Source organism: Colossoma macropomum, unplaced genomic scaffold (assembly GCF_904425465.1).
Source record: "Colossoma macropomum unplaced genomic scaffold, Colossoma_macropomum, whole genome shotgun sequence".
Lineage (NCBI taxonomy): Eukaryota > Metazoa > Chordata > Actinopteri > Characiformes > Serrasalmidae > Colossoma > Colossoma macropomum.
The window spans coordinates 12,205,656-12,326,876 of record NW_023494787.1 but is presented as its reverse complement, the minus strand read 5'-3'; the positions used below and the strand labels follow the sequence as shown (position 1 = coordinate 12,326,876).

The 121,221-nt window shown below is 37.9% G+C and overlaps 4 protein-coding genes across 7 annotated transcripts; 2 read left to right on the top strand and 2 right to left on the bottom strand.

The window, feature by feature from the left end:
* Nucleotides 1-19,699: 19,699 nt before the first annotated feature.
* slc25a17 (solute carrier family 25 member 17) lies at nucleotides 19,700-34,329 on the bottom strand. Its single transcript, XM_036566154.1, has 9 exons — nucleotides 34,147-34,329; nucleotides 30,762-30,822; nucleotides 30,212-30,278; nucleotides 29,450-29,601; nucleotides 28,479-28,595; nucleotides 27,341-27,489; nucleotides 26,822-26,917; nucleotides 25,355-25,440; nucleotides 19,700-23,901 (listed from the first exon to the last, which is right to left on the bottom strand). Exons 1-9 carry the CDS (start codon nucleotides 34,219-34,221, stop codon nucleotides 23,751-23,753), a joined length of 954 nt encoding a protein of 317 aa, XP_036422047.1. The 5' UTR covers nucleotides 34,222-34,329; the 3' UTR covers nucleotides 19,700-23,750.
* Nucleotides 34,330-34,417: 88 nt separating this feature from the next.
* On the top strand, nucleotides 34,418-36,967 carry LOC118805392. Its single transcript, XM_036566153.1, has 2 exons — nucleotides 34,418-34,915; nucleotides 35,574-36,967. Exons 1-2 carry the CDS (start codon nucleotides 34,462-34,464, stop codon nucleotides 36,599-36,601), a joined length of 1,482 nt encoding a protein of 493 aa, XP_036422046.1. The 5' UTR covers nucleotides 34,418-34,461; the 3' UTR covers nucleotides 36,602-36,967.
* A 5,420-nt stretch (nucleotides 36,968-42,387) lies between these two features.
* LOC118805391 lies at nucleotides 42,388-44,921 on the bottom strand. Its single transcript, XM_036566152.1, has 2 exons — nucleotides 44,440-44,921; nucleotides 42,388-43,781 (listed from the first exon to the last, which is right to left on the bottom strand). The coding sequence occupies exons 1-2, from the start codon at nucleotides 44,891-44,893 to the stop codon at nucleotides 42,754-42,756; spliced, it is 1,482 nt and encodes a 493-aa protein (XP_036422045.1). The 5' UTR covers nucleotides 44,894-44,921; the 3' UTR covers nucleotides 42,388-42,753.
* Nucleotides 44,922-58,767: 13,846 nt separating this feature from the next.
* On the top strand, nucleotides 58,768-120,905 carry mrtfaa (myocardin related transcription factor Aa). 4 transcript variants are annotated; one of them, XM_036566147.1, is made up of 19 exons: nucleotides 58,768-59,101; nucleotides 59,702-59,849; nucleotides 80,547-80,612; nucleotides 96,899-96,954; nucleotides 97,061-97,136; nucleotides 100,662-100,823; nucleotides 104,494-104,648; nucleotides 104,734-104,844; nucleotides 105,717-105,949; nucleotides 106,053-106,212; nucleotides 107,735-108,172; nucleotides 110,053-110,601; nucleotides 112,084-112,281; nucleotides 112,371-112,478; nucleotides 114,280-114,417; nucleotides 114,919-115,005; nucleotides 115,426-115,524; nucleotides 118,280-118,337; nucleotides 118,423-120,905. In XM_036566147.1, the coding sequence occupies exons 2-19, from the start codon at nucleotides 59,720-59,722 to the stop codon at nucleotides 118,974-118,976; spliced, it is 3,378 nt and encodes a 1,125-aa protein (XP_036422040.1). In that variant the 5' UTR covers nucleotides 58,768-59,101; nucleotides 59,702-59,719; the 3' UTR covers nucleotides 118,977-120,905. The 4 variants fall into 4 exon arrangements, with proteins under 4 accessions (XP_036422040.1, XP_036422042.1, XP_036422041.1 ...); XM_036566149.1 differs by lacking the exons at nucleotides 58,768-59,101; nucleotides 59,702-59,849 and adding an exon at nucleotides 79,708-80,107; XM_036566148.1 differs by lacking the exons at nucleotides 58,768-59,101; nucleotides 59,702-59,849 and adding an exon at nucleotides 79,708-80,112.
* Nucleotides 120,906-121,221: the final 316 nt, after the last annotated feature.

The following is a 121,221-nucleotide window of genomic DNA, read 5'->3' as shown; positions in this document are numbered from 1 at the left end:
CACCACACCACTAGTCCACTTCAAATGTCTTATCATACTTATACAACTGTTTTTCTACTATGCAACCCTGCAAGTTAAATGAAAAGTGTACATGCAGGCTTTAATCAGTGTTCAAGAAGCTAGAAAAAAATGCTAATTTCTGTGATTGTCCTGCTTCTATTGTTTTCAGTTTGTTCTGCTTTTTGATTTAACCCAGCATATCATAACTGTCATGCAGTCCATTTATACATACAGTACTGTGCAGATGTCTAAGGCACCTAAGCACGTTACTTAAAGCCATTTATCTTGGTAACAAATGTGTTTCCACTTGTAAAATCACCAATATATGATGAGAATAAATGCAAATAAATATATACTTAACTACACTAAAAAGTAACAAGAATTTCATTTTTCTCCCAAAATGTTGTTGATATCTTGTGAGCTATATTTTTTGGTGTCCTTGCTGCCCCCAGCCATCACATGGATTTGCTTAATTTCATCACCAACACCCCGGATTTGACTTAAAGGTGCAGAGTGTAAGATCTTAAAGAGATTGTAAAGAGGTTGCTGAGATTGCAACCAACTAAATACTCCTCCCTCAATCCTCTCTTTCCAAACATGTAGTAGAACCTACTGTGGCCATCAGGTTTTCTGCTGTAGCTTGTCCTGATTTAGTTTTGCTCCTTCATGTTTTCACTTCTTTGATTCTTTTTGTCAAAATTTGGGTTTTCAGACTTCTCATAACACAAAATGGTTAGCCAGCACCGACAGCAACCATTGATTCTTCTTCTTTCTACGTCTTCCAAACAGTGCAGTAGCGCCACCAAATTTGATCTGCTGCTTCAATGTAAAAACGTGAAAGGCACTCTCTAGCACCAGTGTTTGGTTTCTGGGCTACTGTAGAAACATGCCGGCCTCTGTTGGAAGAGGACCCGCTCTATGGAAATATAGGGCTCATTCTAAGCTAACGAAAACACAACGATTTATAGTTACAGGTGATTATAAAGTAATAACAACATGGTTTTGTATATTATATTCCATTTCCGCTAATAGATCCCCCTAAATCTTACACACTGCAGCTGTAATGATGGATTGTTTAGGCAAACCAAGTATTGAATGATCACAGATAATAACAGGCTACCATGAGGAGAAGTTGTTGTAACATAAGTGTTTGTCTGAGCAAATAAATACTTGCTGACCAGACAAATAGCTTTACAAGTCCAATTTTGGGGTCTTTTGCACAGTACTGTATGCGTGCTGCTAAATATGTAGTATTTTACTTTAAAGTGTTTTTGTGCCTTTAGTTCTAGCACTTCTATCTGTAAAAAACAGACCAAAGTACATCAAAGTACAAAGAACTGGAGGATGCTGATGGGTGGTTTGGTCAAGCCCTAGGGAAAGATATTTGCTATGAAAAGCTTTTTGCTGTTTCACTGACACTTTGAGCTCCATTAAGCAAATGTGCTGTATAAACGAACACTTTAAGCTGCATGAATCCCTTGTCTGGCCAATAGGTGACAGATAAGAAAAGCATATTCAGGCACAACATATTCTTTATTGGCCATAGAGAGCAAACTGCTGTTTTCAGTGGAATGCAGTGCAACTGGAAATGACAAAGTTACAGTGTTTCTCTGCATACAAAACACCCACACACATGCACACACACACACACACAGACACACGCACATACACACACACTGCAAAGAGCACAAAACATGAGCTGCTCTGTCTTTTAAAATCACATTGCCAATGTATTCTGTTCTAACTCTCAATACAACTTAGCCAAGTAATCAAGAACCGTACCACTGCTTCCCTATGAAAAGAAATATATTGTTGTACCATATTCTGTAAGTGTATTCAAAAATATAATAATATGCAAACGTTTGGGTGTCCCTGATCAGATGACATGTTTTGTTGATTTAACACGTCCTTCACAGAGAACACACTTCTGAACATTTTAATGCACAATTACTGTTTATTTGTTGAATTTAATGGTAACACTTTACTTGAAGGGTGTCTACATAACACATTCAGAACATCTTACATAAACACTTCCTAACATGTTCATGAATGTTTAAATCAACATTCATAAAGAATACATATATTACATTATATTCATACAGACTACTATACTGACAGACCTTTTTTTTTCCTCTTTTTATTTTTATCTGTATTATAATCAGTGAATCGCCTCATTTCTGGATAGCCAAAATAAAAATGACCTCTTTTTACCCCTTTAGTCATTAAGTGCTTTGACACTTAGGCATGTGTTGCCTGTACTTCCTATGCTTTCAACTTATTTTATTTTATTTTTCTTAAGCAATCGTATTTTGCACTTTTTTTTGTATTCTGTCTCCTTATTTTAATCTATGTCTTCTTTAAAATTTTATTGTGCCAAAAGGTTAATTCACCAGACTGAAATGCATGTTATGTGGATCTTTAAATTGCAATGCAAAGTAGTCTACCTACACTTGTGTAGCTATCCAGCATCTACAGGGAAGAGGTGAGTTTTATGTAAAATTGAGTCCCACCCCATACTAAGATTCAGCTGAACATTGTTTATAGCATATTTATGAGTATTTTAATGTCCATATAGTAAAATGACATGCAAAACAACAAATGCTTAAGAAAAAAAAAAACAATTAATTAACAATAAGTTGAAAGTATGGGTGACAGGAATTGTCAAGGCACTTTCTGACCAAAGGGGTGAAGCGAGGTCATTTTCATTTTGGCTGTCCAGAAATTAGGTGTTTAACTAAAAAATAATGCTGTTTTTCAAAATAAAAATTGAGCGCTTTTATTAAAAAAAATGTCTTTCATTAAATTGACACAGTAGTCCATATTAATATCATAGTGTTTGTGATATTAAGTATTTATGTAAGATGTTGTGAATGGTTTATGTAGACACCCTTCAAGCAAAGTGTTACCAATTTAATCTATTGGGAAAAAAACATAAAATGTTGCAAAAGTTACGGCACACGTTTGACCAGGGCTTTTCAAACCTTTGCATATGACTGTATTGTAAAATGCTTTTCAATATATCTGGTCAAAAGAATTCAGGTTTGTGCTTCATCTGTAACCTGTAATTCTGCAATATCATTAGTAATATTCAATGCACAGATGTTTGGAAGAAGTGCAGTGTGTTTTCCCAGCATGTTGGTGATCGATTACTGAGTGATTCCACCTTGTGTATTTTATTTTTAAATCTGGGAAGATTGTTTGCAAAGCTGCTTTCTTTTGGAATGAACACTTTACAGAATAAAGCTGTTACAAGTACTAGTCTATAAGCACATGAGTATTTGCACATATAAGAGCCCATATTTCAAAAAACAAAGAAACCAATCAAATTCTTTTTTTAGGCTGGGTGCAAGGCATTTCCCAAACAGTAAAACCTTTGTGAGTTTGTGCTGTGTTACATCTGATTCAGTTGTCAGATCCAGTTTACGGAGAGCCTGGCCACTTCCTATTTCTCCAGTTATATCAACAGCATGCCTGTAAAACACCAGAGAGCGCAATAAATGAGGAATAAATGAGGATGAATGAAGCTAAAAGCCTAAAAACCAAAAGTTAAAATAGTTTCTAACCACTTGTCCAGGACCTTCCTTTAGTTTTGGAAAGTAGAAGGATGTTTTTCACTAAAAGAGCACAGCTGTATATTCACGTTTTTATACAGCAACAGGCTTTGGAATAGAACACTAGCATTACTGCTACTTCGTGCTGATTAGTTGGCAAGCTGATTAGCTGATGTCCTATGACTATGAAGTTCAAAAGTGCTCAGAAATATAACAGCAATGTCGAATGTTTTATGCAGTTCTGTGTTCAGAAAATTACTGCATTTGTCTCTATAAAACATTATTAAGCATTTACAAAATATGATTTTGCACAAACACTTCGTAGGAACCCATTCATTTTGGACTCGATCTGGAGGGCCCTCTAGTGTTTGACAAACCCGAGGATATTATTGAGTGGCAATTCTCCTCTCTACATGGTTTAGTTAGATTGTCAGTGGTCTAGTTGTCTTTTGTCAATCCGCCACAGTTCTGCTAGCACAGCCTTTTTTATTCTTAGAAACAGAAAGTTTTGCCCCATCACTTTTGAAGGTGTGGAGCTTTCTGCCCTACTGTGTATTATTAGTGAGTTACTGTTTGTAATTTTTTTTTATATGACTGTTTTGATTATGGATAAAATCTAATAAAACAATTAATTCCACTCACCTGGATTTTGTCCGAGATTATCTTGACTTTGATGCTAATGAACGTCTCAACATTGTAAATGTTTTCTTATAGAGTCACACAAAAGAACACGGATTCTACTACTAATACTTAGACTATATATTATATATCGTATTTTTGTTTATTTTTTTATAAATAAATATTGGTTACTACTCGACAATATGTAATTAAACACAAAAAGACATCAAAAGTCTCTAATGCAAAGATGAAATGAACGATCATGTGAAAGTAAGTGTGGGTGTGTAACTTGGGGTCAAAAGAAAAAAATCTAAAACATTTACTAAGATGTATTTACTTTCATTTGGCTAAAAGAGAATGAAGGTTTATTATCTAACCTGGAAATCTTTTGTAGCATACCAGTGAACAATATGTTCCTGATGAGTACAAAAAGGCATTAAAAGAATTTTATTTAAAAGCTGTAGAGCACAACGTGAGAGCAGACCAACAAATGCATACATGCTTATACTTTGAGGCAATACGTAATACACCCATAGGGGAGACCTATGGGTAACTCCCCTCAGTTTCACCAATCAGAAGTGAACTGCAGAGGTGATTTCAGATGTCTACCACTCTCCCAAGCTAACAGAAGAAGTTGGAAAGTTTGGGTAAAACAAACACACCCAGTAAACAAAGAATATTCTTGGACATCCACAATCTAATTAAAAATATTATGTCCATTTTGGACATACTAGGTTCGTCATTGGACATCTAAAATCTTTTCGTTTTAATCGCTTTAAAAAGTTCGTTGGTGACCTATTTGCAGCATTCGAGTGTGACCAAAAATCTGCTCCTTAAAGTCAGTTTGTCAGGAACCTGTTTCCAAACTGTCTATTTTGGGAGCCCAATATTTTTTCAAGATGCTTTTTCTGATGCTACAATAAAATATTTAGCCTGTGGCTTATAATCACTTTTAACACTAGTAACACTACACTAGACAGAGGTTCCCTAAAGAACCATGAAGACTCAGGAACCATTTGCAGGCTTAAATTCTTTGCATGGTGAAATGGTTCTTCAGATTGACGTAGAATGGGTATATGTATATGGTTCTATGTATACTGTTAGAAATAAAGGTTCTGTGCAGGTACATTTTTCGTTCATCAAGGTACAAACAATGTAAATGTACCCTCAAAGGTACAACAGAGTCCAATTGTGAACCTTAAATAAGTTTTTCCAGGTGAAAAGTACATATTTGTATCTTTCCATAACCTAATGTTTCAAAAAAGAACAATAAAATAGAAAGCCTGGAAACGAGACGGGGTGTGTGGAGTCAATACAACAATACAGCTTCAATGGATTATGGTACAATTATGTTCCCTGACTAAAGGTACTGAGATGTACCCTTGAGGGTCCCACCCCAGTGACAAGAGGGGTACTGCCCCAGTGATAGTTTCATACCTTTATTTCTGAGAGTGTAGAACCTTTTTTGAAGTTTGACATCATAACAATTTGGTGCTATATAGAATAAATGAACTGGCAATACAATTTCGACAACGTGCCCAGTTAACTAGGTATACATTAGAACTCAAATTGTGTTACAGAAAGATTTACTGGAAATCGCATTCTCATCTCCATCTCAGGTACTCTGATGAAGTGGGTTAAAAGGGGATTGTTTTTCTGGTTCCTGCCAACAGCGTGAGGTGACTGTAAATAGTGTAACATGTTTTAAAGATTATTTATTTATTTATTTTTAATACTGTTATTGTTGTTTTTTTTATTGATCTCAGATTTATCAATACCTATGACTGTTATATCCTTAACTGAGATGCCCTTTCATTCTTGTGAATCTAGACATACTGGGCTAAGCAGCAAACCCCAGTGTGTGAATGTGGGTCATATTTAACCTTTATCAACAACTGTCTCATAAATACATAGAAAAAGTTTGTCCTGCTGCCTAATGCTTATCATTTCATAGTGTTATTCAAAATCTTTGTGTTTTCAAAATCAGAATTAGGCTTTATTGAGCATAACGAGGACTACAGAATGACGCACGACTACAGTGGTCTATAAATATCGGAGAGTGGTCGGTTCTTCCACAAACGGTGTTTCGTCACAGAAGCGTCATTAATCAGTTTGCCAGTGAGAGCAACCAATGGTCAGTGTAACTCTTAGATTTATGCAGCTCTGTTCATAGAAAAAGAAATGAAGTTCAGTAGCTGTTTGTGAACAAACTCTACTAGTGATGTACGATTCGCAAATAGTTTGTTTCGTATCGGTTCATTTTGCTCAGTTCTTTACAGTTGGAGTAGTGCTGCTGGAGCAGCTGCCATTAGAAACTTGCCTGACCAACCTTGGCTTTACAGCTGCATCTCTAACACTAGCTCATCTATGCTTACTCGCAATGGAGAACAGATTTCCCTTCACTTTTCAGTGACGAAGTTAATCCGGGTTACTTTTAACCAAAAAAACACAATTAATAAATTTACTCTATCATCTTCTGCTAAATGTTCATTTAAGCTACTGTTATTTTGTAAAAGTAAATGTACAGCCCTGTTTGTCCTTTATTTAGATAAAAGGATAAAAAATAATGTTACAGCAACTGGATCAATGATTCTCAATGGTCACCATACCTATGGAAGCCCGTTTGTGCCTCTTGAAAAAATAAGTTCATATAGTATCTCATAATTATGACTTAGTGTCTTATGATGAGAACATTTTCTCATAATTATGAGATGCTGAGTCATTATTGTGCTAAAATAAATTGTAATTAAGAGATGGTAAGTCCAAATTATGAGGAAAATAAATCTTACATATGAGGTTGTAAGTCACAAATATGAGATGCCTAATTCTAAGTCCTAATTATGAGAGAATAAATCATAATTACAAGATAGTAAGTCATAACAATGAAATGCTAAGTCATAATTATGGCATACTAAGTCATATATGTGAGATAATAAGTCGTAATTATGAAAACCAATTCATCGTAATGAGATACTAAGTTGTACTTATGGGAAACTTTCTCATTATTATGACTTACTAAATGTCTATAGACTGTTTTCAGTGGCAGAAACATGTTACTATCCTATTCAGAAATATTAACAGTATCTAATTTACTAAAATTAAACAGTGGTGTCTTTGGTTATAAAACTGAGTAAATGTTATTTAGCCTTTAGATTTAGATTACACTGCAGGGTTTAATACAGAGAGAAATGGTTTAATGCACTTCATAAGTAGCCTTCAGTATCCATCCAATAGCACAATGCTAATTCCTGCTAGTGCCCTGAATGAGATTCGTAAGTTAGTGCCAAGCTAACACATAAGCATTAACCTCTTAATTTTTCACAAAAAAACATTTTGGATGAATGAATTGAACTTCCCATCAATGAGCCCTACTAGATTAAAAAGGCTTTATTAATGTTTCCCACACAGGAGGATTAAAATTTAATTCACAGTCTTTTGGGAAATTATTATAATTATTCTGTTTTTTAACATTAAGGACAAGATTTCTCATTCACTCTTCTGATAATGAAGCAGTGGACGATCAAGTGGTTAAATCCTTAAACAAAACCAATAACTATAAATGGGTATGTATGTTTTTTTATTTGTGATTTTCCAAACCAGAAAACAACAACTGGATGAGGAAAGAGCAGAAGAGAGAAAGATGAGGAGAATCAAAAAGCAGCAGAAAACAACTCAGGTACGACATTAATAGTCCACAGCAGTATTTATCAAACACTGAGTAACCACACCTGTATTAACCCAGTCATTTTGTATCTTATAGCCAGCTGCTCCACAGGGGATGGAGCAGGAGAGAGAGCTGTGTCCCCCACCCAGTCCCACAGCCTGCGGGTGCTGGAACAACTGCTTCCCCAAAATCACCCTCTTCAACAAGAGGGACAGAATCCGGGAGAGGCAGAGAGAGGAGGAGCAGCTCCAACAGGTTCAGACAGAGAGAATGGAGATAGACATGAAGAAGAAGAAAAGAAAGCAGAAGAAAAAGGAAAAGAAGCAGAGGAAGCAGGAAGAGAAGAGGAATCTGCAGAGTGTCAGTGAGAGTCCTGATGAGGAGGTGATGGGAATGGAGCAGATTCAGAGAGAGAATGACATCAGATGTTTGGAGGAAACAGTCAAACAGCATGAGATGGAGATCATGAGATTCAGGGAGAGAGAAGAAAAGCTGAAAGAAGAACTGCAGAAGATCAAAGAGAAAATAGCGAGGAAAGAGCAGAAGACTCAGAGAGACAAGAATCTAAAGAGAGAGCTGCAGGCAATGAAGGAGAGGCTGACACAGAAAGAACAACAGAGAGAGGAAGAAAAGAAGGTCACTTACCAGAAAACAGTGGAAATAATAATCACTGTAAGTGTAAGAGAAGAAATGAAGATGGACAGAGAAATGGAAAAGCAGCAAGAGGAAGAACAACTGAAAGAGAGGAGAGAGAGACAGAGGGCAAGAGAGAAATACCTGGAGAGAAAAGCTCAGCGTAGGACTGAGTGGACAAAGAAACCGTTTCCTCACAGAGGAATGTCATTCAGGCCTGAAGAGGGAGCTCAGTGCTAGAGTTCTGGAGGGAAAAGGAGAGAGTCCTTCAGTGATGGAATCCAACAGGAAAGCGCTGACCAGGAGCTGGACAAAAAAAAAAGAGAAGCTCCAGGACTTTAGTGGGCTTGCTCCACCAAACAGAGGAACCCTGCTCAATCTGAATAGTACAGCTGGTATGCTTAAAGTTTATGGCAGTCTCAGTGTTTAAAGTCTAGTCTTTGGGTTTGTATAACGCTGGTTCTGGTCCAGCTGTTTTCCTGCATCAGCTCTTTTGAAGAAAGGCACTTGGGCAACTGTGAGGGTCACTAACGACCCCATGTGCTGCAACAAATGGAAACACCTCTCCATACAGGTTAGTATTACTTATCAATGTCTTCTCTTTGTGCACAGCAGACAAATGGTTCTTTAACTATCTGGGGTCTACAGGAATGTTCTCCATTTTTTTCATATCTTCTTAAATTTGCCTCTAAAGACACTCGCATATAACATGATACCCATATGTTTCATATCAAAATGCTCCATTATCTGCATTTTACAAAACCATTGCAGCAACTTCCGCAGGTGTAAACTCTTAGCACATCATTTCATATGTGTCTCCGATCTTGAAAAATGAATGTTTTTGATGTTTAGGGTCTTCAGTAATTTCCTGAGTGACTACTGGTCAATTTCACAAAAAACGTTGACGGACACATGAATCCACCAATTGCACATGGTGAGAAGCAGATGATGTGTATCTCAGCTTCTCTTTATAGCCTCATAACTCCGGATGCGAGTAACTTATGATCTCACGGTGAGAATTGAAACGGCGACTCTACAGATTCAGAAAAAGTTTGAACTGTATTCCTGAGCTGTACTATCGCAAATATAGAGAAACATCTATAGAAAGATCAAATTTGATGTGTTTGTGGACCCCAGAGGGTTAAAATTAAAACTGAAGGTGCCCTGAACATGAAATTTGGCTTAGTCCTCAGAGAACAACAAATGACTATGTAGTCATGTATATGACCATGTAGTCATTTAAGCAGTTGTGCTCATAATTGACAGCAGGCAATTCTGTCAGTAAATAATTATGACATGTATTTCTGTAAAAACTGTAACAAAGCTGCCGCCATTCATTACAATAATTATTAAAATAATAATTAAATGTACATGTTCCAGTTTTATTTGAATTCTTAAGCCACTTTTAAAGCCGTTGTAAAACACTCAATATACTTCATTCTATATAAATTCAACTAGTTAATAAAAACTACTGTGGTATAAGTAGCATGATTTGAGTCAGAGATGAACAAATCGCTGTGGTTGTGTTTGTGTGTTTTTCAGGTTGCTGCAGCTACATAAAGGCTTGGAGGAGTGCTTTGTGTGATGTACTGTGTTTAAAGCGAGGTAATATTGTATGTGACAGGTCGTGTCTAAAGAGGAGGAAGAGAAATGAGGAGTACGAGGACGATGGAACGACAGAGGAAAGAACAAGAATAGGAAAGGCTAAATGCAAGACAAGGAAGTAGAGAGCAAAAAGAACAGAACTCGGGGTCTGTCTCCACTTCTCTCAGCACTGGCCCGTCTGTTCCTTGTCACTTTGCTCCATTCCCATCATCTCGACTCGCCTGCAGCAAACAACAACAAAGTGCTGGATCTCTACAAATAAAAGCAATGTTTTGCTTGCAGGTCTGAAATGTTTGTTTTAGGTAAACTGAATTTGAAACTCGTAAAATATTTATGGCCATAAATTAAGCTTTAAACTAATTTCCAATGTTTCAGGCTGATATGCAGAGATGGATTGATTTAGTAAAATGTGTTGTACCAAAACTGCATTTTACTAAATAGTCATTTTTAGTTGCTAATATTGTTCATGTTTTTTGCCTTTTATCATAAGGTTTATTTAAATAATTCGGTTTAACTTAAAAACATGTTCATCTAAACAGAGAAACGTTATAATGTCATAGAACATTTTATGTGCAGTATAATTTTAGTAATTAAAGTAAAAAGTAAAAAAAGTAAACACTCCTTCCAGTTAAAGGTCAGAGACCAGGGAAACCTTTTTCCCTTATATCCAAAATCCCCAGCTGTTTTAATTTACATTCAAACTGCTTCAAAAATCTGTTTTTATGTTTTTGTTTTCTATGTTCACACTTTTTGCTGGACGAGCAATCGGGTTGGTCTAGAATAACCAAGTTCTAGACATGTTCCTGATCCTCATTGTTGAAACGTGCATGTTTAGGCATTTAGGCTGTGTCTCAAACCAAAGGCTGCTGCCTTGATGCCCTGCTGCCTTCACTTAGAAGGTCCAAGCAGATGAATCGAAGGTTTTGCTGTTAGTATTTTTACCTTTCAGAGAAAACATATTTCAAGAAGATCAGCTTAACATTTTACACTATGTACTGTTTCATGTCCTGTGAAGTTAATAATTTTTAAACCTGTTTTCACCTGTTTGCAGCATGAATGGATTACACCAGAAATCAGTTTCAAAACAATTGTTTTAATTGTCTAGACCAAATATCCAGAACTTGCACACACCTCAAAAAATGAGTAGAAATGAGTAGAAAAATGAGCTAAAACAAGCCCAACATATTAAAGAAAGAAAGATAAATAAAAGTTGTTTCCACACTTGAGGAATAACGTTACAGTAAAAGTCACAGGAAACGTGCGATGTGTAGCTGTTTAAACTGTCACTCGACGTCTCTTCCTGAGATTTCTGTTTTTATTCTCTAAACTGAGCGAAGTATCTGTGGTGTGTGAAGCCATTAGCCTGCTAGCCAGCCAGCAAGCTAACAGCCCTACACATCACAAAACCTGGTTAGACCCTTTTCTCTCACTTCAATACCAGTCACTCGACGTCTTTCGCTCAGATTTGAGCCTTTCGTTGAGCCTTTCGTTGTGGGTGAGCATAAGTTAGCCTTAATCGAACTGGTCTTCCAGCAGAGCTATTAGCCTGCTAACGTTAGTTAAGCTTGCAGTAATGTTAGCAACTCTAACAACTGTAAACACCAGTTTATTAAAAATGGAACAGAAATTCGAAACCGTCTCAAATTTTACACATTTTTTAATGATTTTAGAATTCCTCAGATTATTTTGTGAGAGCAAACATTCATCTAAGAGGTGTTTCTCTAGCCTACTTTAGCAGATTACGGCTAAGTAAATTAACTGTTAGGAAGTGAGGTTCATTTTAGTTTTGACATAATGGAGAGTTCAATATTAACAAATTATAGGATTAGATTCCAGCAAATGTCAGAATGAGAAGTTATTGGTAGCTCAACCAAACCAAACATCACCAAACAGCCATTTGTTTTTGAGCTTTCCGAAGTTTCCAGAAGCTGCTGTATGCGCGCTTCCCACCTCCGCTGAGTAGCGTTGAGGATGGCTCGGACCTCAATAGATGTGGAATTTGCCTCAGTACAGGTGTAATCTGCCTCAATACATGTGGAATCTGCCTCAGTAGGAGTGGAATCTGCCTTTCTCAGTACAACAGGTGGTTACCTTTTTATTTAATACACAGATTTACACATCAACAAAACATTCACTGATTGTGCACTGATTGGGTGTTATGAACTAAACTATAAAAAACATACAAAGAAAATAAACCACTGTAACAGAAAGTAAAAAAAAAAAAAGATATAAAAAGCAGAGATGTTTCTTCAATAATGCCACTCTTAAAGTCCTCATATTTCTTTACATTACTATTACATGCTCAGTGAACTTGAAATATTAAAACAGCTAGTTTACATTTTTAAGTTAATATGATTATTGTTTTTTGCCTTTTTTATAGAGATTTCAGGCACAAATTTAATTTTAAACTTTGGTTGTATAAGATAAGAGTTAATCGTGAAAGCAGATATGTGCATTTATCCCAAGAAGAAAACATTTACAAAAAAAATGTTTATTGCAGTCAGTCAATAGTCAGGCATAATAATGAGAAACACAGACGTACTCGTGCTGACGTTTTGTTAAAATTTAAAATACTAGCCTCAATCAAAGACAGACATATTTATCTTGAGTGAGTTCACTGGTAAAAAAAAAAGAGCGAAAACAAACCTGCAACATGCTAAAGAAAGAAAGATAAATAATAGCTGTTTCCATACTTGGGGAATACTGGTGGTAGTCATAGGAAACATGGAGGCGGCTGCAATAAGAAAAGATATTTTGTTAAGCCAAAGTATTGATGTCAAGAAAAGAAAGGAGATCTCACAAATTTTACTCTGATATAAAGCTTTAAGCATGTGAAAATCGCTGAGCAGCTAGTTACCAAATCACAGCACAATTCAACTCAACTCAACAATTCAAGTTAACTCTGCTCTTTTAGCTGTAACTGCAGTACCAGTCACTCAACATCTCTCCCTGAGATTTCTGTTTTTACTCTCTAATTTGTGTGAGGGAAGCACCTCTGGTGTGTAAAGCCATTAGCCTGCTAGCCAGCAAGCTAACAGCCCCACACATCACAAAACCTGGTTAGTTTATTCTTTTTCTATCACTCCAACACCAGTCACTCAAGGTCTCTTATTCAGATTTGAGCCTTTATTCGTCATGGTTTAGCATAAATTAGCCTTAATCGAACTGCCCTCCAGCAGAGCTATTAACCTGCTAACGTTAGCTAAGATTCTGCTAATGTTAGCAACTCTAACAACTGTAAACACCAGTCTATTAGAAATGGAACAGAAAATCAAAACTGACTCAAATTGTACACACTTTTTATTGATTTTAGAATTTCACATACCATTTAGTGAAAGAAATGTAAAAGAGCTGACTTGCTAGCCTACTATAGCAGATAACGGCTAACTAACTTTTAACTAATTTTTGTTTTGACATATGAAGACAAATTATAGGATTAGGTTCAGTAAATGTCAGAATGAAAAGCTACTGGTCTTAAACAGAATACACCGCACAACAAAACGCCACACTAGCACTGATGATATGTGCCTCATCACACCTCAGAGCTCTGTTTGTTCTGCAGGGAGAGCTGGTGTGAGTTCCCATCTACAAGAACTAACGTCCACATGCTCACACTCCTCTAAGGCTTCATGTAGCTGTAACAACCTGGAAAACACACAAGTACAGTAGCATAAAACATACAAGGAGTTGGTTATCTCTGGCTCAAATCATAGATTGTAAGATTTTCTCAAATTTGTAATATGACCCCATAACAAGTTAAATAAAAATTGGAAATGCCTAAACTGTTCATGCCTATTACGTAGAGCTGTGACACCTTGTCACTATTTATACCAGACCTGGACACTAGAGGTTGTCATCTCTCGAATCCTGAGCCATTTCCATGGCTAGGTCAGTTCACACTCATATATTCATCTTCCTCCTGATTTCTCTACTTCTAAAAAGAACGTCAAACAGTTTTCTGTTTTGCTGCGTCTAAAACCCCATACTGCCATACTAATTAATATGTCAAAACTAATACTCTACCATGAGAAGATTTAGCTGCAGGTGTGTGGAAGTTTGAGTAGGCACAACCAGGATTGAGCTGTAGCTGACGGGAACCAATGCAGGATGAGAGACTGGGGGTCTGGCTGACCTGGAGGCTCTGTGGGTAATTACGTGAGGGATCAGATTAGTAAATAAGTAAAGAGACAGCGTACCACCATTTACCTTGCATTTTCTCATCATTAGCAAGCTAATCAGGGGTGTTCAACACTGAGGAAAGTTGTGGTAAAAAGCCACATTGAAAGCCCGTTCCTTTTTTCATGCTCTCCTCTTGAAGATCAGGTCTGCATCCAACTTGCACACTCTATGAAAATACAAGAAATCAATCATACATCTCTTTCTATTCCACACAATTAGAAAACAAATCAATATAATATTACAAAAGTAAGACTTACTTTGTGTAAAAATAAATGTTCCAGTGATCTCCGTTGGAAAAGAAAAAAGGGATTATTGATGTTCAGTATTAGTAATCAGGACACTGAGTGAGTAACGAGAAGAAAACATTCTACAGTTATGTGAACAAAGGTGTGTCTCACATTAAGGACTTCCTGCAGCTTGATGCTGGTGCTGCCCATGAGTTTGGAGGCAACTGAATCACTATAAAAAGAGATCAATTCCACCATCACTGAACTGGACTCCCGGGCCCCTAGAGCCTCTTCCTTTAGGATCTGCAAACACAAACAGGAAAGGCAAGAAGGACTTTTTTCTTCACTCATCTTTGCAACTTCTTACTCAGCTTAGATGAAAATGTAATTTGTATAAGAAAATATTTAAAAAAAATCTGCAAGATTATCACGATAAACAATATTATTATGATCTAAATTAAAATAAAAAATATGATGTGAGCATTGGAGTTTACCCTTTAACTTGCATTTTGTAAGTAACTTCTTTGTAAAGTTTAGTTTAGAATCATGGTGTATTGTCTTTATTTGTTGTTGCTAGCTGTGTGGCCTTTATTTGGCTAGCTAATAAGACAGAAGAATAAAGTAATGAAGTTGTATAAGCAGTCTTATATAACAAATGGAACTGTTAACAAATAGAAATGTTATGGTTTTAAAATATTAAGCATTTCAAAGTATTTTAATGCTAATTTTATTTGCACTTAACACTTAAATTCACTTGATACCCAACCCCTGTGAGTGCTCATCTAATAAAATTCAATTGTATAAATACAGTAATGAAATAGCCCTTAAGATGGCACTAAGAATGATTAGCATCATTTGAGTGCTACGCAAATTCAATGTCCAGAGTACCTCTAATTTTAACTTTACTTATTTGTCTGACAAGAAGCAGATGGTAACAAGCAATATTAACCTATATGAACACGTGTTTCACTTCATTGAAGGTCATGTTGTCTTTGAAGGTCCGCAGCATGGTGCACTTCACCATTATCCCAACAGTGATCCTCACCATACATTGAGTGCCTTTCTGTATATGAGCTGGTGCAGGGCTCAGGAAAACAGCCAAACACAATTGACTCATGCAGACAAAATCAACTGATTATAGTTTCATGGATGGATATCAACACAAACACAAACCCACAGACTAGACATTCAGTAGTGAGAGTGGCACAAACTTTAAGGATGCTGGTTTTCCTGAAGTCTCCGTGGCTTCTGATGTGTACAGTCAGGACCCCAGTCTGTGGAAGAAAAAAAAACCATAAAGACACCCCTTCGCATCATGACTTTACACTTTATAGCATCCCTCCATGTGGACAATGAGAGAACCTAGCTGTAAAATGCTGAAATAAAGAGATATTTTAAAAAAAGTTTATCAATTTATTTGGCTCATAAAATTAAAAATACAAACCGGAGCTCAAAGTTCCACCATTGGACGAGGTGGGGACTCGTCCTCAAGCTCTTCTTCCTCATCTAGAACAAGCTGACTTGAGATTTTTTTTTGGAACTGCAGAGCAGAGATAAAAAAGGTGAGAAAATGAAAATATACAGTGTCATGAATTAAATGAAATACTAAATTTAATTTTGGAATCTCTTAGAAACAACACATTTTAATAGTGAGTTGAATCATCATAACTGCTTGACTTAAAAACTGTGAATTATTGTAGAAAAAGAGCAGATTTCATTGACAACTTTTCCTGCAAAAAAATCACATAAAGGCAGCTTCTTGCACAGTGTGTTAAGTAAGACACTGTGCCTCATTCACCAAATCTGCTTAAGTTTTTTTCTCTAATTTGTTCTTGAGAAAGGTCCTAAGAAAAAGTCTACATCAGATTCATGACGTGTTCTTAAACCACTGAACTGTTCACACCTTTGTGCTCTTGAGTGTGCATGGACACTCTGTTCTTACCTAAGAACAAATCCCAAATAAGAAAACATTGGTGAACATCAGAATCTTCAAGAAAACTGTGTAAGTGGGTTTTAAGAAGAAATGTCTTCTTAGGAACGGTTGGTGAAAGAGGCTCACTGTAACCCCGACCACTCTTCACCCCTGTGTTCTTTTTCTACAGGCCAATTTAGTAGGTGGGCCCGAGTCTCACCTGCAGGTTCTCCATCTCAGTGATAACTTCTTTTCTGCTCTCTATTGCCTCCTGTCTCTCTCTCCTCTCTTTCAGTTGTTCCTCCTTCATCTGCTTCTCCATATCCTGGAGCAGATGTCCTGGTGACTCTTCCTCACTCTCCTTCTTCTTCATCTTCCCGTCACCCTGTTTTCCTTTCTTTTCTTCTGTTTCTCTTTCCATCTTCTCTTCCGTCTTGATGATTATTTCCTTACAGATGACGGCCCATGGCCCCTCCATCTCGTGTTTCCTCTCTTCGTCCTTCTGTTTTTCTTTCTGTAGCATTCTCTCCTTCATTGCCTCCATCTCTGTCTGTCTGATTTTCAAAGTCTCATCTCCTGCTATTTTCATCTTTAGTGTCTCCAGTTCTCTTTTCAGCTCCTCCTTTCTCTCTCTGAATCCCAGATTCTCCTTCTCAAGCAGTCTCACTGCCTCTTTCAGATCTCTGATCTCCTCATCGTTCTCCATCGGCTCCATATTCTGAGATTATTTCGAGAAATATCAAACGTCAGATACTGCGCATTTAATTAAACAGCATCATGCAATGAAGAAATCTTATATCTTATAATTAATCTGAGTACTACTGATAAGATAATGTTAATTTCTGTTACAGCTTCAATGTTGTGTTAGCATCAGACTCGCAATGGTTTACACTCATTTCACACAGAGTTTAATACTACTTTAGCTAGCTGTACATAAACACATACATTTGAAGCAAATATTCTTTACTCATGTGAGTTTTACCGTGAATTCTTCAGGAAAGCCAAACTCTCAATTATATTGGAATAGTCTGTTAGCTTGTTAGCTTTCTCCCAGGCTGTTTAGCCTAGACCTACCATAGATATACATACGGGAGTTAGTGCAAACCTGCAGTTGTGAACTTTCTCAGTGAGACTCACAACAGCGGTCTAAGAGCTAGTAGTGCACCTTGTGGAAAATCTGCTTACTTATATGGCTTTAAAATGACCCGCGAATCCTAGTTTATCATCTAAATGATGCACTGATCACTAGGCTGAATTAACTTCCTCTGCCTCTCCTCCCTTCTCTCCTGCGCTGTTTCTGTCTTTGTCAGCTCCGTTTCTCTCCTCTCTCTCTGAAGCTGCTGGAGCTGTTCCTCCTGTCTTTGCCTCTCCTGCTTTCTGCGGAGCACCTCCACTTGTCAATAATACCACTCACAGTAGATCGTGGAATATCTAGGAAGGAAGACGTTTCACAACCTGACATCTAAACTGAGCAACTACAGGAATTAGACAAAACGATAGTTAGCGGTATATGCGTGCTGCACACCTGAACATCTCAAAAAGTCAGTCACTCTGGATGATAACGATAGTGTAGCGTCTCGTACAGAGACAAACTGAGCGGGCAGTTCAGTCTCCGGCCAAACCACAGCTGTTCTGAAGTCAGCTGAGAACCTGTCACTGCTGACTTAGTGTCGTCGCTGTTTCCACGTTGAATCTCATAAGTTGTTTATGAACCAACCGAAATCCGGACCTCGCGTCCTCACGCTAGTTATGCTAGTTACGTCCACGCTGTTGGCCAAGCTAACTGACGTCCTGCTTAGTATAGTCCTGCTTTGGAAAATGTGCATATTAGTATTTCAGTGGTCGCTAGATGGTGCTGACGGTCTTTGGTGTTTAATGCCACTGGTAGGAATAACCAAATGCTTTTGTGTAATCACATCATGTGAAAAACGCGTGGACAAAGAAACTACAACTAATTTCATTAAAATAAAGCTCACTAATGCAGTCAGAGTATTAACACTGTTAAATTTAAATGTGTAAGCTAGAATGATCTTATGCTATCTTAAATAATATTGTAAGACACGAAAGAAGCAGAACAGATCACTATTACAATTTTCAACTGCAGCAGAACTGTCGAGTCATTAATGAATATTAAGTGAACCAGATAATCCATTCAGTGTCTTTAAAACTGCAATTCATGTAATCGCTCTTAACAGGACTGAAAAAAGTTTTTGATGATTGGAATTAGACCTATTTAAGTTCTTTCTGTGTTACTCGGCAATGCAGTTGAATATTTATACGGTTTGTTAAAAACAGCCCAAATTCTGTGCACCCACTAAAGCACTTTTTCACAACTAATCCAACCAAAGTCTGTCCAGGCAATCTGATATTGTAATTTGTGAACTGCAAATCCATGATCAATTTAATAAACCTGTAACTTAAACTCCTACAGACCAGACAGGGGACGTCATCTTTTGCTGTCAAAATATTAACTAAGCATTTGGAAATAATGAATTATTTTATCAAAATGCTGACTTAATATTTAGAAAATAATGAAATTTTTTTTTTAAGGCATACAAAGTGACAGAGCGGGTCATCGAGTGATGAGGTGCATAGTGCATAAATGTCGCCAACACTCTGCTGACTCAGTAACTGTAGAGATCCAAACCTCTTCTGGCTTTAACACCAGCACACACTGTGCACAGAGAGCTTCACTGCGTTTCCATGGCTGGGCAGCTACATTCAATAGATGCATGGGGTGGTGTACAGCACACCACTACTGGACTCTGGAGCAGTGGAAGCATATTCTGTGGAGTGATGAACCACACTGCTCTATCTGGCAGTCTGATGGACAAGTCTGGGGTTGGTGAATGCCAGGAGAACGTTACCTGCCTGACTGCACTGCTTCAACTGTAAAGTTTGGTGGAGGAGGGATAATGATATGAGGCTGTTTTTCAGAGGTTGGCCTAGACCTCTTAGTTCCAGTGAAGGGAAATCTTAATGCTTCATGGACAATTCTATGCTTCCAACATTATGGGAACAGTTTGGGAAGACCCTTCTCTGTTCCAGCATGACTGAGCCCCAGTGCACAAAGCAAGGTCCATAAAGGCATGGGGTGGTGAGTTTGGTGTGGAAGAACTTGACTGGTCTGCACAGAGCCCTGACCTCAATTCTATCAAACACCTTGGGGATGAACTAGAATGGAGATTGCAAGCCAGGCCCTTGTCCAACATCAGTGTCTGACCTCACGAATGCTCTTTTTGGAATTGAGTTTGTAATGAAATACAGCATATTATATATCTTTTAACAATGAATGAAAGAAATCTTTTGACAAATAGTTTTTAATATTTAGATTCACATTGTACAAGTTATATAAAAATAACAAGTCTCTAAAATAACAAAGTGTTAATATTGCAAGTGATTCCTTTTGAAAGCAGGTGAAATTACAAATAAACAAAGAAAATGAAACACATTCATTAACTGTATCATTTTTCACTTCAGTGTGTGGAACTAAAATGATGTCAATGACGTTACAGCTGACAAGTCACAGTCACGCTAATCAATAGTGCGTAAACAAACGAGATCTGTGTGCTGATTAAACATGCTGTTGTCCTGCTGTGTTCATGGGACACCACTTGAAACGTATCATTAATGAAGGTGGTGCTAAACTTATTAAAACAAACCTGCTGTTTCTCGGCATGTTCTGTACTACAGTTTTATGCAACTCCCTCTCTTCCCTGAATATGTTTTTGTAAACAGAATAATCTATCAATCATTGCAGAAATAAAAAAGAATAAATCATTATTTTTTGTTTACTTAAGTCAGAGACAAACAGGCACAGTCCAGGATTGTGACAGAAATGGATCCCTACTCTTGTTAGTATTGTGCTATATAGGCATGAACTTCTTATTTTACACTTACTCATCATCATCGACATCAGTATTCATGAGTTGTATAAACAGACTAACATTAGTTGCTTGAGTAAGGCTGGAATTTCTTATCCTTAGCTGTAAACAAAGGCCAGAGGTGCCCTATCATATCCTGCTTGTTTGGTATGAAAACCTGAAGCCATTTGCAGAGAAGACCGGACACCCATGATACAGACATATGGCTTTGAAAGATACAGGCGACGAGGACCGAGAATAAACCACAGACCTTGACTACACTACATGTGTAATTCTTGGTCCATGACTGCAGTAACCTACAGTTCTCTGTTTTCTCTCTACGATGAGCAGCAGTCAGCAAAAGTGTTAGGGTTTTTGTTTTGAACTGTACAGAGCCGCTAGTTTTACAGTGTTTCTCTCAACAGTTGAGAGAGAGTTAGGTACTGTTCCTCTGTCCATGGCTTAGTTTTGGTATGTATTAGGCTAATGAAGTGATCCACAGTGTTGAATGGAAATTAGTTCATTGCGGAAGATAATAGTGCCCTCAAAATAGAACCCTGTTTTGAAACCCTTTTAAAATATACCCTCACTCACTTCAACTCAAAACTGGGATATCCATCACACATTACAGTGGTGACAAGGTGGCCACTTGTGACAAAAAGTAAGGCCGGGACAGTGAGGAACAGATTTTTCAGGTGCAGCCCCCATCAGGAGGTCAACCTCAGTGAGCTAATCAGCTAGCCATGCAAACTTTGCAAGCTTTTTTTAAACAAGTTTGAACATAATGTACATCACATTTTGCAAATAATTGCTAAGTCAAGCTATAAACATTGGTGTAGGACTGTGTTCTATTGCCTTTCTTTTTGTTGTTGTTAGGCATTTAGCCTTTAGCATGCTAACCACCAAGCTAGCAGAGTAAAGTAATAAAGTTGCACAGCAGTAATGTATACGACGGAACAGTTTGTAACCTAAAGCTGGGCAAATTAAATGATCAAATTTTGAAATATATTAAAACATTTTAAAGTAGTTCACTGCTATCTTCTAAGTAGCTTCGTCCACCAATTTCTTCAGGTTTGCAATGATTTCTGTTCTACTAAGTCGACTTAATGTTCAATCAATCCTTCACCCTTCTAATACAATTTTCTTGAGCTAATAAAGTAATGGAACTGCCTTTAAGATGACGTTAGGGTTTCCGCTGAGGGGAAATGGTGAGGCCAAGTGGCGAAGACATGTTAAAACTGGTACTGAAATGGATGTTAGGATTTAATTTGAGGATTCAGGCATTTAGGGGAAAAATTACTAATGTACATCATAAGCCCCATTTGGACAGGATTAATTTTTATAAGGAGGTGGGGTAATGTAATTTTTACTTGATTATGTCTCAGTGATTTTAGTCCCTTACAAATGCGTCATGTCATTTTTACCAGCTGCGTACTTTTGTATCAGTAAAGATTCCAGCACCTTTTGCCTTCCATTAAATGAGCTGCAGAAAAAACACCAGGTTATATTAATCCCATACAAAACAACATGTCAGTGACAATGCTGTCTGTATGGAGGCACTCAAAGAAGCGTTTACTTGTATTTGACATGTAACATTGCTGTCTTGCTCATATGTACTTGGAACATGTACAAATTACAGCATAAAAAGTTTCATTTTAAGTGGTGAAACTGACTTTTGGCTTTGATTTCCCAACGTAATGGCAATGCTAATGACACACTGCATTCACTTAAGACAGCAAGGTATGTGGTTATTCTAAACAAATTAATGGCTAAATTAAAGGTTTTTAAAGAGCAATGCCAATGAATAACTGAAAAATGTAGCAAAAACACAATCTGGTAGCTGGTTGTGTTTTCTTTTAAAGAGTAATGTCTGCTTGCCAGCAAATCTTAGAAAACGCCTCAGTATACTGTTTTAGGTTTAAGTCAGGTGACGTGACGTCAGGGTGAACAAAGGGCGCAGCCGCTCCATATAACTACTGTAGAAAGGATATCAAATTGTTAGCGCACCACAGCAAACACTGAGCTACAACCGCCATATTTTAGTTTTTGTGCACTGTGATAAATAGTGAAAATAAAAGGTGAATGGAAGGACTGATTTAACTTAAACCAAACTTGAAGTTGAAGATGATAACATTATATATATCTGCTTAAACAGAGCTAAAATGCTGTATGTCTGGTAAAGCCCTGTTTACTGCTAGCTAGAAGTCATGCTAACCAAAGCTATGTTCCTAAACAAAAGAGCTTTCAGTAGCTGCTTGTACCAGTGGCTAACATAGAGCAGTCTCTGTGTAATGTGAATTTAGCATAATATGAATTTGGACAGAATTTGTTTGAGCTATCTTGTAGCTAATGATAGGCTAGCAGGCTACAGGTGCTAGTTAGCTAGCCTACCATAGCAGTTTAAGGTAGGCCAGCTTCATATGAGAAGCAAATATTAGCTAGCTAGCTAGCTGTGTTAGCGATCTGCCACAGAGCACGATTCTTTTCGTTTCATTACAATTTTTTGAATAAGTACTTCAGATAACGTCCACCTTGTGGTAGCTGTTCTTACCAACATGTAGGAGAAATTACATAGTTGATGTTTAACTGCACGTAGCATTAGCTTTTACAGACACGAGTACAAACTCTGCTGGTAAATGTGATGCAGAAAGCTTATGTCAGCTGGGAAATAGCCATTGTTAGCTTTAGCTAGCGCAACTTAAGTTAGCTAAATTTAAACAAAGTCTATCACATTCAAACTACATATACTAGTTCCACTTTCTTTCTAAAACATAAATATTACAGAAATTGCTGGAATTATGTAGAGACACAGAGACTGCATGATGTGAGCAGCTGCAGCAGAAGTAAACAGGGCTACACCACACACACAGCATTTCAGCTCTGTTCAAGTTTAATCAAAGCTTCAGTCCACATTGTGTTCCCACTGTTTGTTGTGACAGTGCACTGAAACTAAAATATGGCTGTTGTAGCACAGTGTTTGATTGCCAGGGTACACCAGAATAACATTTTGACATTACAACTGTAAAAAAGGGGTTCACTGTACAGGAACACAATCAATGCTAGCTAACCTAGCTAATGTTATACTGTTTGGGTAGCATGTTTGCGTAAAATGATCTGCCCACGATTACGTCATGACGACCACGATGACCACCTGGACTAAAAGGCTTTTTGTGTTGCTTTTTAAAATGTTTTCTCCTCTTTTCTGGAGTAAAGGTGGTGCATAAATCAAGTAGCTATTTCTGTCATTTACACTGAGATTTCTTATCTCTTGTGAACCAGTTATAAACATTACAGATGTCCTGTGGTCAACTGACATTATTCCACCTCCCCATGGAAAACTAATCCCATCTGAATAGAGCTACAGTGCCTTAGAACACAGATAGGGATTTCCATCGCAGCCTAGATCATCATCATCGTCATCATCATCCTCTTCATTTTTATCTTCATCTTCATCATCTTGCTGAATTAAAGCAATGTTCATGAGGTCAGTGTTAGAGCTCAGCGTGAGGTCAAAGGCCGCTTAACTCCCATAACCCTGAAGGTGGCAGCAGCGATCTTCTCGTACAGCAGGAACATGAGGGCAGCAGTGAGGACTGTTTGGAGCAGTTTAGCCTCCAGGCCTTTAAACAGCCCCAGTATACCCGACCTCCTATAACACAAAACACACAAATAAAAATTAAGAAATTAAAGCAAAGGTTTAGCTCAAAAATCATATTTCAGACTTTTGTATCATTGTTGTGAACTAAATGCTTAATTGATTCTACATGTGATTCTGTGTAACTGTTGACATTTGTGTGAGCGCACAATTATTTCACATCAGCACAAGTTTTGTTAAGCGCAGACAACTAGTAAGCAGGACAGCTAATGCATCAGTTCACACTCTCAAAAGAAAAAAGATAGCTTTGCTTGTCTCTACATGTAAGTGTGTGTAAATATGGACATTTTATTGCAGAGTGGCAGAAATTTACCAAAACAACAATAGATACTGTAGTTGTGTCGTCATTTTGTAGTCGGCGCCATGCTTTTATGCCCATATTAGGAACTCCGGGTCTAAGCTCTGTTTCTCTATGGCCAGAATGAATGGGGTTTTTGAAAAATCACCTCTATCGCACCCTGTGTTAAATAATTTTTTTCCCGATATGTTTTGTCCTGAAAACATTCTTCTCTCGAATACCACTGGATCCTTTGAACTACGAGGTCATTAAAGAGTGGAAATATGAATATTGCTACATGTAAGCTAAAGCTACTGCGCACGTCATTAGACTGGCAGCCTCCTTAAACAGGTTATCACTCTGATAAACTGATTTTGGCCCTCAGAATATCCTAATTATTTTTTTAATGCTGGTAACATTTTTCTGAGGACATTTTCTCAGGACATTCGTCAGCTTTTTGTTTGACTTTTCCCGTTCCACCTTAAGTGGTGCAGCAGTCACGTTCTGAACTGCTGTGCCATTTAAGGTGGAACGGGGAAATCTGAACAAGCAGCCGGCAAAAAAAACTGACTTCAGCTTCATGGAGGGTTGAAAGGCATGATATGAGGAGGTTTCTCTGTTTCTGCTTAACAGCTGGGTATTTTGTCTTGTTTGCTAATGTTTGTGATAGCTAGTCACAGCTGCTGCACCATTTAAGGTGTAACAAGAACATTCAAACAAGAAGCTGTGAAAAAGAAGCTAAATTCAGCCTCGTAAGTTTAACACGGGTAGTATTTTTGATAAGGAGTTTTAGTCTATCAAAATATCCTATCCAGAGGTTTTATTTAGGGGTATACCTGTAAATATGCGGTACAGTAGAACATTTCGATAAGGTAGCACAGCTCGTCAGAGCACCGGCACAGCCCGCCTTAGTTTCGTGTAGCTTTGTGACATCAAATTGATGCGCAGTAGCTTTAGCTCGCATGTAGTATGACGCACAACTACAGTGGTCTATTAAACTGTTAATCGTTACTATGACTGTTCCAGCTAAGACTCTTAAAGAGGTGGATAATGAACTAGGACAAACACCATCAGTTCAACAGATTAATTCTTGGTTTTGAATGTGCAAATATGTGGAAAATACCCCAAATGTACAACTTTCTAGATTTATGTGTGTTTTTAAGTATTTACCTGACTCTGTTGATGATCAGGTAAGTAACACTCCTCAGGCTGCTTAGTAGTTTGGATTGCTCTGTTGGCTGCCTGTGCTGACCAAACTGACCAACACATATCAGTTAAAGACTAGAAATCAACATAACACACACTTACTCCTAACTCAAAGTAAACCTTAAGCTCACCAACACTCACACACATGCACACACACATTCATTCCGTCCTTAACCTTAAATTAAAATTGTAACACTTTACAGTAGGGTAGCCCTTATAAAGCTACATGGCACTCACATAAGCCCTTCGTGCCACAGACCTACATAAACATTTACACTTAATCTAATAGGCATCATCTGTCATAAAGGTTGCATTTGTCAACTTTGAAGTTCACATAACAGCTGTGTCAGGTGACTTTTTCCTGACATAAGGTCAGAAAGTGTCATGACACGACACTTTCTGGGGTGAAATGTCATAACTCAGTGTATGTCACAGTGACAAAGCTAATGGACAGAAGTCAGTCAAGTTTAACAAAAGTAAGAATTTTCTGTGGTTCTTGGGTAAGGCAGGTTTTTATGTACCACTTTAAAGATTTAAAAGGGTTTTTTTTCTAGATAAACTCACTGAGTCATTGTTTTGATAGGAACGAGACATCTGAGGAGTTCAATGCTCCTTAAAGCCCCCTCACAGAAAGTTATTACATGAGAAGGTAAATAAGTACGCCTCTTTAAACTTTATTTTATAATAGTTTTGAGATTAGATTTTGGCCTTAAACATAGTTTTTTTGAATTTATTCATGGCTGAGAGGTACGTGTAAGATGTAAAGCAAAATAGTCCCCAAATAAAACCCTGTCTTCTGTCACTATTTAACAGTCATCAACATTGCATGTAAAAAAAACTCCAAAGACAAGAGTAGGTTTACTGGTGGTTTTGAATAGTTAATAAAATAGCTATATTGGTGATGGAGACACCACAACACCTGGTTTCTGTCACTACCACTGTAAAGGAATCTGAGTCTGTAAATTTCTTTAGAATGAAACATTTGACATCAAAACACTGAATGACCTTGTTTACATCTCAATGATTTAATTATTCAGAAAAATTGATTAAATTCCCCTTTAAACTATTAAGTTATCAGCATTATGTCACTGTGACTAAGCTACAAAGTCAACTGTTATAACATGCTATATCACTACACCCAAAAATGTGTCATGATAAATCAACGTCAGAAAAAAAGTGTAGTCACCTGACATAGGTGTTGTCAACTTGACAATAAATTTGACCAAAGCAGCCTTTACAACAGACGATGCCTACTGGAGTAAGTGTTTATAAATGATCATGTAGATTTAAGTCAGTTGTCATGACAAGCTTATGTATGTGTCATGTAGCCATACAATCAGTGCCCAACAGTAAGGTGTTGCCACAACAACCATTAATATAAAACATTCTTAGATAATATTTTTAATAAAAGAATTAATGTTAATGTCTTACCCGTAGGATGGACTGTACTGTCTGTAGTGGATATGTTACTGTAGTAGCTACAGCTTTTGCTATGGCTCCAATAACAAACACCTCCAATGATGATAACTGCATAATTACAAGAGAAGCAGATGAGCCCATCTGTTGCAGCACAATGTGTCAGCACCCCTCTACTCCATCCATCAGTAGTAATGGACCACCAGAGGACCACTGCTATCAAGAGGTTTTTGAAAGCAGTGCTCTGAACCTAGCAGTGCCTGATACTCTTGTACCAGCACCATACACAGTACCTCACACATGTCAGTGTTACTGCTGTGCTGAGAATGGCCCACTACTCCACTAATATCTGGTCAGAGGTGGTCCTATGGTGGTTCCTTTTCACTGATGGACGGGGTAGAGGTGGGTAACAATATATGCAAAGTAACAGAAGAGTTACAGTCTGTAACTGTAAATCTACGAAGTGCGCTTGTGTGCTGAGTCTTTCTGATAGACTGGTGGCTTGTGTAGTTGGTGGGGTGTATGTGATCCCACCTCTCTATGCACTCCTCTTCTCAGCTGCCTCTTCAGAGCCTCGTAGATCATGAACTGGATGCCAGGGTTCAGCACTAGTAGTAGAGAGGGACATGTCCCATTCCACAAAGCACCCACTCCCTCATTCTGCACAATCTGCACTAATGCATCTTCACAGGGCACAGAAAGACAAAGAAATGCAGAGAGTGCTTTTTGTAACTGAATGTCTCATTTCAGCCAAAAGTTAAATTAATGCACTTTTCCCACTATAACATAGAATTATTTGTAAAAATAGACAAAAGTATGTCACATAGCTGAAAACAGTAGCAGCTTTGGGCTGAATGATTCGGACAATGATTTCTCTGGCGAATACTGTGGCTGTAATTTCAACTGTGATTATTTGCCAATTGAGGTGGGAACACTTTTGAATAACAGGCCCTAATAAACAGCAAATGAATTATTACATAATAATGTGTTTATTATTGTTAATAATTATATAATATAATACAAATAATATAATATAATACAAATAATCAATCCTTTTTTTAAGTTGTAGTAACTTAATTTTTAATCATGGTTTGTTAATTGTGACTTAATAATTTTATACTCATAATTCATATATGGCATGACTTGAAATATTAAGCCTTTATTAATAATATTTAGTTATTTAACATCCTGCTACATGTGAACCCTAAACATTTCCTTAACAATCAGTGGTTAATATGTGTGTATATATTTATTTTCTATACATAAAATAATATATTAATGTTTAATTGGACATCTATTCTAAAGTTCATAATGTGTTTATAAAGAGATATCTTACTACTTGTTACATTTAAATATAACACACTGATGAAAAACATTTACAGTTATTTACCGGTTATTAGGAAGTGTTACCACTGAGGTCTAGTTATGTTAATTTTTGCCAAGAAGTCCAGAATATCCATTTTTCTGTCTTGATGTATACTACATCATATACAGACATACTACACAGACTACTAATGACTATTGTCTTTTCCATTGTCTACTAGAATAGAGTTAGTAAATCGTACAAATATAAACAGCTAACAACCACATAACAAGAATATGTTCTAATGAAACAAGACTAACAGCAACAAGTTAGAAATTCATCAACGGAGGAGAGACAATATTTACTCACCTACAATCCCACGATAGTGTGTGGGTTCTATGTCTTCGTTCCTGAACTTCGCCCCTTGTAGTTTGAGCCTCGTGTTGACCACCCAGAGCGGAGTCGTCACAAGAACATTCACGACACCTGCCCATGAAAACATACAAACAAACACATACACACTAATAGGCTACAAAATATCATAAAAACAGCACTAATTTACTCTAAATGCTCATTTAATAGTCTCACAACAACACAGTTGTTGCAAGTATTTGTGGGAAAATGTGTTAAAATAAATTCTAACCGTCATGCCTGTTTAAAGAGGAATTTCACAGATTTAAAAAGAAATCTCTATAACTCAATAGTTAAAACGTGAACAAAGGCTTTCAGAGTGCTTTAATATTAATATATTATTACCAACTCAGATTTCTTTACAGTGGTGGTGACAAGCACTAGGGGTCATGATGTCTACAACACAAGTTTAGCCATATCCAAAACCACCAGTGAACCTACATGTGTCTTCTGTGTTGATAGTAATGGCAAAGTAGTAGTAAATCTTAATCTAGTAAATATAATCTAATCTACTCTTTGGGGACTTTGTTGTTAGAATGATCAGCAGAGCTTTATTTTACAGCAAAGGAGGATTATTTCATTTTTATCAAAAAAATCTAATTCTGTTGTGGAGCCACAACAGGGCAGTAAAAAAGCCGCAAGTTGCCGACCCCTGAGTTATACCTTCAGAGGGGACGTACCCTTGCTAGCGTCAGATTTCACCTCAAGCCAGCACCAGCCACAAAGTTTAACAAGTGTCCCCGGACTTCTTGTTAAGAGTTCACGTCCGGCCCAGCAAGACTAGGGAAACCATGAGACTTTACAACGCAGCATTTCTCATCTAACCACTCTGAATGACTTTTTTGACCTATCAAGACCAAACTGCACTGAAATTAAGATAAACCAGGTGTTTTTCCCCTTCAATTTCACCAGTCACTGACAGAGCTGACCTGCGGCAATGCCGATGATTAGGTCTTTCCCTGGGGTTGACCTCTGGCCCTGGAGCCATGTGGCCTTTAGACTGTGGAAGCAGTAGAAGTAGACGAAGTTGGAGCAGCAGAGACTGCAAATGACTGGAAACCAGCCTCTATAGGGAGCTAAACTAAAGAGAGAGAGAGAGAGAGAGAGAGAGAGAGAGAGAGAGAGAGAGAGAGAGAGATTTATAAACTGATAACAGTGTCATTCTATGAGACTATGAAGTAGCAGTTTGTTCCCTAAGAGAAAAACATGCAGCTTCAACCTACACTTACTCCACTATTGGATATTGGGTACTAAAATGGAATTCATAATGCAACACAAGTCTTAGGCTGGTTAAGATAGACTAAACATTATTTGTTCTTTTCTCAGATCAATTCAGGCCTTAGCTTCTATTTAGTCTTTTCTTTCTCACCTCTACAACAACTAAAGCAGCACAATTTCTCCACTGTGAACATGTTTATTGTTGTGGCTGTTGGAATAATAACTGTTCAGGGCTGAGTTTCCCAAAAGCATCTTGGCACAAGGTTGTAGAGTTAGTATTACACTGAACACTCTCTCTACCAATTAAGATGATCTTGGCACTCAGATGCTTTTGGGAAACTGGGCCCTGTTTTACAGACAAGGCTATCTGAGTCTCTGTTGCCCTCTTGACTGGCCTAAGAGAAGCTACAGCAGAATAACCTATAATCTCCCCTCTCCTCTCCAGATCCAGACATCAGCACTGTATGACTTACAGGCCTTCCTCCTTAATGATCTCTGCCAGGATAGCTGGAGTGGACCTGGCTTTCCGTTTATCATCCACTGCAAAACAGGAGACAAACATGTAACACACAACACACAGTGTACAAATTAAATACTACTGAAAGAACTGATAACTCCTTCATCAGTGCAGCAGTGTTGGGATAGGTCAGGTTCTATCCAAACTTCGACTATCACATTTTTGAATTTCAGCTTATATCTTATCTCTCTCTCTCTCTCTCTCTATCTATCTTGTAGCAGATTTGAAGAGTTGGTCAGAATACATAAGCGCATTGTGATGCATCGCTCTCGACTGCATTTATTTCGGGCTTTAAAAATTGAAGATGATTTACTTGAATAAAAAAAGGACTGCCACTGAAGAAAATTAGAAAGGTGACAAAATTTGAGCTTCCATGATGCACTGAAATGTTTTGAAAGTATTTTTTACAGCATAATTGGCTGCTTTTTGTCTAAGACCTATATGCACAGTTGGTCTACTTTGACTACATGGTGGAAGTATGAATAGGAGCTGAATCACTGTGGTACCTTGCAGTCGAAGCCTCGCTGTGTCCAGGGGAAAAAACACAGTCATTGCTGCCACACTGCCCTGCACATGTACACAATCCAAAAAAAAATCTAAATAGTTACACTTACATTGGCGAAACATGTTCACTATTACCAGTAAATCATCAAGAAACAGTTTAAACACATGTAGCTAATTGCAAATGCATCACTTCAATGTATGGTCTCTGTGAGTCAGCTGAACTACATTAATGTATAATAAACAACAATGGGCCATTGTGTCTATCTATTAAGTCAATTGCTCTATTTGTCAATTTTACTGCTTCAAGGGCTCTTTCTGAATTCATCACTTAAAGGGATATTTCAGCCTAAAACTAGCACTTTATATGCTATTTACCTTCTGTAGTATTCTGTAGTGAAGCATCGCACCTCTCGGCCTTATTGGACAGAACTGTTTTAATGTTTTCATCCATCACTGTTCTCTCACTACAGTACCCAGTATGCACTATGCAAACACATCACACAACCGAAGGGAATTCCTACAGTGCTCATCAAATCCAGACTGCTAGTCACTAATCTAGAGGCTAATAAATAGATCAGGGTGTTAGCTAACATTATGGATATAATAAAATATATAATATCAATTTTTTTCTTTGTAAAGGAAATTATTCAACCAATTAACAACAAAAAAAATCTTCCACCTTCAAAATACATCAGCAGAAGAGGGTTTTCCTAGTCTTTAAACCAGAAAATCTTATTCTAAAGATTACTGCAGCACCGCTGTAAGAGAGCAGGCACGTTTACCACAGGTGTAAAAATGGTTAATCCTGTCCTCTTAATGTCAAATGTCAGTATTCTCAGTGCTCAGTGACAGCTCTGTCAATCTGTGGAACAGGAGGTAATGTGTAGTTCTACTGCAGAATAAGAAGAGCAATCTTAATTATGTCTACATTCACCCGCCCCTTTATTAGAAACCCTACTGTGCTAGTGTACAGACAGTAGCCCATCTGTTGATGCACGGTTTGTATCAGCCATCCTCTGTGCCTTCATCAGTGTTTGATTTCTGACCACAGAGCCAGTCTTGGTTGGATTTTTCCAGGTTGTCGACCACTTTTAAACTAGCAGTGACACTGATGAGTGTAAAAAACCCACAAACACCACAGTGTCTGATAAACTCCTACCAGCACCACATACACTACTAAGCTTGCAGTGCTTTCCAGACTTTTTACAGTCCTGTACCCCTTCAGACATTTGACCATTTGCTGCATATCCCCTCTCACGCATGTACATATTGCCATGATTCAAATGCAAGACATTTAGCCTTATAAAATCAGTGCCCCTAAATCATTAAACATTTGTGATGTGCTGACACTTCATCCCATGTACACTGAATAACACAGAATGAAAAGGTTATTCACAAGTGCACAAGTCTGTGAAAGTGAAACTAACTCACAAAGACAGCTAACAAACAAAGGAACTTCCTAGTTAAAGTAAAAAATTAGCTGAATCTGGTTAAGTAGAGACTTGTCTATTTCTTTTGTCTAAAACAGAGGGTGTATCGAGGCTTCTTTATCCACGCCTGACTAGTGTCACCACACTGAAAAAAATATCTAAATATCTTTAGATATTTCTTAGCAATTAAAACAGCCAACTCTAATACATTTCATTTTTAGTAGACGAATAAAACACATTATTTACAGGAATCTCAAGTAATTAAGATTACAAGGTTCAAAAGCCAGATTTTGATCTCTTCTTGGGATGTTCAGGGTTAAATGGCTGAGAGATTATATTGCTAAACCACAGTCACTATGGTATCATATACCTAACAGAATTTTTGAAAGGGTTGGTGCCTTCAAATTCCTTGCTGTCAACTGTGTGACTGTCAACTTTCAAGAATCTCTTTAAAATTATGACATTTTCATAAGCAGGTGTTTATTTTTCTGACAAATGATATTTACCCACAATTTCTCTCCCCATGAGTCTATACTTTGGAATAACCTGTTTATCACTTTAAACAGGACATCCCTCTTTAAAGCTGTTTGGTTTCGATTTAGTTGAAAGAGGAATCTGTAGTAACAGACTGACTGGTAACAAGTTTAAATGCCTTCTTTTTGGTGATTTTCATTCTCCTACTTCCCGATGTTGAGGCGTCAATGAGAGACAAAGCCTTTTACTTTTATCAGTCATTGCCTGTTACTCCTTAGGGTAAAGAGACACATTACAAAATTATGTTTCACATCTACCTAGTTAGTGAGCTTTTTCTGAAGAAATCTAAATTAGACACTGAACCTGTTTGAGGTGTACTTTTGCTGTAGAGACAACCGTACACCTGCTTTCTTTTTTCAATGATGTTACACCAGTCAATTTTAGAGAGATGTACACAGTGGGTTGTCTTTAAAAATGAATAATGTGTCTCCTTTTTAATGTCCTAATATTATCTTTTGTAAACATAACTTGGAGCCACATATACATGATTTAATAAATGTCATCATTCTTTTGGATAAATATATTTGTAAATGGAAAAAATGAAGACTCTTTCAATTTGTTTATTTGTGACTTTACTCAGTTCCTTCAAAGTTGAACATTTATGAAAAACCCCAGCAAAAAGACAAAAAAAAAACCTGTATATGTCCATGATGAAATACCTTCTAATCTAACTGTACTCCATTTTTCCCTCTTGCTCCTTTATTTTTTTATTTATCTGTCTGTTTTTGCATTGCTATGACCCTTTTATCATTCGTTGTAATGACATTTGTGTAGTTTCACTTCTTTTATCCATGTGCTTTCGATTGACTAATTTCCCCATTTTGTTCTGTTATTTTTGTCAGCTAAAAGAGGAAAAACAGTAAAAGGCACTCACTTTATTCACGCCAACAACATGCAGCGTTTTAGACTAAACTCAGTATTCAGAGATCCGCTCAGTTACACTGAGGTTCTCTTATTCAGCAGTTGGTGAGTGGAGAGCAAAGTTTGTGTTGTATCAGTGAAGTATCTGTTTAACTGCGCGGCTGACTAATGTACTGAAATGAAGACTAAATGTCTAAAAGGAGTGTAAATGTCAAACGTAAGAATTTTTACGCACTCCCAGTGTCACACCCACCACAGCTGGGGAACCACAGGGGTAGATGGTATCTGAGGAATTATGCACCAACAGATGGGCTACTGTCTGTAACTGTAAGCCAGCAAGGTGGGGTTTCTAATAAAACGGCCGTTAAGTATGTCCATCCTGGACATATGTCATCATAAACCTGACAGATAGATAGATAGATAGATAGATAGATAGATAGATAGATAGATAGATAGATATGTAGGTAGACATAACGTTTCATGTTGCTTGCAGGTACACATAATCTTTGAACCCAGCATTAACTACAACTCAAAGCCCTACTTCTGTGTGTGTGTGGTTTACCATCGCTCCGGCCACCGCGTGCACGAGACTTTCGTAAGAAAAAACCTCTGCAAGGTAAAAACTCTGCGAACCCATCTGGATGCGGATCTCAAGCGGCTCCTGGTTGTTTATGAGAACTTTAGTACAGTCGCCTCTGAACCGGTGCTGTCACTCTTCACACTCCTAACACAAACAGCTGCTGTTTCCAGCCGGCGGCTTCTGAGCGCTGCACGGCAGGTCGATTGTAAGCCAATAGGCCCTTTTCACACTTCCGGGTTTGGAACGTGGAAGTAAAAAATAGCAGGGTAAACAGCGTGGTTAGGAGGTACAGACAAAATGAAGCAGCATAGCAAGTGCTACTGTAGCGTACCTTTTTGCTCAAACAGCAAAAGAAAACAACCGCATTTGAGTTTTCACGACTTCCCAAGAGACAAACATTTACGTGTTAAATGGATTACAGCAATTAGGAGAGACGAAAGTACCCAATTTACTATTCTGCGTGGTAGTACATATGTGTGTAGCCAGCACTTCAGGCCCGAGCAGCTGTATGTAAAAGAGGGAGGAAGCAGGGTTAGACTGAAGAAGGGATCGGTTCCATCACGATTTGCCTGGAATGATTTTGGGAGTCAGAAGGAAAATCGTCAGGCGCCATACGAGAGGACAAGTACTCGTCTCGGTTTCAACATTGATGCCGCCATGGGAGAGAGAGATGTGAAGGAACTGGAGGCTATGCAGTGTGAGCCTACTGCTCATGTTATGGAGCACGATTACTGGCGTCCACCATCTCCTGGTAAGTAACGTTAACTCATATATGAATATACATGATAAAAAGTCCGGATAAACAATATAATACTTGTCTACTAAACAGACTGGATATGCAATGTACATAGTAAACAGTCTGAATATACAATACGTACATGAAAAACAGCCTCAAGATGCAGTACTTACATGAATAACAGTCTAAAGATACAGCACTTAAGTTACCTGAATAACAGTCTAAAGATACAGCACTTAAGTTACCTGAATAACAGTCTAAAGATACAGCACTTAAGTTACCTGAATAACAGTCTAAAGATACAGCACTTAAGTTACCTGAATAACTGTCTAAAGATACAGGACTTACATGAATAACAGTTTAAAGATACAGCACTTAAGTTACCTGAATAACTGTCTAAAGATACAGGACTTACCTGTATAACTGGATCAGAATAAGCATTATAATCACCTCCTAAACAGTCAAAATAATATGTAAAAAATATATATAAATAATAAAACACACACACACTTAGATTGATTAATATGATACCAAATAATATGTATGTTGGATAAACATTGCACATTTATATTTACCACATCAATAAATGTCAAGTACAGAGCTTGACTTAAGTTTAGTCACATTTTTCTTCACAGTAAAACTATAGGCTAACGTCTTCCTTCTTTTGTCACAGGAACAGTGGATGCTGCCGCTGCAAGGATAAAGGAGCTTGAGCAGAAAGTGATGGAGCTGGAGAACGAAATAAACAGGCTTACATTCCTGACAGACCAACCTAAGATGAATCATTTCTGCTCAACTGATGAAGAATTCCGCTTCTTCACACGATTCCCCTCCGAGGAAATGTTTGTGTTGTTCTGGGAGTCTGTTGCACCGTCAGCTTCTAGAATCATTTACTGGACCAAGGCACAGAGGGAGGCATATGGAACACCCAGTTCTCATTGCAAACTGCCCCTCATTGATGAATGTTTCCTGTTTCTTTGCCGCATTGCTGCTGGACTCAAGGAACAAGCTCTGGCATCAATGTTCAAGGTCAGTTTGTCAACAGTTAGCCGCATCATCACAACATGGACCAGTTATTTTTACCTTGTTTTGGGCTCTCAACCTTCATGGATGACTCGACAGCAGGTGCAAGCTACCATGCCTGAAAACTTCCGCCGGTATTGCCCAGAGGTCCGTGTGCTGATTGACTGCACAGAGGTCCGCTGTGAGACAGCAACATCACTCACTCTACAATCTGAAAGTTTCTCAAACTATAAAAATCACACAACATTCAAGGGACTGGTTGGGGTTGCTCCATGTGGCATCATCACATTTGTTTCCCAGCTTTACACCGGATCTGTCTCAGATCAGGAAATAACTCGGAGGTCTAACTTCACCAGGCTGCTGCAACCAGGAGATGGAGTAATGGCTGATAAGGGCTTTCAGATTGAAAGGATGTTAGCAGAAGTAGGGGCCACCCTGATCATTCCCCCCTTCAAGAAGTCTGCTCAATTCAGCAAGGAAGATGCTGAGAAGACACAAGCTATAGCACGTCTAGGAGTGCTGGTGGAAAGGGCAATCCAAAGAGTGAAGGAGTACCACATCTGGGATGGGGTTGTCCCACTTTCTCTCACAGGCTCAGTCAACCAACTTTGGGCCATCTGTTGCTTGATGTCAAACTACCTGGGTCCCCTGGACATCAAGGAGGATAAACCTGTTTGAACTCATGTGTTGATCAATGGGTGTAATTATTCAGTCATTTTCAGGTTTTAGAATATTTCAATGCAGATTAATGTATTTCATTTTAATTGACTCTGTACAAAAACCTCTTACAAGCTCAGCTTAAACCGCCCACTTTTCTCAATCACTCTAACTCGAGTTACTATAGTTTCTTTACTTGTTCATGTTACTGTTATTATTGTCCAGAGGATGTTTTTGTATGTTGATGTTGCTTCTGTTAAACAACACTGGATATGAAAAACGCTATATGAATTCAACTTTAGTATGAAGTCATTTCAATGGATTTAAATTATTCCAGTCCACAATTTTAGAATTAATGTTTAAATAATAAATCTGATACATTTTTAACCCACTTGTCCTTGGTGCTTTCTATTTGTTTCCGCTGTATTCAAGGTCACAGACTTTTTCTAAGTGACTGACTTTTCTGCAATGGTATGGCCAATAAAAATGTATTCCAAATATACTGATTTTAAACAGTATATCTGCAGTTATCAGAACATGACCAAAGATATTAGTACTTTCTCAGTGAACATGTTTACCCAAAGTATCTGATTTTTGAAGTTAATTAAATAGTCAAATGTTTCTCTATGCGCACTTAATAAAAACAAATTAATGCAGTAAACAAATGGCAAAAAAAAAAAAAAAAATTCAAATAATTCTCAATGGCTTATGTGCTTCATTTAACAAAGACAAAATTCATACATTCAAAATAAAGAATACAATTTTATTCAGAAAATTCAATTTCAACAAACAAAAAAAATACTGCAACAGCAAACAGAATTTACTATTTACTATCTATTTACTTTAATTTACTATCTATACTAAGTAGATCTATACTTTCTCATTTAGGTAGACATCCATGTACACGTGATGATAAAACATGTCTAGGTTTTCTTTCATGGATGTTATAAGTCCTTGGTCCCACCAAATCCTCTGAATGGTGACATCAGAGTGAGTATCTGTGATGACATCACACCATTCAAGACCAGTTATGGCAAGCTGTCCCTGTACCTGCCAGTAGTATTTGTGAGTGGGTTTCAGCATGGCCTCACCTCCACCTACTTTAAGATGTTTAATCTCCATGACTGATGCCACGTTGCAGCACTTCACCTCTGCCAGTCCAAATGGTGGTGATGCTGTAGGGTCGTAAACCCTCGCATCTGGGCTTGCTCCAAGGTGGGGAGCATCTGGATGGATGATGAATCCACGCGCTAGTACTGATACATAGCATGCATTGGAGTACTGTTGTAACACTTCAGACTCCAGTTCCTGTCCTCCTCTCATGTCCTGGGTTTGTGGTGTACCTTTAAGGATTCTTTTTGCCAGGGCTTGAGAAGAAGATTTTCCACGGACATGGCACGCCTGCTCATGAAACCTGCTTGCTGTGACACGGGGCCGGCTCACCTCAAACCAAAGCTGTGAGCTAGACTGCTCCCGTGTTGTTTCTTCAATCATGGCTGCTTGTGTGGCGGTCACTTTTAGGCTTTCCAGGTGACATTTCTGTTTGTAGTTGGGTGTGAAGTCAAATTTAAAGTAAAATCTGTAATTCTCAATGGGCAGTTGTGGGTACTGTGGGGCACCTGGGTGCTTGATTAACTCGCTGTTACTTTCAGGTGGGCACTGATATGACAAAACTGAGCCATATGGCACGGGACCAAATCTGGAGTCTACCATGAGCAGCTCCTCATCTCGATTCAGAAGTGACTTGCATATTCCAGGCTGTGGGCGCATGTTTCTCAGTTTCTCTGCAAGTTCCAATATGTGAGGGTCAGGAAAGGGACCTTTACAACAAAAGACAAAACAGAAGACTTAAGTTACCTTAAGGCATGTATGAACTGTTACTCAGTTTTTTCCCATGTTTCTTAGTATTATATTAGGTAAGCATTATATGTTGAGATATATGTTCTCAGGTAAGTAATGTATCTTCAGACCATTTCTCAGGTAAGCAGTGAACTTTCAGACTGTTGCTCAGGTAAGTATGGTACCTTCAGACTGTTGCTCAGGTAAGTATTATACCCTTAGACCGTTTATCAGGTCAGAATTATTATACCTTTTGACCAGGGGTGTCCAATCTTAGCCGCATAGGGCTGGGGTGGCTGCAGGTTTGCATTCTAAACAACAAGCAGCACACCTGATTCCACTCGTTTAACCAATTGGTCAGTCTTCAAACAACTGATCACATGTGCTTCTGCTCGGCTGGAACGAAAACCTGCAGCCACATCGGCCCTTTGCAAATAAGATTGGACACCTCTGCTTTAGATTTGTTTTTTTTTTTAAGGTATGTACTGTACCTTCAGACTGTTTCTCAGGTATGTATTGTATTTTAAAACTTTTAGTGTGTCCTCCATGGAAATAATCAGGCCATTAAATTAAAACATGAAATTGTATTTTACATTTTTTAAGCATGAATTACAATCAAAGTGAATTACAATGTATCTGTAATGTTTACTTTTCAGGATATATTACATGGCTGATATGAATTTAGCATTTAGTTCTTAAAAGGCAAATCCCTGCTAATTGTTTCTCAGTATGACATCAGAACTACATAAAGAATGCTTTGTTTTTCAGATTGGCTCATTTATACTAAACACCTTTGTATATTACATTTAACATATTTTTCATTTGTTTAAGATCTAGCACAGAATCTTCCCCATACAGAACTCACTAAGAAATACTATTATCGACTCACCTGGATATGCTTGATAAAGTGTGGACTTCACACCTGTTCTGCTGGTGGACTTGGGTTTCCGTACTTCCATGTCACCTGTTGCTTCTGGCTGTATTCCCTGGAGATCATTATTTAGAATTAATCACAATGTTACATTCTAGTTATGAGCACTGAACTGAATGAACCAAAAAGGAAATGATGCTGCCCTTCTTCAGTTTTACCTGAGTCCTTGGCCTGTGCCAAGTTTGCAAGGTGCTGGTGCAGGCTACAGGAAGAGGGACTGTTTTAAAGCCCATGGTGCTGTAATGGGCACTCTGATAAAGCAGAGCAATAAGGTGATTGCAGAAAGCCTTCCCTGCAACACAGGTGCATGATGTCTTCAATACTTCTGCAGGAACCTGGGTGGCATGAAGGGTCATCTATAATTCGAAGCACATGCATACTGTTAGCTCAGAGAAAATAGAGAGTCACCAAACATACATAGCCATGTTTTAGCCATTCACTTATTACTATATCTGTAACTTGTTAGGTGACCCTAAGCTTACTGTCTACCTGAACAATATTTGAAAGATGTGGAAACATACTGAACCTCTTAACAACCAAGCACTGCTTTAGTATGATCGACAGGGTGGCAAATTAACACCAGAAACTTGCAGAAACATTTGGCTGCTAGATTTGAGAGATGTCGGCGTAACAAAAAAGGTACCTCTTCAATTTCGAGGGTGAGTAATTATTTTTAAACAGGTGAGCTAGCACTAGCTAGTTAGCAGTTAGCTAGATAGAGGGCAATGATAGATAACAAATCTCTCGAATCATAGATGAGGTGTCTGTTGCAAAACGAGCAAAAGCTGAAAAGGGTTACAAACTCTTTTTCGAGGGGTACAAATACGATTGCTGAGGAAGTGACAGTAAGGGCTAGGTGTCATCGATCTATGAGGAAAAATGAGGAGCCCCACAGAGTGTAGGTGTTTTAAATAGGAAGGGAACAAAACAGGGAGACAAATTAATATTAAACGACATTAAGCTATCTTATATTTATTCTTAACAGTTCAGTTAAGCCTAAGATGATTCTGTGTAATTTGATAGCGAAGTAATCCAGTGGCTCACATATAGTCTCCTGTACTGAAGCAAATCTAGCAGCCAAATGTTTCTGCAAGTTTCTGGTGTTAATTTGCCACCCTGTCGATCATACTAAAGCAGTGCTTGGTTGTTAAGAGGTTCAGTATGTTTCCACATCTTTCAAATATTGTTCAGGTAGACAGTGGAATCAGGTGTGCTGCTGGTTGTTTAGAATGAAAACCTGCAGCCACCCCGGCCCTATGCGGCTAAGATTGGACACCCCTGGTCAAAAGGTATAATAATTCTTACCTGATAAACGGTCTAAGGGTACAATGCTTACCTGAGAAATGAGCTGAAGGTACAATACTTACCTGGGAAACAGTCTGAAGGTACCATACGTACCTGAGCAACAGTCTGAAGGTACCATACTTACCTGAGCAACAGTCTGAAAGTTCACTGCTTACCTGAGAAATGGTCTGAAGATACATTACTTACCTGAGAACATATATCTCAACATATAATGCTTACCTAATATAATACTAAGAAACATGGGAAAAAACTGAGTAACAGTTCATACATGCCTTAAGGTAACTTAAGTCTTCTGTTTTGTCTTTTGTTGTAAAGGTCCCTTTCCTGACCCTCACATATTGGAACTTGCAGAGAAACTGAGAAACATGCGCCCACAGCCTGGAATATGCAAGTCACTTCTGAATCGAGATGAGGAGCTGCTCATGGTAGACTCCAGATTTGGTCCTGTGCCATATGGCTCAGTTTTGTCATATCAGTGCCCACCTGAAAGTAACAGCGAGTTAATCAAGCACCCAGGTGCCCCACAGTACCCACAACTGCCCATTGAGAATTACAGATTTTACTTTAAATTTGACTTCACACCCAACTACAAACAGAAATGTCACCTGGAAAGCCTAAAAGTGACCGCCACACAAGCAGCCATGATTGAAGAAACAACACGGGAGCAGTCTAGCTCACAGCTTTGGTTTGAGGTGAGCCGGCCCCGTGTCACAGCAAGCAGGTTTCATGAGCAGGCGTGCCATGTCCGTGGAAAATCTTCTTCTCAAGCCCTGGCAAAAAGAATCCTTAAAGGTACACCACAAACCCAGGACATGAGAGGAGGACAGGAACTGGAGTCTGAAGTGTTAAAACAGTACTCCAATGCATGCTATGTATCAGTACTAGCGCGTGGATTCATCATCCATCCAGATGCTCCCCACCTTGGAGCAAGCCCAGATGCGAGGGTTTACGACCCTACAGCATCACCACCATTTGGACTGGCAGAGGTGAAGTGCTGCAACGTGGCATCAGTCATGGAGATTAAACATCTTAAAGTAGGTGGAGGTGAGGCCATGCTGAAACCCACTCACAAATACTACTGGCAGGTACAGGGACAGCTTGCCATAACTGGTCTTGAATGGTGTGATGTCATCACAGATACTCACTCTGATGTCACCATTCAGAGGATTTGGTGGGACCAAGGACTTATAACATCCATGAAAGAAAACCTAGACATGTTTTATCATCACGTGTACATGGATGTCTACCTAAATGAGAAAGTATAGATCTACTTAGTATAGATAGTAAATTAAAGCAAATAGATAGTAAATAGTAACTTCTGTTTGCTGTTGCAGTATTTTTTTTGTTTGTTGAAATTGAATTTTCTGAATAAAATTGTATTCTTTATTTTGAATGTATGAATTTTGTCTTTGTTAAATGAAGCACATAAGCCATTGAGAATTATTTGAATGCCATTTGTTTACTGCATTAATTTGTTTTTATTAAGTGCGCATAGAGAAACATTTGACTATTTAATTAACTTCAAAAATCAGATACTTTGGGTAAACATGTTCACTGAGAAAGTACTAATATCTTTGGTCATGTTCTGATAACTGCAGATATACTGTTTAAAATCAGTATATTTGGAATACATTTTTATTGGCCATACCATTGCAGAAAAGTCAGTCACTTAGAAAAAGTCTGTGACCTTGAATACAGCGGAAACAAATAGAAAGCACCAAGGACAAGTGGGTTAAAAATGTATCAGATTTATTATTTAAACATTAATTCTAAAATTGTGGACTGGAATAATTTAAATCCATTGAAATGACTTCATACTAAAGTTGAATTCATATAGCGTTTTTCATATCCAGTGTTGTTTAACAGAAGCAACATCAACATACAAAAACATCCTCTGGACAATAATAACAGTAACATGAACAAGTAAAGAAACTATAGTAACTCGAGTTAGAGTGATTGAGAAAAGTGGGCGGTTTAAGCTGAGCTTGTAAGAGGTTTTTGTACAGAGTCAATTAAAATGAAATACATTAATCTGCATTGAAATATTCTAAAACCTGAAAATGACTGAATAATTACACCCATTGATCAACACATGAGTTCAAACAGGTTTATCCTCCTTGATGTCCAGGGGACCCAGGTAGTTTGACATCAAGCAACAGATGGCCCAAAGTTGGTTGACTGAGCCTGTGAGAGAAAGTGGGACAACCCCATCCCAGATGTGGTACTCCTTCACTCTTTGGATTGCCCTTTCCACCAGCACTCCTAGACGTGCTATAGCTTGTGTCTTCTCAGCATCTTCCTTGCTGAATTGAGCAGACTTCTTGAAGGGGGGAATGATCAGGGTGGCCCCTACTTCTGCTAACATCCTTTCAATCTGAAAGCCCTTATCAGCCATTACTCCATCTCCTGGTTGCAGCAGCCTGGTGAAGTTAGACCTCCGAGTTATTTCCTGATCTGAGACAGATCCGGTGTAAAGCTGGGAAACAAATGTGATGATGCCACATGGAGCAACCCCAACCAGTCCCTTGAATGTTGTGTGATTTTTATAGTTTGAGAAACTTTCAGATTGTAGAGTGAGTGATGTTGCTGTCTCACAGCGGACCTCTGTGCAGTCAATCAGCACACGGACCTCTGGGCAATACCGGCGGAAGTTTTCAGGCATGGTAGCTTGCACCTGCTGTCGAGTCATCCATGAAGGTTGAGAGCCCAAAACAAGGTAAAAATAACTGGTCCATGTTGTGATGATGCGGCTAACTGTTGACAAACTGACCTTGAACATTGATGCCAGAGCTTGTTCCTTGAGTCCAGCAGCAATGCGGCAAAGAAACAGGAAACATTCATCAATGAGGGGCAGTTTGCAATGAGAACTGGGTGTTCCATATGCCTCCCTCTGTGCCTTGGTCCAGTAAATGATTCTAGAAGCTGACGGTGCAACAGACTCCCAGAACAACACAAACATTTCCTCGGAGGGGAATCGTGTGAAGAAGCGGAATTCTTCATCAGTTGAGCAGAAATGATTCATCTTAGGTTGGTCTGTCAGGAATGTAAGCCTGTTTATTTCGTTCTCCAGCTCCATCACTTTCTGCTCAAGCTCCTTTATCCTTGCAGCGGCAGCATCCACTGTTCCTGTGACAAAAGAAGGAAGACGTTAGCCTATAGTTTTACTGTGAAGAAAAATGTGACTAAACTTAAGTCAAGCTCTGTACTTGACATTTATTGATGTGGTAAATATAAATGTGCAATGTTTATCCAACATACATATTATTTGGTATCATATTAATCAATCTAAGTGTGTGTGTGTTTTATTATTTATATATATTTTTTACATATTATTTTGACTGTTTAGGAGGTGATTATAATGCTTATTCTGATCCAGTTATACAGGTAAGTCCTGTATCTTTAGACAGTTATTCAGGTAACTTAAGTGCTGTATCTTTAAACTGTTATTCATGTAAGTCCTGTATCTTTAGACAGTTATTCAGGTAACTTAAGTGCTGTATCTTTAGACTGTTATTCAGGTAACTTAAGTGCTGTATCTTTAGACTGTTATTCAGGTAACTTAAGTGCTGTATCTTTAGACTGTTATTCAGGTAACTTAAGTGCTGTATCTTTAGACTGTTATTCATGTAAGTACTGCATCTTGAGGCTGTTTTTCATGTACGTATTGTATATTCAGACTGTTTACTATGTACATTGCATATCCAGTCTGTTTAGTAGACAAGTATTATATTGTTTATCCGGACTTTTTATCATGTATATTCATATATGAGTTAACGTTACTTACCAGGAGATGGTGGACGCCAGTAATCGTGCTCCATAACATGAGCAGTAGGCTCACACTGCATAGCCTCCAGTTCCTTCACATCTCTCTCTCCCATGGCGGCATCAATGTTGAAACCGAGACGAGTACTTGTCCTCTCGTATGGCGCCTGACGATTTTCCTTCTGACTCCCAAAATCATTCCAGGCAAATCGTGATGGAACCGATCCCTTCTTCAGTCTAACCCTGCTTCCTCCCTCTTTTACATACAGCTGCTCGGGCCTGAAGTGCTGGCTACACACATATGTACTACCACGCAGAATAGTAAATTGGGTACTTTCGTCTCTCCTAATTGCTGTAATCCATTTAACACGTAAATGTTTGTCTCTTGGGAAGTCGTGAAAACTCAAATGCGGTTGTTTTCTTTTGCTGTTTGAGCAAAAAGGTACGCTACAGTAGCACTTGCTATGCTGCTTCATTTTGCCTGTACCTCCTAACCACGCTGTTTACCCTGCTATTTTTTACTTCCACGTTCCGGAAGTGTGAAAAGGGCCTATGAAAACGCGTTCACAGTTCACGAAGATGATTGGATAAAAGTTGCAACGCTTGACAATAGCCGCACCTGACTGGGCAAATCTCGGATCAATCATTTAAAAGCCGCGCCCCCATTCGCCGGTCAAGTTTCCCTGTTTTGAACCATGGCAGCGGTCAAAAGGGCGTCAGACCGTAAGAGTGTTAGAACAGTACACCCCCTATAGCAGTGCGTTCAGCAGGGTAGCATGAAAACAAAATCCAACCTGTGTTTAATCACAATTTTAACCTGTGATTAACAGCTCTATACTGATTGATATCTGACAGCGCTTTTGCAACTCAGCTGTATACTTTTTTCTTCTCGACAATCATCCCACAACCAAGAAAACTTTCTTGCAGGATTTCTAAAAGTGGAAGGGACATGTCCCCCTCCTCCTCTCTGCATTTAAGTTTGCACAAGTGAAAACAGATTATTCATTTTCAGGAGATATTTCTGAGGAGAGCACTAAAATCAAATAAAATCACGTTTATTGTCAAATCACATTTACACAGGCGCAAGGTGAGTAAAAATCTAAGGTGTGTAGCCCCCTAAGGTGTGTAGCCCCCTTGCAGAATTATATATATATATATATATATATATATATATATATATATATATATAGTGACAGCAAACCTACAGATCGATACACCAGCACTACTGGCTAAAATAATCCATTTGCAAAAAAAAAAAGAGTTTGTGCAAAAATATGGAACACAACGTAATTACGTTATATTAATTTTCTAAGTAAAAATAAACTAACACACAGAACACAACACAAATATTCTTATTCTTAGATATTCTTAAATACAAACTCAAGAAACAAGTTCAAGTTATTTTCTGATTTTAACATATTGAAAAAAAATATGTATGAAATATGCCATAACTTTTCCCATTAAAAAATCCTATGAAAGTAAAAAGGAGGCAAAAGCGAAACCCTTTCCCTTCTTCCTCTCCTCTTTTACATAAAGAAGGTAAGGTCCAAAGAAGAAGGTGAGGTCCAAAAATGAGAAAAAGGAATATGTTGATGCATCTTTAGTGACTCAGTAGATCAATCAGTCATGTATTGACAAGGAATGAAGACATTACCAGTTCAGTGGAGACAGAATTCATAGTACCAGCTAACAGGGAATGTTCCTGTAACTTTGGCTAAGGTTATGTACAAGTTCTCCCAATGTTAGATGCAAACGTTCTCACAGTAATGTCAGTGGAACGCTCTGTAAACGTTGCATGACCTTGATAAAAGTCTGAATGTTATAGCAACGTTAAATTAACGTTCTTTTACGTTTTTAATAGAGTTTAATGGAGTGTTTGTATGCTGTTCCTTAGACCCATATTAGGAAATATTAGTCAACTGTTTTAAATGAATTTGCTCATGATAAGATGTCCTGTTGAAAGACATGAATCCATTGATTGTATTTGACGGCATGAACGTTTTCTGCTTGAAATAATATAATATAATATAATATAATATAATATAATATAATATACCATTTAGTACAATAATATATTTATATATTATTGCTTTTCCTAAATTTGAAAACAGGAAGTTAGAATGTGTGTGTTTTCCGCTGTCAAGCCCATTTCGCTTACTGTTGCCATGGTGATGGTGATTTAACTCAATATGCGCAGACGAAGGAACCGGTTTAATCCAGATGGAGCCGGTTTTCTCAAGTTCACCTCAGAAAGCACCAGTCTGCTTAGAAATTATGAAGTGAAGAGTAAAAATTTCTCAAACTCAACAGCTGTTGCATGTGTTATGAGATTTATATGAGGTCTGTAAAGTATTATATGAAGATATTACTGATTTAGTACTTTACACTAACATTTTAATTTAATAGAACAAACAGTTAACGAGCTATCTTAGCTAGCGTTAGCTAGGTTACCTTAGTTAATGTTGGCTTTCTAGCTAGCTTAGTCATTAGCTAAAACTGACTAACTCGGCTCATAACGTTATTTATCAGGTCATTAATGTTACTGCATGAGTCATTTTTGAAGCACTTTTCTCTTTTTTTGGCCAAAAACTGTTTTAAAATTTCATTTAAAAGTTATTTAAAGTTAGCTAGCTAGGTAGCTCAACTGAACTGATAGCAAGTTGTCAGTTAACGCTAGCTAGCTAACTAGTTAGTTAGGTTGAGTAAATGTAGCTAGGTTAGCTAGGTTAAGTTAGTTGTCAGAATAGGATACTCAGACAGGGCTGTGGGTTTACTGCTGCAAGAGGCTTAAACATTTATCAGCATAAAAATAATTCTAAAAAGTAATGAAATTATTCATTTTAGAGATACACGTCTGAGAATTAGGATACACAAATGTATGCATTAATGTTTGTACAAATGTTAAGCCATCATAGGACGAATAATTTAATAATCACGGATTAATAATAGCAATAATAATAACGTATTATATATTATATATGGGCACAGGTGTTCCAATTAAAAATGTATGAATTCTCAGCAAGTAAGTTAATGTTAATTTTCCTTTTTTCAAGCAGCCGTGAAGCAAATTTAGCTTTACAAGCACATACATTTCGCTGCCTTTTGTTTCTTAATTGGTGATAGAAAACTTGGTAAAAGTACAACTGAAAGTATGATTTATTATTAAAAATAATTAAATTAATAAAGACTCCCTTTGAAAAATATTTAGAGCATGTATATATGTTTGAGAACCGAGAATCCAACTTATTTTTGTTCAGTAATAATAAAAGTCAATAATAATAATAGTAATAATAATAATAATAATAATAATAATAATTGTAATAATAAAAACGCTACACTTAAATGGAAAATGTAATTTATGGCCGTCTTTATAGTGAATCGGCGTCTGCTGCGTGTGATTTACTGAGTATATTTGGAGTATTTTCTGTACAGCATGAGTGTCGCCGTGGTTGGTTAAATTATGAAGAGTGTAATGATGGAAAACCCTTTGTTTTTGATATGTAGCTCTTCAACACAGCTTTGGAAATCACCTGCAGTCTGAAGTTAGTCCAGCAGGGAGCGCTATTAGCACGCAAGCCGCCATAAATCTGCACCACAGGAATGCACTATATTTAATATGTGTTTTTATTAAATATTACAGAGATCTTCACTTCTTTTTACATGCTTAATGGTGCCTTGGCTCTCCCAAATCAAAATTCCGATAGAGCACTGAGGCCCGCACTGCAGTAAAATAAGCAAGAGATTAAAGCTGCTTAAATCCCTTTATTTCACTGCGGACACGTTTCAGCTGGTACTACGCATTGATTTTCTACATTTTTCTAAATTTTATCATGATCTGCCAAGAACATGATCAGTGAGTTCTTAGAGAGTGCTCTGTACTCGACTTTGGAGAAAGCAGCCTGCAGGCCAAAGAAGTGCAATAACATAAACCTATTTGTTTACTCTGCAGGTGGCGCATACAGAGACCCCCTCAGCACAGCAGATCATTTTTGATTTTGATCTTTTTTATTCAGTTTAGTTAACTGATTGATTTTTGTTTCTCTACAACAGCAACTACATTACTACTACTACTAATAATAATAATATTAATAATAATAATAATAATTTTGTTTTATATTATATTTGCATTGATTTTGTATCTTAATAAAGTTTATGTTAATGCTCTTTTGTTCTCTCTACTTCTTTGTCTTCTCCTTTTCTCATTCTTTCATTTGTGTTTAAACTGTCCTTTTCCTTCTCTCTTCTCTTCCTCCTCTTTAGACAGGACCTGTCAGATACAATATTACCTTGTTTTAAACACAGTACATAATGAAACAAAGCACCACACTAGCACTGGAGATCAGCAAAAATAAGTAAGCATATCCCTGTTGTTGGAAGAAAACCTTGTATCTCCAAAGTGATAACTTTACAGGAGAAGGAAAAAATCTACTTTACTTTTAGTGTAAGTCAATGAATTTTTTCGAAGTAATTTTGGGCCATTTCTTTTGGTCCATTCATCGTGAAATTTACACACAATGTAAAGGACAACAGACATTTTTAAATGATGTCAAAAACTGAAAAATGACAAAAATGGAGATACGAAGTTTTCTTCTGACAGCAGCGAAATGCACCACCCCCACAAACCTCAGAGCTCCTGTTCTTTCTGCAGGGATTGTTGGTGCCAAGATTCTTCCTCAGAATCAGGTTCTTCAGAAACTGCACCCTGTCCTCTCCTGTCTTACACTCCTCCAAGCCTTTATGTAGCTGCAACAACCTGAAAAACACACAAACACAACCATAAAGATTTGTTCATCTCTGACTCAAATCATGGAGCGTTAGATTTTCTTAAATTTATAAAAACTTTTCAAAAGGACTATCATGAATTTAAATTAAAATTGAGAACATGTGAACTTTAACTTTATATTATGTGGTATTAATTAATGTGCAGCATCTTTACACAAATAACCTGAGCCTAGACAAAGCTGAGTGTGGCTCATCCATGCTAGTCTCAGCTTAGGCCTTGATGAAGCATGACACCATCCTGCCTCTCCTCTAGATGCAGGCCATCATGCATGTGGATGCATGTCCACTCGGGACAGTGTGGAGGGGGTTATTACTTTACTGAGAGAGAAAGGGAGACACATTTGTCAGTTTGTGTATATGGAAAATATAGAAAAAAAATAGCAAATTTTAAAATTATATTTACTGTTAAATATAAATCTTTTAACATTTCAGCACTGCAGTCAGTCAAGAAAGGCCATGAGTAACAGTGATTTTCTGGGACAAAATATAGTATGATAGTATCCAATGTGATAATTATTAATACTAATCACAGTAAATAATTATTCCACCAAGCAATTTCATTTGTTCATAGCAACATATGGTTGCCAAGATTATGCTACTAACACCACAACAGTTTTTAATAACTTGTTGAATTTATATAGAATTCAGTAAATTACACAGAATTTATTAAATTTACAACGGCTTTAAATGTGGCTTACGCTATTAAATATCAGAACTGGAACAATACATGTAAGCATTATTTTAATAATTATTGTAATGAATGGGTGTAGATCTCACTAGTGCAGATCTCTATGCTCTTTATTATGCATGTTTGATCTAAAGAGAGAGAAAACACAACATGTTCACCATCACCATTTTTATTATTATAAGCAAAAACATAGCTGCTACACTTGTACAGATATCAGTACAATCTACATCTGTTCTGGACACAAACCTGGTGAGAGAATCCGTAGCCAAAGGAGCCGTATGTGAGCACCAGATCTGCATCCAACTTGCAAACTTTCTGAAAACATAAGAAATCAAATCATATGTCTGTTTCTTTCTTCCACACAAGCAGAAGACAAAATAATAGAATATTACAAAGGCACACTGTACCTGGCGTCTGATCCTCAGGTTAAACTGGTGGCTGACTGAAGATTTCTGTAGAAAAAGAGATAAAAAAAAAAGATTACATTCTCGTTACTGGTAATCAGTGACACAGACAATCGGAATGTGTCTAACCTTGAGGATTTCCTGTAGCTTGATGGAGTCTCTCCCCATGAGTCTGGGGCAGCTGTATCAGGATCAGAAATAATCAGCTCCACCACCATCAAACTGGACAGCTGAACCCCAAAAACATCTTCCTGCTGTATCTGCAAACACAAACAGGCAAGTGGGACTGCAGTTAATTTGGACAAAGTAATGTTGGCTGAATTGTAAGGCCGTTAAACAGCAGAAGTATGAACATTGCTATATACAAGCTGACACTCCTGAGCACTGAACTGACATTATAAGACTGCCAAGCTTACCAAAATATCTTGTGCAACCCAGAAAGCTTTGCCAAGTGTAGTAGTTAAGTTGCTCTGGCAGTTGTAGCCTACAGTTTGAGCAGCTGATGTTGTTATAATAGCATTTGAGTACAGAAGTAGCCTGATTTGCATTCACTGTCAATTTAATGCACAGTTAAATGTTAGCTTGCTTATAGCATGGATGTAGCAATATTTATTTGCCAGGCTTATTACATGCATTAGTAAGGCCCTGGCCATTTAAGGGGTTAATGTTAGCTTGTTTGTAGCATGAATGTAAAATGTTCATAGCTGGACTCCTCTACTCCTTAACAAACTGGTTTCTCTGGAAGAACTAATTAAACAGATGAAAAGTATTTTTATGATTTTTTGTTGTAATTTGTATAAATTTCTATGCAAGTCTTTTTTGTGTCTAACGTTTCTGTGTTTTTTCTGAATAAATGGATATGCACTGAATAGATCGTCCATGCTAATCAACTGTGTGCTACAAACTGGTGCCCCAACACTACGTAGTCATGAGGTTTACTCTGAGGACTACGTCAAATTTCATCTTAAGCACATCTTTAGTGTTAACTTTAAACCTCTGGGGTCCACAAACACATCAATTTTGATTTTTCTATATATGTTTCTTTATCTTTGTGATAATACAGCACAGAAGTACAGTTCAAACATGTTCTGAATCTGTAGAGTCGCCCTGTCGATTCCATCTTATTGTGAGATAAACATGAGCCACATCCAGAGTTATGATGATATGATACACAACATCTGCCTCTCACTGTGTGTAATTGGTGGATTCATGTGTCTGTTGATGTTTTGCGTGAAACTGACCAATGGACACTCCGGAAATCACTAAAGACGTTCCCTAAACGTCGGAAACCATTCATTTTTCACTCAGTCGAGATCGGAAACACATGTGAAATGGCACCCACTGAAGTAGTTTACACCCACTGAAGTTGCTGCAGCAATTTTGTGAATTAGCGACACAGATAACGAAGCATTTTGATATGAAACATATGGGTATTATTTTATATGCAAGTGCCTTTAAAGGCAAAATTAAAAAAATATGCAAAAATTGAGATAATGCCTGTAGACCCCAGAGAGTTAAAGAACCATTTGTCTGCCGTGCACAAAGAGAAGACATTGATAAGTAATGCTAACCGATATGGGAAAGTGTTTCCATTCGTTGAAGCACATGAGGTCTTTGTAGGGCTGCTGCACGGTGTACTTTACCCTTCTCCCATTAGAGACCCTCACAGTAGCCCAAGTGCCTTTCTTCAAAGGAGCTGGTGCAGAAAAACAGCTGAACCAGAACCAACATTGTTGATCAATGCAGACAAAATCGTTTGATTATAGTGGAATTACATTGGCTATATATCAATACAAACACTGAGACTGCCTTAAACTTTAAGCATACCAGCTTTACTGAAGCCTCTGCAGGTCTTGAGGTGTACAGTCAGGACCCCTGTCTGTCGAAGGAAAAAAACATACATTTCAAGAGTGTTTTATAAGCCTAAGACATTAATTAGCATAATTCTCTAATGCAGTCACCATTAATGTGAGTTTACACTTTATACAAGCTCAAACGGAGAGAAATTTAAATGAATCTATTTGATTTGTCCTAAAAATTAATGACACCAACCGGCGCTCCAAGTGGAATCAATAGACGTGAGTTCTAGAAATCTGGGTGAGGCGAAACAGTCCAGACTTCATCAGCTGCTGACTCATTAAATTGGATAAATTTGGTCTCTTCCTGACACTCAGTGGATCTAAACTGAATTAATGTAAGAAAATAGTAACAGAATAATTTACAGTAGTGAGTAGAGACTCACTTGTAGGTTCTCCACCTCAATGTACACTGCTTCCCCACTGTCACGGCCGGTCCACTCCATCTTCTCCTCAGCTGTCTGTCCACTCTCTGATCCATCAGTCTGGATGCGAGTCCAAGTCTCTGAAAGCTGATCTTCTGATTTAGACTGAAAATCTGAAAGCTGTGTGAAAATCTGAAGCTGTGGACCGGCTTCCTGAGGGTCTGTGTCACTCTCACCCCTTACACTGTCCTCTTTATTGGAATGAGTGCTGGGGTCAGATAGGGAGGGAGTGGACAGTTTAGGCTGCTCTGGGCTCAGATTGAAGAGGGCTCTTCTGTTTGGAGAAACAAGCCTGCTAACTTTTTTCTTCAGGCTTGTCCAGCTCCTGGTCAGCGCTTTCCTGTTGGATTCCATCACTGAAGGACTCTCTCCTTTTCCCTCCAGAACTCCAGCGCTGAGCTCCCTCTTCAGGCCTGAATGACATTTCTCTGTGAGGAAACAAGTATTTCTCTCTTGCTCTCTGTCTCTTTCTCTCCTCTCTTTCAGGTGTTTTTCCTCTTGCTGCTGTTCAATTTCTCTGTCCATTTCTTCCCATAAACTTACAGTGATTATTATTTCCACTGTTTTCTAGTTTGTGAACTCCTTTTCTTCCTCTCTCTGTTTTTCTTTCTGAACTCTCTCTTTAGACTCTGTTCAGTTTTCAGTCTTCCACTCTTTCCTCGCTATTTTCTCTTTGATCTTCTCCAGCTCTTCTTTCAGAGTTTCTTCTCTCTCCCTGAATCTCATGATCTCCATCTCATGCTGTTTGACTGTTTCCTCCAAACATCTGATGTCATTCTCTCTCTGAATCTGCTCCATTCCCATCACCTCCTCATCAGGACTCTCACTGACACTCTGCAGATTCCTCTTCTCTTCCTGCTTCCTCTGCTTCTTTTCCTTTTTCTTCTGCTTTGTCTTCTTCTTCTTCAGGTCCATCTCTCTTCTCTCTGTCTGAACCTGTTGGAGCTGCTCCTCCTCTCTCTGCCTCTCCCAGATTCTGTCCCTCTTGTTGAAGGGGTGATTTTGGGGAAGCAGTTGTTCCAGCACCCACAGGCTGTGGGACTGGGTGGGGGACGCAGCTCTCTCGCCTGCTCCGTCCCCTGTTTAGCTGCTGACTATAAGATACAAAATGACTGGGTTAATACAGGTGTGGTTACTCAGTGTTTGATAAACAGTACTGTCTTCTGCTGCTTTTTGATGCTCCTCATCTTTCTCTCTTCTGCTCTTTCCTCATCCAGTTGTTGTGTTCTGGTTTTGAAAATAAAGCTTTCTGAAGCAGTGAAGCTTTCCTTAAAACTGTATTTAAATGGATTCGTTGTGCAAAGCTTTGAAAACTCAGTGCACATTAATGACACCTGGTGGGTAAAAGTGTGAACAGCAGCTCAGTCCTGGGAGATGTTTTAGGACGGAAGTTCAAATCTTTGTCTTCTAGTGTTTAAAAGTATGTAATTTGTTTCTAAAATACTAACTTGATGCTATTTATATAATAATTATATATTATTATATTATTATATTCTATTATAATTATATAAACATGATGCAGGGCTGCGTTATATGATGAAAAATAACATCACTTTAGAGGTGATGTTTACAGCTGGTATTTATAACAAATCTCCTGATAAACTCATGCAGATCCTCACTCACTTGTAATTTTGTCCTGCATATTCTTCCCAGTCAAGCTGCGAGCTTCATATATATAATGGAAATCAAGATATAAGCATTTGCTGGACTAGATATAAGCTGGACTGGCTTCAGCTAAAAATGTGTTTTTCTGAGCTGAAACAATCTGTGAAGAACATAAGCAGAGCTCTGTAGAATCAAGACATAAAGAAAATCGAATCAAATATGAAACATGGAATAGAAAATTCTATTGAACATAAAAATGTGTATCGTTGCAGCCCAGTCTGAATCAGGTTTGTGTCTCATGAAGAGGGTGAGATTTCAGTCAGATTGCAGTGAAAGACAGTGAAATACAGGAGCTTGACTGAAATGCTCAAATTAAAAGGGCTGATGTAGAATTGAGGTGTTGAGACTGTGAGGTTGTCAGAAAGTGTTTGAGAAGGATTTGAAGTGAAACTGTAGCTGCTGATGGTGCAGGTGATTTGCTGCTGTATTTAGTTCTACAGGCAAGCTGGAGCTGTTATTTAAAACTGCATCCACAGCACAAGAGAACAGACATATGTGTGTGTGTGTGTGTGTGTATGTGTGTGTGTGTGTGTTTTACAAAGCAGATGATTAGTCTCATTGTTTTATTGTTTAATTAAGACACTATCCACTGTTATTATAAAACATTTTCAGCACATTTTGTCGTATACAGTTTAGCCTAAATATTACTATATGCAAAATATTTGGAAATCCTTCTGAAATGTCCTTCAGAATACACACTTAAAGGCCCAATCCCATTTCTTATTTTTACCCCTACCCCTTGTTTTCGAGTGTCACCTTGCCCCTTGGAACTGAGTTACAAGGGGTAGTGGTTGAAATCTTCCCCCATGAAATGGGACTCTCAAGTAAAAAAGAACACAACTTCATTAACAGGCTACTAGCGGTGCTCTGTAGGCGACCCTGTCAATCTGCAGTTTCAGCAGAGGAGGGTAAAGTTCAGCAACCTCACTGCTGGTCTTTAGTTAATTTAGGGCATCATATGCTTGCGAAGAAGGGATTGAGGATGCGACAATTATTTATTATCACCCACTCTTAATTCTTTGGTGATATGAAGCTTAAGTCTGCTATTTGCCAGCTTCTTGTTTGAATTTCCCCATTTCACCTTAAATGGAGCAGCAGTTACATTCTGGTGCCTCAGGCATCAGAACTGCTGGACTACTTAAGGTAGAATGAAAAATTTAGGCAGCTAGCTACCAAGACCCTCCATCTCAACAAAAATCAGGACACCCTACCCTTAGGTGTTAACGCACAGAACGGAGGTGTAAAGGCTAAGTGGTAGGGGCAAGGGCTGAAATTGGATTGGGCCAAAATGATGGATCATCAAGGGTTCTTTAGTAAAGGCACTTGTTCAATTTACAACCATGAGTTCTATATAGAACCACTTGCATGCTTAAATGATTGTTTGCATGGTGAAATCGTTCTTCAGATTGATGGAGAATGTGTTGTATAAGGTTGTATATAGAATTTTTTTGAAAATGATTTCAAATAACACCAAAAAGTTTCTTCTACTGTTATAAGCTTGTTACAGCAGAAGAACACTTTTTGGTGCTATGAAGAACCATATACAGCACATTCTCCATCTGAAGAATCATTTCACCATGCACAGAACCTTGTAATAATGAAACAGTTCTATATAGAACTCATGGTTCTAAATAGAACCATTCCCTTTACTAAAGAATCCTTGAAGAACCATCTTTTTAAGTGTGTAGGCTTAGGAATGAACATGTAAAATATCATGAATGCAGGTATTTTAGAAGCTGACATTTTTGGTTCTGAATGTAGGTTCCTGAATGTTGGATGCTGAATGCTGATGTGGAGAAAAACAGATTTTTGAAAAAAAAAAAAGATTTTAAGAATGGGCCTCAGAACTGCATTACCCAGTAAGAGAAAACATCCAACCTCTCTCTATTGCTTAGAATTAAACAGGCTGATTTTGTTGCTGTGCCTTGACTGCTAAACGTAAATGTCCTGTTTTCTGATAGCCTGCCTATTATTGTACACTCAACCAGCAGTCCAGACTGAAACACTCCTCATAACTTCAACATGAATAGGGCTAAACTGCTATAGGAATGCATCAGTTTTCATGACATCACAAAAACAATGAGCTTAAAATGGGTTGACTTTGCAGCTTAGTTAGACTCAGCAGTGAACAGAAACTTGAAACTTTTTTTTATTTTTGCATATTACAACAATTTTTTCCATTTAAAAAGGTGACAAAAGTTTGATTTTCATGTTGTGAACCCTTTTTACGTAAGACTATGTTATAGATGTACCTGTTGTTTATCCATCTGAAAACTGATTGACGAGACCAAAATCATCATTTCAGCCTATGGTGTCTTCCCTTAAACTATTTGTAATGATTCAAATGATTGGTTTTATTGAAATGATCAGGCATGAATCAATCATTTTTGCTTTATTAATTTTCTTGAACGTTGTGCTTCAAACATTTCCCCAGATAATCCTCCTTCCTCTGAACACATGTACACCCATGGGTTATGCTGTGTGTGTGTGTTTGTGTGTGTGCCAGGTTTATGGGACCACAGCCTGTTTATACACACACATTGTGGGGACCTTTCTTGCTTGTGGGGACCACAATCTGGTCTCCACAATTTAAATGATTAAATTTTAAAGTGAAGGTTTTAAGGTTAGAGTTAGGGTAAGGATAAGGTTGGCTAGAAGTAGTTATAGTTAAGGCTTGGGTAAGTCTCCAGAAATGAATGGAAGTCTACGCAATGTCCTCACAATTCACAGAAACAAACATGTGTGAGTGTGTTTGTGTGTGTGTGGGTATATGTGTGTATGTATGTGGTTTACACTGTTATCTGTTTCTCAGTGCTTCAAAGAAGCAGCCTGAAGGCTCAAATACAGTGTAGTGCATGCTAACATAAAGAACACACACAGGTTTGTTTGTTTGTTTGTCAGGACGTGAGGTCATCCATAGACCCCATATGTGTTATATACACACTGGCCCTTTTTTGTCAAAGTTGCATACAGACAAATGACTGCATGCCGACTTCACTGCAGTGAACCTGTGGTTAACCAACCAAAACTATCACTGATATGATCTATAATGTCCAAAATAAAAATAAAAACATAAAATGACAATAATACTAGTTTGTGCACATGGCAATCCTGTACAAAACTGGATGTACTTATTCATGCACATTGGCATAAATAGATGCTGCAACTATTTTATGTTTCATAAAGACATTTTACACTGAGCCTTTGTTCTATACTACGGAAATAGTGTTTAAATAGGTTATTTTAGGGAAATAATCACACTACACAATCACAACATTCTACCGTATTAAAAACTATGATGTTTTGTTTCACATTTAGTTCTTTCCAGTGGTCATAATTTTAACACTATAAAGTTTAGTCAGTAGGGGGAGCACTCAATCACCTCAAACTCTACCTACAAATGCACAGCCACTCAGTTCTGTCGTTTTATTGGCTACCTACTGAAACATCTGCATGAACTAGGGTGTACTTTATGTAAAGGATATGTAAATGAGGGGCTGGTAGGCTGGTGCTTGATTTCATGCACTGAAGCTGATTCATCATTTGATTCACACCTCCATGAATCAGATGCAGAGTTCTTCATACATTAAAGGTGGTCAAATCAGCACGCTTTTTTAGCAAACTTTGATGAATGAGGGCTAATATGTCCAAAAGTATTCGGACTCCTGGAAGAACATCTAGAGGTGTATAAAACCCCTCAGCTTTGGGGAGTGAAGCAGTGGAACTGCTGAGGTGATGGTTCTTTGGAGTGATTGAGCTCCATCCAGTATCTTTGGGAAGAGTTGGAGTGGTGTTTATGATCTGGAATTAATCATCAAACAGCAGTACTTGACCTCACTAATGCAATCAAATCCTTACAGCAATATATCAATATCTAGTGTATCTTCTCAGATGAGTAGAGGCTTTTACTTCAGCAAAATGGGTACAAACACTCTTGATACACTTGATTTCAGAAGAAACGGTGGATATCTATGTATAGAGATCATTTTTCCCATCCAGATTAAGGTTAATCCTAGACTGGAGAGACTTGCCAGTGGTGATTCACCATTGACACCTCAATTTAATCTTAGAATAGGCTTAATTCTTGTCCAGGGAAGTGGCTCACAGTGTATATGTTAGTACTTATATGTAATCAGAATTCTCTAAGCTTAACCCTAAACTTAATACTTAAAACTCATTACCTTGACTTCTATAACCAAATAAAAATGGCCCAAAAACTGAAACATGTAGCACTTTACTGAGTTTTTCTACAAAATCAGGATATTCTTGTCCACAAAATGCACAAAAACAAACACACTCTCTCACCCACCTAAGCACAAATCATTATTACAGATGCAGAGCTCAGGAGTGTCAATGCGCTGTGTGTGTTTGTGTGAGATTGTGAGAGATGTGAGAACTGAGTGTGACAGCAGCTGCAACAGATCTCATCACACTCACACAGCGCTCTCTCTCTCTTTCACACACCACACACACACACACACACACACACACACACACACACACACACACACACACATTAATCACTTTTGGTCTCAGTGTTGCACCTCCTGCTAATGGTGCAGGAGCACAGGACATAACCTGTTCTTTTTTTTCCTTTTATTTGCAATTTTCCCTCCATTTTAAAAATATTTCTCCGTTGCTTTCTATTTTGTCTAGATTTTGAACACCTCAGGAGTTCCTTGTGTCTCTGGGCTGACAAAAGATGCTAATAGGAGCTTTAAAGACAATTAATTGCCTGTGAAATATTCAATTTTCTGAAACTTTCAGCTGATTTTGACCTCGCTGTCTTTCCAAAAGGAGTTTTTGTACTTTTTCTACCTGCTCTCATCGTTTATTTTGGTCTGGTTTGTCAGTGAACTCCACAGTAAGTCATTACCGATTGTTTAGTTTGGTCTGGTTTGTCAGTGAACTCTATAGTGAGTCTGTTTGGTCTTGTTTGTCAGTAAGCCATTACTGATCATTTAGTCTGGTCTGGATTCTCAACGAGCTGTACAGAAAATCATTACTGATCATTTAGTTTTGTCTGACTTGCCAGTAAGTCATCAGTCGTTGTTTAGTTTGGTCTGGTATGTCAGTAAGTTATCACTGATCATTTAATCTAGTCTGAATTGTCAACGAGATGTACATTGTCATTACTGATCATTTAGTTTGGTCTGACTTGCCAGTAAGTCTTCAGTAATTGCTTAGTTTGGTCTAGCTTGTCAGTGAACTTGACAGTGCATGTTTACTGATTGCTTAGTTTGGTCTGATTTGTCAGTAAACAGTACCATGAGTCATTACTAGTTGTTTACTTTGGTCTGGTTTGTTAAAGAGAATTACAGTAGATCATTACTGATCGCTTAGTTTGGCCTGCCTGTCAGTGAGTACTACAGTAGCTAAGTAATCACTGAATGTTTAGTTTAGTCTGGTTTCACAGTGGGTCATCACTGATCATTTAGTTTGATCTGGTTAATGTTATTTACAGTTTTTAAAAACAGTGGCCATGCTGGACACCAGCCCATGCCTACACATTGACTCCACCCCTTTTGGATCACCACCTATCAGCAGCAGCGTAGAGAAACAAGGGATCCAACTTGATCTGGAGAGACGAGCCTGCCAGAGTCTCAGAGAAGGTGGGGATCTACAAACACACACACACACACAGTCACACACAGTGTGAAGTGAAAGTATGAAGTGTGAAGTTGCTGATTGGCAGTAATTGCTTTCCCTTAGAAATATCTGAGAAATAGGAAGCTCGTTTCAATAACGGTTTTAACATGCACTCGTCCACTTAGCCTCACTGTTTCCCCTCAGGGGAATCCCTGATGCCATCTTAAGGGCCGTTCTATAACTTTACTACCTCAAGTAAAGTGTGTTAGATGAGCCCTCAGAGGGCTGAGGGATCGAGTGAACACAAATGTTGACTTCAGCAGCAGAACTACCCCAGAAATCATTGCGACCTGACACATTTGCCTTGTCCCTGTTTATAAGCTATAGCAGCAAACTACTTTAAAAGGCTTAACATTTCAAAACCTTAACATTCGTTTTGCTGGGCTTTAGCTTGCAAACTACTCCATCTGTTATACTTGACTGCTGTGTAACGTCATTACTTTGCTTTGCCAGCCTGCTAGTTAGCATGCTAAAGGCAACACAGCTAAACAACAAAAAGAAAGGCACTACACCACAGTTACGCACCAAGTTTACAGCCAAAAAAAGCAGTTGTTCACAAGTTTTATGTATATTTTGTTGAAGTTTTTTAAAAAACTTTTTGCCGATTAACTTGCTGAGGCTAACCTCCCTACTGAAAAAACAGTACAGGCCAGCATAATTCATGGTTTATGTTGGTTAAGGTTGGTCTGGTGCCTGTTTTATCTGGCCACCCAGAATGGTCATGCTGGTTGACCAGCATACCAGCATCCAAAACACAACCTATGCTGGTTTTGCTGGTGACCAGCCATGCTGATTTGTCTAGCAGGGCTGTTAAGAGTGGGAGCGTTCCATTTGAATAATTTGTTCCTCACTGTTTCCTATTTCCTTTTTGCTGTGAATGGCCACTTGTGTGACCAGGCCAGAAGCATAGCTACCTTACACCAGGATGCGAACTAAGACGCTTCAACCTACACAGACATGATTTCGCATGTTGTTGCTATCCAAAATGTGTCACGAAGCAATTCATAACGCAATGCAGGTGCGAGCTGCAAGCTGCATTCTGAGCGTTACAGCAAGAGGCGCTATAGCAGAAGCCAAGCATTACCAAGCTGTATGGTACCGTCAGTGTACTTTCTCAACTCCCATAGCAGAGGAGCAGTTGAATCATATGCAAAAATAGTTCACTTACATAAAAATATATAATACATTATTGCCTTGTCATTCCAACAGAACAGGTATAGCAGATCACTTTTCTATACTGTCTGCGTTTAGCTGCTGAGGGTGTTGGAATAACAGTAGATTCCGCTCTGATTTGTTCTCCGTCACTCCCTTGAGTATTGTATGTTTCAACCACCACAGTGATGAAGAACGCACATTGAATTTATACAGAAGGGCTGTGCGTTTGCAATGCATTGGCCAGGCATTGTCATTTTCATTTGCGTGCTTGTGTTGAGTATGTTTCTGGCCTAATGCACATTCGAGTGTTGAGTAGAAGTGGGTGAGGGCATGATGGAAACAGTATTGAAAGGGCATGTATTTTGTGTCCAGATTCTGGACTATATCTAGATAAACTCGGGCTGTATTCCATTTACACTTCTCACTAAAATGTGTGCTCAGTGTGACCAGATGAGGTCCAATTGTACTTTTCCCGCATAAAAAGCATGTCAACACACATCGTTTCTGTTTCACTTTTGTTTACTAACCCGGCCCCCCCACCCCCCGTTATGATATGTGTCAACAAGCTTGTCTTGGATGCTTTCATCAGCCTGGAGTGCATGAGGGCTCAGCAGAGGCTAACATAATTTCCACCAACATAACTGTATATTGATACCCAAAACGCTTCCCCTTGACACTTAAATTGTGTTAAATATGGTCAAGGTCCGTCTCTGACCACCTGTGAATGTGGTAATCCAATCACAATGCATCTTGAGGGTGTCTATTCCTGGATTTTCATGCAGTCATGTGAAACGTGTTCCAATCACCAGAAACGCATGTTAATAGTGCAAGGTGTACACAGGCTCTTTGCATGTGTATGTGATCGTATGTGGACACAAAACCTAAGCATGTAGGTTTGAGTGATTGCCACATGCCAGTTTTCCTGCTGGTCACCTGGTGGGTTGACTCACTCTTTGCTCCCTTGTCACTGCTGGATGCCTGTCAGCCCTTTTCTCTATGCAAATTCAGTCTTCCCTCACAGACCTTAACCCCTTAAGGACAAGGCAAAAAGCTATAGTGGCAAAAAGCAACAACAGCTAACTAAATAAATAAATAAATAAATAATCGCTGCTTAATCTGCTTTATTTTGATTATGTGATCTCTCAATGCTGATGTCACTTTTACTATGATATGTAATATGATATGTATAATGATAGTTCAAGACATTAAGCATCACAATACTTACTTTTTCTGAGGTTAATTAAATTGGAACAGAGAAATTTTGTTCCTTAACTGAAGGTCCTGAAGACGAATGTACCACCTCAGTGACAGATTAGTATCTTGTAGAGTACATCTGTTGTGTTATGTCATCACATCATCAACATTTTTATATTAAGGTGGACTGTTTTTGTTAGTTTAAATGTCTCACATATGTATCATGGCAATATAGGTTGTCTGTGTGTGTGTGTGTGTGTGTGTGTGTGTGTGTGTGTATAAAGATGGGATATGCAGCAGGGAGTTTAATGCCTGAGGGGCTACGGAAATGTAAAAAAATTGGGAACCACTGTCTTAGGACAAGGGCGGCATGGTGGCGCAGTGGGTAGTCTCACAGCAAGAAGGGCCTGGGTTCGATTCCTGGCCGGGTGATCAGGGTTCTGTGTGGAGTTTGCATGTTCACCGCTCTGCGTGGGTTTCTTCCCACAGTCCAAAGACATGCAGTCAGGCCAATTGGACATGCTAAATTACCCCTAGGTGTGAGTGTGTGTGTGAATGCGTATGTCTGACTGTCTGGCCTGCGATGGACTGGCGACCTGTGCAGGGTGTATCCTGTCTTCTGCCCAATGACTGCTGGAATAGACTCCAGCACCCCCTGTGACCTAGAAGGATAAGTGGTTTAGAAAATGTGTGTGCATGTGCGTGTGTGTGTGTGTGTGTGGGTTTCTTAGGACAATGTCATAAATCCTACCCCTACACTTTCTGTGCAGCCTCTTTGTGTCTCAGTAGAGTCTTGTTTCCTGCACACCCACACATACACACCAGGGTCTCTGAGTTCACGTCCTTCAGGCCAGAGTGTCTGGCACAGTAAAGGGGTCAGTGGCTATCTGAGGGTGTCCTGCAGAACATGACGGGGGTATGCCCAGTCCAGTGCTAAACTTTCTCATATGCACTTTGAGCCAGTAAAGACACACACACTCACTTTGAAAAGGGGAGTTATAATTTACATTCATGCACTTATTATAGAGTAGAAAGAACTGTAAAGACAGAGAGAGAGTTATACAGAAAATTTGAAATAAATATTATTTATTTATTATCATTTTATGTAAAAAAGAAACATAAAAAGGAATATATGTATGTGTGTGAATATATTAAAGAAAAGAGTGTATATATTCTTTAATTTATAAATATACTTTAATTTTATTTGAGAACTATTGTGAACGATTGTGAGCTAATTGTAATCATTGTACCAAATCATTCTACTGAACTTGTTCAAAGTCAGTGTTCAAAATGCATTTTGGACTTGTAACTGACCTGGACTTCAGACTAAAATCCTTTGCTTTGTTTATTTTATTAAAACAAATGATTTAACATCCAATTTTGTCATGAACAGAACAATCATATCACTACTGAAACTTTACCAAATGTTTCAGGAGTGAATGTTTCAGTAGTGACAATTTTAGCTAATTTTAAGCAGAAACACTAGCCAGTACATGACTAGCAAACACAATTTGCTTAACTGCAGAAAATATGTGTTTTGGTAGTGACAGTTCTTAATGTTTCCCACTGATTTTCAGACTTTGTAACACATTTACTTCAAATCAATGGGATCTAATTGCTCACCATGTGGCCATGAAGGACAGGGATGCAGTCTTATTTCCTGCTCTAAAATGCAGGGGTGTGGCTAAAATAAGTCTCTGACTACAGTCTTTCTGTTTCGGTACTGACATGAAACCAGGACAGCATTTTTTGAATAAAGTTCATTTTTTTAAATATTTTAAAATTAAATTAATGATAAATCTAAATTGTTCAACTTCAGTTTAAAAGACATCAAACAGATCTTTAAAAAGCAACAACTTTTTTTTTTTTTTTAAAAATACATATTATTTTCACAAGTTGATGTTTAGGGGTTAGGGTTTGGGACAGCTACCTCCCAATAGAAAGTATCCTATAAATGATGTTTTGTATATATTTAGCTTGTTACTTTCTCAGTTAAAGCCTTGGATTTACATAGATCATAACAATCACTGTAAATATCTGAGGTCTGAGTTCTTTTTTTTTAAAACAACCAGTGAAGCTACCAGGGTTATTAGACTTAAAACAGTTTAAAGCAGCTTCAGTTCTCTTAGGTACACTGGCGTGCAGTTATTTAAGGTATTTAGCTGGCAGGTTGTTCCAAGCCTCTTGAAGAACCTGCCACGTTCTTGATATAGTTTTTAAAAACATGAGAACTGTCATTAGCTTTGTAGTGGACATTGTATACGATGTCCACTTCAAAACTAACTAAAATGACATAGATTTTTTTCAGCGCCTGAATGAGAGTAGGAAGTGGATCGCTTCTGTGTTTGACCCTCTTCAAGGAAAGCAGAGGCTGAGCTCAGTCTACTGCTGTGTTAATATTCTATATTTATCAAATACCTACTATCACAGAGTTCAATAAGCTAAAACTAATACTGAAACTAAATAAAAATGAAACTAAAATGATTAGTCTTGAGAAAGTAAAAACTAAACTAAAACTATTAATGCAGGCTTAAAACGAATTGAAACTAATCTGGAATCAAAAGACAAAATGAAAAACTCAATAAAAATAAAAACTAATGAAAATTTTGAAACTATAATATCCCAAGAAGCTACATGTGTCTACACAAGTTTCATATGCCAATCATTGTAAAACCTGAGAAATATGTTTTCTTAGGCGACGATTTTGCCTTAGTATGACCTGCATGACTTAAAAAAGTTTACGGCACAATTATCGGAAAACAAAGTTTCAGGCATCAGGTTGTGTATTTGTAACTATTTCATGTAATAGCTTTCTGTGAAGGAGTGTTTGAGGTATTAAACGTTTTGGCTATCTGGTGTCTGTCACCACCACTGTGAACAATTCTTCCTTGATAAGTTTCTCTAGAACGGAGCATTTCACACCAAAGCACTCTGAATGACTTTGTTTACATGTCACTGATGAAATTACGCAGACATTTATAAAGATCTGCAGAATACCCCTTATCGTATAATTATCTTATAATCACACCCTTTCCACAGATGATATGATAATATTATGGCAACCAGTTGTGCAAACCAAAAAGTTGTATGCTAATTTTGTGGATGTTAATAAATAACAACTTTGTAATTGCAGCAGTAACTAATAATATAATAGAAAAAAATAGTAAGAAATTTTAATTATCCATATATAAAATGTTAATTAGTAACTGTAACAGTAATAGTAAACCATTAGCCAGTAGTAGTAATAGTAGTAATTGTAGCCTTTTCTATACATATTTTACATTTTATATTATGTACATGTCCAGCTTCTACAGCATAATATCTGCTTAATCAACATATCAGCCCAGTTCTGTTAAATCATTATAGGGTGTTCTAATATTAGGGTTATTACCCCAATATAGTGAAGTAGTTCTGTTGAAATTATGGGCTTTTAGTGCTGTAAAAACTGCTTTGCGTCTTACTTGTTATGTCTTGAAATGGTCAGCCAAAGTATGATATACAGACGCAGTTACAGTCTAGTAGGAAAATTAAATGCAAGTGTACTTCTTTCCATCTTGTTTCCTCAGTTACTGCATCTCACATCAGATGATAACATCAGTGCTTTTAAATAATGTGAGGAACTGCCTGAAATTATGACTCAGTTACTGTATTATAAGAACTCATGGTTATTCTGTTTTACATAGAGACACGTGTAGTTACTCAGGAACAGATGAGATAAATATCTATATATCTACCTATTAATCATGACAATAAGCATGTTGAAAATCTTCCACACTGTATATTGAATCGGTCTCAGTTGAGCCTGTGCCATTGGCAGACACTGGAGAGATGTTTGGCAGGGTAATAATCTTACTGAGTTTCAGATGAGGCCTTGGCTTTTCTGCTGTTAAAATCCAGCCTGACTGCTGCTGTCTGAGAAGCTAAATTAGTGCAGTGACATTTAGCACATAAGACATGTTGGGTTTTTGGTTGTGTGTGTGTGTGGGTGTGGGTGTGAGTGTGTGGCTGATCAGAGTTGTCATTTTGCATGACTGATACTGAACGATTATTCACATATGACCAATTCACACACCTACACAGACCTATCTGAAGCCACTCGCTTACAGTAACTTGTGTACGCTGTATACATAAAAGTACTGCACAAAAGTTTTGGGCACTTTAATTTTATTCAGAATTTGTGGTTATTTTAATTCTTCTGCATTAGTGTGTCAGCAGGGAACAGTACATTGTAGTGTGTTCAAGAAATGTTCTGCATGCTAATTCTGGGTTGTTGTTCTCCAGCAGTTACTGACAGGAGTTTATTCTGACAAAGACTCTTATTGTGAAAGTAGGGCTGGCCTTCCTTGACAGTGTTTATTTGTTACACTGTGTTTTATGCCAGTTGTGCTGCAAGCGAAAAAGTGCAGATGTGAGATTAGTGAAGAGCTAGTTGTTAGCCTAAAGCCCTGCTTATTGTATGGCGTGGCTGTGGCCGACTGCAGCCTTTTACCCCTTAAAATCACAGGCTTTTTACATACTAAGGCTTATTATTTAGTAACTACATTGACTTCAATGCAAACTGACTGAGCTATTCTTGGGTTATAGTGTGTAAGAAATCTTTGGGTCCTCCAGTGGGCCCTGACCATTTAAGGGGTTAATAAAGCACAACAACTTGTGTATAAGCTGTGGGTCCTCTTTCACAGCAGTATACAATGCGATATTTGAGATTTCTAAATACATTTACAAATGTGAAAACACAGGTGCAGAAGATCAATGACATTATGTGTAGATTCAACTATACTGATTAACTGAAGAAGGAACAGCTGTGTAGAGGGAAAAAACCAGGTGAGGGACAACCATGCTAAAGTGGTAATATTATGGTATGACAGCTTCACCTTCAAATCTTAGTCAATGGCAAGAGTGACCAATGGAATAAGACACAGGGTGGTCATCCTGCATCAGCAAGATCTCTCCCAAGCAGAGATTTCATGGCAGACCGGTGTTTCCAGATGTGTTGTCCAAGCTCTTCTACAGAAGCGCAAAAAAACAGGCAAAGTTGATGAGCAGAAATGAGGTGGTCAGAGTGCATCAGGCTTACTCTTCTTCAAAGTCAATGGTCCAACACTGTTCTCAGCTCAGAAGTGGCAAAAACCACTGGGACCCTTCCATGCCAATCTACAGTCCAGAAAGGTCTTGACAGAAGTGGTCTTAATGGAAGAGTTCTGATCAAAAGCCATGTCTCCAATGGAGAAACAAAGCCAAGCTACTCATCTATGCACAAAAACAAGAGGAATGGCAGGAGGTGCTCTGGACAAGTTTGTCCATTGAAGGGCTGGAGAACTCTACGTAGATCAGTGTCTGCATTCAACAGTGAACTATGGTGGAAGTTCATTGCTGATCGGGGCTGAATTTCTGCAAAGGGAGTTGGTGATTTGATCAAAATGAATGGCCCCCTTACTGCTGAGAAGGACAGACAGATTCTTATCCGTCATATGATACCATCACAGAGGCATCTGATCATTTACATTCAAACAGAAGCAACTGAGACAGCCACAGTCTGCAAAAGAACTGTGGCAGGTTCTTCAAGAGGCCAGTCGAGTACCTTTAACGACTGCACGCCAATGTACCTAAGAGAATTGATGCTGTTTTAAAAGCAAAGGACGGACACACTTACTATTGATTGTATTCAGTTTTTTCTGTTTACTGCATTTTCTAGGATTTTATTGTTGAATAAAAACAAGATTGGCATTTTTCAAACTTTTGCACAGTACTGTATATGAAGAATTTTTCTGTCCAAAGTCAAGACAATTGTAGTTGCATTGTTGTTGCTCTGAAAGCAACTGCACAAAAGTTCAATATCAGATAGAAAACTATATGTTCAAAAGTATACAGACACCCTTTCTAATTATCAAATTCAGATACTTTAAAGAGGACGTTCACCCAATTTCTATATAATTTACACGTAATTTAGTTATTGAGATGTAAACAAAGTCATTCAGAGTGATTTGATCAGAAATAAAGAGAATAGACCCTTTTCAGAAGACATGGAAGTGCGTAAATGCAGATAAAACAAGTTCCACTATCGCTTTTGGACATTTACACGTATTTGCATCACTTCTCACCACAGAAAGGTGTGTCACTTTATCTTTGTCATAGTTGCCAACATTGAAATTCAAGGATGTGTCCAGAATAGTTGTAGAACGCCAAACACACAACAATGTGGCAGTCCAAACTAAATAAAGGATATAAATGCTTCATGGAAAAGTTCCTTCACAGCTATCAGAGTACAGTCACATCAGCTAACCTCTTCAGCATGATAAATCAATTGATAGGTGAAAATAACTATAACCAAAACACTAGATAAGTTTTATGTTAGCTGGAGATGTGGAAACAGCTTGCTAACAATAAACTATTTGGCAAAAAGCTAAACATGCACACATGCCGGCAGGGGGGCACGTCGGGTTGTCATGGTCCATAGCGCCACTTTAGATGTTTTACACAAACACTGGCTCCAGTGAACAAACATCTACTCCTTGCCGAGCATTCGCTCTTTCAGATGCTGACAGCTTTTGAGGCACAAAATGAAAACTGTTCCTCTGAATTTTTTTCTCAGCTCATGGTCAGCGGACAAACCACTGAAACTGAGATAAGGCTGTTTTTGCTTCATACTCAAACACTTGAGTGAGCTGTGTGCGCTCTACTCATCATCATTGTTATTGTTATTGCTTTAGTAGAAGCAGCATTATCCTGCAGTTACTACTTTCAAGAGTAAAAATGCAGAAATATGAAAAGAGACTATTACTGAGTCAGAATTGTTCACAGAGGTGGCAATTAAAACCAATGCCTCTAAAAGCTACAAGAAATTTGAATATGCTGCGTAATGCATGAGCCATTGTTTTAGGATAGTTTTAACATAAGTATTTGTTCTAAAATAGATTTTTTTAAATTTATTCATGGCATACATGTACATGCAGGGTATAATAAGAAAACTTATTTTTTTGGCACTTGCCACTATTTTACCATTATTAACATTAGATATAAAAAACCCAGAAGACACAAACCAACAAGATATGAGGGAAACAGTTTGTGAAGCTTTTTCTTTTAACAGCCGCCATAAGTTAGTCAAATTAAATATCATTCATCGAGTATAATTCATAACTGATAGGCTATAAAATGAATATTAGTTTCTCTATGTATTGTCCTAGATGCAAAGTGGTCACCAGTATAGATACACACCTGTCACCAAGAGTTACTTTGTTAGGTGATGAGTGAGGGAGAAATCTTAGATTTATTAAGATTGCTGTGCTTGCTGCCAAAACTGTATTACTATTACACCAACCAGCCACTTTATTAAGTATGCCACCTTGTATCCACACGCATTGTCCATTTAATCAGCTCCACTTACCATATAGGAGCACTTCATAGAGGCCTTCAGTTGCACATATAAAGCCTGTTTAATCTTCATAGAAAAGTATTGGCAATAGAATGAGAAGCACTGGAACAGCTGCACATGAGCCTAAGGTCACCATGTCCAATGCGAAACATTGACAAGAAGAGTATGAAGCCCCCAGCAATGGGCTGTGGAACAGTGGAACTGCATTATCTGGAGTGATAGAGTTGTAGTGGAGTTTGTTAATAGTTCCAGAACCATTCATCCAATAGTCCAATTTCAGATCCTCACAGCCATGTTCTAACATCTAGTGAAAAGCTTTATCAGAAGAGTAGAGGATGTTACTGCAGCAAAGGGGGCACAAACCCTCTAGTAATACCCTTGATTTGAAAAGTAATGCTGGGTGAGGAGGTGTATACTTTGGATAGATAGATAGATGGATAGATAGAAAGAAACTTTATTATTCTCAAAGGAAATTTTAGTAACAACAGTAACAACAGATGGGTTTTATTGACATTTTTAACTGAAGATAAGCCAACACATTTCTATTTATTTGACTTTAACATATTGGAAACAAATAAAACACAAATTATAAAATTACACAGGCCACATTTTAGGTTTTATTTTATTTCTAGCATGTAAAATGTAGCAAATAAGAAGTAATTGTGCACTTGAATATGCTTTCAGCGAAGGATGTGTTACCTTATTTTCACTTAGAAAATCAACAAAATGTAATCTGACCAAGGTTGCATGGAAAATCCACCTTGAACTACTTCAGGCAACCCAAGCTAAAGCTTTTGGAACAGCCCTCACAGTCCCCCTGAGCATTGTTGAAAACTGTGGGCAGATCTTAATCATGCTGTGTATGCAAGATGACCCAAGAGTATTGCAGAACTAGATTCTACAAGAAAGCGTGGGTGAAAATTCCTTAAACAAGAACAGAAAGACTCCTAGCTGGCTACAAAAAATGTGTTTGCAAGCTGTGATTATCTGCCAAAGGGGGTGTTACTGGGTGACTGCTTTAGTAGGGTGTCCAAACTTTTGCAAACACCAAACATGCTCTTTAAGGTTAATTAAATATAAAGTAACCGTGCATTAATGCCTGCAGGAAAAAAAAAGTTTGCTGCAGATGTTATGTTTACTTCTTCTCACTTCAAAAATCAACAAAATATGTCATTTGTCCAGGGGTACCCAAACTTTTGCATCCAACTGTATGTGCACGCCACAAACAGCCGTTTGACCCGAGGTCATCCACACAGAAACCTTTTTTTTAATGGGATCAAAGACACAAAAGCACAAAACAGCCTGACCAAGGCCACAGTTTAGCACCCCGACAGGTGCGCTGGTGATTTAATACCAGCTCACAATTTAGCAACACAGCAGCTGCTGCTGTGACCCAGTGCCAGACCACAATTTAGTAACCCAACAGGTGGTGGGGTGACTTCATTCTCAGAGACACATTTAGTATCAGAGCAGGTGCTGTAAGCTGTCTGTGGGTAAATATAGGTTCATACACAAGTTCAGCCCTTGGTAGAGTGGGCCAAGTCCAGAAACATGGCTGCACTTCCTTACAGTCTTACAGTCTGTGATAAGTCCCCCAGCCTGTTTCACATGCACAGGTGAAAAACAGCACTGCTTGCAGAACTCTTATTCACAATTCATCTTTAAAAGGCCTCTATTATATATACTGGCCCAACCTCCTCTGGCTGACAGCACATAGCAAAACAAAAACACAACAAGATCAATATTAAAAATTAATGAAGTTTTGACAATCAGTATACAACAGTAAATACCGAATAAAGAACAGAAGTGAATCTATCACAGGAAATAAGTATTTATATAAACCAGTGATAACTGATGACTGTTAGAGGCTTATCAGAGTAAAAAAATGAGAAATAGAGAATTAAATCCATGAACATCATTAGAAGCCTATCATGACAACATGTGAGTGTGTGAGCTGCACTGTATTTTACCCCATCGAAAAGGATTCCAGGCTGAAACACTCCTTATATCTCCAGCGTAAGTGGGTGGAGCTAAACTGCTGTACTCAAAATTGGAAAATAAAGTCATATCCAAAAGTTTGAACACCCTCGTTCATATCAAGTTTTGTTGATTTTCTGAGTAAAAATAAGACGTCATCTTATGAAATGTAACATGAAAATTAACTCGTCATCTTCAGGGAACAAGCATAAATATGACATTTTTCTACAAGCTTTCTATTCATTTGCTGGAAATAATGAAACATACAATACAAAATGTGCCATTACTTTTACAGGCCACCTTTCATTTATTTATTTTCCCCAATATTTTAACTGTAATAATTAATGGAAATTATGCATTACAATGTGAAGCAGTGTGATCTCTGCAAAGGATGTCTTCTTGTTTCCTTTTTGCATATGTTGGCAGAAGCTGAAGTTGCACTAATATGAGAAGTGTCAAAATAGTCAGCTCACTCAGCTGCAGACTGCCACATTTGTGAACCACACGACACACACATACATCTCCTCTCATCTGGTAAGACTTTGTAGAGGAAGCAACTCACTTCCCCATCACAGTATATTATTACCAAGAGCTCTGTGAGATTCATGTTTAAAAATAACAATGGATTTTGCATTGAATTCAGCCACATGGATGCTGGTTCTGTTTCTAGAACGTGGTTGAAATGTAATAATAATAACATTAGTTATATAGCTCCTATCATATATTCAAAAAATGCTGTCCCACATTTTCTTGTCACTAGTGAAACTACTGAGTTTTAGTCTGTGGGCGGAGCCTTATTTTAGCCACACCCCTGCAATTTAGAGGTGAAAGTGAGACAGCATCCCTGTTTCTCACTGCCACATGGATTGTTTTGGAGTAAATGTGTCCCAAAGTCTGAAAATCAGGGTGTAGCCTTAAGAATTGTCACCACCGCAACACATCATTACTACAATTAAGTAAATTTAATAAAAATAGTATGATTTTGTATTTGTTCACCTGTTCAAAGCTGTGTTTGTTAGACAGGTATTGACTAGTGTTTTTGAGTTATGCTCAGAATTTGCTAAAATTGTCACTACCGAAACAGCCACTACGAAAACATTTGGCAAAGTTTCGGTGCTGGTATGATTGTTTTGGTAGCTACAAAATGGAATGTTGAATCACCCAGGCCCTTTTTGCTGTGAGGCAACAGCACTACGTACTGCATCACTGTGGCACCCAAGCCATACAACAATGAAAATAAATTGAATCCAAATGCATAATTTGATGTCCATGAATGTTATATCTGTTTAAAGCTGATCTATGTAAGAAGTAGCAGTCAGGAGGAAAAACACATTTAAAATAGTGTGCGTGCACCTCAAGTCACCGTGTAAAGCCTGAAATAGTCATTTAAAAGTCAGAGGCATCAGATTTTTTCAGACCACTCCATACTTCTTTACGTTTTATCGTGACTTTTATTGTACAGGCTCAAAAAGTTGTGGCTGTATGTTTAGGTCTCAAACGCAAAACCAACATTATACTTACTGATAAAGATATGATGACAATAACAGATTATTCACTCACATCCTCGGGAGACAAGTCCTTCATAAAGTTTTGACCGAGGTCTCTTTAATATGTTAAAATTTTCTTTTAACATCAGATTCGTCTGCTCAAAGAAAGGGTCCAAAGCACAACCCACATTGCTTGTTCTTCCACACATTGCATGCAATTACACATTTCCACCAAAGAGGTCTCCAAATTCACAAATGTTACATACTGTAGCTTTAAGTACACCAAAAATTGCGGAAAGGAAATACAAGTTCAAGTAGTGAATACAATAAATAAAATATAGGATTATATACATATATAAAATATCTAAAAGTGATAATAAAATGCTAAACTAAATAAATGTTTACATTTCCCTTTTAAAACCAAAAACAATACGTATCTGATTAATATTAATAAGTAAACAGTAGTGTAAATGTTCTGAATTTGTACATATTTCTTAATTGGGTTATAAAGGGTGAACATTGAACAGTATTCTTTCTCTCAGATGATTGAGAATGATGGCCTTGTATACTGATCGGAAATGTAATCCAAAATCAATTAATTCACTCTGAAACCAATAAGGCATCCAATGGAATCCACCAATTTTAAAAAATGTCTGCATAATTCAATCATTGAAAGGTAAACAAAGTTATTCAGAGTGGTTAGATGTGATTTGGTGGATTGTTGACAGATTTATTGTCTTACCGATTTCTTTATTATGGGATTAGTACCAGGGATCGTGATGTCTACCACGCAAATATAGCCATTTTATTTACTATTCAAAGCAAACACTAAACCAAGTCAAATGAGTTTTGTTTGGGGACTATTTTACCTTACAATGCCTTGCATGTATGTATTTATCTATGAAAGTATTTTAAAAAGACTCACAATGTCAGGCATCAGGTAATGTTTTTGCAACTATTTCATAGAATAATTTTAAAGTAAGCATTAAACACTAAGGATGTCTAGTTCCTGTTGCCACTGTTAACAATTCTGAATAGAATAGAATATTTCACATCAAACCACTAATAACTTTGCTTACATTACATAGAAACTTTGAAAAAAATTGATTAAATTACCCTTCCTTTTACATACACTATATGTCCAAAGATTTGTGGACACCCCTTCTTATTACTTTGTGCAGCTGCATTAAGGTGCACTCACTGCTGATGCAGGAGTTCAAAGGCGCACACAGCTTGTATAGTCTCCATAGAAATGCATTGACAATAGAACAGGATGCTCTGGAGCAGCTGCACATGAGCCTAAGGTCACAATGTCGAGTGCCAAGCATAGGCTAGAGGGGTATGAAGCCCCTCAGCATTGAGCTGTGGAGAAGTGGAACTGCATTCTCTAGAGTGATGAAGCACCAGCCAACACCTTTGGGATGAGTTGACATGGCGTTAGTGATCCAGAACTAATCATCCAACATCAGTACCGGCTCTGAATTGTGCTCCTCCTGCTGAATGTAATCAGATCCTCACAGCAGTGTTCCATCATTTAGAGTAAATCCTTCCCCGAAGAGTAGCAGAGGGGGACAAACTCCTTTTCAATACTCTTGATTTTGGGTGAAACATTGGATGAGCAGGTGTCCACAAACTTTATTGTTTAGGTTGTATCCAGGCCTACTACAATGAAATAACAGGTATAGAAAACTATAAGATCTGGTTGTGTTTGTATTAATTAATGTTTGTATTAGTAAGGACATGTCCACCCACACACACACACACACACACACACACACACAGAGGCTATGGAATTTTAAAGTGTATTAATCAATTTTATTAATCAATATATGCTCCAACATACATTTTATGGCAAAAGGTATGCGGAAACCCCTCCTAATTACTGGGTTCAGGTATTTCAGTCACACCTATTGCTAACAAGTGTATAATATCAAGCACAAAGCCATGCAATCTTCACAGACAAACACAGACAGTAGAAAAGGTCACACTGAAGAGCCTAGTGAGTTCATACAAAGCCATCTTTGCCACAAGTCAGTTTGTGAAATTTATGTTCTGCTAGGTCTGCCCTGGTCAACTGCAATTGTGGTGAAATAAAAGCATCTAGGAGCAAAAACAGCTCAGCCACAAAGTGGTAGATGAAGTAACTCTGAGAGCAGGACTATGTACAAATCACTTATCATTTGTCGCATCACACACTACAGTTTCAAACATCAGCACGAAGAAGAACTGTGCACAGACAGCTTTATGAACTGGGTTTCCATGGCCGAGCAGCTGCACACATGCCTAAGATCATTATGCGCAATACCAAGTGTCAGCTGAAGTAGTGTCAGACACGCAGCCACTGAACTCTGGAGCAGTGGAAACGTCTCTGATCTCTGGAAGCTCTTCACTAACTGGCAGTCTGATGTATGATGGGCCTGTGCCGTTACAGGTGGAGTTGTAGTGGGTGGGGCTGAAGGCCTCATCAAGAACACTGCTTACACCTGTGTGGTGTGCTTGTGGCGGGAGCTTCTCTTTTGTTTGTTGTTTCTGTGTCCCGGGCAGTTTGGTTTTTGGATCGGCTTTCTTTTCTTCTTTTGGGAGTTATGCTTGAGTTTGTTTGTTTATTTTGAAATTATTTTGGCCTACAGTTTTTGTCCTTGAGGTTTTTGCACCAGATCCTTAAGTTTACTTCTTATTAAAATATTTTTTTGATTTATTCACTGTGTGCTTCCCTTTTATTTGTCATGATGTTGAGCCAGTCATGACAAATGAAACCCACCCACTACAACTCCACCTGTAATGGCACAGGCCCGTCACAGATGGAAGAATCTGGGTTTGGCAGATGCCTGGAAAATACTACCTACCACAATACATAGCTTGAACAGTAAAGTTTGGTGGAGGAGGGATAATTGTCTGGGGCTGTTTTTCAGGGTTTGTCCCCCTGTTGTGCAGTTGGAGGATGTGTATATGTGTGGCTTGTGCTGTTCTGTGTTGGGCTGTAGGGTAGTTGGAGTAATGTTACTGCCAACTGCCAGGGTGAGATGTATGGCTGTTTGTGACCTGTCTGCTTCACGGCCATTCTGACAGAGGCGGGTTTCTCCTGCTGCTGTGTAAATTAATGAGCACTCGTTTGAAGTGCTATGTTTCCTGCGTTGTCTTCTTCTACACTGATGCCACTGTATGCTTCCAACATATTGGAAGCATATTGCGTTGCCACAAACTGTTGGTGATAGCTCGGTGACAGGGTTGTGGGGGGGTGGGGATGTGGAGTGGGGTAACTCCATATAATTGCCCATGGTTTTGGAATGGGATATCTGACAAGCTCATTTAGGTGTTATGGTCAGATATGCACATACTGAAGCCCATATAGTTTAGCTATGAATTATCTCAAAATAATTTAGTGAAGATTGTTAGTAAATTTGTAATTCCAGGGGTGAACTCTGACTTTTAGAGCTAGGCCTTCAGTTTGAGGTACAATCTCAAAACTCACAAAACCCACCTCTACTATAATGCTAATTTCTGGTAGCATCCCTATGGGATTCTAATTGTTTGTTAGTGTTAAGCTAATGGCTGTCCTATAGTAAACACAATCCATGTTTTAACAAATGCTTGTGACAGACATATTAGCATATATTTTACCTTGCAGCAGTTTCACAGTAAGCTGTGAAATAGTGAGCTCTGGTCTAGAGCTGCCACCACAGTTTTCCATTGATTAGACTGCCACTCATATTCACAGTCAGGGATGTATCTAGGACTTCCAGAAGACCTAGAGTGATGTTGTTTCTCCCAAAATTAGTCCCACCTATTGCCAATCAAAATGTGAGAGTTTGATTCCTCTGTCACTTTGTCATTATGCTCATAGTTGGTATGAGTTAGTATAATTTAGTAGGCCTTCTCTTTGGCTTCGAAGTCCTAGCTAATCAGAGGGCTCGCTTATTTATATCTACCTAGAAACCACAGACAAGTTTGAGAAGTTTCTGCTCAGCATTTGAAAATGTAACCCTTTTCTACCAAACAAAACAAGAGTTGTGCCATGACACTTGCAGAGTTTGAATACAAGCAAGATTCTATTGAATAAAAAGGAACTAAAGATCACAGACGCTTTTAGTTTCTAGAAATTATTAGGCCTTCTCTGAAGTCCCTGAGGCTTCCCCTTACTAGTAAATTCCCCATTTAAAAATAAATAGACATACTACCTTTTTGCATCGTATCATGTGACACAAGTAAAACATGGGAAAGTTTACTGAAATACTGAAAAACACAAAGGTCATGATTACCAATGGAATCTACAGACTAAGCACAAAAATATATACATGCTGCGCGAACCTGGCAAAATTACATTTTCATTGAATTCAGATGGGCCATGATGTTGATCAAAGAGTATTTCAGAAGTAAGACTAACAATAACAAAAACTGTTATTAACTGATAATGGAGAATTCATATCAGTGATTTACAAGAATGTCATACTCAAAACACACTGATGACCTAGAATCATTCTGAGGTAACTTGCACTCAGCTGTTTGCTTTAGCTTGTGCAGTATTTATGAGCATTTAGTGCAAATTGATGTCTTGCTTTTTCTTGTCAGAGGCGTCTTGCTTCTAGCTTTGACTGCTGTCATTGGTGATGCTATTTGCATTGCTTTTGTCTAGAGCTCAGCATCAGTTATATGGACTGCGGTGATGGATGTTTGTAGTGGTTGCTAGGAGAACACTACCTACCAGAATACATGGTGGCAACAGTAAAGTTTGGTAGAGGAGGGATAATGGTCTGAGACCACCTAGTTTCAGTGAAAGATAATGGTAATGCAACAGCATACAAAAGTATTTTAGTGTGGGAGGCGTGGCCATGCGGCTAGTAATTTAATGAAGGTTTTTAATAAATTCATAATTACAGTGGTGAGTGACTGTTAGAGGTAGGCCTTCAATTTGAGCCAAAATGTCAAAACTCAGCCAAAACATAAGGAAAAATCTACCTCTACCATAATGCTAATTTCTGGTAGTGTCTCTATGGGATTCTTGCTTCCAGTTTTGACTGCTGTCATTGGTGATGCTATTTGCATTGTCTTTGTCTCGAGCTCAGCATCAGTTATATGGACTGCGATGATGCATGTTTGTGGAGGTTGTTATAATCAGCACTGTTTCAAAATAAGCATCATGTAATGTACAAGGAATGACCTAATGGCAGTGCCAGATTAAGATCCTGCCATGCCATTGGGCATTACAGCTATAGTGCTCTATCCCCACAAATCTACTGATAATAACCTTTCAGCTAAAACCTTGTGAAGATAGGTCAGGTATCACTATAAAATGCCAAAACAATATGTCAAAATGATCATATCTATGTTTTACCCACATAGATGGGACTGTCTACCAAATTTACACAATGATGATGCTTTTTTGGATTTTATGGCTGGATTATTAAGATGACTCTTGTGGTGCGTGAATAGATTTAAAATAAACTGTTTCAAAAAGTGTTATGTTAACAGATTAAAATCATTCAAAACCATCCACTTTTTTGGAGGAACCTTTGGATGGCCCAGAGCAGCCCCCAAGTCACCCATGTGGTATATCTGGCCATGCCTAATGGACTTGGAACTGCCTGGTTCAAGTTCAAACTCTAATACATGTCATTCACCCTTTGTACTGCCGGAGTATATGGATTGTTGTGGTGGTCAATTTGAGTGTCTCCTCCAAGGTGCTGCTAACCAGAGATGTGACCTTGAGTCATGTGACTTCAGACATGAATCTGAAAAATTTGATGACTTGAATCTCAACTCAAAAAAATCAAAAAAGATGTGCAACTTGAGTTCGACTTGAACACCAGTGACTCGGCCTTTGATTTGGCCTTGAGCCTTATGACTCGACAAGACTCGAGACCTACACTGAAAGAAGTGTGAAGAGGTGTCGGGCTGCAGATGGGACTCTCTACAGTCTGTTACTTTTCATATGCATGGATTTGTGGCCTGGCCTAGGCATGCCAGAACTACAACAAATGTAAAATTAAAGTCGTGAACTTTGTTTACTTTGCTTATGCTTGGCTTATTATTATTACTAGAAAAACTTTCCAGTTGAACTTACCATTTTTCTCTATTTGAGTGATTTTAATGGTTTATGAAGTCAAAACAAGCACAAATTTCACCACAAAGCTGAAGCTGACTTTTATTCGCTAGCTTCAAATTCGCTATTTGCTAACTAGCATATTCAGATCTACCTGTCCACCTTACATGGGGCAGTAGTTAAATTCCTGAATGTTGCCCCATTTAAGGTGGAATGAAAAATTTGAATAAGAATCCATCTTCAGCTTTGCAAATTCACCAGCATATTGTGGTCTCTTCTGTAAACTTTATCCGATATGGTTGTTTTGGTTTCTGTTGTTTGTTGTCTAAACTCAATTCAAACTAGCATTTTTTTATTAAAGAAAATTATTTTCATGTAGCTGCACTTATATTTGTGTATCCTGTTTTGTCTGTCATGGTTATCTGTGTACCATGGATTTAGTCATTTATTTGGAAGATAAAAAAAAACATTAACATACAACTGTTTACTGCTAACATGCTGTCATTTAATAAGCTATATTACAGGTTATTTTTGGGGTTCAGTGTTGAAATTACATTGAATGTGCTGAAGAATGGCTACTGACTTGCTTAGGACTCTGGACTCGACTTCAGACTTGCCTGTACTGACTCGGGACTTGAATTGTGATTTGACTGCCTTGATTCGGGACTTGAGCATCTTGACTTGAGACGTATTTCTTGTTTCCAACTTACTTAGTGATAACTTCTGCTGCTAACACAATGCGGAAACATCACTCTGTGCCAGCAAACTGTTGAAACCTCTAACACGCTCATTTCTGTTCTTAAAAAGAGCATAGAAACAGGAACAGGAAGTCTGTGACACACACACTCTCTCTCTTTCTCTCTCTCTCTCTGCCTGTATGATATATTCTCTCCTGCTCTCAAAAAACTGTGTAGGAAGAGGGGCATGAGGCATGAGAGAGAGTTAGAGCTGCTAACCAGCTGCTGCATCTGAATGGAGTATTTCTCTGAGCTCAATGTAAGGTAAAAATCTCCCACCTTCTGAACCTTTTTCAGGATGGCTTGAGGTGTCATGATAGCATAATTGCAAGGCTTAACAACCAAATTGCGAGTAGTGCTAGAAAATTCTAGCTGCGGTTGAAAGTACATATCAGAAAGTAGAACATACATATCAGTTTGAGTAGTTTTACAAATGATAATGTGTTTAATTCTGGCAAAATGTCTAGCCTCTGTTGCTGAGCAAGAGTTCATGTGATTGACATGTAATGGCTGCAGACATTTCCCTACTGTGGGTACTTTACTCAAACTATGGACATTAGTATTTCAACAGCGTAATTGCATTTCAACTTTGCATTGTATAAGTATTGCATAAACCTGCATGCAGCATGTTGAGTAACATGATGTTGTTGCTGCTTAGTGTAACTTTTGCTAATCTCTTCTTGCCCTGTTTCTTGCAGTGCTCCAGCTGAAACTTCAGCAGAGACGCACTCAGGAGGAACTGGTCAGCCAGGGGATCATGCCACGTAAGTACCGCAACACATTTTTCTTTTAAACATGAACTACCGCAAACCATCACGGTCCACACTGTCCACAGGTGTTGCTGCAAGTTCCTGTTCAAGTCCTACACAGTCCTATAGTGTACTACCTGCAGTACAGAGGAAATTAGTGCCTCAAGGTTCTATTCTAGGCCCTTAACCAAATCTGGGTTTTTTCATCTTTGTTTTTTTTTTTGTTTTTTTGAGGAACTTCTTAAACGTGTGATATTCAAATTTGGTAATCCACTGTATTTCTTTATAGATGTTTTTGAAGCTGTAGCAATAAAAGCTACATCCTTATCTACACTAAGGTAAATGCCTGCATGCTAGTGGTAAAAATGGCAGATTCAGGCTTTGGAGCTCATCCTGTCTCTCTAGCTCCGGTTTGGTTTGTAGATCGTAAGATTGAGTAAAACTCACTTCCTTTGCTTTGTGGGTTGCTCTTTCCGCTGTTTCAGTGTAAATACCTGCCCATTCAAATCAGAACTACTTCACTGCATAAACCTGCACTGTTGCGGCTGTTGTTCTGCTGACCCTGAAAAACATGAATATAAGGGCAAATTGGGTCAGTTGCATTCTGGGTTTGAGTGGACGATTCCTACGTTTGGCTGGAGTTAACCTTAAAGAAGTAAACCCAGATGTCAGTGTTTATACATTATATGGGAAAAGCTAGACTTTACCTAATGAATCCAAGCTCAGTTGCAGGCCTGAGGGTTTGTTTGGACAAGCAACCCTCTATTTCAGGTCATAGCGTCACTCTTAGTCCAGGGGAATGACGTCACAAAAAACAAGTGATTCATTGGGTTCAAATGTTTACATCATTTCCACATCAATAAAATATATTACATTCGCACAATTACTGCCAAAAGTAAATGAACCGAAAGACAAAATTGTGTTTATAGTCTTTTATTCATGTGGAAATTTTGTCCACATTTGAATCAACTAGTTTTAATGCAGTACTTTTTTCAGTGCGCATTACGTCTTGTCTACAAGAAATGCTAAATCAGACTCTGTTTACAGCACCGTATGCTAACACAAATAATGCGTTCATGCCTGCATGCTTGGGCCTGATCTGTTGGATTGGTTTTCATGGCTGAATGACCCAAGCGCAGGACGTCTATTGAGGGCTGTCGGCTCACGGGGGGCTACCGTTTAGGACGAGGCTAATGTGAAATCGTCTTGTGTTAGCGTTGATGGGGTAGATGGCCTGCTGGAGAACGCGCTCGCAATCCGCTCTGACGGAGGTGGCTAGCGCTTGTCAGCTTTCGCAAGACAAGAGGTTTGAAATGCGTCGTTTCCAATTTGCCATCTTTGCCATGTGTCGGCCATATTGAACGCACGCAGTACTGAGGTCTCTAGCTAGGCCTTGGGTAGCTTTTCAACCCTAACTTGTCTAGTGTTGTCAACAATCCATTCAGAGTCTTTCCTCTTTAACTTATTAAAATCTGCCCCAGAGTAGTTCATGCATCTTGACAGTGGGTGTGACAAAATAAATCAGCTTGTGTAATTGAAGCAGTACAGAAAGGGCTGTTTTTTAGCCTCAGCATTAAAAGGTTATTAGTGTTTGTACAGTGCACACAGTGTTGGGCAGTATAAAAGCCTTTGTTACTCAGATACATTCTTATTTCTGGCCCCATATGTACAGTTATGAAGGGTTTCCCTTATTTTTACTATTTTGCCAAATTTAGAATTATATTAAGATATCAAAACTATAAAACCACACATATAGTGAAGAAAAATACACAGTATATTCAAAGCATATCCAAAAATATTATAGTATATTAATATATTATATGGATGGGTTTTTTATAGTAATAATATATCCAAAGTATATGAATTACATTTTTTAATTCTTTAGCTTTATGAGGAGCCACAACAAATGTACTGGAGAAAGAAACAAAACAAAACATAAAATGTGGCCTGTGCAAAAGTTATGGCACATTTTATACTGTACTATTTTTTATTTTTCCAATATATTAAACTCATAAAAATTGTGGAATACAATTTGCAGGAGCTTGTTCCCTGTGAAGATTGTGAATGTATTTTCACAAATTAACAAATGTTTGTTAGACAGATGACTACACATATTTTATTTATTTATTTATTTTTACATTTCAAGAGATCATGAAAACACATACATTCAACCAGGCATATCAAGCTTTTGACTGTGACTGTACGTTTTTCTGTGATGAATGTTAGGCCTTCTATCTATCTCATCATATTCCTTGGGTCATTTAACTTACACATTCATTCCCTGAGCAGTGTGGGCCTTGTGTTCGTGTGAAGACTGTGTAGGGGGTGAGGTCAGGTTCCCATGTGTCAAAACTCACTAACCATGAACTAAAAAGCAGAACTGACCCTGGACTGGGCATTCTGACGTTAGATCTGTTCACTTTTAACTGCATTGGCATTTTAACTGTTTTAACTTTCAGTTTGTCGTATTAATGTTTCTTATAAACGTTGCTAATAAGGATGTAAATTCTGTCCTCATAACAATTTGGTAAAATCTCACATTTTAGCACAGTTTCGTAGTAGTGGAATATAGGCAATAGATAAACATTTGAAAATAGGTAGAGAATGAGTGCATACAGTTGAATATTATAATAATGTATAAATAATTGATTCTGGCATTCCACTGTTGATGCAGTTAAACAGTTAACTACTTTTCTACTGAGTAGTTACTTTTTTAAACTGCCTCCACTAACGGCTGAGGAGGAAATCTATCGTAAAGATGACATTTTGATACAGACGAGGGAACAAATGGGGAAGCCCAGTTCAGACAGTGGAGCATTATTAATGCGATAGATCATCAGTGATAACGTGGTGGCGTTTTATATTATTTGTCACTTGTTGCTCATTAAAAGAAGCAGTGAAATTCTGTGTAAAGTGCAGATTCTAACTTGATTTTATACAGATTTGCAGATTCTATACCACTGTGTTTGTAAGTAATAGAGGAGATATTCTACTATGATTTAAATTTGATGAAAAGTTATTTTTGTGTACAGTCATGTCAAGGAAAGAAACCAAAGCCCTGACATTTTTGCCATGTTTTCATAATTATGTTAACATGGAAACAAATGAAAGTAATAAGAAAAAAAAAAAACTGAAACAAAAGCAAGAGGGTTTCAGCACCTTTGTTACCCTAAAAAGCCAAAGGTGCAGTCGATACAAATGTAAATTGAATGTAGATATAATTTATTATGGAACTAATTATATAATTAATTAGTTAACATATTAGGGCATTTTTGTTTCCTTTGGTCCATATATTCGATAAGCTTCCCTGACAACAAATATAGACTTTAGTCTTTTATCATTTTATTCATCATAATACATTCAGTCGTTTGGTTACATGAGTCCACTGAATATGATTGTGAGTTAAAGTATGAAAATGACACTAAAATTGTGCAAAAGAATTTTATACATACTTTTAGATATTCATCCACAGTGTGTATATATATATATATATATATATATATATATCAAAATTGTAACAGATTTCAAATTTAATCCATTTCATTTCAAGCTGTATTTTTCTTTATCATGCTAAATGTAGTTATTGGACAGTAATGGGTTGATTATGTAATTAAAGTCCCAGTATGTAGAAGACAAGAGAATAAGGTCTACAGGGAAAGAGCAGAGGTTTCCCACAGGCAAGCCATGGACAAGTATCACCACTAATAAAATCCAATATTTATTTATTATAATATTGTAATTATCCTTATATTATTAAATAGTCTTTTATATAATGCTTAATTTTTGCCATTAAAATGTTTAGAAAGCATTTTATGTCATTTTAAACACATCAGCCCACATCATGTGGGATAGCATAACACGGTCTTATGACATTTTAGCCACCGCCTGGGATCATATAGCAACAGCCTAGCAACACCGTACACTCAAAAAATATTTAAGCCCAAAAGTTAAAACTTATGTATTTTAATTACATGTCAATTTTCCATTCAATTCAAATACATAAATCCAATGTAAAAATGGTATTATAAATTATGTTTCTCCACCATGTTCAATAAACCTGAATGAATTAAATAACGTTTGAATTAGAAGTGCTTGTAGGATTTATGCAATTCTTTAACATAACATTTATGTATTTCTAAAGAGTTAATAGTACCTTCTGTATTCACAGCACAATTACTTAGACTGTGTAAATGTATTAAATGACAATACATGTTAAATTCACAAACATGTATTGTAGTCCAAACTGTATTAAACAGTATTTGCTGAGGCTTATTGCAAGACACATGTAAACTTTAAAGTCTAATGTGAAAGAAATAAACATAACTTTATATATTTCAGCTGTGATCTAACCATCTAACCATCATGCAAGTTATCTAACTAACGCTATCAGTCACTTCATGCCATGCTAACATGTCAAGGTCACCTACAGTTACAAAGACCATGAACTGTTGATTTGAATATTAATGGAATACATCTTTATATACTACGCATCACAATAAATCACTGCCATTGTTTATTTAATCTACCTTTTGTACCCATTAACATGACAGCAGACCTAGCAAGGATGCTAGCTAGCTAGTTCTCTGGTGTTGTCTAGAGTATCTCTCAAAATAAGCAAAATGAAACATTAATATATGGTCAAAAACATTAAACACACAAATTAAGTTAAAGAGCATCACTATTTCATTGCAGTTGCACTGTATAACAAAGAATGGCAGGAGATTATGAAAATAAAAAGAGCCATTTCATGTCCACCATGCCAGCTGAAGCAATTTCCTGGTTGATGATGCGTTTCCTGTTACTATTTCACATGCGCACTGCCTTCTAATAAGATTTAGTGGAAAAATCTAAAAGGTCTTCTACAATTCAATTAAATCAGTTTTGGATTTATCCAAATCGGGTTGCTTCTAAAGAATATAAATCAGTAAAGTATATTTTTATGTTTTTTAAATAAGTTTTATATAAAATATTTGCTTAATGTTTATGATGGCCATAAATAATTTTTTTGAGTGTAGCAACCACCTGGGATAGCATATCAATTGCATGGTGACACCTTCGCAACCACCTGGGATAGCATAGCAATTGCCTGGCAACACCTTAGCAACCACCTAGGACACCACAGTGGCCTAACAACACCTTAACAACCACCTGGAATACCTAGCAACACCTTAGCAACCACCTAACAACTTGCAAGCAACACACTAACCACAAGCTGGAATACCATAGCAGCCTTGTAGCGACACCAGAGCAACTACCTGGAATTACTATATAAACTCAATTAAGTTATCAAAAACAATCATTCCACAAATATTACACCACTGCTTTAACTTCCGAAGCATTGTTAGCTGGGTGTGTTCACAAACTTTCTCTTTCTAGTTTTAGTCTACTCAGCGATGGTGGTTGCATCATTCCATTTTCTTCTTAGCGTGTTGTGCAGGACTTTTCTAAGAAAGTGCATGACTAATCAAGCTTGGGTCCAGGGTAAACTGCAGGCAAACACACACAGACATGCACACACACACACACAGACACACACACACACACACACACATGCACACACACACATACAGTGAGTGCTATATTAAGTACAGCCACCCTTGCTGGATATTTATACTTCTTCTGAAGATACATTCTGCATGTGGTAAGACTGCATGCAGCTGTATTTATAACCTCAGTGCACTTTTTCCTGCACTCAGTGAAACTAAGGGAAGGAAAGATTTATTTATGTATTTATTTATGTGTTTGCTTATTTATTTATTTATTTACTTTTAAAATATATTTTAAGTGCTGGAAATGGTGTTGATGTTGCTTGAAGCCACTTTCCTCTTGACCTCTCAGAAGCCTAGAATCATTCATTTATTAGTTATTATTTTACTATAAATCTGATTTGTATTACATAGCTTGTGAATGATGTAATCAACTCTGTAGTTACATAATAAATGGCATTTACAGTGGATAGATATCCTTTATCTACACTTTAGGTTGTTTTCATGTCAGAAAATGACAAAAATGTAAATGATTTTACAGACAAAATTGAGGTTTATACTGACAAAACATGGCTGCTACTATGTTTTAGCTATGTAATGTGCTTTTGTCCATTTTTATAGATAAGAGTATATCATACAGTGTCAGAAACCACATAAGCAAGTCTATTAGAGATTAGATTGACACAGTTTAAGGTGATTACAGGATGTTTTAGGTATGCAGTTTTTCAACGCTGACATATATATATATATATATATATATATATATATATATATATATATATGTGTGTGTGTGTGTGTGTGTGTGTGCGTGTGTGTGTGTGATTGATTTGAACTGATGCATATATTGATCTAAACTGTTACAGAACTGTTACTATTACTGCTTTGTGTTATTATAGTTTTACTTTGCATTTTTTCATGGTTTCTTCATTGATTTGATTTGAATAAAACTGGTTAAATTGCTTATCTTCATATAAAGTAAGACTTTAGGTTTGAAAGACAAGCAATTTCAGTGTATAATCTTTTACTTTAGGTTTTTATTGTATTACCAATTGTTTTATCTAACACCTTAGTTTGAATGTTTGCAGCAGTACAAACATTCACACCACTCACATTTCACACCATCATTGAACACAGCATTTTTTTTGAGCCTACATTGCTCATGTCAGAACTTAACCCCACCAACTATGAAATTATTATTTAAGGCTACTTTAACTCACTAGGCTAATTTAGCAACTGTTTTCTAACTAATGATAAAGCTTCAGCCTTGAGGCTCTCAGAGGCAGAGGAATTCCACTGATTTTTCAAAATGTCTGAATTATTTAATCATTAAGCTGGAAGAGTGTTCTGGTGAGAAATGGTTCATTGTAGAGAAACTCAGTGAGTCCGATTTCTTTACAGAGGTGCTGATAGGAACCAGGGATGTGATGCCTACAACACAAATGCAGCCATTTTATTTACTGTCCAAAACCACCAGTGAACCTACAGAAGTCTCCTGAGTTTTCAGATCATGTTGATAATGGTAAAATAGTGGTGAATCTGAAAAAATAGTTATACAGGACTATATTACAAAACATAAGGACTATTTTGCTTTAGAATGCCCTCCATGTACCCCTCCAACATGAGTTGCTTTAAAAGTGGTTTTAGGCTAAAACCTTCTCAAAACTATTGTTAAACAATATGTCAGACATCAGACAGTGTGTTCATAATCATTTCATGTAATATCCTTCTGTGAGGGAGCTTTTAGAGGTGGACGTCTGGTTCCTATCACCACCACTGTGAACAATTCTAGCTCTGTAGGTTTCTCCAAAGCGGCACATTTGACATCAGACCACTCTGAATGACTTTGTTTCCACTTTACTGATTTAGTTATGCAGACGTTTAGGAAAATCATTGAGATTCTCATCTAAAGGGGCATTTTGATTTCCATACTATTCTTCTATTGAAAACATTAGCTGAGTGTTTGTTTACTCCATAAAAATAAAGCAGAAGCTTAATGGTCAAATTCTAAAGGCATGAGGAGCAAGTCACAGCAGCGAAATGTGCACATGCATGATCTTGCAGACAGTTTAGACAAACTGTTCCTGTGATAAGTTTGTTTATTGAACGCTTTGGTGTGTGTGTTTGTGATCAGAAATGAAAATGGGTTGATGCGATTAGATTTGATCTAATGACCCGACCATTTAGAGGCTTCAGAGAAGATCAGCAGCATATCTGAGAACTGAAAGCAGCCTAACACCTCCGTCCTCATTGCATCCTCAATGCGTCCTGTTATGCACAACAGTGTATAAAACTGTTCCACATTTAGCTGGTGCTTCTGCTTAATGTGTTTTAGATGAAATAGAACTGGAATACAGTGTCTTGCTAAAGTGTGACTGAAGCCACCAGATAGAACTGGATGCAATGATATTCATACACTATAAAAAAATGAAAAATCAACTCAGAAATGTAAGTCAACTTATTACATTGTGTCTTCTGAGTTAACTCGACCTGAGGGCACTAGAGTTCACTCAACTTGATCTTCTTAGTTTAGTTAAATGCTCTCCTAACTCACTTTAGTGTATATATATGTACCTTGACCACACCTTGAACTAACTTAAGAAAAAGTAACATGGCCGACTAAAAACTGTACCCTAACCCTAACCCTAACCCTAGTTCATTGAACATCAGATATGCTTACAGAATGTAAGAAACTGATTGGGTGCCAGGAGTTCAAACAGGAAAAACAGAAATGGATGGAATTGAACCCTGGGGTCGTAGTACAGAAAGATCTGACAAGGTGAAGATAAGATTTTTCACAAATTTATATTACAGAAGCAAATAATATCTTAATTTAGGAATTAAATCTTATTTGACAGCATATCATCTCAGTTTAGGAAATCTTAATCCACTCAGAAAAAGTCAAATATTATGTCTGTTAGCAAGCAAGCGATGTAACGCAAACAAAAAAATGTAAGCTCTAGTATAGACAGCTACCATGTTGAAACCGAAACTAAAGTGCGATGAACTGGACGTTTTAACCTCAATCTAAAAAGTTGTTTAACAGCATTGACGCCCCCATTTCTTTGTCCACTCTAAGACAAGTGTCATACACCACACTAGTCATCCCATAGCAGTGAGATATGCAATGCCTCGCAAATCCCCATCTTTACAATAATGGTCATTTTTAGTGCCACTTGCATTACTATTTTTGATAACATTCCTGACTGGGCTTTGTAAAGAGACACTGATACTTGCCGTCATGCACGCATCCATTTCGGATCAGAGTTACTAGTTAGAAGATTAATAAGTATTAATTTATTGTGTTAAAAATGTAGGTTGTTGTATTAAAATGTAAGTTCATTTTAACAATGGGCATATCATATTTTTATCATATTTACTTTATTATTTTTTTGATAAACATAAAAAAGTAAATGCAGTCATCATTTGACATGATGTCATTTTTCATGGAAATGTAATTGACAAGTCTTTATTTTCATTTTATCTTTTTTTTTATTGTTAACATGAATATCATTTCCTGTAAATGAACAGTGGCCTATAATATTAACATGTAGCAGCAGTGCTGCTTACCAGGCTTTATATAAGAAGTGAGATGGATGTGAAGTTCAGAACCCTGCTATTCTCGAGTTGTATATGCAGGACTGAGGAGTATATTCAAATGTCTGCGTTACTTGGGGTCCAACCAATGTAAAAGCTTTTGTGACCACTACGGATACCCATTTTAGAGAGCTAAAAATTCAGATAATTTATTTTATTCAAATAAACAGCAGAAACTCTGGAAAATAACATTATTTTGAAAATTACTTATTTTTCACATTTCTCACGTAGTTGTTTGAAATAATGGCACATTGTTCTTGAAATATTGACATACTATGCTGGAATAAAGACTTATATCAAAATAATTGGTTACTTTATTGGAATTTAATAACTTATTATTTTAACATCCCTATTTGGAGAATATAAGGCAGTATGTCAAAATACTAAGTCAATATTTTGAGGAAATAAGTCATTTTTTTTAATATTACATCAGTATTATAAAAAAAAATGGCTAATCAAATGAAAAGTTATTCAAAGTTATTCAAAGTTTTGACACATTGTTGCCAGAAACAGTGAAGGAGAATAAAAAGACCATAGGTGATTTTTCTCCACTACTGTGCTGGAATGGACTTCCATAAGTAACAGTCCTAATTTATATAAATATTCTAGCATGTTGGCAGAGCTTCACAAAATACCTTTTGTAGGTTCCTGTTAATTAGCTCTTATTTTTCTTATATTTGAACTTTTGCCTTCATTGATTTTTTGGTATTAACATGTTATTCTCATGATAAAGATAAGGTTTTGATTGATTTATATCTTTTATGTTATTTCTATTTTTGTTATTTTATGTTGCTTACGAGCTACTAAATGTCAGTGACAGTTTTGTTGGTACTGATAATTTGGTAGAATCTCAATATCAGAATGTTTCCATCTTCTGAGAGACCCTTTACATTAATGCTGATGTTTGCACAGTTGGGTCTAAAGAAAGTACAGGAAGTGAAAGAGGGAAGAGAGTGAAAGTGGAGCTCAAGGGCACACTCTGAATACACACACACACACACACACACACACACGCACACACACACACACACACGCGCACACACACACACGCACGGACACACAAACTCTGCTATGTAAATGTTCTTGTGATTCACACTAGGATTTACCAATTTTAATAGTAAATGATAATAATGAACATAATTATACTGTTTCAGATTTTATTCCAAGAACTATATAAGGAAGCTTTACAATAGTAACACATAACAGCAATACACAATCAACAATACACACACAACTCCCCAGATCATGACATAGAGCCACTTAGCTGGCCCTGAAGGGGCGATCAGCGCAGGAGGTCTCATTACTGAAGTAGCTCAAGCAGTTGGCCAAGAAGGCCTAGTGGCCCAGAAAGAGTCCGTTAGCTGTGGGGGAAGGTCCCTCTCTGCTTGGGAGACCTAATAGCAGTGATTTAGTGTAGTTTAAGAGACCAGCCCAGACAGTGTAGTGTAGCTTCAGCAGCCGGCCTGGCTGCAGTGTGGCGTAGTTCAAGTAGCTGAATGAATCTAGCCCAGAGTCTTTAGCTGTAATCAGCCAAATCAGCCCGGTTGGCCTTGTAGCTGCAATGGTATCATTGCTTGAATGGCTATTCTCAGAAGCTTCTGAGCCATTGGGGAAAGTCAGTTTCGGTTGTTAAAGTGGCAATCTCCCATGGGAACATCATCAAAACATACACACAAAAAATGCATATGCAGTATACAAGCTAAATTGATTTAAAGCAGAAGTCATATTGCACCAAACATACTTTCACCAGAACACACTGGTGTGTATGTGTGGCAGTGTTTAGATAGCTACGATCTAAACAGCAAACAGGCCTCAAAATCCATCTGATTTTCCTGTAGCGTGGGGCAGGCACAATACCCTTTTCTGAGTGTTAATAACAATATTACACACAACTGCATAGAGTCAACAACTTATTCATTATGCACCTGCATTACTGGAAAGCTGCTTTGTGACACTAGCTGATTGGAAACTGTCATACCGTTCCATCCCTGGACCACAAATGAAACTGAATTGAATTATTACTCTGATCTCCTGCCAAATTAAACTATTTGAGTTTGTCCTGGCTATATTCATGTCCTCTATAAATCCCTCTGGTCAGTTCTGTCACTGCTTTCCACTCTGACCTTGCTACCACACATGTTGACATGTGCAGAGCCACACACGCTGTGAATGTGTGTGTGTGTGGTGATGTGAACTGTAAATTCATTTCTCTTCTATAGGATCTTTGAGTGCTGTTGACCTGCGGCAGCATTATGTCACTCTTACTATAATGGCAAGTAAACTTTCTACTAAAAGTTAACAGATGGTAGAACCACACAGAGGGCCAGATGTACTGAGCCTTTTGTGACAGTTCCAGGCTCAGATTGGATGTATTCTGCCTCATATTATGTACAAAACTAGGGTTAGGGTTAGGGTTAGGGTTAGCAGTTTATGGGCTGTGTGCATGGTAAAATGCAGAATGTGTTTCTCTTTGTCATGCACATGAATTTGAGGGAGGGCTGTGCAAAAACTGGGAGGACCATGCAAAAAGTGAGTGGAGTGGAAATGCTTCTGATTACATATTCAGCTTGCTTTACTAACATTTGAGCCACCCACTGCAAGCAATTTCCTTTGACTTTTAAAATCAGGGTCTGAAAATGATGTAATTGAGAGACTTCCTTTAATAATGGAAACATGATGTAATAAAAGGTAACGTACAGAGTTTTACTGATAATGTAGCAAAAGCTAACAGATTGTAGAACTACGGCAGGAATTCTACTATTGATGTCATAAAGGTGCACATAGCGTATAACCCAGTAACCCAGTGGTGAACTGTAATGCATTTTGTGGTAAACGGACAACAGCAAATGGAACATTCCATTTTTTTTCAATAGAGCCACAATGGAAAATTCTGCCACCACAAGCAGCAACAGTCTGCAGACCATAGCACTAAGTGGAACGCTCCATCAACAGTTCAATTTTCTCAACTTTTGCCATCAACCACAGCAGTGGAACATTCATTTTTTGGGAGCTTCATGCCACTGCAGGCAACATACCGCTATGAGGTGTGCATTGATGTTTTTTCAAAGCAAACATGTGAATGGAGCATAACTAGCATAGCTAGACCTTCAGTTTGGACCATAAATGTCAAAACTTAGTCAAAAGTGAGGGAAAAAAAATATTTTATTGCTAATTTCTGTTAGCACCCCTATTGGATTCTAGTAGTATGTTAATGCTTAGCAAACAGTGATTCACAGAAGCATTTTTGGGTCATTGTACAGTCAGTGTGGACATTTGAAGCATGTAAAAGACATTTTTTTTTTTAGCTTATAACAGGCATATTAACATAAATATTATCTTGTATGTATCAGCAGTAACTATTTCAGTAAAGAACACTGACATGAAGCTGCTGCTGTTTTTTCATTTTGGTATTTGACTGAAATGCTTTCATATTCACAGTCAATAACTTATCTAGAACGTCCAGAAGGCCTAGAGTGATATTTGTTCTCACAAAATTGGCCCCTATATTGTATGATCAAATAAGTTAAAAGACATATTCGGCATTCAGTTTGGCTTCTGAAGGCCTAATCAATGGAAAATCTAGCCTGGCTGTATCTACATAGATACCATGTATAAAAAAAAAAAACAAAAACGTATGACAGTATTATAAAATAACAGTATTACTACAATACTTCCAGAGTTCAAATACAACAAGAATACATACAAATGAACTTCCAACTGAAGGCATGCTGGTTGAATCACACAAAGTTCTACTGATGATGTTAAAAAAATTAACAGTTTATAGAACCACACAGATTTCTACTGATGATGTAACAATCTACTGATGATGTAATAGAAACTAACTTATTGTAGAACCACAAAGACAGAAGATAGAACAACATCGAAAAGATTGTAGAACAACACAGAGAGTTCTAGAACCTCTCTATCTCTCTGATTAGCTCAGTAGTGGCCTTCTTATGTTCCCATAAGGAGGTTCTTCCTTCAGTCTCAGCTTTGGGTCACTTTTCAGCTTTCAGTGACTGATAACTGTTTTCTATTAGAGCTTTGACACTGTATTTACAAAGTGGCCAAGAACCTTATGGAAATAAAACACAAGGAAATAAGGAAGTGCATGCAGTCAAAGATTTAAGAGTCATTCACTTTTCATACTGACTGCCTCTGTCTCACTGAATAACTTACATGTAATATGTTTTAACACACACAAAGAACATTATGTATCATCCATGCATGAGTGGACTGAATTAGCCACCAGGCCTTTTCTCTCTTTCCAGGAATACAGTGGACAGATGTCTGTGTGAGGTCACACACATCACTATACACACTCACTATAGTGCTTACACAGTGGTGCAGAGATGCATACATGGCATACTAACACACAATATCTGCTCATAAAAAGGGTTCGTTTTCGGAACACTCTTTCAGATGTTGACTGTCTGTCAAAATTCTGCATCAATTAATCATTAAGATGAATAAAGTAATTCAGAGTGGTTTGATGCGAAATTTCCGAAACTTCCAAACTCAGATTTCTTGATGAAGGTGTTAGGAACAAGACAGCCTAAGTGTCAAATGCCTCTATAAGGCTACCTCGCATAAAGCTACTGCATGAAATGGTTATGAATAAGCTGCCTGGTCCCTGAGACATTGAGTTATCCAATTAATAATCCAATAACTGCAGAAAATCAGATTTTGTCAGTAATCCGATCAGCATGTTTATATGCACTAATCAGACAATGAGAAAACTCCACGTCTACATGAATCAGACAGTAATCGGATTTCTGCTTCGCAACCAGCCAATAAAGTCACAGAAGAAGACGTGGCGCAAATGTAATCTAAAATTCGAACTTCATGCTTTTTTTTTTAAACATCACGTCACTTTAAAAAAAAAATTGTTTATTGGATTTCTTAATTGGATTTCTAGATCAGAGTATAGTGTTTACATGACCATTTGAATAATCAGATAACTGATTATCCGAAATCCAATTATGAATGGATTATAAACCGCATGTAAACATATTAAATATTTCATGATAGTTTGGAGATGAGGTTTTGGGCTAAAATATGTTTGTTTTTTAAGCTTTACTACTATTTTATCAGCATTATATGTGAAAAATCAGAAGACACACCGAATTGGTTGGATTGGTCGAAATATTAAGATGTTGTGAACAGACCAAATCATGACTTATTAAAAATGCAATATGTATGTTTTGGAGATTTGGAGTCCTCTCTGGTGGAAATGCATAATTGCACACAAAGTGTGGAAGAGTACTTCGTAACTTGGGTTGTGCTTCGGACCCCTTCCCAGATAGTGTCATCACTATAATGTCAATTTTGTCTGTGAGCCCTAAACATTGAGTCTGACCACTTTTGTGAACCCGTGCATGTAAAGGAGTATGACGTGGACCAAAAATCTGCTGCCAAAACTGACCCCACACCTCTGACTTTTGAATTCAGGCTTTGCTGGTTGATACACAACAGTGCACACACTCCACATCACTTTTAACAAAATGACATAGTGTAGTTTCAACAAAAAAACAATGTGTTTAAACATGTATGTGTGATATTTAAACAAATACATGTGACATTCTCTTCAGATATTCTCCTCAGCACCTTACAGCACATGAGGGTTCACAAGCTAAACAGGGACACGAACAAGGAGACACAGTGCAAGAGATACAACCACTGCTCAGGCACTGCTGATAAGCACAAATAATAAGTATATAAATATAAAAGGTATAAAACAATTTTTAAGCCAAACAATAGGTGTCCATTTCGTTTTTAATTTAATTTTATTAGACTTTCACAAGCCAGCCCTCCATATGTTAATACTCTGTAATAGTATAGTTAACACTAAATGCTGATACACATAGAATAGTGCACTTTTTTCCAGAGGCTTTTTTTGTGTTTTTTTGCCTAAAATAACATTATTTTATGCACTTATATACAGGGCTGGGATGATAAGCGATTTTAAATAGGTCAATAAGTTGGGATGAAATGATCAATAAGTATTGATATTTCTAATATATAAAAAACAATGGATGAACACATTCAGTATATCTAATGCAGTTTCCATTTGAAACAGAAGTGGGCAATGAAGTCTAAAGCATTTTCACACTGAGTTTTGTAGTTTTAGAGAAAAAAGGGATGTCACAAGTTTTGAAAACATAACATTAACACTTGCGGTGTCTTTCACATCAGAGGTTATGGTTGCGGCTGTGATTTGTTCACTCCTTTTAATGATGGAAGCTCTGAGTTAAAGCACAGCCTCAAACTCCATCACACAGGGCTGCTGCCGAGCAGCTGTGTGAGTCAGTTGAATTTTTTAGCAGAATGAGCTGTTACCCACTGTCTGATTCACACTAACTGAAAGGAAAATTATCTTTGTTTGATGTTACTGCTCATTTAATACATTTCTCTTTTATCTTCTTTTATCTTCTTGGCAGTTCTAGATTAAACACAGACATTCAAAGCTTCTACATGTTTACTTGAAGCATGTGACAGATATGTTCGCATATATTTTGCCTAGCAGTTTCATAGTGACTCTTTCAGTAGCGAGGACTGATATAAAGCTGCTGCTGCTGTTTTCCATTTATAACAACCCACTGATTAAGGTACAGCTTATGTTCATCGTCAGTCACTTATCTAGAACTTCCAGTTCCAGGCATAGATTTTTTTCTCACAAAAATGGTCCTCTCGCTCAATCGAAATACAAACGTGATTGGTTGATTCCTGTGTCAATTTGCAATTATGCTGAGGGTTAATCTAACATGTTAGGCCATCTCTTCAGCTCTTGAAATCATAACAATAGGAGAGCTTGCTTAGCTCTGTTTGTCTAGATACTACAGAGAAAAAATATTCCTCATTGGTCAGTTTTCAAGAGTTTAACCCTTTACAATGAAACAAGAGTAGTGTTGTAATACTTGCAGAGTTTACATACAAGCTTTATCTATTGAATAAAAATAAACCAAAAATTACAGAAAATTAAAAGTTACAGAAAAAAAAATTTTTTTTTTTAGTTCTTAGAAGTCATTAGGCCTTCTGAAGGCCTAGAAGACCCTGAAGGGTCCCCTCTGGTGTACACAGTCTTGCTATTAGATGCATTGGTTTAGGTAAGATGGCTGCACTGATGTCAGCAATGGGCTGTGGCCTGTTTTTATGACATTGCAGGGATAGAAACAACAACAACAAACTGAAAGTCTCTCTCTCTCTCCCTCTCTCACTCAGCGCTGAAGAGTCCTGCTGCCTTCCATGAACAGAGACACAGTTTAGAGAGAGCTAGGGTCAGTAACAGTCTCAATGCACTTCAACAATCAAGCATTTTCTGCAAAACTCATCTGCCTCATCCCCTTTTCTCTCATTCTCACCTCCCTCTTTTTCTTTCTGCAGACAGAGGACTATCTGAAGCGCAAGATCCGCAGTCGTCCCACTCGCTCTGAGCTGGTCAGGATGCACATTCTGGAGGGTGAGTCACTTACAGCGCCCCCTACTGCCTCAGTACTGGCACTGCATTAACGTTAGTATTAGCATTAAGAGCCTCAGGCAACCAACACAGCCGCTTATTTAGAGCCATACACATCTATGAGCACTTACACACTCAAAAAAGATGTGTTAAACACAACACAAGCTAAGAGATAGTAAAACCACACAGTTCTACTGATGATGTAGCAAAAGCTAATTACTCTTCTATATAAGAATTAGGGCTGTCAAACTATTAAAATGTTTATCCTGTTTAATTGCATTATTTTGTGCATTTCATCATGATTAATAGCTTCTGTTTGCTCAAAACTGATTTTTTTTCATTTAAAGAGCAGTGCATTTTGCTCTGTGAGCTATAAGAGTGGATAAAAGAAGATCAGAAAGTATTTCTTACTCTTAATAATTTAATAACATTATTTTCATCATATGAATGCAATAACTAAACATGAAAATTTCCATAGAGTAAACACAGTTTTCTTTTTAAATCACTGATATCCAGAAAGAGCAAAAGTGCTTGCATGTTCCAATCAGTGAGTGGATACACAGACAGGCCACTTAATTTAGTACACCTCCTTGTTTCTACACTCATTGTCAATTTTATCAGCTCCACTTACTATATAGGTGCACTTTGTAGTTCTACAATTACAGACTGTAGTCCATCTGTTTCTCTGCATATTTTGTTAGCCCCCTTTTACCCTGTTCTTCAATGATCAGGACCCCCACAGGTACATTTGGGTGGTGGTTCATTCTCAACACTGCAGTAACACTGATGTGGTGGTGAGTTAGTGTTACACTGGTACAAGTGGATCAGATACAGCAGTGCTGTGTAGAAGGCCTTTTCTAATCCTGTTGTGTTTTACAGCAGCTTCATTAGCAAATATGTATTTTAGACTTTTACTTTTCTATCAATTAATCATAAGTTTAGGCATCGGAATCAGTATCAAGAGAGATACAGTCCCTAGTAAATATGGCATTCACCTCCAGCGTGCACTAGTTGTAAGTTTTATTAAAGTTACGTCCTCCTGGAAGCCGTCTCCAATCATCAAAATCTACCACAATGCATTGGGCAGTTGTCTACGATTGCTTGTATAGCTAGTGACAGCCATATTCCACACACCTGTCCACACACTGACATCTGAATAAGCGAGTGTGTAGAAAGAGCTCAGGAAGCTGCTAATGCCACTCATGTGTGTCATTTGCCCAAGGACAGAATGAAGCCTTCATTTAGAATAATTCCAGCACTTCCTAATCTCTCTCTATATATACCTCTCTCTCTCTCTCTCTCTCTCTCTCTCTCTCTCTCTCTCTCTCTCTCATCTCTGAGCTAAGGGATTCTCAATAAAGCATTGAGCTTTATATTCTGTACCTCAGCACCTTCAGCCTATAGGTGCATTAGAACACACGCTAAAGCCACAGCTGCTAAATCCAGGATAATGTACATTATACCCAAATCTGCTAAAGCTGCTGCTGTACTGTGCAGTAGATAAGATAGAATGTGTCTAGTGTGTGCTTTTAAAATGCAGTCTTCTGCTGACCATGAGATTGCGACCCTGAGAATATAGTACGCTGTCTATCAAAAGTTCAGGAACCCTTTTTTTCACCATTACTATTCGGTTAAAAGAAAATTCCACTGATGAAAAAAGTAATTAAATCAATTATTATGATGTAAACAAAGTCATTTAGTGCAGTGTAGTGTAGTGTTAAAAAAGTGAACCTTATCATATCAGAATTGTCCACAACAGTGACAATAAGAACCAGACATCTGAAATGTTTATTGCCTCTAAAAGCTCCCTCACAAAAAAAGCTGTTACATAAAATGATTATGAACAATGCTGCCTGATGCTGGAAACATGACTTTTCGATAGGTTTGAGAAGTTTCGGTGTAAAATGTAAATTTTATCTAGAGCATAGAGATACATGCAGAGTGTTGTAGGGCAAAGACTTTTTTCAGGCTTATCACTGTTTTACCATTCAGAATAGTATATTGTTTGAATTATGGAAACTTAACTCAGCAACTAAACCCTTCAGTATTATTAGCTTCAATTTCTAGCTGCATGTTCATCAAAGTGTCTTCCTTGGTATGAAGATTAGGTTTTACATGATGATTTAAAAGCATATATAATCTAACAGCACTTTGTTTGAAGGCTACCAACATGGGGTCTTCATGACACATGAATAAGCATTGAATAACAAATTTATAAAGCAATACTAGATAAATGTTGATACATATTGGTATATATGAACAGCTTATGTCAGTATTCACAAGTTTCATGAAATAAAATGACATTGGATTGACATAAGGGGCCATGAACTAATATAATAAACATTTGTTCTATTTGTAAAACTGTTATGAAACAATGCACCAGCAGTACAACATTTCAAAACTACTATGAAGACCAATGATTTTTATTCAACATTTCACATACTGCACCAAATCCTATTAATATTTTTAATGATAAATGCAATTCCATGATTCCACAAAATCTACAATATACTTAGAAAAGCATATTGTGATATTGTTTATCACAGTGACGATAAAATATCATCATATTGCCCATCCCTACTTAGTCAGACCATGTCAGGTTTGCAATAAGAGCTGAGAATGATAACTGCTCAACCAGAATCACACCAAGGCTTCATGCATCTTCAGATGGAATGATCAAGGACTTCTTGAATGATATGGCGAGATCATGGTGTGGGCCTGTAGTTTTAGATGAATAACATCTTGGTGTCACAGGGATTGAGCTTCAGGTGGTGAGCTGCCATCCATGTAGCAGTGCCAGCTTGACATGCCAAGATGCGACTGGAAACCTGAGTGTCAGAAGGTGGGAAAGAAAGGATTAGTTGGGCATCATTAGCATAGCAATGGTAGGAGAAGCCATAAGAGGATATTACATCACCAAGCGAGCAAGTGTAAAGTGTGTATCCTCTCCATGTTGCCTGCTAAGAGCGCCCTTCCAGTGAATCCATGCAAAGCCAATGATTCCAAGGTTGGTGAGGAGGGAGAGGAGGATCTTGTGGTTGACCATGTGGAAGGCATGAAGAAATACAGTTATCTTTTGTTGCATCCTGATTATGTAATGCTGTTACATGTATTAGGTTACTACACAACCCTTATATAGGTTCCAGTGTGTTTTGAACACCTGCTGAGTGTTGATGAGTGCTGACAACAAAAGAAGGGGGTAAATTGGGTGGGCTTTAGTATTGTTCCCAAGCTCTCTTACTAATATTATCATAAATATTTATATATGTTATTGTTTCTGCTGTAAATAAACTTGGTTGCAAACCGAGAGAGAAAACATGCTCATTTATATGAATATTTTGAAAAGCTAGGTGTCCCCAAATGTTGATAGGCAAGTATTGTTGCTGTAGTTTGTGTGTGTGTACTGTATTGATGTCCCATCTGATGTTGCTATACTGGGTGCTCTGTGTGGATGTTGTGTTGAATCTTTTTGTACTCTGTTTGTGTGTGCTATATTATACTAAGTGTGATGTGTGTGTGTGCATGTAGAGACGTGTGCAGAGGCGTCCCTGCAGGCAAAGCAGCTGATGCTGAAGAAAGCACGTCTGGCTGATGATCTGAATGATAAACTGTCACAGAGACCCGGGCCTATGGAGCTAATAGAGAAAAACATCATAGCAGTAGACAGCAGCATCAAACAGGCTATTTTAGGTATGGTATTATACACACACACATACATAAAGGACATGGGGTCATACAGTGCTGTGCAGACATCAGAGACCACTGTTCCTTTATTTAATTTCCAGTCATAACAGCTATTAAGTACAAGTTATCAATTTTTCAGTAGATGTTTCTGAGCTAAGATAATCCACTAAGGAATGAGAAAGTCATTGAAAAAAACAATAAACAAGTCAGGAAAAAAAATGGTGATTAAAATATATAATAAAAAAAGGGTCTTTTAACACCTGTGCGAGACCTGGTAGACCACCAAAACTGTCACCTTCAGATAAACAGTACTTAAAGCTGTTATCTTGGGGAGAGAGGAGAAAATCAAGCTCTACTCTTGCTTCAGATCTGAAAAAATCCACAGGTGCTTCTGTCAATCCTTTCACTGAGAAAACAACTCAGTGCTGTGAGTCTAAAAGTACGTGTAGCTGTCAAGAAGCACTTACTGAGAGAAGGAAGTAGACAAAAATGAATAAATTTCCAAGTCAATCAAAGAAACCCCAGAGTCCAGACCTCAACATCACTGAATGTGTTTGGGATTACTTGGACTGTGAGGAGGAGAAAATGCAACCAACTTCTAAGACTGAACTTTGGAGGTATGGAAAAATATCCTTGCAGATTTCTTTGAAAAACTGAAAGCAAGTCTCTTGAAATGAATGGAAGCTGCAATAAAGACAAAGTGGACACTAAACACTTAAAAAAATATATTATACTTAATTTCTGTGTAATGTTTTGGTAAGATATGTTTTCTGTGTTTTTTCTTAACATTGCAAAACAAATAACTTGTACTTAATGACTGTTTTGCTGTTTTGGCTGGAAATTAATTAAATGAAGGGTGGTCTCTGACTTTTGCACCGTACTGTATATACTCATAATAACCATTCCATCAAATGATATTCCCATTGTTTGATAACGATGGTGTGGAGAGTGCTGTCCAATAATTCAGGCAAAAATCTAATATGTTAGCCCCCTTTGTTTTTCAGTGGTCAGGACCCTCATATGACCACCACAGAGCAGTTATTATTAGGTTGGTGGATCATTCTCAGCACTGCAGTAACACTGATGTGGTAGTGGTATGTTGCGCTGGTCTGAGTGGATCAGACACCCCAGTGCTGCTGGAGTATTTTTCACTCACTGTCCACTCTATTAGACACTCCTACCTTGTTGGTCCACCCTGTAGATGTAAAGTCAGAGACGATTGTTCATCTGTTGCTGCACAGTTTGTGTTGGTCATCCTCTAGTCCTTCATCAGTGGTCACAGGACGCTGTTGGCTGGATATTTTTGGTTGGTGGACAATTCTCAGTCCAGCAGTGACACTGAGGTGTTTAAAACTCCAGCAGCACTGCTGTGTCTGATCCACTCAGACCAGCGCAACACACACTAACACACCACCTCCACCTCAGTATCACTGCAGTGCTGAGAATGACCCACCACCCAAATAATACCTGCTCTGTGGGGGTCCTGTGGGGGTCCTGACCACTGAAGAACAGAGTGAATGGAGGCTAACAAAGTATGCAGAGAGACAGATGGACTACAGTCTGTAATTCTAGAGCTACAAAGTGCACCTCTATGGTAAGAGCTAAAAAAAAATGGATAGGATATTTTTGTTGTGAGAGGTTGTGTCAAACAACTTCTAGCTCTCTCTCTCTGACTCTTTCTCGTCCTCTTCAAAGCCTCTCATAAACACAGCGAATCCCCACAGCATCGTCACCACATACACATTCATTTTCACACTCATTTTCATCTCTGAATTTATGTAGGGAGGCTCCAGGCACTGGTGTGTGTTTGTGTGCTAATTAATTGGAGGGTTATGTTAATTTTGTTGGTACGCATCAAACGCAGACTCAAAGCAAAACAGACCGGAATCTATATTTGTACACACGCATGTGTGGCTGTGAGTGTGTGTGTGTGTGGGCGAGCTGGCTGACCCTGAACGTCCAGCAGAGACACATAACACCTTACCCTGAAGCTTTAAAGATGCTGCCAAACCACCGAACATTACAGTTATTTTGTTGCTGTCATGTCAAAACCTCTTTTCTGGTTTTTTTTTTTTACACTAGTTGAAAACGCCAGCTGCTCTTTACATTTTGTGAACATTTTAAGATGAATGGACCAATACAAATGATCCAATATTATTTTACATTAAAGTACATTACAGTCCTTCTTTCCCCTAAATTCTAATTTCAATTTCAGATTCTTCGTAGTCAAATTTACTGGTGACCAATAATTTTGGCCACTTTCTAGTAATAACCTAAAGCTCACACTGGATGGGTTAAGCGAAAACATGAACGAAAAAACATTCTACAAGCCAAAGTCATAGTATAAATAACATTATTTGGACTTTAATAAGCCAAACCGGTGCTTAAATGAAAAATCTCCTGCCTATTTAATTACAATGAATCATACATAATTGTGCTATGACATTTGGATACACATGTAGCAGCAGCATTCAACTACAGCACAAATTTTCTTATTTATATAAGAAATTTGCAAGAAATTAGGCTGGCTGAAACAAAAATAAAAAACTGCTGATCATGTGTTTGGAGCAAAAACTGAATGAATTTTGGCTGATTCTGATTGAGTAACAAGGTTTTGTTCAGCAGTGACAGCTGTGTGAATTAAGTGAAAATCAATGTACTTCTATCTAATGCAAGTGAATATGGTATTTTTTACCCAAACTGCAGCCAATCAGGTAATAGTAGTAAGTATTTTAGTAAGAGTTGGTCATTATTCTCTCTCTCTCTCTCTCTCTCTCACTGTCATCTCTCTCTCATCTCTTTCTCTGTCTCTCTGTCTCTCTCTCACTTTCATTTCTCTCTCCTCTCTCTCTCTTAACCCTTTCTCTCTTTTACGTCTTTCTCTCTGTCACCTCTCTCTCATGTCACTCTGTCTCTCTACTTCTCATCTCTCTTTCATCTGTCTTTCTTTCTGTCTCTATCTCACCCTCATATCTTTCTCTTTCTTTCTCACTCTTTCTGTCTCTCCCTCATATCTCTGTCTATCTCTCTCTTGCTCATCTTGCTTTCTCTCTCACACTTTTCCTGTCACTCTCTCTCTCTCTCTCTCTCGCTGTCTCTCTCTCTCTATCTCACCCTCATATCTCTCTCTTTCTCTCTCTCTCTATCTCTGTCACTCATCTTGCTCTCTCTCGCTCTCTGTCTTTCATCCCTCTCTCTTTCTTTCTCTCTCCCTCTCTCTCACTCTCTTTCTTTCTCTCCCTCTCTGTGTCTCTTTCTTTCTCTCTCTCTATCTCGCCTTCATATTTCTCTCGCTCATCTTGCTCTCTCTATCTCTCTCTTTTTCCTGTCTCACTCTCTTCTTCCTGTCTCTTTCTCTACCTTTCTCTCTCTCTCTCATCCTCAAATCTCTCTGTCTCTCGCTCTCTCTTTCTTTCTTTCTTTCTTTCTTTCTTTCTTTCTTTCTTTCTTTCTCCCTATCTCGCCCTTATATCTCTCTCTCGCTCTCTCTCTGCACTCTTTCTTTCTCTCTCTCTCTCTCCCTCTGTCTATCTCTCTCACTCATCTCACTCTTTCTCTCTCTCTCTCTGTCCTTCATCTCTCTCTCTCTCTTTCTCTCTCTCTCTATCTTTCTCTCTCTCTCTCTCTCTCTCTCTCTCTCTTTCTCTCTCTCTATCTTTCTCTCTCTCTCTCTCAGAAGCAAGAAACTCATCGTGTGATGAGGACAGCAGCGATGCTTTGTCTCCTGATCAGCTTGTCAATCAGGATTCCACCAATCAAAACTCTCCTCTTGGCTCCGCCCCTCCATCTGCCTCACCTGTTGCACCTGCCGGCGACCCATCACCTGCACAGGTACATGGACACACACAGGCACACACGCTTACACACAAAAAATAGTGTTTAAACTCTCTCTTTACTCTCCTCACCTTCTCCCCAGGCCCCCCCCCCTCCCCCACCTCCTCCATTACCAGTGACTACTGCTCCTCCCTCTCAGCAGAAACTAACCAATGGGACAGCAGCCCAGAAACCTGCCGCTGGACAAATAAAGGTTATTGGCCAGTTTCTTTTGTTGACATTCTGTTGCTTCCTAGTTTTGTGAGGTGAAATAATCATAGGCTTTTCTCCAGCTTCATTATCACCAGACTTGTTATGTGGCTGCATTAACGCCTTTAAAGCAGCTCTCGGTTTATACAGGGGTAGAAATTAAAGGCTGTTAGAAAAGACGTTTAGCGATTTTCTCAGCATCAGAGATGATTCACACACTCAGAGTGGAGGATACAATCAGCACATCTATAGTTCACAGCTCAGAGTGTGATTATGAGGACTGATTTCCTTTCTTTCTCTTCCTCTTCCTCTATCTTTCTATCTCTCTCTCTCTCTCTCTCTCTCTGTCTCTCTCTCTTTTATCTTCCTGCCTCATATCTCTTGTTCTCTCTGTTTTGTTCACATCTTTATTTTCTTTTTCTTTCTTTCTTTCTTTCTTTCTTTCTTTCTTTCTCATATTATCATCCCCCTCTTGTCCTTTTTCTCCTTCAATGTTTTTCTCTTGTTCACAATCTGTCTGTTTTTGTCATTCTGTCACACTCTCTCATTGTCTCATTCTCTCTCTCTCTCTCTCTCTCTCTCTCTCTGTCTCCTTCGTTCTCCTTCTCTTGATCACACTACATCTCTCTTTCTTTCTTTTTTTTTCCCTTCCTCACTTTCTCAAATTGTCACCCCTCTCTGGTCCTTTTTCTCCTTCTATCTGTTTTGTTTAATCTCTCTCACTCTCCTTTTTTACTCTTTTTTTCCCATTCCCTCTCTTCCTCTTTCATTCTCTTTTTTCTCTGCTCTCTCTCTCTCTTTCTCTCTCTCTCTCTCTCTCTCTCTCTCTCTCTCTCTATCTCTCTCTCTGTCTCTCTCCCTCCCCCTCCCTCTCAGGGCGGTAAAGCTGCTGCTGACCGCAGTAAAAAGCAGAGGGACGGTAAGCCAAAGGTGAGAAAGCTGAACTTTCATCAGTACATCCCTCCAGATCAGAAAACAGAGCGCGAGCCCCCGCAACCGTTAGACTCCAGCAACTCCAGACTTCTCCACCAACAGCAGCTTTTCCTACAGCTGCAAATCATCAGCCAACAGCATTCAAACTATCCAGCCATCCTCCCAGCCCCGCCCAGGTATGTCAGAGTGAACCACTGGTCACTAATGGACCATTGTCACATGTTTATTGCTACTTGTGCCATTTTATTTGGTTATAACTTTTTAAAAACTTTAATTCAGGCCTCCAGGGGAGCAACAGGGCTCTTCTACAAGTGGCTCATCATCAACAAAGAAAGCCCCACCCCCTCAACCACCATCCACCAATACTAACAGCCCGAGTCATCACAACCTTATATCAATCCCTCTACCACCCTTGCCCCCCAAGCTGGATGAGCTAAAGGTTAGCCACGCCTCCTTCAACTCTTAAAGTTGTACACCAGGTCACTAGAGATCGTTGCACTAGTTTCCTCCTTTCTATCTCGTCTGCTTCTTCAGGTCAGACCATGTTCCTAAAATAACCCTTTCTTTAACAATCTCCCACAAATGAGAAGTCAAAATTGTTAAAAAACAGTATTCCAGTTGTTTTTCTGTAAAAAGGTTAGAAGTACAGTTTATTGTGAACAGCGTTCTGTAGCATTGTGTAGCTCACTGTGTTTGATACAGCCTAAAACAGTGTGTATCTGTGTGTGTGTGTGTGTGTGTGTGTGTGTGTGTGTGGCAGTGGGTGCGTAACTATTCTATTCGATTCTGTTAGATTCTATTCTATTCAGTTCTATTCTATTCTCCTCTGTTTCCTGATATTCTGTTTTATTGCTGTATTCTATTCTATTCTATTCTATTTCTTGCTTTTCTGTTTTATTGCTGTATTCTATTCTGTTCAGTTCTATTCTATTCTATTCTGTTGTTTTATTTTTAGCAGCTTATTATTCTCTTCTGTTATGGTCTATTCTATTGTGATCTATTCTATTTGGTTATTCTATTCTTAGCAGCTTATTATTCTATTCTATTATGCTCTATTCTATTCTATTGTGATCTATTCTATTATATTCTATTCTCTTTTGTTCTGTTGTCTTATATTCTATTCTGTTCTATTTGCATATATTCTACTCTGTTCGGTTTCATTCTAATTGTATCTTTTTTATTGTAATTGAACTCCATTTACATCAGCTTATTATGCTCTTTTGTTCACTTGTCCCTTAATTGTGCTTACTTATTCATTGGTCACTTTATCACTTTAAACTAGCCATTCATACTCTACCTCTTAAAGGTTTAAAACGACTTGTCATATTAATAATTGTTATTCAGTAATAACTCATATAATGTAGATTGTAGACAGCAAAACGTCAACAAATGGATTATTCACAGTTTAAAGTATAATAGGAGTAATATAAATTTAATAAGCTATAATTATCTGTTTACTGGAATTTATTGTCAAGAAAATGCTATGAATAGCTGTTTAATTAGCAAGATGTGGTTATTGGTTTTTAAATATGAAGCATTGTGGATGTCAGGTTCTTTATAAGTTCATTCTGAATGTTGTACAGATTTCTTGATTATCATGAAATCACGTACAGCTCCATTTATCATCAAAAATATTTTCATATTTACAGGTTTCTACAAACTGTTTGAAACTTGTAAAGAATTATTTTCATCGTAGGATAATTTTACACACGTATCTTCAAAGATTCGGTTTCATAGGAATGAAATAAGTGATGCTAAACTTTTGAACAGTAGTGTACATAAAACTACAATTTTATGTATGCTCCTGCAACAAAGCAGTTTCCCTCTGGGAACAATTACGTAATCCATTCTATTCAATTTAATTCTATTCTGTTTAGTTCAATGTATTTTTTATATAAAATGTTAAACAAAGATATCAGACTATTCATGAAAAGACCTGTATTTGTCTCTTTGACCTGTAGGTGGCAGAGCTGAAGCAGGAACTCAAAATCCGTGGCCTCACTGTCTCTGGGACCAAAAACGACCTTATAGAGCGTCTAAAGAACTTCCATGAACAGAATGGGGGCAATGATCCCCCCAACAATACAGTGGGCCCTAGTGTGCCTGCAGCCTCTAACACCAGCACGTCCCAGCCACCACAGCAGCAACAACTGACTGTCCAACCCTCAGCATCTACCGCAATTCTGCATCAATCAGGACACACTGGCATGGTGGTGGCAACTCTCCCATTGGTCGCAACTGTGGGAGGGGGTGGAGCTCCACCTGCAGTTCAGCCTCAACTGATGCAATTTGGGAGTTGCAGCCCCACCTCTCCTCTGTCGCCCACCCACTCGGAGCACTCATTTGCTGGAACGAGCCCAGATGACCACACCTGTAATGGAGATGCATTTGGGGAAATGGTACGTTCAGTTTTACACTTCTTCATTCACAGTGACACCATGTGTGTATACACAACCATATCATATACTACTGTGGTTTCAGGGTAGAGAGGTCTGTTATTGAAGGGATTAATATGATAGCAGTTGTAGAGTATTCAAATGGTGTTTCTTTCTAACCTTCGGTTCCGTATCATACTTCTTTGTATACATAGATGTCGAAAAAAGGGATATTGCAATGTCTGCAACTATGTTTGTACATAACCCTTGAGAAACTTGAAATCTGGGACATGACCTCAATTGTGGGTGGGATTTGTAACATGTAGGGTATCTTGATAAGGTTTTGACTTATTATGACAAGATGCTACTGATAAGAAGGATCTTGTCATGATGAGAGAAACAGACAAGAGCTCTGAGAATTCAGAGCGTATGCTTTAGTGGATGGTAAGCAGCTAGCAACAGGGTAGGTTCTCGACCTCTCAATACAATAGCCAGGCATTCAAAGGACAGGAGAATTCCAAAACATGTATCTCTGTAAATAGTAGTCAGTTGGTCAATTGAAGGAATAGCTTGGCGAAAAATCAAATGTACATGCTTTCCCACTTTCCTCAAGTGCAGTTGATCAGCCAAGACATATCTGATATCCAAATTTTGCTTCTTTAGTTTAGAACTGGAGCTGTTATGCTAAGAAGCACTAGAAGTCAATGATCACCTAAACCGTTTCTGTAAATACATGCCCAAAACTTCTCTCAAACCAAATCCACTTCTTAATTTAGGTTGCACAGACAAGTTGAAGTGGTTTAGAAACCAGTATGACTCACTATGAAATATGCAAATGAAAAAAAAAAAAAAACTTCTCAGTGTAGCTAAAAGAATGAGCAGACAATTAGGACAACCAGAATCATTTTTGGCATCATTCCGACCAAGTTGACCAAAGATGGGACATAGGTAGAGAAAATAAAGGAGGGTTCTCAGAAAATCAATACAATACCTGATTACACATTTGAGGACCACATATTCTGCACAAATTAGCCTCAAGTGTAAATGTGTAAACTTGATTATACGCATGAAGAGATGTGTCAGTTGGATGCTGGACCCACCAGTGACTCACTAAACCACCTCTTAGTTAGAGGTGACAGTTTGTGGCATGACAGTGACACAGAGATTTTGCACAGTAACTTTACTAGTTTAAAGTTTAACAGACAGGGTCTATCATGGTATGGGCAGTAGTCAAGTCAAGTCAAGTCAAATTTGTTTATATAGCGCTTTTTACAACAGATGTTGTCACAAAGGGGGGGGGGCAGTATTAGTGAGTAACTTGCATATCTGTGAAAACACCATTAATGCTGAACACACTTTGCAGCAACCTTCCCTGTCTTCTAAACAGGGTCTTTTTCAGAGACTCTCATGATTATTTCAAAATGACAATGCCAAGAAACATTTGGTACGTGTTACAACAGCATGGTTGGATAATCAGAGAGTGCATATGCTAGATTGGCCTTCCTGCAGTCCAGACCTGTCTCCCATCGAAAACGTGTTTCATTTAGCTCAAAGTACTACAACAAATGATTATTAAGTGCTGTTAAAAGGAAAGGTGATGTAACACAGCGGTAAACATGCTCCTGTCTCAGCTGGTTTGAAATGTGGGTGTCATATTTGGAAAGAGAATATATTTACAAAAAACATCCACATTGTCCACAAAGTGCATAAGGCAAAACAAAAAAAAATTCACCTTAATACAGGTCAAACAGAATTTACTGATCATTGCATCATTTTTTTTATTAGCATTTTTATACACTATCCCAACTTTTTTGGAACTGGGTTTGTACATTGATTTCATCCTATATCAATTTGGAGCATTTCTATTGGTCCATTGGTCTCACATTCATTCTCTCTCCCTCCAGGTGAGTTCTCCTCTAACTCAGCTCTCCCTCCAGCCCTCACCCCCCACCCCGCCCACCATCCACATTATAGATGAATCACCTCCAGCCCTGCCCCCAGCAGCCCGCTGTCCCTCCCACCCCTTCCTGGCCACAGCACCCCCTGTGGATAAGGACTGGATGCTGCAGGAGAAAGACCGGCGCATTGCAGAGCTGACCCGCATGCTGCAGCAGAAACAGCGGCTGGTGGAGAGATTGCGCTCACAGCTGCAGGACCAGCAGACAGGGTGCGTGGCCTTCACACCACACCAACTAATCAAAGTGAAGGAGGAGCCTCAGGACATCCCCATGGAGGAGGTGGAGGAGATACAGACCGAGCAAACACAGCAGCAGCTGCAGCCGCAGCAGCAGAAGGTCTTAGAGGAACTCATCCTGCAGCAGAACCAGCTCAACCTGCGCAAACAAACACAACACAGGCGCAAAAAACCACACAAACAGCAACCCAGTCAGACACTCAGCAAACAGCAGCAACAACAGCAGCAGCAGCAGCAGCAACAGCACAACTCTCAGCAGGTCAGCTCACTTACAGTGGGTTTATGCACAGTTTAGTGTTTGCCCTTCTCTCTCACACACTAGATTCAGCTCATCAGCTCACGCACTGTGTATTATAGCAGAAAAAACACTAAAACTGTTCCATATTCACCACATAGTGAACCCTTTTGAGTGTATATAGAACCATTTTCAAAAAGGTTCTATATCGAACCTTCTACAGTACATTCTCTATCAGTCTGAAGAACCCTTTCATGATGCAAAGAAAAGGTTCTTTTAGTGTTCTTGGTTCTAGATAGACCCATTTTCTTTACTAAAGAACCTTTGAAGCACCATTTTTTTTAAAGTGTGGGGTTTTGCCATTTTGTAGTAGTGTTCCAAAACATAGTGCACTCAAACAATCGCACAATGCACTGCAATAAGTAGTGTACCACCGATGTACCCTAGCAGACAGGGGATACCCAAAATGCACTGTGTTGTTTGTAAGTAATGAGTAAACTCATATAACATTAGTGTCCAACATCACAAATTCTGATCTCTATAATAGTGTTTTATATAGTGATACAGATTTTTAAATGTAGGGTATAGTGATTAGGGGACCATTTCGGATGAGACTGTTGAGGTTAATTTGTTATTTGTTGTGTTATATTGTTTTCCTTAGCACACAATTATGTTCCTCAGTCTCATCGGTTTTCGGTCATGTTTGCAAATATCTGTTTTTTTTCACTACTATTGGTGTCAGCCAGTCCTGACAGCTAGCCTAGCCACTGAGCTTCAAGCTAATACAACATACAAGCTAACAAACTCTTATCTTGGTCATCAAGCAAAATTGATTATATCTTTATTACTATTTATCTTTTTTACCCTTTCTGCTAGAAAAAAATAGTTTCAGCTTATCGTTTTGTTGTTTGAATAATCCATTCTCTCTACTGTAATGAGGAATTCTATACAGCACCCAAAAGTGTTCTTTGATTGTTACAAGCTTGACCCCGTAACAACAGAATTTACTTTTTACTGTTTTCAAAAAGGTTCTATATAGAACCGTCTACAGCACATTCTCCATCAATCTGAAGAACCCTTTCATGACGCAAAGAATATTTTAATCATGTAAAAGGGTTCTTTGAGTGTTCATGGTTCCATAGAACCATTTTCTTTATTAAAGGACCCTTGAAGCACCATCTTTGTAAAAGTGATAGGATCCCAATAAGCAGACATAGGTTTCTTCTGAAAACCTAGAAAAGCCAGAGCGTCCCTTCAAATTGTAAATGTCACTGTTGTAACAAAATATCAAAGATACTTTATAAAAGATGAAAACATCCTAAAACATCTGTTAGGATTGAATCAATCTGCTTTTCATTATCCATTCATCATGAAATGTTCACACAATGTAAAGGCAACTGCCGTTTTCAAACGGTATAAAAATAATAATCAGAGGAAATAAAGAGGCTTTTTTTTAAAATTACGTATATATTTACTTTTATTTTCATCTAAAATGTCCTCACACAGGTGTCTCAGGTGTTCATCAATCAGCAATCAGGTGCCCCCTCCTCCTTCCCGAGGGGCGGCCTTAAACCTAACTCTTCCCAAACTCTGCTGACGGACAGCAACGGCAACCACTTCCTGCTAAAGCTGACCAATCACAACACAAATAACCAAGCCAGCAACAGTCCCCAGAACAAAGTGACTAATCGGGTCACTCCACAGGTACCAGGCAGGGGTCGTACTAAGGCCTGAATTAATAAAATGTGTTGATTTTTGTTTTATCCATTGATATCCTTGTACATCATTTACAGAGACAAAAGTCCACACCCAGCAAGTTACCCAGCCAGTCAGCACCTCAGATGCCTAACAGTGACGTCCAGTCAAAACAGCAGACGATCTGTAAACAGCCACTAAAAAAGGTGAGATTCTTTTCACAGTAACTTCATCTGAAGCAGTTTTTTCTCTAAACTGAGCAATTTAGCATTTGCCCTCCTACAGCTCAGCCAACACAACTCCTCAACTTATTCACAAACCCTTTAAGAGTTGAAAATGAGTGTCTTAGAACAGGGAAATGCAAAAAGGGCAGTTCAGGGGGCTACAGGATCAAGGGGGAGGCTGTTAATTTGTAATTTGGGGGGATGGAAATGGGAAAAAGGGCTAGCATGCATGCTAATAACATTCTCATAACCTATCTAGCAGCGTTACCTTCGCAAACTCTTTACAAAGTGATAATTCTAAAAATAGTAATTGGCACATCCACATATTATGGATGTATATCCTGACTCGTTTTGATTTTTGAGTATCTGTAAGACTTAATGAATGGATATTTGGTTAACTGCAGCCAAGGAAAAAAAAAAGTCAAAGGCTGAAATTAACGTAGGACTTTAGGCTTCATATTTAGGTGATAGCAAAGGTGTTAAGAGGCAAAAAAAATTCAGTAGCCTAACTCTGTGGGTCTACACTACATAGAGGAAGACATCTGAAACATTTTTGTCATTCAGAAGTAGCCAAGGGAAAATTTTCATGGGAAGTTTTCATGTTGGATGAAGGCCATGGCTTCATGTAAGCTAATAGGCTATTCTAGAGCTAAAAGTACAGCATTGGATGCTGATAAGGGCTCATCATCTTCTACATGAGGTATTTTCTTCTCAGTGGATGATGCAGAAACATGTTAGATTTTCAGAGAAATGTATTTTCACTGTTTTTGACCTAGCTAGCATTAGCTACAATAGTTAGTCTAGTTACAGCCATGCTACCTCAGTCATGTCTTAACATGTTCTTGTTAAGGCATTCATGTTTTATAGTAGCAAAGTATAGTATAATGTGTATACCTGCTTGTAAATACGATGAAAACAGTCACATTTCACTGAATTTTTGACCTGTATATTTTCTCCATCTTTCTTTGTTTAAATGTAATAAATACCTGGATAGCAGTATAGCATAGAGTATTTATTAGCTAAATATTAGCTAAATTGTGTTTCCACAAGTCTTTATAGCTTTTCAATAACATTAGCTTCAACTGCTAATGTTAGCTAAGATAGAGTAAAACTTCTAACTGAAGACAATGCTTAGATAAACAAACTTTGCTTACTGCTGCCCTCTAAAGGTGTTATTGTAACTGTATATTTATTGACATGTATCATTTAACATGTTTTCTACTATATTAGAATAATGGTATCTCTTTTTAACAACATTCCTCCCTTAGATTACACCCCTTTTTTTACAAAATTAGTGGAAAACAGATAGAAATGCTAATCTGTGTGGCTAACACTTGCAGCCTTTATTAAGATTGGTATTTTATCATTAGAGCACTGAGGGGTAATTTTGTGTGACTGATACGAAACAATATTGTCAGTTTTGCGGGCAGCACGCTGCTCTTCAGACTACTGCTAAAAAGATCTGGGGAAAATCTTGGTTAATGAGGGGGAAAGTTGTCCTGAGTCACAGCCATTCAAATTAATGATGGAAATTATACCACATTAAACATCATTGATAGGCAATTGAGTGTTGTAATGGGGCTTATGATTGCACTAATTAAATGGATAATATGCCTCATAATTGTGGGCAGTGCTAAAAAGAGGGTTCACTGAATCGGCTTATTAGCATGGAAGTAGCTAATGAGGTGAGCACACTCAAACTGTTGACTTATTAGCGCTGAGCTATTAGCATGGCATGCTTATTAGCATAGCTAATTGTGACTGATGCTTTTAACTTCCACAGGCGCTGAAACCTGAGAAACATGGGTCGACCAATCACATGAAAGCACGCTCATCGTCATTCTGCACATCGTCCAAAGTGCAACCGTTTTTCACCATGGAGTCAGTTAGCAATCCAGGCCACTCTTCTTCCAATCACATGGTAAGGATTAAGAATGAATTGTGATGTGTTGATCAGGCATGCTTGAGTGAACTGTTAGTATTGGTTATTGATTTTATTACTGGTGGTGTTTGTTTTTATTAGGTGGTTTAGTTTTGTTACTATGTTAAAGAGTTCCTCTGTGAATGCTTTGATGCGCTCTGCTCCCCCTGCTGGGCACTAGCTGTCATAGCAGGATAACTTGGTTTGATCATATCTTGAACTGTGTAAACCTTCCCCTGGCTTACCTGTGAGAGCACTGGGGCACTTTAGGGATGCTTTTAACCTGGCCGATGCCTTGGAAACTGAGACAGTAGCACAGCCACGTTCATGAGCCAGCAGTTTAACTCAGATAGACAGCTATAAGTAATACAGTGTTGAAAAACAATTTCATCTGTAACTGAAGGTGCATGCTGTCCTGTGATAATTAATCTGTAATTTTGTCAGTTAATTTTCAGTCTCATTTTCTCCTCCTTGTTTCTCTTTTCTCCATCTCTCCACCAGGACGAGATGTGTTTGGGTGTAGATCAGCACGTTCTGTTTACTCCTCCTTCACCTAAAGTAAACACAACTCCAACTTCACGCCGAAAGGTAACAGCTCTTTCCATTTTCTCTCTCTCTCTCTCAGTCATTCTTATTTCTCTCGCCTTCCTATATATGTTTCTCCCATGTAACTAAACATTTCTATCCATTTATCAATTATCCATTATCAATAAATAACTTGTTTTTTGTTATATAAAACTGTGAGCATTTTTACAGTTGCTAATTCAGTATATCTAGCACAGTTTATTCTATATAGCACCAAAAAGGGTTCAGAACAATTTCCTTTACTAAAGAGCCATCTGTTTTTAAGTCTAATATGCTGTTGAACAAATCATCAATTCATCTGTTACTGAAGGTACATGCTCTTTTCAGCATCACTCTCTAGTGATAATTATTCTGTATTTTATCAGTTAATTTTCAGTCTCATTTTCTCCTCCTTCTTTGTTCTCTCTTCTTCATCTATTCTAGCCTGTCCACCAGGACGAGACGTATTTGGGTATAGATCAGCATGTTCTGTTTACTCCTCCTTCACCTAAAGTAAATACAACTCCAACTTCACGCCGAAAGGTAACAACTCTGTCTCCATTCTCTCTCTCTCTCTCTCTCTCTCTCTGTCTCTGTCTCTCTGTATGTCTCTCTATCACTGTCTGTCTGTTTCCTTCCTTTCTCTCTGTTTGTCTCATTTTCTATTTCTTTTTTTAGTTATTTAAAACTGAGCATTTTACAGTGACAAATTCAGTATACCTAGGACAGTTTCCATGTGGGCTAAAAAGTGCAACAAAGCCTTTAGGCCTTTTCACACTCCAAAAAAAAACCCTAAAAAAAAATGCAAGTTTTGAAAATGAGTACATGTACTGTAATGCCATATTACACATCAAAGCTCACTGTTGCTCTAGTGGTTTAAATGGAAGCTCCACCTAAATTTCTGCATAATTCAATCACTAACTTTTAAACAAAGTCATTCAGAGTGGTTTGATGTGAAATAATACATTGCACAAAAACTTTTCAACTCAGATTTCTTTACAGTGGCATCGATAGAAACCACAAAGCCTGCAACACAAAACTGCCCATTTTATTTACTATCCAAAATGACCAGTGAACCTATATGTCTTCTGAGTTTTATTTGTATTGTTGATAATGGTAAAATAAAGGTATATCTGAAAAAGAAAACAAGTTTTGGGTTTGGGTTTTGGGTACTGCTTTGTCTTGCAGCGTCCTACTGTACCCCTCCGCTGTGAATGGATGTTAAATTAGCCAAAAAGCTTATCGCAAAACAATCGAAAGACAATTTCTTTAAAACAGGCAGTATATTCGTAACTTTTTCATGCAGTCCCCTTCTGTGAGGGAGCTTTTAGAGGCATTAAATGCTTCAGGGTTTTTTTTTTCTTCTGATCACCACCACTGTGAACGATTCTAACTCTGCAAGTTTCTCTAGAACAGAGCATTTCACATCACACTGCTCTGAATGAGTTTGTTTACATCTTAACCATTTGATTATGCAGAAAATCAGTGGAATGTGAATATGCTTATCAGCTCATTGCCAGTGTTTTTCAGCTTCTTTTTCCTGATCTATTCAAAATAAATTTGTAAAATTTTGAATGCCATGATTAATTTTCGTACGCTGGCTGTAGACTGATGTTTACATGAAGAAGACTGTTTAGAATAATTAGCCTCCTGTATTATTTACAGCAGTGATGAACCACATACAGTATGTTAAAATGGAATATGTTGTATATAGTAGAAAACTGAGTTTTCCTTACCTTTTCACCTTGCTATTAACAGTCCAGTCCATACAGTCTACATGGACACTAAGCTGTAAAACAGCCTGTTGTTTCTGTGACGTCACAAAAAACAACACATTCATATTTATCTTCATATTCACCTTACATCCTATGTGATTCAGCTTGGACTGCTTCAGTCTATTAATCAGTCTATTAATCAATCAGCATACACAAACACAGGTAACTACAGTGCTGTGCAGAAGCTGTAGGCACCTCTTTGTCTGGACAATAAGTGTTTCCTAAGAAAAAAAACACTAATATTAGAATAATATCTGTAACAAATAAGTATTAAAACATTGAGTACAGCAAGTGTAGATTTTATGTAGGTAAACCACTTAAAATTCCAGGTTTATGACATACTAAGTCTTATTATTCAGTAACTACAGGGACTTTAGTGCAAACTGGTTGAGTTATTCTTAGGTTATAGAAGTGTGTAATAAAACTTTGGGCCTGCTGATAGACCCTGGACATGTAAAGGATCAACCATTTCCACACCTCTCCTTAAGGAAGCCCAGGATTATTAGTAGTTATCATTCAGTGCCTGGTTTTGCTAATCAGAACATCATTAAATTAATTCAGGTAATGGATTTAAACCAACTCACAAGATATCAAACCCAAATATAGAACACTGTATCAATAATTTATTATTAAAGAAATTCTTTGTAATTTTTACTGCATTTGTTTTTGCATTCAGTGGTGTTTTTGTCCACACTCTCACTGCTGAGAATAAATGGTTTTAAACAATTTACTTAAGTGCCTCAGACTTTTGTGCAGTACTGCATATTTGAATATATGCACATTAAAATAGAAACTAATGCTGTCACTAGTTGTAACTCTCTGATTTTAAAATGATTCAGTTTTGATACTGTTGTGTTTAAAAATGCAAATATAACTGAATACAATGTAATTGGAGAGACTATTTTCACAGTAGTGGAATATAGGCAATGAATCATTACACCAAGCTTTTTATTATTATTATTTTACATTTAAAAGTAGCCTGGGACAATACCAGACAGAAAATGAGAGCTCATTGTATTAAACATTGTTACTTGGTAAATGATTTTTACATTCCAAAATTTGGTACCACTTTAGAATAAGATGAAGAATTTATGGATAGTTTAAAATGAGTGTTTATGGTTATTTATTCAGTCATAAACACCTTAAAAATCACAATAATGGCAATAGTGAATTGTAATTTATCTAATCATTTCCCCTGTTAAAGCTCAGATTTTTATCAGATATTCATATTCAGCAGATATAAAGGGTCACTTTTGCCCTGTTCATTAATGTGATATAACCATTTGTTAATGATTTAAAGGTGTTTATGACTTAATTAATAACCATACATAAACCCATTATAGTCTTACTGTAAAATAGTACCCAAATGTATGCAGTTTCTTCAGATCCATACATTTTACACACCTGTTACTTGTTTTTACTTTCTCTCTCTCTGTTTCTATATTGATATATCATGGCTGGCTATAGTATCCCACAGTTGTGCATTGTTAAATCTGCGTGTATGTATCTGTGTGTGTTTGCAGAAGAGTGGACGCACTCAGAAGATTGACAACCTGTTTGACATCCTGGTGCAGAGTGGTGGTAAGTTGCAAACAACATCTTCTGCTTTTGTTTAGCATTTTCCACATATTTGACTAACTTTTTTTTTAAAAAACATTCTTTGTAGAAATCTCAGTGAATTTCAAACCTACTCCGGACCCTGCTCTGTCCCGCATCTGTGCGAACAGCCCACCTATTTCCCCAAGCCCCTCCCCTCTCCATCTCTCTCCACCCACTCCTTCCATTCCTGACACACCCCTTGGAGCTTCATTACCATCAGAAGAGCCTCCATTTCAGGAGGAATTTAATAGCTGCAGCACAATTAATGGGCGTCTGGAGGATTTCCTAGAAAGCACCACTGGAAAACCCCTTTTGGGGGTGGAGCCTGGAGGTCATGTGACTTTGATCGACGAACTCCACAGCCAGTTACTGAGTACGCCCAGCATCCTGGACCATCCTTCATCTCCCATGGACACATACGAATTTGGACTGACCTCCAGTCGCACTGGGTTGGAGCTGGCTGAATCTGCTCTGGACAGCATGGACTGGCTGGACCTGGGCATTGGCGGGTCAATAGGAGACGGGCCGGTTACGATGTCCTTGAATGGACATGCACCCACCAGTGTGTTTTCCACTGACTTTCTGGACAGCTCGGACCTTCATTTGCACTGGGACTGTTGAGAGCCAGTGAAGACTCACACACGTACTCACATATACACACACCTAAAGAGACAGTTTGGGCAAAACTGTGATAGTTAAAGCGATAGTTTGGCCAAAAATCAAATTCACAGTTTTTTTCTTACTCAAAATGTGGTCAATTAGCCAAGACATATTTGGTATCTGAAGTTCATTTAGCTTTGTTCTAGAGCTACTAGGATAATCCAGCTAACAAGTCATTAAATAGCTTATATTCCACCAATTAGCAGTACTGGTGGACTGCATTCTTAAATCAACTCAAAAGTAGAGACTAATTCAGGCTTAATTATTTTGCCCACCTCTAAAATGTCCTAAACTTCCTAAACCTATCATCAAGCAAAATGCTCTGCAATCTCAGAGACCCTCCTGAGTCCATACATAAGATCCATACATATTTGGATTTATGTGATAATATGAATATGCGTTAAAAGTGGAGACTTAATTTGAGGGTATTTACATCTAAATTGGGTGAATGGTGTAGGATTTACAACCATTTTCATATACAGCCCCCCCCCCACCCACGTTTTTAGGAGCTTAAATGTAATTGAACAGAACACAATCATAAATTAAATTGTCATTTTTCATACTTGGTTGCAGATCTTTTGCAGTAATCAACTTTTTGAGATCTGAATCCCATCACCAGACATTAAGCTTCTGCCCTGGTGATACTCTGCCAGGCCTTTACTGCAGCTGTCTTTGGTTCCTGCTTGTTCTTGGGACATTTAATTTTCTGTCTGCACTGTGAAGTATCATCCAATTAGTTTTGAAGCATTTGGCCGAATCTGAGCAGATACTATAGCTCTAGTCTTCAGAATTCCTTGTGCTGCTTTTGACAGCAGTCACATCATCAATAAATACAAGGAAACCAGTTTGACCGTACTTCCCCAGCCATAACACTACCTCCACCATGCTTCACAGATGAGATGGTATGCTTTGGATCATGAGCAGTTGCTTTACAGGCTTTACGGAAGGAGAATGTGTCATAATCTCAGATTTACATTATTTAACAACTCACCATGGTTTGAGACAAGTGTGAGATGATTTAGGCATGGAGTTTGCATGATGCCAGTTGGTAAACATGAGCTTCTATAGTTCCAGAACTAAAGAAGCAAACTTCAGACATCAAACATGTCTTGGACTGACTTGTTTTGAGGTAAGAGCAAAATTGTGTAAATTATTAAAATTATTAATTTTCAGTGAACTCCTTCAAAAGACACAGTTGTGAATGTGTAATTTAAATTGGTGCCTTGCTAATCCCATGTAGACAGGCTGCGATGTGTCATTTTGAGCTTTATAGCCTTTCTGTTGCAAGTTAAAGGTGGATTAGAGGCTCTTTTCTATTGAATACATTGAGTTTAGAATCTGACCTACATTTGACCCGGCTGAGAGTGACTCAGTATACTGAGAGAGCTGTGTGTTTATGATAGGCATCGCTCTATTAGAGTGTTTCTACAGTACGAGAGCTTGTGTCTGACACCGGCGCACACTCTCTGTCCATTTCAGTTAAAGTCTTTAATATATTGTTCACATGTAGAGGTGGGTAATATGAATCACCACATTTTGTTCTTCTGATAAATTGGAACACAAAAAAACCTGTGGTGACACATTTTAAGGGCCGATATCATGAGGAAATGAATGTAATATGTACAGACTGTTTAACGGCTCATGCCCAACATTTTTCTTCTATTTAATTTTTTCCTTCAGTTCCACTTGTAATATTTGAGTGGTTTTATGTACCAAAATGGTCTTAATTTATTTTTACATGACCATTTTCCAACCTCTCTTGATCCCTTAGTGTTAAACATGCTGTTGGTCAGGTTTCCAAAGTACTGATGATATCCATGATGTGCTCAGGAAAGCATATTGTGATATAATTTATCACAATAATAATAAATATCATATTGCCCACCACTATTCACATGTAGATGTTTGTTGCTCAGTATTATTTTATATTATCTAGCTCAGGAACCTGTTATGTGTGTATGTGTGTGTCAGTGTGTATGCGTATGAGTATATGTATTTTACAGAGGGTGAGCATGTGTGGTCTGTCTGTCTGTCTGTCTGCATGTGTATATAAGCCCATCACAATAAGAGTTATTGTGTGTAATGTTCTCTCTCTCTCTAGACACATTTGCACTTGTAAAATTTGGGCTGGTGCCCAAAAAAATCCTATGAATGTGATTTATTCTGCCTTCACATGCTTATCGGACCCTATTTCACATTGCAACAT

What these genes read in the sequence shown, in the direction of transcription:
- slc25a17 (XM_036566154.1), bottom strand. Translation starts at nt 34,221, where the DNA reads ATGGGTTCGCAGAGTTTTTACCTTGCAGAGGTTTTTTCTTACGAAAGT. An exon ending in AATCATCGGCATTGCCGCAG is followed by an intron (nt 28,596 to 29,449) that starts GTCAGCTCTGTC and finishes TTTCATGGGCAG; the next exon opens with GTGTCGTGAATGTTCTTGTG. An exon ending in CTGATCATCAACAGAGTCAG is followed by an intron (nt 23,902 to 25,354) that starts GTAAATACTTAA and finishes TTTGTGTTATAG; the next exon opens with GAGGTCGGGTATACTGGGGC.
- LOC118805392 (XM_036566153.1), top strand. Translation starts at nt 34,462, where the DNA reads ATGAAGCAGCATAGCAAGTGCTACTGTAGCGTACCTTTTTGCTCAAAC. An exon ending in CTGGCGTCCACCATCTCCTG is followed by an intron (nt 34,916 to 35,573) that starts GTAAGTAACGTT and finishes CTTTTGTCACAG; the next exon opens with GAACAGTGGATGCTGCCGCT.
- LOC118805391 (XM_036566152.1), bottom strand. Translation starts at nt 44,893, where the DNA reads ATGAAGCAGCATAGCAAGTGCTACTGTAGCGTACCTTTTTGCTCAAAC. An exon ending in CTGGCGTCCACCATCTCCTG is followed by an intron (nt 43,782 to 44,439) that starts GTAAGTAACGTT and finishes CTTTTGTCACAG; the next exon opens with GAACAGTGGATGCTGCCGCT.
- mrtfaa (XM_036566147.1), top strand. Translation starts at nt 59,720, where the DNA reads ATGCTGGACACCAGCCCATGCCTACACATTGACTCCACCCCTTTTGGA. An exon ending in CCAAGCTGGATGAGCTAAAG is followed by an intron (nt 106,213 to 107,734) that starts GTTAGCCACGCC and finishes TTTGACCTGTAG; the next exon opens with GTGGCAGAGCTGAAGCAGGA. An exon ending in GTAAACAGCCACTAAAAAAG is followed by an intron (nt 112,479 to 114,279) that starts GTGAGATTCTTT and finishes TAACTTCCACAG; the next exon opens with GCGCTGAAACCTGAGAAACA.